This window comes from Enoplosus armatus, chromosome 6, assembly GCF_043641665.1.
Source record: "Enoplosus armatus isolate fEnoArm2 chromosome 6, fEnoArm2.hap1, whole genome shotgun sequence".
Classification (NCBI taxonomy): domain Eukaryota; kingdom Metazoa; phylum Chordata; class Actinopteri; order Centrarchiformes; family Enoplosidae; genus Enoplosus; species Enoplosus armatus.
This window is the reverse complement of record NC_092185.1, coordinates 14,880,260-14,996,954: the sequence shown is the minus strand read 5'-3', so window position 1 is coordinate 14,996,954 and position 116,695 is coordinate 14,880,260. Positions and strand designations below refer to the sequence as shown.

Genomic DNA, 116,695 nt, shown 5'->3' with positions numbered 1-116,695 from the left:
CGGGTGCAGGCAAAACCAAGCAGAAGACTACATTACCTCCTCCAGGGCTTGCCCTGCTTGTCTCCAGCTTTTTGTGCTGTAAATAGCCTCACTAAAGTAATTACTTTCTTAATTGGACCAGTTCAACATGTTTTCTCAAAGTCTTAAGTAGTTTATGATTCAGAGACACAAACAATAAGGACTGTCGTTTCCCCCTGGCCTCAGGGCAACAGGCCTGCATGCCATGTGAGGGAGCAGGAAGACACCTGTGTCACATTTCCCGAGACCTCCGTATACAGCAGACAGCAGCGTGCCTGCTCTGATGGCCGAATTATAGTGAGCTTATTGTATCCTGGGGGTCCAATCTAAGATGAAAGTATAATGGACAGCCATGTCCTTTTCGAACCCCTCCAAAGACACCATAGGGTTTAGCAGGGAGATGGGGATGATAATTAGAGGATGCACCAGTGGGACACTGACAATCACCTAAAAGAGAGTTCATTCCTCCTCACTGATCCCTATGGCATTCATGTGATTTGAAATTGCATGTGAATGAGCAAGCTGGGCTGCAAACAGCTGGAGTTTTCTGTGCTGTCAATAGGCTCAATGCATGACACTTGCTGTACGTTGTAATGCAATGTTTTGGACACATTGAAGGGAGTTGGAGGCAATCTAATATGATTGAATAGAAACAGAGGTCCCGTCTGGGGATCCATTCTTTTGACTTACTGGGACAAGAAATTCCATGTAAGTAGAATGAAAAGCTTTCACTCATATAAATGCAATTCAATCCCCTTGTCTTGACAAAGATGAATGGTTGGCTGTAGCGGAGTTTTAATCAAAGCTTAAGGATACAGAATGTATCACAGCGTGTGCCAGCAGACCACTTTGGAACATCAACATAAGGTTTGGATCTTTTAACTAATGAAATTGCATCACTTGATTTTTTCATTTCACTTGACATTTGCTGCTTTGCAAAAAAAAAAAGGTTTATAAAAAACGTATGTGACATCACCTTGATGTAGCGCAACAAGCTCAGATTTCATTCTGTCCCCATGGCAAACAAACTCACAAACAAAGGTTCGACATCTACCCAGTCCAAATAGACTGTGACACCACCTTTGAGGAGCTGAGCTTCTGAGCTAATTTTAATCAGAATGGGCCGAGTTCCTCTGAGTCCTCCTGCACACCGGGCTTGGCTTTGTCACCTGCATGAGGAGAAGAAGGAGGCAGCAGACGTGTGGAAAGTGTGACGCGTTGGTGGCTGTGGCAGGACCTTTCCGTGCCTCTCTCTTTTTCTTTGACAGGACCAGGAGCCCCTGCGTGGGGGCCACCCCCTCTGACATCAGCGGGCCCCGCAGCCCTGGGAAGTTGAGCATGTGAGCTTCCCCAGGTCATTAGGGAGAGGCTTGAAAAGACTGTCACCAGGAAGGAGATAAGCCGCGAGGGGCGCAGTAATAAGGCCCTGAATAATAGCCCCTCTGTAGAGAGCCACTGAGGACACAGACCCAGGGATTAAAGAGAGACTGAAAAGGAGAAAGTCAATGGACCTCCACAAAAATATGAACCAGAGTGCCGGTGAATGGTGGGGGGAGTTATCAGCATTCTGGGGGCTCCTTCTCTGGGCCCCATCAAGCTCAAGGAGACGGGAGGTGTTCTGTGTTGCGAGTCTCTTCTGGGATGAGACGAGGCATTTCTGCTGTGTTGGCATGTAGTGTTTAAGACGCCATACAAAACCTAATTTCACATGCACTTCCTGACCCTGTGGTTCAGTGAAGTCATGCTCAAATCTCTGAGTTGCTGTGCAGCATCTTTTCTCCTGCAACTTGCATGTATTGTATTCCTACTGTGCCTAAATTCTATATGTGTATTGTGTGGACTGCACATGTGTGTGTATTTGTGTGAGACTGCATGTCTTTAATCACTTGGTAAATGTTAATGTCGCCCACTGTGGTTTGTTTCTTCTTGTTGGCAACATGCTGTGAGATGAGAAACGTTACTTTCTACCCTAGGACATTAAAACAGCTAATCAATATTCGCGACAGTAACAGCACTGGAAACATGAACTTGCATGTTTACAATATGGCAGAATATCCAAAGCTCCAGTACAATGAAGTGTCTCTACCTGCAGAGTGAAATCTATAGAAAGATGATCTCTGTCAGGCACAGTTATGACCTGTGTTGAAGTGGTTCAAAGCTATGTGTACTGCCTGCCTCCAAGATTTCCTGTAACAGGACAGTTGTTGTTGCATAAATCCATCAATTTCCTACCTTGGGGCCTGTTCCTGGTGCCGTATTGATCAGCAAAGTGAGCTCAGATTGTCAGACGGTTTGGCCCACTGCACTCTCAGCTGCATGGCTTCTTACACAAACCTACAGAGTAATTCGGCTTCATGCCAGGTGTTGAAGGGAAGGAAGCCTCACAAGGCTCTCTAATCTGTCAAAGGAAATTTAATTTTTGGGAACACCCAATAAAATGTACTAAAACAGTTGGGGGGCCTATTGGTGAGTCGCTGTTGGGGAGGTTGCTGCAACTGATGAATTGCCAAGTAATTAGGTCATTCCCTTCAATGCACACTATCTGAATCAATTTCCGATCTCACCGCAGTGCTGTGCAGCTTCCCATAATGTGAGCCACATTGCCAGATGCTGGGAACAGTAATATAAAACAGACACGTGAGGCTGATCTCAGGTGGGCCCGATCCCATCTGTTGGAGCCATGAGGGCTCTGTCAAGGCTGACCTTCAAACCCACAACACTTATATGACAGACAATGACAGAATCAGGCGTAAACATTCTCTTATAATTAACTAATAATAACCAAGCAGTAGACATCAACAACTTCATGTTCTGGCTCAAAAAATAGTCACACACACTATATTCCAGAGCCTGCAAACACCAACAGAGTTTAAACCCTACAAATACCCCAGTATTTCAACACACACTTTCTATGGTTACCCAGTTCTTAACTGCACAAGTGAAGGCGAGCCCACAAATGAAGCCTGCCCCTTTCACTCCAGTACTCCAGTCCAAGAAGTCTGTTAGCAGAGCCCCTCAATACTCAACCTCTCTCCTCACCCCACTGTCACCTCCCACACAGCTGCTTGCTGCCACATTGTCCCCCCATCATTGTCAATGTCACTGTCACCACCATGCACAACATGCGCCCACCCTACTGCTAACCTTTCCTCTCACCAAGCCTGGCCCCCAGGGTTTTAGCTGTCGATTGTTCTGGGACACGGCTGTGCAGCTGAGTGGGGAATCAAAGCCCTGCTCTCCTGCAGCAGGAGACCCCCTCGACTCTGGCTTGCTCTAGCCCGTTCGGCAGCCCACGGCAACCAGACTTCATTCCCCAGATCTCTGCTTTTAGGAACCCTGCCACTCCCCCCACTCCCCAGCCACAATCCCTGGCCAGGAGCAAGCCCAGAGAGACAGGCAGGTCTGTGAATAGACTGAATGGGCATTTCTTCAGGCAAGGCTAATGGGTGGTCCATTTACCTCAGGATTGGACTGCATGGAAGCAGCCCAGCCAAAAGAGCTCTCATGCAATGTCACCTCGAACAATAATCAGCAAAAACGCTCCAGAGTTTGGACTTCCTGGAAAGACATTTACTTTGCCCCGTTTCTTTTTGTTAAAGGGATTTTCAAAGGCAGCTCTTGCTGAGCAGGGAAGCTGTCTTGAACTCAACCCCCTCAGCTTTTCTCTCTTTCACCCTTCCTCTTTCTTTTCTCTCCCTCTCTTTGTTTGCTCAAGAGGTGTCGAGGATAGAGGAGTCTTTAACTCACAAAGCTTTTACCTGAGAATTTGTCCATCACTCACATGCCACTTGTCCAGTTATCTGAAGCAGAGTAATTTCTCCGTTCACTGTTTCTTTTGATTAGTCTCCCGTGTTTCTTTAAAATGTCAGCATTAGATCTGCTTTTTTACACTTATTTGAGCACATATGGTGGCCTCAGTCCGGCGGGAGGAATCCATGTGAGGTTTTCTGTGAGCTTCGATGCAGGTGAGCATGCTTTCCACGGCTTGTGTTGTGCAAACACAGGCTGTCGAAATGCAACAGGGCCTCTGAAGGAACCACACCAGACAGATCTATGTCTGTCATCTCATTGTGGGACACACACACAAATGCACAGCGCTGACACCGGCTGCATGTAAAGGTGCCTTTGATCAGAGTTTCTCTCAGATCTTCAGCAGCTTCCCTACCATTTAGACCTGTTTACACAACTTCAAACTCTAACTAGCAGAGGGACAATACCTGGAACACCCATTTAAGGAGCTGGGGAAGATGTATAGTGATATAGACATATTTGGATACGTTTGACCTGAGTATGTCCTGTTGTTCAGTTTTCAGTTCATCATTATCATCGCACTCATCACGATTGTTGTCATCATCTTCTTTTCCTTCCCTGACATCTCCTTTTCCTCTTTTTCGTATCACTCTTATAGTTCTTTTTCAACATGCTCTTTGTTTCTACATAACACTCTTGCTAATCTCGGAACACCTGATTGCAGTAGCCTCTAACAAAAGATACAAGCTTCATATTTTCAAACCCTCCAACCGGGACCCGGTGGGGGGGATGGGGGACAGTTATTTTAAATGCTTAGCACACCTACTGACCGCTCCTTTAAACACTGTGGACGCCATAAACACAGCATTTTTGTTGCCGGGTACTTTTCACGAAGGAAGGAGTAAACCTCCTGGAGCTCTTTAGAAAAGCCAGACTTTCTCTTCGGCATGACAACTAACTGTTAGCATGCTGACCTTCTGTCAGAAAGGGCCGCAAGCGTCATAGCCTATGACGCTTGCCTTTGACTCATAGCCTAGCTATAGCCTTGACAACAACACTTTGATTGATTGACACACATACAGACAAATCAGTGTTGAATTCAGATGCACGGTGCATTGTTTATGTTTTTATATTGGATTGGGTAATAACGAGTGGGAGAGAACATGATAAACGTCTATGTTTGTGCTGTAAACAAGTATAATATTGTAATAATGCAACTATTTTAAGTGTGTTGAAAACCAGGACAATTGGTGTTTTACAGATATTTGTCGGGACTCGGGACACATACAAGCATGCCAGTTTACATGCCAAGTAACTGTACTATCTATGCCTCCACTTCTGCTTTGCTTTTCTACATCCATCATTATAATTTTGCAGAATAATCTGATACCACAGCTGTAAAACAGACGTAACATGATGAGACATCCAGTCCATCATGGACCCTATCATGCTTAATAGAGATTCAACAATGTTGCAGCATTCAGGTGGATACGGCTGAAATGTACATAAAAAACAGAGCATGGATGGGAGATCAGAACTGGGTGGAAGCGATGACCACGTGCTGAGCTCTCACAGCAGCTCACAGCCCCCTGATGGGGGTAGGGGGCTAAATGAAGACCACCTGGACTGGGGCTAATCCCCCAAACACTATCCTCCTCCCCAGGACTGCTTCATGGACTCATGCCACAGGATTTACACAGTTTTGGATTTGAAACAGGCCTATGAGTTTTTTTTCCCTCTGGTTGAAGAGTGGATGGAGGTGGTGAGGATGAAGGAGGTACTGAACCTTTTCTTGTGAATCTCTGATGCCATGAACCTGCTGAAGGTCACACGTCATGCATACTGCAGAACAGTGTGTCCTGTTGGAGGTTGTTTTGAGAGATGGATTTGTCATCATAAAATGTTTTCAGTTTCAAACTTTCAATTCTTGTCTGTCTGGAACATTTGCTCAATAAAAGGGACAAATGGTTCTTGTTACCAAACTGTGCATCTACTTTGCACATTTGCACAAGTTTCATGTTCATATCTGTTTGGGTTTTGCCAAATCATCTGTTATCAAATCACGGGGCTACTTGATACAATTGTAACTCCACGTGAATGCGTAGAGAATTGAGGTCTTCATCGTAGCAGTATTTAATCAAGATTAGATTAGTGGAAACAGGATCTTTTGAAGTTGTGTATAAAATAGTAGCCTCAAACTATAATCTGCCGTCAGATTTGACTTTGTTGCACCAAACATAAATCACATACATCTGTAGTGCACAGCACACACACAGACATGCATGCGCATACACAGATAAACAAACACACACACACACACACACACACACACACAGATAACATGATTAAATAAGCTACGGAGACTGGTTGTCTACATATATCTCAAGATAAGGTAAAAGTGGACAGCCAGTTACCAGGTGTTGCACCCATTTCCTCTTGGCTGCAGGTAGCCTTAGTATTGAAGAGAGGAAACAATAAATAGAAAGACCCCAACAGCCTTTGAGCCTCTGATTCAAAGGTTGTAGAGAACTGATTGCCATTGTTGTGGTGCAGGTAGTGGCAAAAGAAAAGCTTTGATGTAATAGCATCTAGCAATGGTGCCAGCTATTTAACTCACTAATCAATCCAATTTCAGTAATATCAGATAAACAATAGACAATAATGTTTTGTGATCTAGCAAAGCCATTGCTGCTCTATACCCATAAAAGTGAATTAAATAATGATAAATAATGTTTCCAAAAATGGATGGTGGAAACATGCAGTAATGTATCTTTTATATATCCGTTCTTTTTTAGGATTTTAATCTTGTGAGCCTGGCGTGTGCGTGATTTTCCTAAAGTGTGAATGAAGTTTTCATGTATGTATGTGCGTGTGTGTGTTAAAGTTTTAATAATGTACTATGTGGTCCCTCATACACTTATTGAGCATCCTGCTTGTTCACACACTCACAGTTACCCTGCTTTATACATGCTATTAAAAACACTATAAACACACACACACACACACACAATATTCAATCTTCTCTTTTCAGTCGCTGTATTCAGTTGTGTTTCTCTTGCTCACTCACAGACTCACACACTGTACTCAGAGCAGCAGTGGGGCTTGAACATAGTGACTACCAGTGTGCAGTGTGAAATCTCAAGCTTTCTTATCATGGAGCACTCTGACAACACTAATTTTAGATGTCCTAGTATCTCTGATGCCAGGTTATCTGTGGCTGAAAGTTCCCTGGGCCCTCTGAGAGCTGCCATCTTTCACTGCAGGAGAACCAGGTCTTCATCAAGGGACACCTTGGCACACTGAAACCCTTCTTTGACAGAGTCAACTCAAGCAGAGATTGGCCACATTGTTGTGGTTTTGTGTGTCTGTTTGAGTGTGTGTATCTTTGTAAGGACCAAAATACTACAAAAGTAAGAGGAAGAGGAAGATCTCAGAAATGAAGAGAAGAACAAAAATATTGCTCTAAATTTTGACAAGTTAACGGTGGATTATTTCTAGGCCAGAGATTATCTTTAGGGACAGGATTTTATATGGGGTAATGATTGGGGTCTAGTATTAAGATTAGGCTCAGAGTTTGGGAATGGAGGTAATGTTAGGCTGTTTCCGGAGCAAGAATGCAAATAAGTGTATTTCCCAAATGATTGAACTATTGTTTTAAGGCTTCAGATTAAGGAAACAGTTTCTGACTCTAAAATACATTTTTCTGTCTTAACTGAGACAGAAGAAAAAAGTGTGAGTGTGTGTGTGCACAACACCTTTGTGCTACAAGGCCCTAATCCTGCTGTAGGGGAATGAAATGAGGCGAAAAGCAGAGGGATCCTTTGTGAGAGTGCAGAGCAGCAGTGAGCTCAGTGGGTGTGTAAAAGGATGAACCCTGCTTTAGACAGACTGACACTGTTAAAGCCTACAAATGATCTGCCATGATCATGTACAACTGGTGTCCTCCATTAATCCCGATCATTTTACATACAGCTTTTTAAAGGCTATATATCATCTTCGAAAAATTTAAATTGATGACTGCAGTTATTGACAATACAATTATGTATTTAAAAAAGAGAACATTACTCTTTTGTCTCTGGAGGAGATGCTACATCTTGTAATTCATCCGCAGGTTATTTTGTAATAGAAAATAAAAGCTAGTTTAGCTGGTATTTAATTTACAAATGAACAACAAAAACACCTGATTCAGTTCATCTCACCTTGGGGGGCTTGAGTTTGGCTGCAGTGACTGTGCAGCCTGTTTTTTTTTAAGTTAAGCTCAAACGTTTTGTGCACATCCCATATCATCTGACAGGAAGTTATTCAGTGTTAAACAATTTCACACGCCTAAAAAATGTTTCACAATTTATTTTCACACTTCTTAGAAATGTCTTCTTTTTTTTTCACACAACATACAGAACTATTTCTGTTCCACTTGACTGCCCAGTATCTGGTCAATGACAAAGTAATGTACAGGCATACTTTTATGTAGTTCACAGATTTAAGCAAAAATGATATAGAAAACAATACATAACTCAAGGGCTAAAATCAGCATCTGAATACAAGAATGGGTCTCAACAAGCCAAAGGAGAACTCAAGTAATGTATTTGGTCTGTGGAGAAATAACACTATAGTGTTGCCCAACATCTGCCTGGTTCAGGGAAGCACAAGTATTCATTTCTTCACAAAGTTCTTCCTGTTGACTTTTGTCCCTGCAAATGTAGAAGAAAACAAAATGTAAATATGTGTACTGTATATTTGTTTACCAACTTGTTCTGATGTTTAGCGTTCAGTATATGTGTTTGGCAGGTTGATTACAGTATTAGGGTTTGCATTCTGGGTAATTTCGCATTCTTACCGTTTGTAAGTGCAGATGATCAGGGTGGTGAGGAGGACCAGGTTCAGACTTAAAGACACACCAGCGATTATCCAGGGAAGGACTGCATTAGAGAACCCATCTAAAGAAATTCATATAGTTTGAACTCCATTAAAACATTTTCAGTCAATAGAATCTAACCAAAATGTAGCTTTCAACAGCAGGTTCATTCTTACCAATGCGTTACAAATATGTGCTGGTATAAAGGAAAGTGATCCAAGAGTCTATTTTAAAAAGTATAGACCAACACAATACTTACTGTATGTCATTCAACAACACAACACTTGTTTGCTCATTGCTGAATAATAGTCATTTTAATATTAGAAAAGCAGCAATAACTTAAATTCACCGTGGAACAAATACAATATTGTGATATGAGTCTTGTGAATGAAAGACTTTTTGACTGAAGGTGTTTTTAGATAAACAGTTGCTCTATGCACTGAGCAGATATGACAGACTACTCAGCTTTACGCTCTCTGTGCCGTTTTGGAGTGGAATTTCAATCTCAGCCCGGCCCAGTTCATTGCTGCTGATGCATTTGACACTGGCGTTGTAGTCAGCAGCAGGCATGGTGATGGTGCTGTTCACAGTGTGGATGCTGGTGACTGAAAAGTCTGTGAGAGAGGCCAAAGGCCAGGTGATCGGTGGCAGGGGATTTCCCCAACTGATGCACACACAGACCATGAGCTTTCCTTCAACCATGCACTGGGAACCATTTAGGATTTTAGGTGGAACTGAAAGAAATTAAATGTAATGACCAGTATAGACACAGAACGGCTTGTAACCATGTCAAACTAATCGTTGATATATAGTCAATCAAATGCTGCAAAATGCTTACATTTCACCGTCAAGGTGACAGTTGTCTCGACAACATTGTTACCATAATCTGCCACACATGTGATGTTGGTGTTGTGGTCATCTGCTGTAGGAGTGATGTGTAACATATTTGTATCATCATGCCAGCGGTGATCACCATGAGGCTGGTAAATATCACCATGCAGCACCATATACTGCCCATCAGCCTTTGACCATTCCCAGTGGAAATTCGGTCTTCTATAGCATAATCTATTAGTACCACAAAACAATGTGGCAGATTGTCTCTCCATCAGGGGAGAAGCCCAAACAGCTGGTCTTTCAGTTAATGCTGGAAATAAGTGAAAACAAGATTATCACTGGTTGTAAACTACTTTCCTGTCACTTAGTTTTGTTGTCAGTCTGGTGTGTTACTCAACCTTTGATAATGCAGTGGAGCTTTAGAGAAATGGTTCAACATTTTGGGAAATACACTTAATCGCTTTCTTTCCAAGAGTGAGATGAGAAGATCAAAACCACTCTTATGTCGCACATCAAGAACAGACCACGGGGAAACAGCTAGCCTGACTCTGTTCAGAGTTCAGAAAAATGACTACAGCTGACTAATTAACATCCATACGCAAACAGAAATGTAAAAAATGTCTTGGGGGAGTTACATGTTGTATCAATGCTGTAATACTGTGTATTCACTAAAATGCTGAACTATTCCTTTAAGGCACGTGTAGTTCTCAAGGTAGTGCACCAAGCCCAAAATGTTGCATTGTTTTCTTTAAAATGTACCATAAAGTAATATATGTTGTATTACATGCGTTAAAATCAATCGACATATAATAACCAGGAGATTTATTACTCACCAGAAACTGAGATCCGAACCCTCTTTGGAAAAATACACGTCTGATTACATTCCCATTCCAATTTGAAGCCATACTCATACTCTCCATGTGGTAGGCCATTTATCATGGAAGTGTCTTCTGTCCCAGATTCTACATTATTAACAACTTTTACAGTCTCTGTATTCATTTCTTCTCCTTTGAACCAAATCTTTCTATATGGGACTGTAACTTTGTCTGTTGGAAAGGTCAATTTATAGGGGATACAAACGCATTTCCCAGATTCTGCTTTAATGTGAGTGGTCACATTGATTGAAACCTCCGTGTCGTTAAGAGTGTCTGCCAAAGAAAGCAAAATGACTACAATATCAAAAATTCCAGTCAATGTGGGATGTATTTATTTATATTTACTGTAGTGTAAAACACAATACATCAAACCTTTGACACTTTGAAGCTGGCAGCGCCTGACCTTAAGAAAGAGGCAGAGAATCACTGAGTAGATCAAAGTCATCCTTTTGTTTCAGAGGAACTGGGGAGCAAATTAAATATCAATGAATCAATGGCAAATATTGAATTTAATAATAAAATGCTTTTATATTTTCCCACTTGGTATATTCTATTGTAACACAGCACATTTGTAATTTTTAAACAAACATATACATTATTATATAGTCTTAGTGTAAGTATTAGAATGTACAAGTTATGAACTCACCCGTTAGTCTGCTGCCACTGCTGTTTGTTAGGTTCACTCTGAAGTGAAATCCACAAATATACAAAATATCAGGCGAAGCTTTTGCAGCTCTGCGCAGTTCTGTTATTTTTGAATGGTGTACTAGGAAGTGGTGATTCACAGGAAACACTGCATCTCATCATTTTGGTGCTATATGTGCTTTCACACATACACACAAAATGGGAAGATAAAGAAACAACCTTCGCTTCTGTTGAGAAGCTGTGGTGAAAACAATGCATCACATATTCTTTGTTGTCTTCTGCCCAGTGTTAAACACTTCCTGGCAAGCAATTATAAGCTCTGTTATTAAGTCATTATTTTAGGTATAACACCACCTGAGTAAACAAATAGATATGTACTGATTCCATGTACTGCAGCTATGAAACAGAAGAAACAAGTAAAACTCAAACCATCTTCTTTATAAAAGTGTAAGATAAAAGTAAGCAGAATTATTTAAATGAAAGGAAATACCTACAGAATCTGATTATTGTTGCATTATACCTGTTAGCATTGAAGGACATGAGGGCAGATGTAGGAATTACAGATCATGATACAGATACAGCCTTGAGTAGTAGAAGATGTAATGGACATTAACGTAACTAAATAATAAAGGGGGATCAACCGAATCAAAAGGTTGTTTATTTCATTAACTTGAATAATTTAATTATTATTATCATGATTTTCTATTTCCTTTTGGTAGTTATCACAGAAAAAGAAACAGAACAAAAGCTTTAAGAGATCCACTACATCTTAAAAGAAAAGCTAAAAAAAAAGAACATAATGTAATGTTGATGTCTAACATGGGAAATGTTTTTCTTTCCCTAAACATTTTTGCCTCAGCGACAAGTAAAACGTGTCAAAGCAGAATGAAACATTGTGGTGGTTTGCACACAGCAAAAACAGGAGTGACTCTTCATCACCAACACCTCTATGCCATCTGTGTTTATGGGTGCGCAACAAAAATCTGGCTATGATAATAAATGTCATACATTTCTGTGAGATTCTCGCTTAGTGTTCTTAGAAGTACTTGTGATAATAGTGTATTGTCAATGGAACAACAAGAAATTTCACATTAGATCTCTTCTCTAGTTTTCTTGGTTTTATGGTTCTGGAGAGTCTTGCACATGGTTGCACATTTATAAAGGACTGTTCCAGGCTATGAGATAAGTCATTTCAAGAATAGAAGTTTCTGTCCTGCATGTTAAAATGTACATCAGTCAACCAGTCCTTGCTTACTTTTTATACATCCTCATTTCTGAGCCACAGCATGGGTTAATGGGGCTGAGAAAAATTGTGTTTTCACACCCTCTGTGAGGAACATCTGTTTTGTGTGCTAATACGGAATGTAAAAAGATGAGAAGTATTAGGTTTTGTAATGTAATGTAACAATAATACAGAGAGAGGATTACCAGACCCAGAGTGAACTGACTTTTGAATCGAGAATCACCTTTTAAAATTCAGTGTAATGCAGGACTAAAACTTAATCTGTGTCCTGAAGACTAGCCTGAGCTAGTTTATATGTTCTCCGACGTTCCAAGTGTAGGAATGGAGCATTGCAGTCAAGTTACCCAGAAAGCAATCACAGATCTTCACATCATCTTCTGGGCATCCATGATAGAAGCAGAGAACCCTCACGCCAAACTCTCATTGGGTGGTGTTATCTATTTCCACCCCATGTGACCTCACTGTTATATTTGGTTGCTGGTCACAAATAGTGCAGCAGTTGTCCTGCCTGTGGCCTGTGGGGATTTATTACTTTATCCTGTAATTTCTCCTCTTCTTTTAAAACACAATGAAATCACAGGTCAATCATTAAATCATGTGATGTGTCTGAGCACTTATGGATTAATGCAAAGCTCGGTTGTATGCAAAAAGTGTGTGCATGAAAACTTAATTTGGCTGTGAAGTGCTGGTTTGAAAACTGACCCTCGCCATAGTTGATGCCAGTACTCATGTGAGTACTAATGAGGCAGGGGAACAGGAAATTTAAGGATGTGTGTGTGTGTGTGTGATAAACAGAATGGATGTCATCTAGAGGCAAGAAGCCAAGTTAAAAGCTAATGGAGTAAAGTAACCCCCCCGAGCTCTGGGATATGTAAACATCACCTGTTAACCCAGACCTATGCAAACTGAATGAAAAGAGTGGTTGGTGGGGTGGGTGAAGAACTAGCATGTTTGTATATGTCATATATATATGAGAGTCTGAGAGACAAAAAGAGAGAGAAAAAGGCAAAGCAAGGGAGAGTTACATTTCTGGAAACACATTCACTGTATTTGCTGGCTGTCCAAGAGTTAAATGACAAGATCAATACCACTCTCACGTCAGTGTGTTAAGTACAGAGCAAAGATCCGGGAGGTGATTAGCTAACTTAGCAAAAATACTGGAAGCAGGGGGAAACAGTTAGCCTTACTCTCTACAAAGTCCACTTACCAGCATCTAAAAAAGCTCACTAATTAACAACATGTTGTATCTCATTTGTTTAATCTGTCCACACACACTAATGTACAAACATCAATTTGTGGTTTAAGGCAGAGTTATGTTCTGTGACCATCTCTTTGGTAAAGTGACTGCACTGAAGTGCCACATGGACGGATATTCTGTTGTTCATCAATAAAAATTGTTATACCAACTCACTCCACTTGAAACTACAAATTGTTATTTTTACATTTGGGTTAGAGTACAGATTAAACAAACAAGTTACAAAGTGTTAATTAGGGAGCTTTAAAGCCAGACTAGCTGTTTCCCCCTTTTTATGCTAAGCTAGGCTAATTGCCTTCTGGATCTAGCTACTTCACGACACAAATATGTACCATCTCAACTAACTCTAGGAAGGACAGACAATACTTTTTGGGTATTTTTACCTCAACCATTTCAGGTAGCCTATGGGTTTCCATTTATTTCCATAATTCGTGAAAACCAATGAGCTGACTTAACTTTCTTGAGTTGTGTAGTCCATCACAGTGAATGTTTATATGGGCATAGATTTATGTAAGTACACAAAATCCACCATGATTGCTATTTGATACACAAGCTTGCATTTTGGAGATCATGACTGCCCTGGTGACTGCGCACAGCACTCCCGAAGTCCTGTCCTGACAGTGAAGCTGCGAGGTTCAACCCTCCATCAAATGCCCCCCAAAATATCAAAGTACTGGAGTATTACTGGGTTTAGTAACTTTAATGTAATTACTGAATTTCATATTGTAATCCCTTACACTACTCTTACAAAAGTAATCACATATGTAACGCATTATTAAATAATGTGTTAATGCGCATCACTGGTCAGTAATGACATTTATAAAACAAACAGAAAGAAGAGCTCAGACCAGGACCATCTTTACCCATGACTTCACATACATGGCTCCGCCGCCAGTATGTTGTGTGTGCACGCTACACTAAAAGTGGACCAGAAGAAAGATCCAAGGACCCCCTGCTGGACTGTCATCAAATCTCATGAGTCACTGCCCGTTTAAAGTTCACAGCTGTTAATATCTCAAATACTAGGCAGCTGTCTCTGGCATGGCCTGTGCCACTTATCACTACCGGATTAGTCCACTATGTGAAACGAGAAAATGGAAAGCCCTGCAAAGTGAAATGGTCACCATTTTGCCTTCTGGTCATACTTAAAATAAAACATAATGAGTGCTGGTGAGTTGAGTGGCATTCAGTCACGATATGGAAACATATCAGGTAGCAGATTGATGTCTGTCGCTTAGGAAGTTCTGACATTTGATGTCAAAATGTTTCGTCTCATCAAGTTGACCAAGCAAAGTGAAAAGCTGATATATCTAATATATATACGCTGGCCTCCATCAATTGTATTAAGTGAGGAATTCCATGCTGAATATTTCTTTATTAACCATTTCCACCTGCTGGAGAAGACAGTGGCATTTCAATACTTGCCGTTGAGGAATGTGAGAAAAACGTCAGAAGAAATCAGCACCCACTATTTCTATCATGGGGATGGATGCATGGATTGCCTGCAGACAACTGCAGAAAGGGAATACATTTCTCAGTGAAACCTGATCACTCAGCAGGGACGGTCACATGACTTGTGTAGCTGGCATCACGTTCGTAGCGGAGTCACCGTGGGTACATCCTGGGCGTGAAGTGCTCGCATAGCTTGTGTTTAGATCATCGTCCACTCTGCGTAACATTTATGAGTGTGATGTCTTTTTGCAGTTTATGACTCCCCTCCTGGTGATCTTTTTTAAAGTCAATTTCAGCATTAAACATGATCTCACTTGACTGTATTATTTGTCTCCCCATTTTAGAGTAATTGATACAATCATGTGATGCATTAAATTTGGTCTTTATGACACCAGACCTTTCCCCTTCACACCCTTCCCCTAACCCAAACACACACACATGCAGACTAAGCCTCACTTTTCCTCTCACCTCTGTATCCCTTCAGTCCCTATAAGTAGTGGAAATGTATACAGTTCCTGGTATGGAAAACAGAGCCATGAAGTGTTTGGCCCTTGAGGGGATCAGCTGAGAAGTCACAAAGTACAGATGAGGGAGTTTGTAACAGTGCATATTTGGAATCAGACTGTTGCCTCCAAGGTTAAACCTATTTATTGACTGAGCTCACATATGGGGCAAATCTGGGCTGGAAAAAGACATAGAACAGGGAGCAAAAAGGAGGCCATTTAAAACCTCTGTGGTTGTGAGACGATATTTTCAAATGATAGAAAACACTCAAAGATGATATGGTACACAAAATGTTGAATAGCAGGAACAAGCTGATAATTAATGAATCACTCACAAGTAGTTCCTGAGTAACTCTGAATCAGGGACTACACAGTAGATGATGATAAGTTACTTAAGAACAAACTTCTTCAAAACACTATGTTAATAAAACAGTATGTCATTTGTTTCTAGATATCTGAATCTGCATACTGACCACGTTTTTAATGAGTCATTCCTAATTAACTCTGAAACAGCTGCTCAGTGACACAAAACTAATGACTAATAACCATATCTAAATTACTTACATATTGGCCCCTTAAGTAGAGTGATGCATTATAGTCATATTCAGCAGTTAAATCATTAATTTCTTCATTATTACTTTCCTAGTTTCTAGGTCTGCAGAGCTTTGTAGCATCTTTCAGCTCTTTCTCTTTCTTTCTTTTTGGTTTTGTGGATTCACCTTTACTGGCTCAGTTTACTTTCTATGCTCTTTTGTTTTCAGCTGTTTTCAGTGAAGAAGCTCTGATAGAGCCGCTGTACGCTACCTGCCCAGCACCAAACAGCAGAGAGACAATGTTAGCATCTAGCTGGTAAAGTGGAGTATTTAGCAGCTAAAGAGCCAGATATTACATTCTACAAGTGGCCAGAAACATGACTCCAAAGGAATGCCAATGTTGCTACTTGTCCGCTGGATATGTAAATGACCAACCATTTTCCATCATGTTAGCCACAACAACTTTAAAAGGCTTTAATATGTCAAACCTGTGTGTGTAGAGCTTATGGAGTTCTGCCCTCACATGCCAAAGAAAAGAGATTAATGCTGCTTTAGTGGTAAACCAGCCACAGAATAATTAGAAATAGTAGCTATAATGAGTAACTAAAATGTAAGTCATTGAAATGAATGAGTATTTGCTAGTTTGTGCCTCTCAGCATCCAATTCAGAATCAGTCAGGAACAACTCATTAAGAAAGTGGCAAATATGATGATTCACAGATATCTAGGATCTAACTATTACACACTGTTTCATGAACATATTGTTTCGAGTCTGTTCTCATGTAGCTTAATATTATCTACTATACAGTCCTCTAGTTATTTAGGAACTTAGCGATGCTTTAATTATCATTTAGTTCCCACTTTGTTCCTTGGTAAGTACTCAAACCTCTGTGTTCTATATTGTAAAGTGTAGCTGATAATTGCTTTGTACAAGCCTTTCTACTTAGGTCACTCAGCAGGCTTTTGCTTGTGATGTAATGACCTCAGCGGTACGATAATAAACACTGACCCTGCCATGAAAAGAGGATGTCAAAATACAAGATCTGTATTTGTGAAAGCAGCAAGACCTCATCATTTATTTACACAACTGTCTTTACTGCAGTCATCACAATGTGAAATTAAAAGCCTCATTGTTTGGTTTCTTTCCACAAACAGGATTTTTTTTTTGTTTTCTGTCAACCTTTTTTGTTATTTTGCCATAATATGATGATTCATCAATGAGACAGTGCTCAGGAGAGTGGTGAGAGAGTGCTGCTTTGACATTGTCTTACAGCTGTCTGCGAGGCTAAGACAGACAATGCCTCACTCAATGGGAGCAGGAAAGAGGTTGACAGACCACTGTGTTTAAAGGGCACTTGGAATTCAACGGCTTATGAAGCTTCGTTGCGGCAATGGGGGGCGGAAGCCTCTTTAGGGGGGGCCTTAATCTGCAGTGCAAGCCAATACAAGTCTCAGGTGGCCGAGCTCCTTGATCACTGCACCATGAGAACCACCTGAACGGTCAGAGAAGAGGGAGGGTGGGAGCAGAAATAGAACAGAAAGGGGAGGTGTGGCCAGTGTGTTATGGTAACTCCTTCACTGACACAGTAACCTGACTTTTTCATTTATCCTCAGATGATTCAAAGTCATTGCACCGTGCAGATTATACAACAAGAAGGGTTCAACACAAGTATTCATCTTGTTGCAACACAATACCTGCTATGCAATGCTATAGAGTATTTCCCTGAGCTCTGTGGATTGTCATGATGAACTTGTTGTCAAACACGACTACAACAATATGCTGTGATGTATTGCAGTTTTTGGTTACCCTCTGCGGTCATGTTACAATCTCTGCACAGGAGACCTCTTACACGTGCAAATATGCGTCAAAGAAAGACGAAGTTGCAACACTGCGAGGAGTGGCTGGTAAAAGCAAGGCCCTGGTGTGTATCAGGAGGTATAGATCCCTGTTATGACTGGGGAGTTCAAACCCATTCAACCATGAAAGGGAGAGTGGCTCTGGAGCTGTTTGAGCTCTAAGGCCTGCGCTTTGCTCAAGTTTGGGGTAAAGCAGGAGGGGGGAGTCGAAACCTGAATGATAAATCACCTGACATGTCAGTGGAAGAGCTTCCACTGCTGCCTTTACTTAGACTGTACAGTGGGCGTCGCTTTGTACAGTGATTCTCGGAGAGCTCCAAATGTGTCTGGCAGGAATGTCTGGTAGTGATTTTCCTAATGTTGATTCAGTGTAATATGATTCAATGTAATGACATCATGTTTTGTTTCAGCTGTGTTCATATCAGTCACCTTTTTAAAGCCTCTGTCAAGTTAAATGCCAATGTATCTTCCTGGATTAAAATAGCAAAGTAAGATCACTTTAAGCAAAAATGGGGTAACAGCACTGCATTGCTATCAAGGCATAAATCAGTGTCAAAACAAAATATTGAGTAGAGTAAATGGCTGACCAAATACAGAAAGATCAAACAACGAAAGCTAGAAGGGAAATAGAGAAGAAAACAACTGCTTTATTGTACAAATGGCATACAAACTGAAAAAGGTGACAACTGCCAAAGAAACCACATGGTGCATAATACAAAAATACAAATGAAGAATAAAGCTACGAATGTCATTAAATGTTTTGTGGTCAGCATCACAAACCATCAAAAGCTATAAAATCAAATGAACCGTACTTGATACATGATTTCTATTAATGTGTGGTAGTTCACCACAATTGATTGCTCCCATAAGGAGACAAACCCTTGGCCACATCTTTCACATGCACACATGGCAGGAGTGTTCTTCAAGTACAACTCTTTCCTTTAGCCAGCTGTCAGTCTAAAGAAAACATGCAGATAAAATGGACATGCACTAACATCAAGACATGTATTGTATATTAAGATAAACTACAAAATACAGTTAGGATACTAACTAAGTGCTAGTATCAATGCCAAGATGCCTCTTAAAATCTTATTGTTCTTATATGTTAATCACTTAGATATTATACTGCTCATTACTGGGAAAGAACCAAGTCCTCAGTCCTTAGTCCTTCTTTCACCAAACCTCAACCTCCCCTCTCTCCTGACCCTGAGGCAATGAGATGGTTAACATGTGAAAAACCAACCAGCCCCTGACCAGCACTTTGTTATCAAGACTTTGTCATTTGATCTTTGACGCAATGGCCCCAATATGTGCACAACAAGGGGCTACCAAGGGCATAACTTCCTGCTGGATTTCAGCATATAACAAATGGAAGCGTCATTGGCTTAATGGGGACAGATGAACATTAGTGCTCTTTGCAACTATTAATCCATATGAACAAGACAGATTGGGCTCATTGCAGCAGGAGCACACTCCACATTTGAGGATTCCATGATACAGAGGCCAAAGGCAGAAACTGACTCATGTGCAGAGTCCTGATTCGGTACATCTGGCAGAAATTGGGGATGTTTCATCCATTAACTCTGGCATCTGTGGAGAATTAATGAGTATGTGGATAGCTACACTAACCCCAATTAAGCTATCCAGTTCAGTCATATGGCTAACTTTAAAATGTGCCGTATGTGATAAAAGCTAGTTAGTGGCTGGGTGGGTGGAGTAAAGTTAAAGTGATAGCTAGAGGCCTTGGCACCTGTGTGCCATGCAGTACAGGTAACCTCCCTGCTGTGGTTGTTACAGTCTGAGAAAGCTGCACATCTGGGGCTTATCATCATTTTCACCTAAAAAATGTTTAGTATAAACTTTCCAGAGTGCTTTTGCCCCATACCCCTTTTTCATGAAAAGGAAAAACATCTTTGAGATGATCATTTTCTAAAGATGTGACATTTTTCGGGCCCTAAAATGAAATTTTATATTTTGGAAATATCATTAGAGGTTTGGTGGTTAAATCAAATATTAAGGGTATGACATGCATTAAGACTGACAACAATATAAAAAATATTATTTTATACCAGAAACTATTTTGTTTATGTATTTGTTTATGTTTTTGACACATAACTTCATCGCCTTTACCTTTTGTATGAGCCACATATAAATATGCCTTTTTGTCACAACTGGTTTCTGTTTGTCAAATTCAATTATTTTTGCACATTCTCACTTGGCTCTTGATGATGAAAGAACAGTGACAGTAGTTTAGTGGAATGAATAGCCTCGCAGGAGGCTTGGAGACTGAATGAATAACACATCAGGGAGGCATTTAGAGGAGTTACAGTGGAGAGATTTTGCTCAAAATAACAATAACTTCATCTCAGGAGCTCTGAAATCCAGATGCAGCTTAGTCTGCCTCACTTGAACACAGAGCCTAACCGTGCATTTGAATGGACTCCATCCATTCTTTAATGAAGGTTTTCAACTACAGGAAAATGGAATGTGTGAATCTTGTTTTATTAGCAAGTTTGAAGTGTTTCCAGATGTATTTGTCCTTTTTTCTCTTTTTTGTTTCGGTGTGAGTTCACTTCAGAAAGGTTTATCATTGCAGATGTTTACACATGTAGAATTGATCGTGATGAGGACATTTCTGAAGCGCATTGATCTCTCTACATAAGAATGAACCCATGTGATACAATGGTGCATACAATATTAAAATAAACAAAATATAAGTGGGTTTTAGAGTTTGTCTCATATATTGCAGCGGTGAACTCTGTGATATTCAGCAAAAACACAATAAAAAAGTTGATGTGGCAAACCGATGTCTGGTCTACTGCTGACCGCACTGTGATTTTAGCTGAAATGTGTCCATGAAACCACTAAATTCAGAGAGAGAGAGAAAGAGAGAAAGAGAGAGAGAGAGAGAGAGAGAGAGAGACTTTTAAAAAGTAATAGCCATGACTTGGAGACTAGATGTTTTGTGTCAAAGAAAGAGCTTACAGGATCCAAAAGTGTTTCCGGTGAGCCAACCGAGTCTAATTACTCACAATGCTGTGACATTAGTCTTCAAAGGACATAAAAAACAAGACTCCTTTCACACGTCCATCAACTTTGTGTAAGACTTTACGTGCCTAAATGATTAACGAGAAGCTGACCACATCACGGCCAAGAAGGTCTACTTCCTCCAATAGATGACAGTGAAGAATGGCTCATAATGCACTCTGTGCTAATTATTTTGTGCTTTGATGGCCTAATATTTTCCCACGAGTTATAATCACTACTACTACTGTGGATAAATCTATAGTAGATGAAATAATACATTAAATGTACAATACAGTCTATACGGGCCTAAAGATTAAGATGGATTTAAAACTGAATTATAGTTAAATTGACTCTGGTCAGAGCCAATTATATAAACAGTATTAAATTCAGACCTACAGTCACAGACTCACACTGGTGATGCTGCAGCAAAATATCGTACACTTACACTTGTATCATAGTATTATAAGTCCTTATCTTTGTAGCCAATATAGAGAATATTACATCACTATAGATAAGGATGTGAGAGGCTGCTACACACCGACTTCCACTTTATTAAGTTCACCTACGGTATGTAGCTGCATGCTGTACAATTCAATCCATCCAACCTCCAATAAATCTTTCCTTTATGAAGCTCATTACATTAGGTGTTGATTCAACCCCTCCTGATTTCTTTTACACAAACAGTACCAACAATAACGCAGCGACCCGACCCATACTGTGATCTGAAAGGTGTTTATTTATCCACCCCGTGAGTGGACACATTTGATATTTTGTCCTGCCTGTGGACAAAACAATCATCCCCTTGAACAAATAGTTCTCAGGCAGTTTCAACAAAAGCTGATTATGATAAAAGCGTCAGTCTCGAAATACAGTCTATAATAGTACAACTTTCTTTTGCATAAACATATAGCATAAACAAACATTTCTGATAAGGACCCCTTAAATGTGAATTGTGACCAAGCTATGGACAGAACTGAGTGGGTCATTTTACTGTTGAAAAATGAACTTGTCAGCAACAGTGTTGGGCAAGTTACTTGAAAAAATGTGATAAAGTACTCACTAGATATTACCAAGTGAAAAAGTAATTACATCAATTTACTAAGTGCTCGTCAGCAAAAGTAATTTGTTAGGTTACTTTTGTTAGCCCAGTTCAGCCAAAGGAACCTTTAAAAAAACTCCAAATCCTCCACACCCACATGCCACTTCTGTATTTAACACTTAGAAAAAGATAGAAAAAGTAGACATTTACGGTTTAACAAGCAGCTGGCCTACATCCATCAACCATTTCTGTGCTGCAGTTTCTTGTCATGTTCCGGCTGCTATTTATCCCTTACAGATATCATTAATGACAAGCTAATATTGGCCAATATATCAGGCTAGCTCTACAGTGTATTGTGTAAAACAAATACATACCATCTCAGGCACATCACAAGTCTCTAGTCTAGTATAGCAATACTATTGTTTATTATCATAAGAGATTTTGAAATAAAATAAGGTCACTTTAGTATTGCATAGCTACAACGTCAGTGCCTTGGATAGTTTCCTCAAAGGTTTGTGTGTCATTCACTTTTTTAGTAGCACTGATCACTGAGGACAAACCTAAGAAACCCTGAATTCAAAGACGATTTTGGTTGATTTTCACATAATGAGCGGTACATTTTATCTCCAGGCTTTTTACCACTGCAGCACTCAAGCTTGCCCCATGTGTGGTGGTCGAGGCGCACTCACCATTGGCTCGGGAGCCTGTAGGGGCGTTGCTTCGCAGTTGGTGAGCGCTTAGGGTGCACGGGGTGTTCTAGGGATGGCTAAGGGAAAGCGTACTTGGCACCGATCCCTCCTTTCAGTATAGACTGCAGTTTACATTAGGCAGCAATTTTTCTTTTGTCAGGGGGGATGAATGTGTCATAAATAGTTCGCGTTTATAGAGGGGTAGTGGATGCATGTTTAGCAATGCGATGAGGCCAGTGCACTTTGCAAGACTTGCGCTGCAGAGAGCCTCCGCGGATCCCACGACCTGTTGCTGACAAGCCGCGGACAAGGAGAGAGGGAGAGGGGGAGCCGCTCGGGAGAGACAGAGGGTACTGCCTTGGAGACGACAGCCCGGGTTTCTTCGCAGAGGAAATCATGCAGTTTGCAATCTGGCTGGTTGGACTAATGTGTCATCTGTCAGCACTTGTTCGGGACACTTTGCAACACCGATTGCATCCGAAACAAGGTAGTGTTTTGTTTTGATTTATGGGTACGGTTAAGTGGTAGTGTTGAAGGTGTTTTAACGGTGATCTGTGGTGTCTGAGAGTGATGCCTGCTGTGCTGTAGGATTATCAGGCTGCAGCTGCATTGCTGCTAATGCCTCTACTTGGCCTCTAAATTACAACTTTCTTTTTTTGTTGCAGAGAGCTTCATCAAGCAGCTGTCATCGTATGAAATCATCACCCCGCTCCGTGTGAATGACTTCGGAGAATCATTCCCCCACAAATTGCACTACAGAAGGAGACGGAGAAGTTTAAACGATGACCTGTCGGGTTTACGGGTTCACTACAGGATTGATGCATTCGGGGAACGCTTTCATCTCAATCTGACCGCACACTCCGGCTTCATCGCCCCCTCTTACACAGTGACACACTTGGGAGCGGAACAGAGCAACGCCACGGACTCCCACTTCCATGACCCGAGCGATATGCGCCACTGCTTTTTCCGCGGACACGTCAACGCCAAGAGCGAGTACCCTGCCGTCTTCAGCCTGTGCACTGGTCTTGTGAGTATTGACTTCTCGCTATCTTTTAAAGTTTTTTTTAGACGCTTTTAATCAAGCGACGCTGACAGGCCTCCACACTTTCTCCCATTTCAACGGATTCCATCCATGCATGTCTCCCATAACCCGCAGCTCAAGTCAAGTGTGCAGGAGTGTAACAAGAGCAAGTGTTACTGGACTAGTGTCACTGAGGAGGAGAGCGTGCAGCCCTGCGTCTCAGTGCCTGTGGGGTGATGCTGCTATTGCACGTCAGGGTGGTGTAGTGGTTAGAGGCTGGAGGTTGGTGTGGCAACAAGCATCCACTCGGCTGAAGTGCTCTTGAGCAAGACACACTAAAAGCCCTGATCAGCTCAGGTTGCTGCTCTTTGGCTGATGAGGATAGGACAAGCTTAAAGGCGCATTTACCCTACAAAGATCAATAAAGTAGAAATTACACAGGGTTAAATCTACAGTATGTGCAGCTATTTGGTGACATGCCTGTGCTTTTACTTTATCAAACGCTTCTTTGCTGCTACAACACACCTCTAAATCTCTGCTTAAAGCACACATGCTAAAATAAGTGGCCAGGTAACCGATTAGTTGATCAACAGAAATGTTTGATATTCGATTAATAATTTAAGTAATTTATCAATCACAGATGCCAATCATTTGCTGGTTCCAGCTCCTAAAATGTGACGACTTGCTGCTTTTCTCTGTTTTATATCATTGTAAATTGAATACAAGCTTTGTGAAGAAGTCACCTCAGGGTTCTGGGAACTTGTGATGGGAGTATTTTCATAGTTTAGTCAAGTAATCGATTCATGGGAAAATAAATCAGGCGTTAATGAAAGTTATCATTAGCAGTAGCCCCAAACAACAGTCAGTCTAAAGCAGCTGTTTGCATTTTAATTGCCCTTCATCATATCTGTTGGATCTTATGGGGCTGTAATGGAGTTATTGGGTAATAATGAGTTTACAGCCCCATTATATCCACCATATGAGGATCCTGATGCTTGAGTCCTTTTGTTTGCTGACTCCTGTGTGAGAGAATCTGATAAGAGTTGAAGGGGATGACTTCATGGGTCACATAAGGTTACTGGTCCAGGGGCAGGGGGTTGACCTCAGTCGCGCCAGCCTGATTCTGGCGTGGACTCTGCGTGGCGGGGGTGTTTGGCTGGTCACAGCAACACAGACAGAGAGGACCATAGCCTTGGAGTCTACCTCCCCGTCACAACCCCTATCAGTGACATAATCCTTATTTTAGATACGTGCACTGCGTACAGTACCAGGATAGCATGTCACAGAATAGGTATCAGCTGCACTTTGAGGCTTTTTGAACTAGTACATTCACAATATATATTGTGATTGTGCTCTTGTTGAAACCTGACATAATGATTTAAAATCATTGTGTATTATCGCTTAGTGGGGATTAACTCCCTTTCAGTGTAGGTCTGGAGAAAAGAGACCACCAAATAAAGTGCTTTTTCATGTTTGTATAGCAATTTAAGACATGAGGTATGCTGGAATTATCAGGGTAATAAGCCTTTAATTGCCCCTCTGCCCAACTTTGATGTATGACTCGCTTATCCAAACATGTTTGCATCCTTTTTCAAGCAATCTTTGTTGCTTATCCGCATCATCACTCATTGAGAATGACAGGACAATGGAGACAGCACCAGAGGCTATTGGGTCATAAATGTGTCCGTATCTGATCACTGGGGCTTAATGGCCAGGCACATTTTGTTGCGATGAGGTCATTAAGGAATAATTAAGCCCTAAAACAAAAGGGTCATTCTAGAAAAAGCAGGTTCCCCTTTCGTCCAGAGTTGCTCAAAGCCGTCCCCAGGGGGGAATCGGGGGGGGCGGGGTTGAGGAGCTTTTGGCCTTTTCAAAGTGAGCTGTGACGGGCAGAAAAGAGGAGAAATGCTGTGAGGAGGAGACAACTGCCAATGAAGGTTGTGTGGAACTTAAGGATCGCTCACACCGTGGGAAATGTTAGTTCCTGAAGGAGCTCGCTCTCTAAGTTCACTCACATAATAGAAGTGTGTGGTGAGTCAGCTCGTCCTGAGAAATGGGGCTATCTTCATTCCAGCACCAAGTGATGTACATCTGTGTAAAGATCAGGCTCATGACACCTTTATGTCCTATTTAACTTTAGAGATTGACTGCAACTGTACGTCACTTTTGGATGACTCAGCACCCACAGACACTTTGAAAGTGTCTTTGTGGGATTTAACAAAACAGATGTGTGCCAACAGTCATTCCATCCATGTCATGAGCGTGACCTCGCTTCAAATAGGAGTCCCTTAGTTGTAAGGTCCAGTTCAGCACCCGCTACTGAACAGCAACCATTGTGTCTGTCCAAACTTTTGCCAGATTTGCTGCTGAGCTAATGCTGGGAAACCCTGAAACTCTGCCCCCTCCATTGACTAAACAGAGCGTTTGTCTGTTCAGCCTTCCGTTGACACCACATGAGAACTTCAGAAAGGCTCAACCATAATCATCTAATTAAAGTTAACTCACCATAGATAGTGATTTACAAGACACAGGTAAACATCTGCCAGTTGTTAGATTGCATAAATCATTCATTACATTGAGATCACTACAACGGTTGCAGTAAAGCATTCTCATATTTAATTTAAATGCACCTAAATCTTTGTGCAGGAATAATTAGACACATGTTCGATGTCTCACAACCAAATGAGACTAAGCTTAAGTTAAGTTGTGGGAGTTCGCCACAAAAAGGACATTTTAACATCTACAGTGCCATGACAACTGGGTGATTTTCATCAGCTGAAGATCATGTGATACGACTGAAAGATCCAGAACAGTTACTAAAGGAACCTTGTGGTGAGATTATTTTGTCAACAGCTGTTTCCAAGGTCAAGAATTAACATTGAAACTCAAAACCGAATGTCGTTTTTACATAAAAGATGGTTCATGTTACTAGATGTTTGCTTTCAAGCCAATGTCAGTGATCAAGTATTAAGGCACACAAAAATGCTCTTTAACGATGAGGAATTCGTTTTGCTGTTTTCTGCCCTCAGTCCAAACATATAGAATTCAAAGGAGTCTCTGTTTCCCAGAGAAGTGAACATGAGTGAAAATGTATATTTCAGTTAAACTAAAACAAGTTCATGCTGACTGAATCCCTGCTTTTTGCTCTGTACATGCTGCAATGGGCTCCATAATAGGCTCCTAAACAGGAAAATAAAGTAGTGAACGAGTAGTGAACAAATTAAGTTTAATTTTGACTGGAGGGATAGTTGAGTGAATACTTCCATTTCAGTTTCAACTTCTCCAGGAAAGCATTTGTCACAGCATGTTTTGTGTCTGAACTGACAGGACGTACAACATTGTCAGTGCACCTAATGCTGCATTTGTCTTTGGTAGAAGATAATTCTTGATGGGTTTGCACAAAAACTCAGCATGTGCTGCCATGCCTCACAATTCCACACTGTGACTGGATTTTGCCAATACTTTGATTCATTCCTGCATTGCAGAAGCAGTTTAATTCATCCACAGTGGCTTGTCAGAACTGAATAAATGGTTATATTGCAGGACAATGAGAAATGTTTAAGGCTCTGAAGTCTTTTTCCAGTGATGTGTTTTTTTTCTATTCTGTGTCATGTTTTCACAAGCTCATTACACTGCAGCGCAGAACACACGTAGCACTAAAGGCCTGTAGCACTTTCGAGGAAGTATGGTGCATAGCTTCAAGCTAACTAATCCTTCACCCTTTGAAAGGTGGAGAGGAAAGGTACACATACAGTTTGTACATGTTTTCCATATCCGATTTGTATGTTTTCCATTGTCAAACGTCACCTATGGGGATGGATATGGAATAATGCTGCCTTAAAGATAACATTCCAGTGTCCAATATCCTGTTTAAGTGTGCGCATGAAATTACCATACAAACACCATTGCACTCATGGCTGAGTGAGCTAAGAAGCTTTGTGAGGGACTCAGCTGCCAAATCAATATTAGCATTCCTCTGTCAGCAGCTCTGTCCTTGTATGATGATGTCACTCCTCCCAGTGTCAGGTAGTGAGGGGAAATGTATTCTCACAGTCAGAACAAGCAGTCCGACTTAACAGCCTGCGCATAAAGGTGTGAAATGGTTTACTGAATCATGATGACATACTTGCGCGTCAATAAATGTGTAAAAGGCTTAAAATGTTGTTGATTCTCATGCTTACACTTTCAACAATGACAGCGAGCCGTTATAAATATTCTCTGACCTTTCTGAGCCACCTGTCAAAAAACAGAGCTTGTTCAAAAGCATGGAAATAATGTGCACAGTGGTGCCCAAGGGCAACACAGAATGACTGCAATTAGATCACAACTTCTTTAAATGAAACTATGTCCTAATCTCTAAATGAAAACTACTCACATACAGTACAGTATGCACACATGCAAGCGCATGCTTCATACCAAAGCCATCAATGACGTCTCTTTTTTTCTGCTCTAGATTGGAACATTTACGACACAACATGGTGAATACTTCTTGGAGCCACTTTTAAATGCTGCGGGGGAGGAATACGACGAAGAGCACAACAAACCTCATCTTGTCTATCGACATGAGAGGAATAAGAACATCTCGAATACTGACAACAACACAGAGCCCTGTGCTGCCTCAGGTAACAGACTGCCTAACTATACTGCCTTTAACCACTGTCTGTCTGACTTTTGCCCACAAACACTTAACTTCTGATGGCCTGCATTCACTCTCTGAGCCATGGCAATAAAAATGTAAATTATACTCAGTCACGATCTTTGGCTTGCAGGGTACCCAAAAGATTTCAGTCTTGATGAAGGGGTGTTACTGAAAACGCTTCAATTTAATTAAGCAAACGCTGCATTGCCTGGTGTTTTCACTCCTGTTCCTGCTGGAGCATTCAATCCCAGGTCTGTGGCAGGAGCTCAGAGGGAAGGAATAATTACTTTTTAGTTTGCAGTTGCGATGAAAAGCTCTGGAGAGGTTTTCCGCTTGGGATCCTGCTTGAAAGTTCCCCCAATTTCATTTGAATTTTTATGGTTGAGGCCTTTGGGTGGTGGAGAGGCCCTCAAGAGAAAGCGGGGTAACCCAGTGGAGTTCACCACGATGGAAAGCCTTAGAGTCGTCCTCACAGGGAACTCCGTGGGCGGCCTTTGTTGTACGATGCAATAAATCTTTCATGTGCAGACCGCTGGATTTGCTTGTTGTCTGAACCCGGCCATTGTCGCCTGGTGGTGGCCATTGTGTGTGGCGGTGCTTTAAAGAACTTGGACTGACCTGATGGGCCAGGCCAATACCTCCTTAATATGCTTTGCCCTTTCACTCTTTCAGTCTGTGTGTGGTAGACAGAGACTGAGAAATTTGGAGGGTCTCTTAGCCCCCACTCTGAGGCACTTTTACTCTTAAGACTCTCTTAAGAATTGGGTGGGTGAAAGCTTGACCCATGACTTCTGATGTCCCAGGAACATCCATTGTCATCATTCAGTTATCATTTAGTCTTAACCAGTTATCCCTTAATATATACTTAACTCGAAATGAGATACATCCTGACTTTTCATCTCATAACCTCAACTATGAACCAATATACTCCTAGAAATTACATTCAGTGTATAGCAGGAGATAGTAGGGAGGAAGATGCATATGTGGATGAGACACCTGTAGGCATGTAAACAATGAGCAGCAGGATTAAAAGAACCAGTGGGGCTGGGTTAGGACTGTGAGGTGTCCCAGGCTGCAGCTCCTCAGCTTTATCAGATAGGCCCCTCTCCAGATGCAGCGATAAATGGGCTCTTTGAAGGCCATACTGAGCCAAGACTAACAGACCTGTCCTGTCTTTTTATGGGAAGGAGTGCAGTACACACTGCTACTAGCAGGTTAGATATAAACATTAGCTTGGTGCGTGTTCTTCTGCCTGCAAAACACTCGTAGTGGCTGCTCCCAGTCTTGGATTTGGACATTTGCCTTTTGGCTTTGGGCTTTTAAATGTGCTCTTTGAGAACTTTGTCCCTGTTGCGCATCCCTTCTCTTTACTCTGCTCTACACCATGTCTGTACAGTATGTCTGTCTTTCTTTTCCTGATGTTCCTCATCAGACAGAATCAGTGTCTAAATATGGGGCTCCTAACCACAACTTAATTACTGAGGGAGTAAGTGTTGAGAAACACCAGAGCATCAAGTAGAATCCTTGTTAGCTGGGTAATTAAGACCTGGATCTCTAAGCAGCAGTATTTTTTGACTGTGGCCTTAAAACTGATATTATTTCTTTCTGTACGGTAAACCAAAATGATACAGCATCTAGTTTAAAAATTGTAAGAAGTTTAACTTTGTAAATAGTGGACTGCAGTAACTGGCTACCCAAGGTGGATCAACAATTCTCAGTTGCAGATTATGGAGAATTCCTTTCCCAGTATCTGGGAGTCTTTTTTTTGAAGAGCTGTAAAACCACTCTGTCAGGTCAGTCATCTTATGGCCCTCTCTCTTTTCTTAAATCAAAATTGGGAGCTGGAGTTTGAGTGCTGAGGGGTTTGGCAGGTTTGGAACTCTTTAGAGGTTTGAAGCTTTAGAGGCCTTATAGGTCTGAAACTATCTCAAACACAATGCCTCCAATCTGCAAGTCAGGCAGCCTTTTCCCTCTGTAAAGACATTGTTTTGCAAGACCTATTTACTCACTGTGGTGATTATTATTCTTCATCTGCCTTTCTCTTTGCTGTGTTCCAAAAGAAAACATCTTTTTGAAAATGACGAAGATGAAACAAGCCGCGTTTTATCAAGCAGACTTCCAGGAAACAAAATGTGTATCAGCAGAAGGATACCTCTGGTGAGATAAGCTTTTCCCTCAGATATGATGTCTCAGCTCTGCCTTAGTGCGCTACAGTCCCAGAACAACAACCGGGACTTCTGTATCTATTGAAGCAAGAAGAGTTTCCAAAGTTTGTACAGTTCCTGCACACCTCCGCAACAATGTGTTGAAAGGAGAGGAAGGCTATGTTTCCATAGGAATTTAACAAAGATGAACTTTTGTCTTTAACTTTGCGCTTGTCATCTCTGACACGTACAAATACTTGACTTTTTCGTACATGAGCTGTCACTACCTGTGAAGTGTCAGAAATAGAGGTGCAATGATAAGGGCTTTTAAAGTGTTACCTTGATGGAAAACGATGTTTTGTTATTTCAGCAGTCATGACATGGCTATATACCTGTCTTCAGCTGCTTTTCTTCACTGTGTGTGTTCATGCGCTGTTGATAAAGCACCACGGCATCATTCTATGTGCTGTGGAATGGATGTGAATTTAATATACGTTTTAAATTTATAAGAACCAAATTTATTAGAAACCACAACATACTAATACTGCAAGTCTGAAATGTAAGAGGGAATCAAAGAATCTGAACAGCATGACCATGAAATTTGGTCACACTGACTTACATTGCTATCAACTGTATCAGTCTTCTGTCGCTGTCAGCCAACCTGGGTGGCTTTCCTGCTGTTTAGAATACCTCTAGAGTAGGTAGCTGTTGAGTGGGTGATTAATGTTTTAAAGTCACAGAGTGCCTTGTTGTGCCTGGTTCTGGCTTTTAAAAGCCTCTGGGGAAGAAGCTTACTGGGCTCAAATCACAACACCGCTCCGACCTTTAATGACAGCTTCTACGGGGTATCTGTCTCTGAGCTTGCATGTGAATCCCAGCGTCGTCCTTCGATAGAGATAGCCACAAGGATGAGGGTAGCTACAGATAGGGGCAGATTGTTCTCTCCTTCTCTTCCCTTTGCTCTCTGAAATCCATGTGAAGACAAGCAGGAGACGGAGGGAAGGGGAGCTGTGCAGTATCTCTTTCTCACAGTTGTTGGCTGCGTGTCTAAAGCTATGGGTGTCATATTTTGTCTGAATTAGAAACAGTGAATTGAATACAGACAGCTTGACAGCAAACATTGCCGGCTGTAAACCCAAACACCAGTGTTCCAGTGTCAGCTCCCGAGCGTTTCACCCGATTTCTTGATGGCTAACTGAGGGCAGCTGGGACAGCAAAGTGACTGGCTTTGATGTGGCAATACTTGGCACACATGGCATCTGTGCCCCCTGACCCTCAACACAATCATTGTATAGGATTCCCCCCTTGGTGCCCACTGTGTATACATGGTAGTTCAAATGCTAGCATCAGGTTTTTGGTCAATGGGTTCATTTACATGGAAAAAATGCCCTCCCCCGCCTGCGGTTTGAACTAGCCGACTTGAATCGCTGCCCGCTCTCCCTTTGCGCTTTCATGTATGTGAATGGAAGCACTTGTTGATTGTGACCTCACTTCCCTCTTTGTTTGGAGTCACTCACTGGACGGGTGGATGTGACCTTGAGTTTTTCCCCTCCTAGAGGTGCGTGGTTGCTGGCTTGTTTGCTGGGCCTCAGTTGGAACTATGTGTGCATTAAGCTCTTTGTTTTCCTCTTAACTCCGACTCTTGACAGGGGTCAGGAGAGGTGGTCAGCCAGGGTGTGATAGACGCCTGCTGATCACTCGGACAAACTCTCTCACCTCTAGGGTCTGGCTATAGATGGTGTGGAGCTTCTGAATGTCAGATGGCTCCAAAAGGCTTAGGCTTGCTTTGTGCCCTCATGCACCCTGGACAGACTGGACCTCCCCCGTTCCAGGAAGTACCTATTGTTGCCAGGGAAAAAAAGTTTGTTTTTGGCCTTTTGTGTGCATGCAGAGATGGCTTGCTTGTGAGTGTGTGTTTGTATCCATCAGGAGCTCATGTTATCTCCCTGGCCTGTCAGTAGACATAGTGTCACGCTGAGTATTGGGAATTGCTGAGCAAGCAGTGCAGAGGAATGGAGAAAAGAGCTTCTTTCTTCATGTGTTTGAGCAGTCCTGGCCTATGCTGCATGTGCCTGACGGTTTTGCTGCAGAGCTTGGCAGAGGCCCAAGCCCTTTTTCCAAACTCCCACCGCCAGCCTTCTTCTTTTACACCTGTTTCTCTAAAGTAGCTTTCTCATCCACTGGCTTGCTTTTGGCCCACATAGAAAAAGAATCAGAATTTCCTTTGTCTTTTGATTGTCCTTTTGAATGAACGTAGCGTTTTCTTTGGAGCGCCAAGGATCTTAGTCTCAATTGTCAAATGATTTGACAAATGTGTTTTGCCATGCACTGAATGCGAGTCTTGAGCCAACATGTATATTAGTTTTGTGTAATGTCCACGTTTTCCCTTCAGGCATCAAATTTCACAACACTGAATGACAGATAATATGGTCCATTGCAGTCACTGTCATCTGATTTTAAGATAACAGATACTCTGGACAGGGCCGAACAGGGCTGGGCAGCTACAGACAGTCTATAACTTTAATAGCTGCCATGTGTCTGCCTGCCCGGAGGCCTCAGCCCTATTGAACCCGACGTGTTGTGTTGTCCCGGGAGTTCCCGTGACAGATTCCAGCTGGGGCTATTTTCTGCCACTGTCTACTGTCTGGGCATTCTTAACAGATGGGGGCTGATTGGAATGGTTAGAGCAACTTGAGTGACAGTGACTGACTGCATGGTGGCATGGGTGACAGTCAGAGGTGAGAGGGGGTGACAGGTGAGCGACAGTTTCCCACTGAGGTGGACTGGGGAGAGGCAGTGCTGAGAGCTGGCCAGTGAAACATCAGTGTCATCGCCTGTGGCTCTGGCTGTTTATCATCTGAGAGGCCAGACTTCACTCCAAACTGCAGACCTACTTTGTTTATGTCAAGGCAAAACTATTTGTTTCAGGGTTTAAATAGGCTTGAAAATACTGGAGCTGTAATGACTTCATCCCTACTGATTGTATTGGAGGAGCGTTCCTCCTATTAACTTATCAACCTCCACAGTTTTATTCAAAAAGTTGCTTGTTCTGAACTATTGTCACAACGGTTTTCTTTTTTTTCTTTGTATTTTTAGACACTGTATTCACAGTTGTGGTATTTGTAGGTTCTTCATGTATGGATTCTGGTTTAGTGGTATTAAGTTAAGTCCGTCCTTTCTATGATAAAGTAATTTCTGAGATCCGGTAGCATGGTGATATTGCTATAGTACTACAAAGTCCATTTATCTGACTTGTTCCTGGAAGTTAATGAGTACAATGTTATTATTACCGATAGGAATAATGGCCAAAACTAAGAAAATAAGAGCCAAGTTGTAATAAGCTGGAATTATCCTAAGTGCCCATCTTCATGTTCTTGTTAGACGCCACAGTCAGATGCTATGTTAACGGTTGGTTTCATGATGCCATGTTTTTTTCAAAAGCCTCTCACCTTAACTTTACACAGTAAACCATAACCACCTTTCTGAAAGTGGGTTCCTTATGCAAAAGAGACGCAGAACGTACTATAATAAAGGCTAGAAATGAGGCGCTCTGTTCTCAAAATAGTCTAAAATCACAGTAAGAGTCTTTGCAAACCTAATTCCATTAGTTTCCTCCATCAAGGAGGGATATTTGGGCCCTGTTTGTATGTTTGTTACCAGGACATGTCAAAAACTAGTTGAATTATTTGCATGAAACTTGATGGGAAGTGTGGCTTGTATGAGAAAGACATTGGCAAGAAAATAAAGAATCAAAGAGTGAATGTGATAACTTAATGCTCTCTATGTGAATAAATTAACTAAAGTACTTAGAGGGCACAGAAACACAGCTGTTAGCTTGGAGCTAACACTGTGGGTGCCACTCACTAACGGACCGGGCTAGCTACAACAAACCGCAAATTCAGCTTTTACCTCTGCAACAGTGCTACTAATTCCAAAGAATGCGTTAAATAATTTGAGGACACAAATCACTCCGTAATGTATATACTGTGCATATATACATACTATACTTTTTAGTGGCATTTTCACATTTCAAATTGGTGTGATCCTATCCTAAATTGTTGCCATCAGCCAATCAGAACAATTGTCATGATAACGATAACATTTTAGATAAACATTTCCTATTATTGTAACAACAAAGAATTGTGCAGTCTTTGAGGAGGTTAGTGGATGTATGCACTCTGACTGTTTTCTAGTTTTAATAACTTCAGTTATCCATCAATGATTCAATCCACAGTACGTTAGGATGAATTTCTTGGATGAATCTGAAACACTCAGTTTGATTCTGACAAAGGAAAACACTCCAGGCCCCTGCCCATCACTAGGTGTCCAGGTCCATAAGGAGTGTTTTGTCTCCTCAGAGGAGGTCTGCTTCTCCAAACACATTCTTCAGCTGACCACCATGCTGTCTTCAGCATGCCTCTGAACTGAAAATAACAAGTGAACTCTGAGAGCACTGTAAGTGTACAAAGCGCACCGTCTTCCAATGAGGTCAAAAGCCATGCCACTTCACGTTTAAAAGCCTTCTTCAGCAGCAACAATTAGCTGCCTTTGCTTTTCTCTGTCTAGCCACAGAATTGCACTTAATTGTGCCTCTGTCTGCAAGAGTCTCAACATTTTTTCCCCTCTTGAGTTGTACTGTCAGTTAAACTGCGGTAACCAGAGTGTCTGACCTCGTATAGAACCAAGGCACTACCTATACTCAATGTAAGGTATACGGTCCATTTAATTGGCACCCAGGGAATAGGGCGCTTTAACTCTCAGCGGGCCATTGTAAAAGAATGTTAATTAGTTCAACAATGAAATGTGTGTTCCCCATTGTTGGGCCTTTGGCATTGATACTTTTGACAGAGAACTGAAGGAGAGTCAAAGAGCAACTCTTTGATCTAGACTGAAATCTCAACAAGATCCTTTTGGACAGGCTGGATGTACATGAATGGGCTCAAAGAAAGTGCATATACAAGCATCAAAATGCTCCCACACTTAAATGTTTAATAGTGAATGTAAACAAAATTAAGTGTAAACATATGTATGCATTCGAACCCAACTGAAATCTTGAAATATGTTGAGTCATAATGTGTGTGGGGTACTTGGTGTGCAATTAAACATGTTATTGAGTGAGTAGATAAACATTGTTTATAATCTGTGTTGTGTTTGATTATCTTTTGGCACAATGATAAAAAGACATTTGCAAGTTTACAAGTCAAGTAGGCGTTAGAGCAGAAAAGTGAATGTGGTGTGGTTCTGTTTCAGCTATGTGCATACTGGAGCCAAACAAATTACAACTTTTAGAAATGCTAACACTCATGCCGTGCAGGGCTCATTTTATTGTTCTCTGTTATGAGGAACCGCTGGAGCTCAGTTTTATAGACTCATGGTCATTTGTGCTAGTGTACAAAGAAATTAAATCTATTCAATGTTTCAATGTAAACTCCAAAGATGTAGCTGTGTAGGTGATACTGATTTGTTGCCCAATGCCGGCGGGCGATGTCGTGTCTCTGTGTGTGCAGCGGGTCAGGGCAGTCACCCCTGTCTTCTCATGGTGTAAGTAGCAGCTCACTACCTAGCGAGAGGGGGATTTGAACCTAAGGAGATTTAGGAAAGGTTGTGTGTGGCTAATCTGCTGTGATTCAAAGGCTATTATAACGGAGACCATATTTTCGCCTCCTCCTCTTCTTCTCTTTTTTCGTCTCACACTCGCTTGCACTGAGACTTAACACCAATTTCTGTAGATGTAGATACTCTTCTGTGCTTTGATAATCCCTTTGATGTCAGACTGTCTGCAGTGATGAGTCTGTTTAAGGGGTTTAGTGTAGTGGGTTTGGCCCTGGAGAGATTTTTCCTGGAAAATACAAAGCTCTGTTCTGGCCCAGCGGCCTGGGCTGTGTGCGCGGGCACAGACAGGCTTGGCGCTGACTTGGATGCTGGCACTGGCATGGGGCTGGGCCTCACGGCGGCAAGAGCTATGTGCCATTGTGCCAGGGAGTCACGCTCCACCTCGCGTGCCCGCTGGGGGCATCGCTTGAATAATCTCGGAGCGCTCGACGAGTTTTCTTTCCTCTTTTCTTTTTTCTTTTTTCTTTTTGCTTTTCTCTGACCTAACAGTTACACACAATCTCTCTCTGTCTGACTGACTGGAAAGATTGAGTGTTTAGAAGACAATGGAACTCTTCACAATAATCGTGTTATCCAAAGTTGAGGAGGTTGTTTAGGATGACGGACTCCAAACTATGCTTGGCTCGTAAACACTGACAGTTGTGTAATGTTCATTGAATGTCATTTCATGTTTAATTTATATGCCACGAGATTGTTCATTTTTTAATGTCTGCATGTGTCCTTAAAAGCTGCAGAAAACATGGCAGAAGGTTGACATAACTTATAAGAGGTGCATTTTAACTCCTAAATAAAAATGAAATTAGCTTTAATTGAGACCATATGGATCACATAAATAAAAAAATGTTTTTACATGCATTCGGTCAAAGACTGGAGCAAAAGGCTTCAGAGTTATGGCGGTATAAGAAATAAGAAATCTCAGATTGCGTGTTTGCATGATTTACCATTTGCCCCTGCTACATTTCTGTGGCTACTTTAAATCCATCTTCCATCTTTCTTACATAGTGTCAAATGTGCCTATGCATCTCTGCAAATCTGAACAGCACAATGACCTGTATGCATATACTTTGTCCTCAGATGGCCTGTTTCAACACAAAAATGTTTCATCTTGGCTGAAACATTTTGACATTCAGACTAGGCACTTGATGATGCGTTCATCATTAACTTGATTGATGATGTTGAAGAGATTTTCCATGACAAAGATCCATCTCTTAGTTTTCAGTATGGGGTGTTTTTCTGGTCGGTAACAGGAATATACTTCAGCTGTGTGTCCCAAGCAAAGGGTTTTATGAGAGGTTTGGAGCTTGCTTGTGTGGAGACTGGAAAGTCTGTCTCTCCTCTTGTTCCCCTGCTCTACCTGTGGCTCTACCAAACTCTCTTTCCAAACTCTGTCAGGCTGCAGTGTTAGGAAACATCCCTGCGGATAGGATATGGACAGTCATACATGTATGTGTAATTAAATCTGCTTTGACCTTTGCAGATTTGGCTTTTCTTTTCCTCCAATGAAACAAGCTCTTCATGCTTTCCTAGTCTGTGTCTCTGCCTGTGTCTCCCTCTTTTATCTTCACTCTGTCATGGTGAAGGAATCTATCGCTCATAGCCAGCTAAACACATGCAGTTCAGCTGAGAGAATGCCAGTCGAGTATGCACAGTATATGGCTGACGTCCTGGTTCTTTTTTTTCCTCATCTGAGGCTGTTGTTGAAAGCGTTCACCTAGAGCCTATAAATGGAAGCGTTTCAATCTGGCATCATATATATTTGATTTGTTGCCTTTCAGCATGATTGTTCATATTATACTTTTTTTCAATTGTCAAACGATATGGCCAGGATCAGAGAGGTGCGATCATTTAAAGATTTGTGAGTCGTGAGTCAGTAAAAAGTCATCATGGGATTTTCTCTCTTTGTGTGGCTTACACTCAGGCAGAGTGAGTGCACATTGCCTGACCTGAAAACTCTGATTCCCAAAGCTCACCACTGACCCAGTGTCTTTCCTGAGCGCTGGAATGACACAATAATTTATGGCGGGTCTTTGCCAGAAGTCCAGCGTCTTTCTGTTATGTCACTGGAATTCAGCTAAGCTGAAATTCTTGGCTCTTAACTGTAGATGTACCATAGCTCCCTGATGAAATGTCTTTATAACACAAAGCGCCGGATGTCCAGTGTGGAAGAATTTGCGTATTTGATAGTCCAATTCCTCCATATGATCAATCATTTTTTCTTATTTGTTTAAACACTCACAGAGTGACTGTTGGTGACTGTTTTTTGTGAATAAAAGTCTTTATTATTCAAGTAATTTTAGGTGATATTAAATTGATTAGAATAATCAGTTAACAACAGTACTTTAACTTGCCCCCCAAAAAACCCAAACAAACAAAACAGAGAAAAAAAACCCAAAGTGAACTACACACTTTTATGAAAATGCAATCTCTCCATACATGAGTGGTTTTATATCTGATTGGATGTCACATCTTTTCCTCTCCACATCATCACCTGTCATCTTTTTTCTCTCTCAAAACAGAGGAGTCCAAGAGGCCAGTTGCTTTTGAGAGCAGAGGGAATATGGGAGAGGAGCTGGACTCTCTCAGAGCCACGATAGAAGACCAGCACATTTATGACAACAGCTCCACCAGCACTCACCCCAGATCCCCACGCAGACGCAAGCGCTTCCTCTCCTACCCTCGCTACGTTGAGCTGATGGTGACGGCGGATGCCAAAATGGTGCGCCACCATGGACGCAACCTAGAGCACTACATCCTAACAATCATGTCAGTAGTAAGTAAAATAATGTTTCTTAAAATTATTATTTTGTCTCAATGTTGAAGATTTCTTTTATGTTTTTCAATATTATTAGGTAATTTGGTGTGAGTTTGAGGTTATCATTTTAGGTGAATATCTACGTGTGTAAGCATGCACACTACTGTGTCATTCTTATGCAGATGGATGTGCATACAGTTCATCAGTATTTATTTCAAATGGTTGATTCACCCAAATTACAAAAAAAAACAAAAAACAAAAATACTTTTCTATCTACCTGTACTGATATCTAGCCATGCAGATAGTTTTGGTTTTACAGTATCTGTCCAGGTTTTGAGATATGCGTCACTGAGATGTCTTTAGCCCCTTAAAGCCATGATCACAGCAGAAAGTGGAACAACAAAATTCATCAATGCTTCTTTGTGAAATAGGAGATGCTTTACGCTTGGTGACAGAAGGACTACTCGCAGGCTAGTTGGTTAACTGGGGAGCTAACCGCTAACACACCAACCAACTGGGAACATGCTAACTCTAGCCTGTCACAATAGCTTTCTGAGCTAGCTAGCTTGCCAACTGCCAGTTAACTCCCAGTTGGAGAAAGCTAGCTTTGTTGCTAACAGAAAAAAAATGCTCACACATTCAAGAATGAACGTATCCTGTCTCCATGTCTCTTCTGGAGCAGTTTACTCTGGCAGAGGAGGGTTGAATAAAAGCAGATGGTGCAACACAGCTAATCAGCTAAAAGAGCTCCATCTATGTTCGACTCCCCAGCTCTCCACCATGAATTCACATTTCAGAGTTCACCAAAGTTGAACCTTATGTAAAACATTTGTTGGACTTTCTGCTGTAGTTTAAACACAACTGGGCCTAAATACAGATATACAAAAACACAATTTGGTTTTTAAAAATGATCCTTTTATTCTAGATGATAAGACCCTGTTTTGAGAAGTTTTCATTGGGCCTACATTCTCAAGAAATAGTTCCTATGAAAACAACATTTAAATACAGTTTTTAAATGCTGTGAACACCACCATTCCTTAATTGTATTGGGGAAGTGGCAGAAATCTCACAAACTGACACCTGGGGCAAATAAAACTCAAGTCTCCATGGCATAAGGGAGGTAAGAAATGTTTTTTTTTGTAATTTGGTGAACAAAGCCTCTAAAATGTGAAACAAAATCTCCCAGTCCAGGTTTGTGTGTCTCTAGCCTCAGATGTTACTGTTTGACGTTTTGGTTGTAAACCCTGACGTGACCCTAGCATGCGGCTGCTGCTGCTTCAACGAAAGTGGGCCAGTTAATTGGTAAAATCCTGACTCAGCACCTTGACCTCTATGTGGGTCCTATATCTGACTGTGGGAGAGCTGGCTGGTAATCAAGCCACTAACACTGTGACTGGCTGACTGACTGACTGTCCTGACTGTTAGAGTAAAAGTGTTGGGGGAGTCTGTGTCTCAAAGCAGGATAGGTTATCAATTGTACTGAACTGTGTGTACCTTCTGCTGTCTCTCACCAGTATGACAGACAGAGTGTTCAAAACACTCATTTACTTATAAAGGAGTAATGATTGTCAGTGGAGTGCTATCCTTCAGTAAGGCTGAGAAGGTACAGTCAGTGTTAGATGTGCCACTTTTTATTGCCAGGTTTGAAGTCACAACATTAGTTCTGCCATGCTTATGTCTTCAGACGAGTGGTGCAGACACATTCAAACTTTTTCTTTCTGCTTTCACAGTCACTTTATTGTAGCCACAATTTAACCAAACCAGCCAAAATATAACAGAGCCATTTTAAGGAGAACAGAGAAATCTACCAAGTCTGATCCATTGGGTTTGATCTAAGTGAGGTTTTTATGTATTGGTCATGCTGATGAAGTGCCTAAGTCACATTATATATAGTATATTGACTAGTGAAAAGTGTGTGTGTTACTCTTACTATTTCAGACATCCAGGGCTGTAGCTAGGATTTTAGAAAATAAATAAATTTAATAAAATCTAAATTTAAATGAGTCCAAATTCCCGAAAAAAAGAAAAACCCCACCCACCCAAGAAATGTTTGATGAGACACCAGCCCATCTGCAAAATGTTTTGAATATTCAAATGCAATTATTTTGCCTGAAATCAGAAACTGTAAACGAACAATGTAATTTAACCCAAAGATTCCCAGAACTATTACAGAGACCTCAGTGTCCTCAGTGGTAGCTATGGCCCTGCTGACATTTCATTAGTACCCTTAGAGCTTGTTTTTAGCTAACTGGCTGTGTGAGATAGTGGAGTGACGGTCCAGTGTAGGCTGCAGTCCTCCTCACTTCTGGTTCCCGCACTTATCATACAATGACATACACTGGGGCGGGGGATACAGAACTGTGTCCTGTGTTACAGTTGGACTTAGAGCATGCAAAGACAGGCTCCCTTTGCCCACACTGGACTGGCCTGGGCCACGTTTGCCTCCCCAGGCTAAGACAAGCTAAATGTTTATAGTGGACTAATGAGTTCCTGTCAGGAGGCCGCACACGGCCTCAGGAGACTGCTGGCGGACCGTGACAGGGGTGCACGAGAAAAGCAAGAGAAGCGGAGGGGAAAAACTACAGAGGGAATGTTTTGCTGTCCTCACAGAGGGGCTCTGAGCTCCAGCTTTGTGGAAGTTTCACATTTGTTGCTGGGTCCAGGTTTTAGTTTATTTTTTCTTTGCTAAGGTCCGTGGGGGAATTGTAATTGGTTTTAATACCCTGTTGATTAAACTTACCCTGAAGGAGACATTTTTGGTTTCTTTTGACTTCAATGAACTGTTACTATTTTGATTAAACCCCATGGAGCTTAACCAGAAAAAAACAATAGCTGTATTTTCTCATTCCAAGTACTGAGTTAAGATGTAGCATTTATACTGTCCCTATCTGTGCTCTGGTTCAGGTTAGTGGAGGTTTGCATTTTTTGTCTGTGTGTTTTGTCTTTGTTACAGGTAGCAGCAGTGTACAGGGACCCCAGCGTAGGAAACCTCATCAACATCATGATTGTCAAGCTAGTCGTTGTCCACAATGAACAGGTGAGTGCGGGGGCTTGAATGCTACCTGTATCCAGGTCTCCAATATGGCTGACGTCAGTGCAGGTGTCCCTGGCCTGGCTTTTTCTCTGTGGGGCCTGTTTGAAAGGACACTGCCTGCCTTGTCAGTCTCACGTCTCAAGAGAGGTCTCCTTGGAATACAAACGAAACTATAGTGAGGCAGCTAGCCACCTGCAAAGGAGAGGTGGCTGAAGAGACTCGCTGTGCTTTGTCATATTAACTGATTGTTAAATTAAATTCTGATGTATTTGCTTAACCCTGGGTACACATTCACATTTTTGTCTATTATGACTGTTGGTCATAATAACATTTTACTCACCACCTCGGTTATTGAATGATTGATCAGTGTAAAGAGCATGATCCTCCTGCAGCTTTCCAAAAAACGTCTGTTTGTTCATTTACCGGGAAACTCAAATCAACGATCAAACCAAATCTCAAATACAGAAAGAAGTCACCTGGAAACCCCTTTAGCTGTTGTAATGAACTGAATAGCACAACGGATCAATTTCTGGGTCAACAGGCCTACTTAACGGCATTAATGTGGTCATTGCATGCTAGACAAGTAGTCGTAGTTGTTTCTGCAAGTTTCCAATTATCAAAAATAAAATGAGAAGATACTCACTGTTCAGTTTTCATTGACTAACACTATAAGTGAGACCCTACAACTTCACCCATATATGAATATCTAGAAATACTGCCTGGCAGATTATCTTGTATGTAGCAAATACAAAATGGATGACTATCTGCGCCGGGTTGGAAAAAAAATCAGAACTTCACCTTTCTAAGGGACTAGTTTCTGTGTTTACTTGCAGTCTTTCTAAAACATGTTTGACATCATTTTTTTGAAGGGGTTCTTGCCAAAGACTATATTACCCAAATCTCTCCAAGTCCAGTTGTCACAATGGACAAAAATAGGAGAATAAGACAGATTGAAGAATATCCCTTTAACATGTAATTTAAGATGGACTTACTACAACTACTACTTACTACATTGCAATGTGTATAGCCAGTTTCTTGGTCACATCCCCAATGGTGTTTCATCCACAACAGGAAGGGCCCACAGTGAGCTTCAATGCTGCCACGACTCTCCACAACTTCTGTGTCTGGCAGCAGAGCCAAAACGTCCAGGATGACAGCCATCCCTCTCACCATGACACAGCACTCCTCATCACCAGGTACACACTCATCTCCCATACTCACTTTGAAAGCAAAGCCAAGTTGCTCTAGATAAACTGTCCTTTTCAAAAAGGGGTAACAGCATTGTGTTTTTTCTTTTTCTTTCAGGGAAGACATCTGCCGTGCGAAAGATAAATGTGACACGTTAGGTAAACTTTTGCCTTTCTCTTTGCAAAAATATCTCCACCTCAAGTATGTTACAATTAACTTTCCACTCCGTTAACCACAGCTCATAAACTGTGAAGAAATGAGTTTATGGCAAGCTGTCAGCTAATAATATTATAGTGACAGAACAGAGTGGTAGAAAAGGGAGGAGGGAGGGAGGATGGAGGGAGTCGGTGGCGGTGCTAATCTCTCTTACGGAACAGAAGTTTTGATGGTTTAATCGCCTTTAACACTCAAGCAGCAGGGCTGTGTGTCTGTATGTGTTTATTTGCATCTGTGTGTACGTGACCCTGCAGGGCTTGCAGAGCTGGGGACCATGTGCGACCAGTACCGGAGCTGCTCCATCAGTGAGGAAAATGGAATTAGTGCCTCCTTCACCATCGCTCATGAGCTGGGCCATGTGTAAGTTGCAGTACAAAACTTGTAGCAAACCCCTCCTCCACCACCTCTACCCCAACATACACACACACACACACACACACACACACACACACACACACACACACACACTGTACGCACACAGCCTATCTCTCCCCTCACAGCCAGCTTTGACCAACAAAAGCCCTCTTATCAAGAGACACAGGGCGCAGCAGACACAGGTGCAAAACATAATAAAGTGAAAAACTTGACTTTTAATAACATGCCAGCCTATAATACATTACTATACAGCTCAAGAAGTTAACCCTATATGTGTCAGAGCTTTGTCTGCAGTACAGATATGCTGCAAACCATTAGATAAGGTTCTCTGTTCTCTAAATACAGTAAATACATCCAAAGATGTCTTGAAAGTGGCACATAGAACTTTATCAGACAGTGCAAGGCTGAATGTTCTCTTTAGTGTTCAGGAGCTCGCTTGTTCCCACCACTTTTCCACGTATCAGCCCCAAAAGATAGAACAACCTGAAGATGTCACAGTGCCGTCATATGTAACTTGTCTGTTAGTGTGTAATGGCAGTGTTATCACAACACGCCTGTCTGCCAGAGAGTGTTTTCACAATAAGCAAATATTGCCACATGTGTGAAATGAAAAAAAAGACTTGTGCGTGTAATCTCAATCCAAATGACCAAGTCAAAACACATGACTTTATCGCTCATATGGTGGCCTGTTTATTCCAAACAACCAGCAGGCAAAATGACGGTAAATCACTCATCGCCGCCTCTTTCTTGTAATCCAGTTCAGTTAATTGAAATGTGGTGCAATTTAAGAAGCACTATTGGCCTTTGATCTGAAATTTAACAAACAGGCAAGCTCACTTTTGGGCATATTTTTCTCTATTATATATTTTTTTCCTCCTGCCCACCTCCTTCAAAGAGTACAAAAGTGAAAGTGAGGTCTGCCTGTCCGTTTGCGTAGGATATTAAAAAGGACCAGTGTGAGCCATTGGTTAAGAATGAAAGATATTCTTCTACCTCCTCTGTCCCGCTCACACATTCTTCCAGTGGAGAGATTGGACCAGAGCAGCCAGATGGACGGGTCTACCCCCCCCCCCTTTCCCCTTGCATCTCGGATCTGTTTATGCTAAAGTTCAAGCAGCTGGAGGCCCAGTTGGCTCTGCCTCTTGGCGTGGTTAATCGCTGCGTTCACAGGCGTGAGCTCTCAAGAGTGTTTAGCGCTCTGGGAAAGCCAGTGTCAGGTAGTGGGAGCCACTCAAGAGCATTGCAGATTAAAGAAAGATTTAGACTAATGGATAGGAGGCCTTTCTCAGATGACTGCAAGGACGCGTGAGTGCTATTAGCCATCATGGGGATTTTCAGGCGAGGCGGTGTCACTTGATAGCCGTTCATAGATGACACACATAATCAAGTTATTAGACAATGCCAAGGCTTCAGCTGCAGCTGCAAATAGACTTTTCTTTTTTAACATCTTAAGAAATATGAAAGGCTACACCACAAAACTTCATGGGCAATATCCTGATCACACATAACCTTAGCAAGCAGGCTAAGTGGATGAAATTACTGGGATTGTCAGATGTCAAGATGGTTTATTTTGAGGAGCTAAAATGTGTACTCCACTGACAATGTAGCAGCAATCCATTTTTACCCTCTGGTGTCACTGAGCTCTGATAAAGGCTGTTCCTGCAGACTGCGCTGTTTGCTGTGGCTCTTGTTTATGTACAGCCAATCTGCAGGAATTGACAACCAGGTCGTCGTCGCTCCAGCAGTGTGTCTCACTCTCACAGAGGAGAGAATGCTCTTATTTATGGACATTTCAACACAGAAATCTGTTTTTGTCTTGCTGAAAGTAACAGCATAGCATTAAGGGTGTGATGTACAAAGAGCAAAGCAGTTTGTTTAGTTGAGAGCTCTGACCAAAGAGTGAGTGGACTTAAAATAATCGCACTTTAGTCTGGATGCTTGTAATGAAGTGCTGGGGTTGGTTCACTCCCACTGGAATTGACTTCTCCATTGATCTGTCCCTCGAGGTTTCCAAACAGAGAGCCACAAAATGTCCTGATTTACAACCTAATTACAGTAAAAGGCTCTCATCTCAGGTTTCAAGCCAGTATCCTCATTTGTGCCCTTCAGATCTGGGTCAACTTAATCATCATAACGTGTTAAGAGTACAAATTGTTAGGAGCTTGCCACTAATCCCTATTATGATAATAAGAAAGTCTACATGGTCGGTACAAAGTATTGAGCTGTTCATTCTTATTTTAAACTTGCTTGCTCACCCTATTGCACCTGTGCGCCATCATAAGTGAGATAGAATTGTTTAAAAATAGTATTTGAGCCTGATTGGATGCTGTCAGCATCAGCCAACAGCTTGGTTTGTGTGTGCAGAGCTCATTACTGTGCCAGAGGCTTAATTATTCCCTGGGTGTTTTCCTTCAGCCCCTGTAGGGGGGGCCTCATGCCAGCCATGCTAGGTCTTGTTTGTGTGGCGGTATGGATTGACCCTCAGCCACAGTCCAGAGCTCAGCACTGGGCCACATCCTGTTGTAAATGTCTCAGACATCATACAGCTGCATGGGTTCCTGTGTGTGTATATACGTGTGCACGCATGTGTGCATGTGCTACATGTGCTACATGTATTTATGGGTATACGCCAAACCGCAGCACAAAAACAGGACATCCATATTGGACTACATTATTCTGGACATGATCAAGCGCTTTATGAGACTGCCAACAGCAGATGAATTCATTAATTTGCAGATGCCATGCTGAGTGCTTCACTTTGTACAGCTGTTCTTCTGTGAAGACTCTTGTTTTATTTATTATTATGACTTGTGCTGAAACAATAAGTCGATTAACTATTTTGATAATTGTTTAAGCTTTTAAGTCATTTATTAAGCAAAACATCAACAAAAAAACATTTGCTTCTCAAATGTATCGCTGTTACAACACAACAAATTGATTATCTTGGTTTTGGCTTCTTTTTGGACTATTGGTTAAGATTAATAGATAATAAAAATCAGCCCTGATCATGACTCTGATAAGAACACATCTATAGTTTAGTTACATGTTAACACTAGAGCAGCATACACACGTGTGTGTGTTGATGTTCATACGCATCTTATCTTTCCCATTAAGCCCTTCGAGAATGTGAGATGGTGACCTCTCAGGGTTGAGCTGGAGGTGGTTCTCACTGGCATGTTGGCTGTGTCAGTGGAGGGGATTGATTCGATAAAGAATGATATTTTGTATAAAGTGTCACACCACCTACTGGCCAGTTGGAGTTTTATTGAAGCCTTTCGGGGGGTTTTACTGTATAAACATTTGGTAAATAGCGCAAAGAGGGAGGTGTATGTAAAAAGAGACACAAACAAAAAACAGATGGGTGGAGAGAAAGGTGCAAAGTGTGCAGTATTACTCACACTCTGTGGCTACATCTGTGTGTGGAGGCACTCAGGGATGGTGTGGGGTGATCCCCTGTTAAAAATGTAAATCTTGTGACATTTATCCTCTTTGCTATGACTGAGCCATTAAGAAGCTGATAATCACTTTGTGTTTCAAAAACAAAATGATGCCAAAGCATTAAAATACAATTTGTTTACAAATATTTGGACAGTACACAATAACAGTATACCCGCCTCTCCATCTCTAACCCGCCTTTTTTCCCCATCTCTGCACCAGGTTCAACATGCCTCATGATGACAACCCAAAGTGTCGGGAGGTGGGCATGAAGCACCAGTATCACGTCATGGCTCCCACCCTCAACTATGACACCAATCCCTGGTCGTGGTCCAAGTGCAGCCGCAAGTACATCACAGAGTTTCTAGAGTAGGTACCAGCTCTCCTCTCAAATTCCAGATTCCTGGCTCTTCTCATGAAAGAGAAAACGATGCTTCTCCATTTCTTTCCCTATCTGATATTATCACATCCACATTTTAAGTGTGCCATTAACTTTTATTTGTTGTGACGTGACCAGCTAAACAAGCGGCTTCTACGTCTCTCTCAGTGCTCTGTAGACAGGTCAGCGCAATGTAAACTGTGCAGAGTTGTTATTGCCTGGTGTTGAAAGAGTATTTCCTGTTTGAATCCGGGGGTCTTCCTCGGCTGACCTGAGCGATGGATATTCTGCAGCCCCTCAGCTTTCTCTCCCCTCCTCTTCTCAAGATGCTGGGCAAACAGTAATCTAGTCACTAGCCTGCTTTCCACACCAAAACCTGTAACACGGGGCGACCGCTCATTCAGCAACTCCTACCCGCACCGTGGTCACTGATCCTGGTGAAAGGCTTCCCTTTAAGATGGGAAATGTCAGTTATAATTAGATCTTCCCTGGACATGACCCTTTAATCTTTGCCTCCTTTCCTCTGTTAATTGTAGAGGCCTTCACAAAGGACGGCCTTGTTGACCAGATGCATCTCGAGAGCGCAGTGTTAGGCGACGCCTCGTATGGAGTTTTAAGGTTGTGCTTCACATAGTTTCCAGCCAGCGATGACCTCAACATTGAGTGGTCGGAACGTCCAGCTAAAGATGAGGAGAATCTCCATGAATCTCTTTTATTATTTGGAGTGGTCCATGTCAGCTGTGCTAGGTTTCTGTGTGTTCCTGAATACTCCTCAAAAACCATGAAGAGTATGATGTAAATGCCAAATGCATTTCTGATAAACGTATATAACAAACAATGCAGGTATGAAGAGAGTAAAGCAGCATTTCCGTGTGGGAGCCGCAGTGGTGGGAAAGGCCCTTGAGAGTGTAGTCCAAGTGCTTTTGAAATCCGTCTCCAGCCAACAATGAGGAGCATTGATTCAAACTAGCACTTCTACAGTACTACTCCTGCTCAGCGGGCTGACCTGGTCAAGTGCGTCAGTGTTTTGACTGCCCATTCTCCCTGAAGAGCAAATTCAATCTGCACCACTCTCCTACCAGTTTATAAAACGAAAGGCCGCGCCACCTCTCGAACATCGCTTTTCAAAAGGAAAATGATTCCCCTCCTTCTCCCTCTTATCTCACTGCTGCTGTAATAATGTGCACTGAACTCCCGCACCTGAAAGCTGATGAAAAGCGCCCCGCTGTTGTGCAGTGTTATTATGTGTCAACCGCTACATAAAGCAACCATTCATTCCTTCTCTGGCACTGTGCAGTTTGATTTAAGCCTCAAAATCCAAATATAAAAGTAAAATGCAAATCTTTGACTGTTGCCACCCACTAATTGTTGTGTTCACTGGGTGTTGAAACCACATAATCATTAGTAGTGGGCAAGCCCTATCATTTTCCATTACACACCTCGAAAATTAGCCTAACCACTCTGGAGAACTCCCATGTGAAATCATTTTAAAGTACTTTTTTCAATCTGTCATTTTCTTAATAAAATCAAGATGGATCTTTATGTACTGTATGTTGCTCCAAATTCAACTAAACCTCTGTCATTATCTTGTTCCATATCTCCATGTACAATAATCGGTACATGATGTCAGAGACATGACAGCATTGCTGCAGTTTACATGGCGCTGTTTGATCAAACACTGTACAGTGATGCTCTGTGTCATTTAACCCTCCGCAAAAAGCATCAATCTGATATATGAGTAGACTACTTGCTGAGGGAAACCCAGTATGGTGTACATGGAAACTATTATTGTTTAGTCTCTTATGATATGCACACAACAGCCAACTGTAAGTCATCTTATAAATAAACTCACTTTCAAGTTTGCCAATGGCTGCCAGGTGTGGATTCTCCTCTGGTGCCAGAGAGGAATTGCCTTGCTGTCTCGAATCCACACAGCCGATCGTAGCAGTAGACATTTCATTTAAAAACTGACCACACTGACCTCTTCTGCCCTCTGTCTGTCTGTCTGTCTGTCTTGGCCTTAATAATCATTCCATTAGGTTCCAGGACGCTGATTAGACAGATGACCAACTGCTGAAAGATGCTGTAGTATGGGACTGTCTGTATGATTCCTTGACAGGCTGCTCCATAGTTTTCACTCACAGTGTCTTACACTGCTGGTTTATTCTTCTTATGCAATCATTCCCCTTCCACCCAGCGCTGTCTGCTGCAGTCTCTTCCATTATGGCTGGAAATGAAAGGGGAAAGAAACAAAGTGACGGTAACTCAGGATAATCCTGTGTAATTATTGGCCTGTCACATCAGCTGGTGCTGTATGGAACAGGTGTTTCAGCAGCTCAATCCCGGATTAAATTTGTCAGAGCGATGCAGACATGTTGTGTAATTACACATCTATACATGTCTCGTCCACCAGTTTCCTTTTTCAAAAGTACACAAGAAAAAGAAGAGATCCTTTGAGGCTCGGCTCGCTCCGCTAACATGTTTGACTAGTGTCTTTTCACAACCGCAAAGGCGGATGATTTTATATGCAGGCTGTTGGTGCATACATTCAGTCCAGCTGTGCTTTTGTTGTCTCTGTTGCTGCGTCGCGGTTCAGGGTGTGGCTGATATACAGCACAATCTGTCATTATACTGCAATACTGGCGCTGGCACTGATTTATGGAACGTAATTAAGGTGCTTTATGATTCCAGATTCTCTTGTTTTCCTTCAGCACAGAGAAATACACCTTGGATAAAAATGTGGTCAGCGTGCAGATCCTTTTCGGTCTGGATCAAAATGCTGTTGTATTCAGTCCGTGGCGCCTGACTCCAATTTCATAGTGACAGCATTTACTAACAGGCCATTGAGGGGAAGTGGTATCAGTCTCTCTGTTAGGTAACTTTACAGACCACCCACGGGGGAGAACACATCTGAGGATGATCACAGACAATGACATAGAAATGTTTACTTTGCTTTTATGAAAGATGATGACACATGTTGATACTTTTTGAGGTCAGAAATCCTCCTGAAAATGTCCATACTATGAAGGTTTGCCTTGTGCATTTGTCTATTTGTGCACACACTTTATGGTTTACTGTACACACATTCTTCTTCTTTTTTTAGCACCGGCTATGGGGAGTGCCTCCTTGATGAGCCTGTAGGCAGGACGTACGAACTGCCCACCCTCCTCCCTGGTCAAATCTACAATGCCAACAGACAGTGTGAACTGATGTTTGGACCCGGTTCCCAAATTTGCCCTTACATGGTAAGTTGGCTTGCTATCAAAGCAAAAAAAAAAAAACGCACTGACAAAGTGAAGAATTAAGACTTCAGGTGGAAGTAGATCTGAGATGGTTGTCGTCTACTCAGATGTACAACAGAACCTTGTTTTTATGAAACCTCCGACATTTGAGCAGAGCAGTTATCCATAAAGGCCAATGGATATGAAACTGTAGTCAGTTAATTGAGTGTAGTTTACTTTATGGTGATATACAGTAGAATACATTTAATCTGTTAATTCCCATGCGGAATGAATAACACGCTTTCTAAAAAGATACTAAGAGGCAAATTAACAGAGTATTTTTTAATGCACAGCCACTAATTAAAACCTGATGCTGGGCCATTTAAAATGCTTCTTGCACATGTCTGGAATATGAAATATTGTTTGAAGAAACGATCTCAAATCACACACTTTCCCTCCCAAAGACGGAAGGCAATATGAGAGGAAATACCAGTGAAATTCTGCTGTCAGCTCAACAAAGTAAAAGGTCGTTGAATAATTAAAAATGTTCTAGTCATAAGCGTATTTTGCACATGTTGGAAGCTTGTAGAATGCCAAAATGATTTATTGCTAGTCTCATTTTTTTCCCATAGAAACAGTGTAAGAGGCTGTGGTGTACGAGTGCAGAGGGGGACCATAAAGGATGTCGCACACAGCACATGCCACTGGCTGATGGGACTGACTGTGGACATGGAATGGTAAGTCGATCCACATGTGGATCTGTGTTGCTTAATGAACAGATCATAGGAGTGTGGGGTTGTCGGTGTAGATCTCAATACAGCTGCAGTCAAGTTGTTGGAAACTGTATTGTAAGACGCTGTAACAACACCTATAATAATATGTTATTGAGGATGTGAGGTTATATGATTCCTTTACAAGGTGAAAAGTGTACATGTATATTGTTAGTTACTCAATCACTTTATTGTACACCATACATAATTCCTTAACTATACTGTTTCCTTAACCCATACCAAAATGTTTTATTCACTTCTTGTAGTGGGATAAAATGCATCTGTATCTCACAAGAAACTCCTTATCCTCCTCCCCATCCTTTTTGTGGGGTAGTTTGCCAATCGACTGACATTGAACTATCCTGATGCAGTAAAGCCCACCCATCTTGTATTTGAAGTAAGAAAAAAAACTTGATGAATTGTTTGCAGCTGCCATTAAACCAGATTGAGTTAGCTTAAATCCCAAATATGGGTTAAATTTAAGTATTTGTTTCAGATCACCACATTGCAACACTGGCAACATTTCCTCTGTTCCCTAATCAGCATTGTTGTTAAAGCTGGCCTCGTTGCATTTTAGACAAAATACATTACTGACACAAGCCAAACCTCCCATGCAGTGCCGCTTTGAATTCCTGATGCCTTTCCCTTCTAGTTCACTTCCTCTACCAAGAAAAAGGAATAATTTATCATCCATTACTCTCCTGCCTGCATTCTGGTTGCAGAAACCCATGTGAATGTGGTCAGGTGATGGCCCTAGTTAGAAACTTGAAGCTTTACTCTCAGTGTTGTTACGGGGCCCCAACCCCCATTAGCCTTCATGTTCTCCTCGCTCTGGGATGCTATGCTAATTAGGGCTGAGACGGCGGGTCAGTCACTGAGGATACATGGAAAGAAGGGCTGCAGGGGAGGGGGGCAGAAAGAGAAAGAGAGAAAGAGGAAAGAAAAGAGAGACAGGGGGCGAAAAAGAGGGAGAGAGAGTCTTGAGAGGGAAAGGTGAAGACGTGGGCCCTTTGAAAGAGGATGCCGCCTGCCGTTCACAGTTGAGTCACCTTGTTGTGAACCCATGACCCTAAAACCTCTTTAAAAGGCGGGTGAGTGGGTCAGTGGTCAGGCCGTAACAGAGCCCTGGCTGAGGCCAGCCGGCGCTCTCACAAAAGACCTCACATCAGTGATTCTGCCGAGCAGGAGGCGGGAGGAGAGTGAGGAGGAGGTACAGGGGGATGAGGATGTGGTGGGCTGGTATTTAGCATTCGGAACATGCATGAGAGGGAGAAAGAGAGGGACAGAGAGAGAGAGGGAGAAGGAGGGTTCTCTTCTCTCCTTAACCTTCTGCCCTCCAGGAGTCTTTTGCAGTGTGGGCCCATGTAAGTCTTATATCCCTTATATCCTTTCATCTGGATCCATCTCCCTCTTCACCATGTTAGGTCCTGGATCAGCCCTGTCTAGTGAGGAGAGGTTAACAGGGGATAGCTAACATCTTAATCCAACTACAACAACCGGACTAAACAGTAATGGTCCTGGGATCGCAGCTCCCATACGGCTCTCAGCCTGTGTGTGAGAGAAACGGTTGGTTTAATCACACCAAGTGGTTCGCTTTAATAAGCTACAAACCCTTAACTCAATTTGAGCTGACTTGGCTAGATACAATAGATGTCTGGTCTTTATTGGAACCCTGCAAACATTGATTTTGTAATAAGGTTAAAACCAGGTTCAATTAGTTTGAAAGGCGAACTTTGTAAGTTACATAAAATCATTTGTAGTTAGGACCTACTTCACACTGAAATACAGTAAAGGCTGCTAGCTGCTCTGTGAAGCAGTACTTAGGTATAGCAGAGCTGTGAGCTAAATGCTAACTGCATGTTAACAGGCTCACAATTACAATACTAACATGCTGATGTTTAGCAGATGTAATGTAATGTTTACCATGTTCACCATCGTAGTTTAGCGTGTTAGCATACTAACATCTGCTAATTAGTATATAAGTATTTGGGAATGTTTTTATCTTTGCAGTTATTTGGTCATAAACCAAAGTATTGAAAAAAAAAAAGATTGACCTGATATTTCAGTCTGAACCAAAGTGGTGGACAGACCGACAGACCGGCACTGCCATCTCTAGATGTGTGTGATCTGTTAGTGGTGGTTGTTTTCTATATGAACACATACACGAACAGTATTCCTTCATTTCTTTGTGTGTTTGAGAAGAGGCACCACCTTTATTTGGAGTGCCGAGGGCCCAGTTTCGTCTTCATGCAGGGGGCTTTTTGAAGTAGCTTGAGTTGAAAGAGAGGGGCACCCTGCACCAACACTCACCTGCCCATACAAGAGCTCTTTTATGTGGTATTTTGGTGTGGTGGTCTTGCGTGTGTGCGAGTATGTTTGTGTTCATCCTTATGCCTCAAAAGTCTGATAAGCTGCGAAACCAGATCTTTATGATTCTCTTGCGTCAGTATTGTATCGTCCTTTCTTTGTCTCTCTTTTTGCCTCTCTTGCATCCGTCCACTGTGTCTCTATTTCTTCTCCTATACATTTTTAATGTACCGCATCTATCACACCATCACTTCTTCCCGTGACTCTTCCTCTCATTTTTTTCTAAAAAGAAGTCATAAAGTTCAGGTCTAAGGCTTTACAGGGTCTTGGGTCGAGCTCCTGGCTCTGAGGTGTCTGCAGAGCCCTGAGGGGGAGTGTGTGTGTGTGTGTGTGTGTGTGTGTGTGTGTGTGTGTGTGTGTATGGAGGGGGTGTCAGACCTGGAGGATTACAGCTATGGCCTCTATGGGGGGAAACTAGCAGCAGGTATTGTCTTAGCAACCACAGCTCCCCTTTGAAGCTCTCTTTCATAGTCCATCATTAGACCAAAGCCTGCTATGTCACCTCTCGTAAAAAGTAGTTTTTCTGAGTGGCTAGCTGTCACCTATTGTGCCTGCGTTGTCTAAGGAGAGTTTTTTTGCTCTGTCGAGTTACGAAACAGAGTAGTGACCGCATCAGGTAATTGAGGTCAGTGCCCAAATAGTGGGAGAGAGGCACGTAAATGAAGAGTGAAAAAAAAGTTTGTTTGTATACAGCTTAGTTGAAATAGGGCAATGGGCACTGCGGGGCTCATGGGTAGTTTTCTCCCCCTCTGTTCCAGTCCCTTCTGACTCCCTCTGCTTCTCTACTTCTGCCTCTTTCCCTTCCCTCCTCCCTCGCTCACTCTCTGTTGCTCAACGGGCTCTCTCACAGGGCACCGGAGTGAGTAATGTGGTCACATGACCTCTTGGCGGCGTGTCTGTCATCTGGCTCAGTGGGCCGTGCACTAACGAGGGCATCCCATCACTTGTTGTCTATAAATACCGCCACCACCCTCCCTTCCCTCCATCCTCTCTTCTCCTGCTCTTTCTCCCTTATCCTCCCCACCCTCCCCTTTTTGGTCCCTCTCATTCTTCAAAAGGATCCCGCCTGTGTGTCTGTGTGTGTCTGTTTATGTGTGTGTTTTGATTGTATGTGCATACATGCATCTGGTACTTTTGTGTATGTTGCATTTATATGCTTGCAGAATTATCTTAATTTAATATGGTAAGTGTAAGCACATGCACACATGCAAACATGTGTGTGTGTGTGTGTGTGTGTAGATTAGGGGCCAGCCAGCATGGTCACTAAGCGCCTGTCAAGCCACAGCCGGGGACCGCTTGGCCCTGTATCCACATCCCCACCATTTGAAGATCCCTGCGCTGCCTCTCACCACGTCGCCGCTCAGTGGGTGGCAGAGGGAAAAAAGTGGTGACGGAGCTTGAATAAACTGTGGTGTTTTGTTGTCAAAGTTCTCATTGTTCACAGTTTTGCTCATTTTATTGTCAACTCAAATGCGGTCTTGACTGAAAGCTCCCTTGAAAGCCATTTTGGGGGGGATTTGTTGCAAAATCAACGAAATATTCAAGTGTTTTCGATTTCATTCAGTACAATGACTGCTTGCTGAGCTTTTCTTTAAGCAAGTGTAAAACCCAGAAAGCTTTCCCAGCCACTCAATTAAGGGGCTTAATTGAGTGGTTAGTGTAAGTGAATAAATGGGAAGTTGTTTTTGATTTCCAGAACATTCCTCAGAAAAGAATGACGACCTGCTCTGGTTTCAGCCAATTAGAGTGAGATAGTGAGGTCTTGAAAAGTGAAGCCAGGGCAGAATGGAGTCTGCTGGCGGAGGCGGTGAGTGTTGGCTGGAGCTCCCTGGCAGCCTGACAGACTTGTCGTACGATGCAGGGACTTGGGGTGTGTATTTGTGTGTGTGTGTGTGTGTGTGTGTGTGTGTGTGTGTGTATGCCTGTGCATGTACTGGAGCTTGGGATTGTGAGACTGGTATCAGTGTCACTCTCAGCTAATCTCTGGATATTGCAGGATGTTGCCACTTTGATTTGCCATCATCACAGACATATCTGTGGATTTGGACTAACAAGAGGATTGTTGTTTTAGCATTCACATAGTTTGCTGATGGAATTACTCCACGGTAGCCAGTGAGTGGAGCTTTCATTGCTGGCTGTGGAGAAGGAAGTTGTATTTGCATGATTATAGTGTGGTGTCAGAATGTGGCAAAGATGTATGCCCTAATACACAGCTATTAAAATCAAATTATGATATGAAAGGTGATATAGTCGTCGTAAATTGGCAGAAGGTGTAAATAATTACTGAAAGCACAACATCTGACATATACAGTACCTTATAAAGTTGTTGTGACTAACGCGTTAGCAAACAATTTCCTATTCACACATCTAGCATTGCATTAGCATTCATTTCGAGTCTGCCACTTGACAAATGTAAGCCCAATATTTGTAAGCTCTAGAAAAATGTCTGCGTCTTCGCTAACAACTGGCTTAGCTAACTAATAGCAGCTCATTGCTAGCTTTGTTCATCTGCCGTTCAAATAGCGTACAGGGAGTTTACCATAACTTTTTTCACTGCAGCTCCAGTGTGTTTTAGTGTCTTTTAAGTCATTGTTTGGGTTTTAGGGCCCACAGCTTTACTATTTTGATTTACTCTCATTGCTCCCATCAGCAGAACCCACTGTACACTACCATCCCAGCACCAAGCGGCCTACACACACACAAACAGAGCTAAATGGAGAGTGAATATTGGACATACATTCATCAGGTGGACATAAGCACATAAATGCTAATGTTGCTCTGTGTCTGTTCAATGTGTAAACAAGCCAATGTTTGCTAACACGCCCGCCATATCAAAGTTTTAAGGTGACCATATGTCGATGCTCTGTTTACAGCTTATTGTGCTGCCCCCTAGTGGCCAGAAAATTAAAGCAAGTTTAAAAACAAAACAATGAGCTAAAAGAGGCTAAAAATCTCTGTAGAGCAGCTGCGTTGGATGATAACTCTGGGTTTATCACTTCAAAGGGCACCTTGTGCATTACACACTATAATTGTGTCCATTGTTAATACAAAAAATATTGATTAAGGGAAGTTTTAAAAGATTACAAGAGGTATGCGTGTCTCAGTAGTTGTACAGAGGTGTTGAAGTCAGAAAGACCAACAGTAAACATGTCTGAAAGGAACAGCTGATAGGGCCAAACTACTCATTCACTTTAATAACAACCTTGACACTTCTTAGAAAGATGTGGGGGAAGAAGGATCACAGAGAGTGGAAAAGGAGGATAGGAAACAAAGTAAGGAGGTATAGTTAGAAGAGAGGTTGGTTGGGGTCACAGTTGCATCATGTTGTCTCTCTCCCCCTCCCTCTCCCTCTCGTTGTTTCTCTTCCTCCTGTCTTCACACCCTTTCAGCTCAAAGGAAAGAGGAAATATGGAACTAACAGGGAAATATGCATGCCATGGCTGAGAAATAAGTCATTGTAAATCCAGTCTATGATAACAACTGTCATTTGACTCATTTTCAGTTCCCTATCCGCTCAAAGCGAGCTTTGCAGAGAATCCCTCACTACTGCTTAACTACAGCTTCATGGGCTCTCTATTGCCTCTCGCCTCCAGGTCAAGTTATTAGACATGTAGTAATGAATGATGCCTCAACAGTGGAGGTCTGTGTTGTGCCATTTTGACAGGTTTTTTCAGATTGCAGTCTATTTTAATTGTGCATTGTGGAGAGGACTGAGGGCTTGTGAGAGACAAAGACACAAACCCCCAACAGACCAAGGCCAAAGTGAACTCCGAACCCTGAGCCATGAGAAAGACACCTCAACATGAAAGGTGATGCCTTTTGGAAATGACTGTGTTAAAATGAAAGAGCGGAGGGCTTTTTACATCTCTGCCTTCTCATTCCTGCAGTGATGTATGGCTTGGGTTCAGAAATGAGGTGCTCTCTGCAACAGTTTCCTGGCAATTACAGGGCGCTAACTTCCAAACCAGCCAGCCGAGGAGCTCAGAGCAGATGCTGCTGTCCACAGATACTATTCCCATTGTGGGGGTTAGCATGCTGGTGGCTACTCTCTGTGGCTGCATGGCTGAGTTGGTTAAACTTTATTTAGTTTGTTGGTGTGTGATTTGAAAGCAAATGGGCAAAGTGTGTGTTTCCCTGTGTGCATATTATGTGTATCTCAAAATGCATGCACGTGACATATGTGTATGCACATATGTCACATGTCTTAGTATGAGTTGGTGAGTCAGCGTGTGTCTTTGTGAAATTCCTAATTTGAAACACATGCTAGTCACAGCTGGACAGGTTTCTCTCACAAGACCTTCAAATGTCTCACCACATTCCCAATTGAGGGCAAATTTTGACAATCTTTCTAGGAAAGGGTCTGTCGGTGTCCTTAATGCTTGTTTGAGCTTTGCCGAGACTGCCTTTCACCTCAGCGTTTTCCAATGGTGTGTTTGTGCACTTCGGAAAGAGAGGCTAATTGGAATTGAGCGTGGCCCCCAGATGCCTCCAGACTCTGAGCAATCACTCTCACACTCAACACACGTGCACACACACACACACACACACAGTCATGTGCATGCTCACATTCGCACACACACACACACACACACATACATCATCTCACACAGATGTTTTTTTCCTTCCACTCCCCCCTTTTCTTCTTTCTTCTTTTTACCCACATCACCTTTTCAAGCCAAACAAAACGGTTGTAAACACAGAGTGCCAGTGGGGGGAGTGGAATGCCTCAGAGGCTTACGCAGGCTTTGGTCCGCTCTGACAGACAGTCCGCCTTGTGTTTGACAGTTCCTTGGGTTCTGCCGCCTGGTTGCACTGTGGTGGTCCCTGCATGGCCCTTGCTATTTCCCATAAGGGGATAAGGGGGATGGGTGGCTATGGAGAAGAGTTATAGACGGGATGCTCAGGTCTGGGTTGACAGTCTCTAAGCTGGGGGGGGGGGGCTAAAAGGGGAGGGAAACTCTTTGTTGTGACAAAGGAAAACTCTTAAAAAACGTCTTTGACAATTCCGTGAACTTCAGTTGTTTGGCTCTTTTTCTCTCGAGGAAGTTGCTCAACCAACAAGGATCAGCACCTGTTTGCCTTTTCGTGGTGTGGAAGCCATTTCCACACGTGGATGTTTTATCACATTCCTCTTAGTGCCTTTTATTTGAATTGTTCTCTAAATCCATTGTTAGTGCTCCAACAACATTATCACTGCCTTCAGTTTGCATTTACAGTGGAGTCAGACAGGAAGAAAGGCCCCGGCCATTAACTCAAACCAGGTCTGCATTATGGAAATGTTTGTGGCTTGTTTAGTCCATACCCTGCAGCTGTTAACACCTGTCTGTCATTGTGCACAGACTTTACACTCCATCATTAGACCCACAAGTGTGCAAAACACACACACACAAACCAGGCCAGGAGAGTAGAGGCAGCGGTGCCAAATTCTCTGTATGTTTGCATGTGTTTGTGTGTATGACTTTTGCAGGTGTTCACCTAAGGTAATGGCTGCAAGTTGTGAATTCATGTTGAAGGAGAAACTGGCCAGGTTAGCCATTGTCCAGGAGCTGACTTCGATTGATATCCTTCCTGTTTTATTAGCGTAATTATGAAAATCCACTGAAGCAGATCTCACATGGTTCTGTTCTCAGTGCTCAAGACTCTTCCGAACAGGCGACCTTAGTTTTTTTACCTGGAGTAGGGGATTGAATGTCTTGCAGAGGAATGGGCGTGTGGCCAGATGAAATGATAGTAGTTGCATTTCTCATCTGGAAGTAGCTGGCAATGGAAGTAACAACTTGTGTATCAACCTCACAGACCAAACTCTGAAACACAGGGAAAAGGAACTGAGGTGTCCGCAGAGAGCATCCTCCTTTTCAGGTCTAGGTTTAAAGCTGTGTAGATAGACAGCTGAACAGGAGTAGGGAGTTCCTGATGTCAAGCCAGTAATGAACTTTGTTCCTCTTGTTATCACAACTCTAGAGTTTCCTTATCACGGTGCCACTGCTCTCCTTGCCTGTGTGCCCGGACGGCGGGCTACGTACCCAGACAGACGCCGTCTTGTCCTGCATTCTTTCAGTGAACAGGACCCTCCGATATCTTAGTCACTGAGAAGGGGATTTGGTTGCACACAAAGGGAAATGGGCCTGCCGTGCTTTGCTTATGAAAGCAATGTTAGCATTTCTTGGCAAAGGTTGGTTAGTGGGTACACACTGATACCAGGCGCCTTATTTTCTATGTCAAAGTGGGTGTACTGTATGAAAGATGTGTATTATGTAATTTTGTATTGACAACCCAAGGATTTCCTCCATTGTCTGTGGCAAATGGTTTTCATTTTGATATGTTTCTTATTGTGGTTAAAATAATTTTGTATTGAATGACTAACACTATTTTTATTGATGAGTTGCACCAGGCGCATATATCCTTTATGAAAAACAGTGAGATGTGCAAAGAAAGAGGCTGTGAAGCTAATGTTTTACATATATTTGACAACTATGAGAGTCTCAAACTGCCATTGTTTGCATTAAATTGTCTCTCTGTGTGATAAGAACAGAGCAGGAACTGATCTGTTGACTAAACATGTAGCACATACTGTACATCTCAGTTTCTGGTTTCTTTCATTGACACTTCTTGTCTTTTACTGTCTTCCACTTTGTCTATTTCTGTCCGTATCCATGTCGCTCCCTCCCTCTCCCATTTCTCTTTAGACAGCTGGAGGAGTTGGATGCCTTCCGTGAGGGTAAACAATAGCTGAATTAGGATTTCTTTTAAAATATAGCTCGAGATCTAAACAGGATTAAGAAGGCAAAGAGGAACACCACTTCCAGCTGTGCCTACACTAATTCTGCAGTGGAGCCGTGCACAAAACAGTCTGTGTTTGTCTTCAGGACAGTCATGGTTTTCTAACAGGATCTATATGCGTTTTTGTGTCTATTCACATGCAGTACTGCAGACACGGGATGTGTGTAAACAAGGAGTTGGACCTACAGCCAGTTCATGGGGAGTGGGGTCCCTGGGGGCCCTACAGTGTTTGCTCCAGGTCCTGTGGTGGAGGAACCCGGAGCACCAGCAGAGACTGTAACAAGCCTGAGTAAGAAAGAATCAGACAGTTATGACAATCAAAGCCATTGCAGACTGTAAGACTGTGTAAGACTCTGAACCAGTAAGAGAAGTAGTAGAAAAGAGAGCCGTCATGCCAGAATAAGAGTTGTTAACAAGCTAAAGTTAGTAATAAACTTTTATGTCAGATTTATTTTGTCTCACCTGATTTTAATCAACAGTCAGAGAAAGCTTGTTTCCTTAGTGTGAAATGAAATGCAAACAATGTGGCATAAAGCAAAGTACTAGTCAAACAAGAGCAAACCTGACCTTTAAATTGAAATGAAGCGTCATGCTCCTGTGATCCGTCTTGTCTTACTCTAGGCCCAGAAATGGCGGGAAGTTCTGTGTGGGTCGCAGGATGAAGTTTCGCTCTTGCAACACTGAGCCATGTCCACGAGGACGGAAAGATTTCCGAGAAGAGCAGTGCTCTCAATTTGACGGCAAGCACTTCAACATCAACGGTCTACCTCCCACCGTCCGCTGGGTCCCCAAGTACAGTGGCAGTGAGTACATCAATGTAATCCTACAGCATGTAATTTGAATGTCCTGTGGTAACTTGAGCTGCAGCATCAAAGATGTATACTATTTACATCCAACTATACAATGTAGTTTGAAGCCAGTGATACAGTATGTTGGGTGCATTTAACTTAATGTCTCCATTTTGAAGCCAGTTATTCACTATTTGGCTTGTGAAAACTTCTTGTGCAATTTCACATTAAGTCCACATTGTGTGTAGGAGGGATGTGGAGGCCAGGTCATGTGAAACTGTGATCTCTATGTATCTACTCCATTTGAATCTAATGTGCTGCAATTGTAATACATGATTTGAGATCATAGAAATGTTGTTGCCTTGTTGGCGAATTGGTGGATGTGTAAGGAAGAGTACACGTCTGTGTGTGTCTCTCCTATGTCATACTTTGCATACCCATGATGAGAGCTGCCTGGGGTAAACCTTTAGTTGACACTAAACAACAGCAACATTAAAGCAGCACACAGCCCTTCCATATGAACCTCCTGGCAGCTCTCCCTCTTGCAGCCGTATCTCATTCCTTGCCGAGATGGCCTGCCCAGCTTCATGAGATTACCATCTGGCAAAGACCACCATGTCTAAGTTACTGCAAGTGATTCATTCATTTAATTGATGCTGTACAAGCAAACAGTCCAAGCCCCGGGGCCAGTACCCTGTCAGATACAAAGTGATCTCTCCAAACAACAGAAAAAAATTTGGCAATTCTAGAAAGAGTCTGCTGAACTTTGCAAAAAAATTTAAATAGGTATAAAATCTAAAATGTGTTATGTCTAGTTTTATTTCATCAGCACGGGCAAGTCATCTCTAGGCTTTTCATCTTGTTATTGTCCAGGATTTTTATTTTATTAATGTCACTAACTTAATGAGCTATGGTCCAACTTTTTCCACAATTTGTTTTCGTTCTCCATCCAGTACTAATGAAGGATCGCTGTAAGCTCTTCTGCCGGGTTGCTGGTACTACGGCGTACTATCAGCTGAAGGACCGCGTCATTGACGGCACGCCGTGTGGGACGGATACTTTCGACATCTGTGTTCAAGGCCTCTGCAGGGTATATCTGTCTGTTACTTCTTTTATAATGAACATATGCACACACACACACCAGCAAACATCAACGTCAGCCTTCTCATGCTATCATGATATGTAGTGTCATGTATGTTTATCTGTGTTAAGTTAAGTTACATCTTGGCTGTTGCAGAAGAACAAACTTTACACACTCCGCCCTCCCTCATACTTTGACACAATTCACGTTTTGTAATTACTGGAAAGGAAAGTTTTCAGTGAAGTGTTTGTAGGTGACAATCAGAAACACCTGCATTCGCCAAGTTCATGGTGTCCAGGTGAAGCACTGCTGGCAAAAGTGTAGTTCAAAACATTCAGACTAATCATTTTAAGTGCAGCATGTCGTATTACATCGCTCTAAATCACCCATTTCTATCTTCTCTTCGCGTGCGCCTCTTCAGCAAGCAGGCTGCGACCACGTTCTTAACTCGAAGGCCAGGAATGACAAGTGCGGAGTGTGTGGCGGAGACAACTCGTCGTGTAAAACCCTGGCAGGGACCTTCAACGACGCTCAGTATGGTAAGTCCCGCTGCTCAGATTACATGTAAGGTACACTAATAGCTGTTCACAAAAAAGGTGTTGCTATTAAACATACTGTATGTCAGCAGCTTCTGCAGATGAACTATGATATATCTGATACGCTGTAAACATAGAAGAGATGAGAAAGACTTCATTTCCATGTGGCTGCAACGCTGACATGCCGTATGCTCATATTAGGTGCTGATGTCATGTCTGGTTATGTTTAAACATATTAAGGTTGATTTTCAGCAAACAGTGCGTGCTTCAGCCAAATTTGGAAAAATGCAGAACACCAATCTTCTCTAAAGCTTCAGAAACTGATTAACACAGCAATCTCACTCTGTCAGGTCTTTCGATAGCAAACGCAAACCTGACATCACCCCTTTGAACTGTCCTGCTTAATGCGGCGCTTCACTGTGGGCCAACTGCTGATTGCATCCAATCCTTTTTAGGTCTGGGCAGAAACACAGCAGGACCATTAGCATAAAAGCCCTGGGTGTGGCCTCTGTCATGTTTACGCCGCATTAGTTTGGCGCTGGGCTTTAGCGTCTCTATCCTTCTGCTTTCTTTCTGCACTCTGTTGGCTGGGGGTACAGGGTTTACGGACTGTATTGAACCAACCTGTCCTCAGCCCTGGAAATCTGGCTTGACCATAAGAAAGAGAACACGAGTGGGAGTGCAGCCCAGGCAGGATATCCCTCTGCTCCTGGGTCTAGGCTTGTCTTTCTGTCTTTCACCCCTTTGTCCTTTTCTGTTTGATGTCTCTCTATATCTTAGTCTCTACCTTTGTCTCTTTCCTTCGCTTTCTCTGTGGCAATCTTTGTCTTTATCTCGTTCTTTCTTTCTTCACCAGACTTGACAAACTGAATTTGCAGATAAAACCAGAGCGTTTTAAAATCAAGTGTCATTTTTTAACTTAAGTCTGACTCGACACTCAAGCACAAGTTTCAAGACTCATGTCTACGTCTATGGATAAAACCAGAAAGCTTCCTGTTATAAACAGCTTCACAAGACCCAGTGAATGCCTTGACATTGTACCTGAGATTTACAAGTAGACTTGATGCAGCTCACATTTTCCATACTTCTACACTACTTTCTTCACTTGAAACTAAAGCAATGAGTGCATGAGGTCAAATGCATCCTGTTTCAGGAGGGAAAAATAATCCAATCACAGTAACTCCAAAACAAGCAACTGTCTGATTGTCATCAACTCAGTCAGTATCCTCTGACAACTTGCTTGTGACGCCCTCTAATTTTCCTCTGCAGGCTATTAATACATCATCTTCTTTCTTGCTAGCAGCAGAGAGAAGCATGTTTGAGGTAAACCCTAGCGTTGCCTGAATGCTGCATGGTTGTGTGTTTTTTTTCCCTCGGGGCGGTGTGTTTACTGTTCATCCCTGGGTCTCTCTGTGGTGGCGGAGGATTGTGCGTGTGGTCACTTGCTAAGCTGGGGGATCTCAGAGGCCTCTGATGGCTTGTGGATACCATGTTTCCTCAGAGGGGGGCCGTGTTGGCGGTTTCTGAAGTTCATACTCTCTGTTTTTTTATGAGCTTATCCTGTCCCCAATGTTTAGAAGGGGAATTTGACATGACACTTAAAAACAGTAGCAGTGAACTCCAAGGGCAACTGTATAACTATGTATACGTTTTTGTGTTGTAGTGAAAAGGTTTGGTTTTTATTTTGAATGAATATGCAAAGTAGTGTCTTTTAATAGTGGTGTTTATGAATGTAAAGTAGCTTACTGTACAGCGTAGCCTCAAATGGAAACATTTTTCAGTCAGAGATTGACATGGCTTGTGATGACGTTATAGTGGATGTGTGTGTGTGTGTGTATGTATGCGTGTGTAAAAAGATCTACATGGCTGATGAGAGGAAGATATGTAAACCAAGTGCTGCCCCCGAGTGGCTCAAGGTGTCAGGCTAACCATCAGATCACTCAAACCCACACTTTTCCCCTCATTCCATTCAGTTTTTATTTTATTTTGAAGGCAGCAGTAAGTAGTGGGAAGGCCAGATGGCACCTGACATAATGAAAGAACTGAGTGAATATTAACTCTCCTACTGTACATAACAGCCATTATTAGCCTTTATTACACTGTGGTCCAGTGATTTTACCCTGTAATGCTGAAAGTGTTGGTAGAAGAATATGTTGTTACTCAACTGATTGAATAGCAGTTAAAAAGCAACTGTGTCTTTGAGTTGTGTCTCATCTGCTCTTTCCTGGTATCGTTGGACATTTTTAGATACAAATACTGATGATGAACTTTTTGTCAGTACCAAAATGTTGACTTGCTTTTTTCAATACCTTACTTGCAACCTTACTTAAAACATACTTGTATTTTTCTGCAAAGCCTTTTAAATATTTAATAGAAGAAGCCAAACTTACAAATGTTGAACGCTGTCCAAACACAAGCAGCTATACAAAAACTTTGCCTAAACAAAAAGCAGCCTAAAATTGGCAAAATTATTTAAATCCAAAAACAAATCTAAGAAAGCATTCATTGTCAGTTTTTGATGCTGCTACAGAGATGTTTTGGTCGGTACCAAAAAGGTATTTAGGTTTCATACCCAGCACTTTTGATTGGTCCCATTTTCTTTGTATTTTTCTTATTTTATAGCCTGCCCCCAGTTCAGTCTCCGTCGCTGCATTTTTGTTGTCACCTCTTGGCTTTCACGTGCTCTCTCTCCCTCATGCTCACTCGTTTTCTATGTTAGTTTATCATGGGACAACAGGCCCAGTGTAGTAATTACAGGCCAAAGGAAGGTCCAGGGAATAATTACATATCATTTCACGGTCGGGCCTCTGAGACTAAAACAAGGCCTCCTCCAGGTTATTTGAGAGGACTAGACCTTTTTTTGTATTTTTCCAAGTGTGACATTTAAATCCCTAGTGGTTGGAAGCGGACTTCCCTTACTGAGGTTTGGTGTAGCATAGTGAAGCTATTATGAAAATCAAGGTGGGACCACTCACTGCTGTTATTGTGGCTGCTTTGTTCCTTTTTGAGACTCCTGACAAATTGTAAAAATGTGTAACTTTCCATGCTGTCTTTCTCACTCTCGTGCTGACTGTCTGTCTGTCCGTCTTTTCTTCTTCTTCAGGTTACAACACAGTGGTGCGGATCCCGGCTGGAGCCACCAACATTGATATCAAACAGGTCAGCTACTCTGGAAAGCCAGAAGACGACAACTACCTCGGTGAGTGGGCTGTGTGTGTGCCAGTGTGTCAGTGGTTTAAAACAACACTGTATCAAATTGCCGGTTTTCTTGGGAGAATTAATGCAAAGTGGAAGCAGTCCAGCCTAAAAAGATGTATATATTACACCCCTTCAGTTCTCGTCTCATAGGTCAATGCCATTATCCCCTAACATGACCATAAACCACCCAGACTTGCTGACCCAGAGCTGTAGAGGCAAGCTTTTAGTGAATGAGGCTAAGGAGACATGGGCCAAACTGTTGTCAAACCGTTTTCATAAAGGAAAGGAAACTGTCATTTGTACTGAGTATATATGGAGGAAACGTGGACGGGCGTTGGTCCATCTGGTCATGGCAAAGAGGGTTGTTTGGGAAAGCAAATGGAGTGTCAGCCCCTGAGAAAGATAAATGAGGCAGCAATAGGTGCTAATTAGAGGCATGTGGAGTCCAGGCCGCATGAAAGTGGATATAGGGGTATAGGGTTAGATGGACCCACCAGGCTCAGTGTGTGTGTGTGTGTGTGTGTGTGTGTGTGTGTGTATGTGTGTACTTGCATGTGAGAGAAAGACAGACAGAGAGAAAAAAGCAGAGAAAAGGAGTTTTACCAATGTTGTAAGGGCGGGTGCTGTTTTCACATGGTTCAAGTCAGGTTCAAGATGTTTTAAGCCAAATTGTCAGAAAACACATCTGGCAGGGTCTCGCCGCCATGCTGCTGTGAAAAGCTTGACTCCCGCTGTTTGCTGAGTGCCACATTGAGCAAGTGGTGTCTGTATTAAATGGTTGGTATTTGCAAGGTCTGTTACAGTATGTAGAAAATGTGAAGATCAGTGCACTCATGACGGAAAAAGTGCCTTTGAAGTTGTGGCTCTTTAACTTTGAAGCTCTCTTCCGTTGGACTTGGACGCTGTGGACACCTTTAGAAAGCAGCTCAATGCCCGCCTGCTGTTGCTTAGTTTTATTTATACATTTTTAATCTCTATTTTATTTATTACGTCTATATTGTGTCTCTATTTTATCTTGTCTTTTTTTGTCTTTTACTGTGAAACACTTTGAGAGGTCTGATCTAGAAAGGTGCTGTATAAATACAATTTACTTACCTACTTACAGTGCTGTGGAGCAAAAAGTCTCTGCACACTTTGGGTCCAATGCAAGTATTTGATGACAAAGCCAAGTTTTCGCTCAGTAGACCTTTATCAGAGAAAAGGATTCACAAAGGGGAATCCTTGAGCTCACAATGACATCAAAGAGAGCACATCTGTGCTTTGTCAAGTACACATGAGAAAAATGCAGTTCACAAGTGTTGTTCCCAAAGAAACTCTGCAACTACAACATATAAGAAAAGGTGACATATCATTTGTTTACAGTACAAATTATAACGACTTAAGTGTCTGTCACCAGTACTCTACCTGAGTGTGTTTTGATACTATTTTTAATTCAGTAAATAAACATAATTGCTTTCATTTGGCCACTCTTATGTGTGCTGTCTTTCTTTCTCTCCCTCCCCCTCCAAATGAACAGAGAGATTTGACAGTGCCACAATAGGCAGGGCTCCTCACCACCACCATTACAATATATAATATAATATAATATAAATTTACTCCACTGTTCAAGCATTATGGTGTACATTTTTTCTGGAAAATAGGCTTCTGAAGAAGCATCTACTGGTCAGCACCAGGCATAAGAAAACTGTATAAAAAGATGTGTATAAGTTCACTCTGTGTGTGTGGCTGTACGTCTGTTTTCTAAGGCATTTATTTCCATTTCTGCAAAGTCAGTGATGGCTACCAGAGTCTGTATATCATTGTCAAAACCCCACAGACCTCACAGTCGTCTTTGGGCTAAAGATGACTAGCTGGCATCCAACAATGTGTAGACTTAAATGTAAACAAAGTTGCGTCTAGAGACTTAATCACATACATTGTTTCAGCATGCACTTTCAGATTGTAATTTACTGCATGTTTCTTGGAACCAGGTAGAGAAAGAGGTGGTTAGTGTTCATTTTGGCTTCATGTGCTTGGTTGCCAAGTGCATGTTTCCTGTGTGTTATTTGTGTGTGTATGTTTATGTACTTGTTTGTATTTGCAGTCAGGGGAGGTCCTTTGTTTGCATTGCAATGTCAGTCGTTAAGACGAGTCACGCAGTCTAACTCCAAATAACTGCAATTTAGTGCCACCAGTGTTTCAACATACCTCCCCTGCAACAATGGCTTTGCAGAACAATAGGTTGGCAACTCAGAGACTGTTTACTTAACATATAGCCTGAAAGGATAAATGCCACATCTCATAAACATTCCCAAAACCTCAATTCTGCATGAGCCAAACTCATTTTAGGAACCAAACATTCCTTCACTTACGCTGAATTCTTTCAATTTGGAGTTCTGTGTTAGTTATTGTTTGTGGTCAGATTTGTTATTCTTAACGGTCCGTTTTTCATTCCAGCATTATCTGATAGCCAGTCCAACTCCCTCCTGAATGGGAACTTTGTGGTGGCCATGTTCAAAAGGGAAATCACCTTCAAGGGAACCGTCATTGACTACAGCGGCTCGGACACAAAAGTGGAGCGCATCAACTGCACTGAGCGCATCGAGGAGGAGCTCATTCTGCAGGTATCAGGAGGAAGCTTTCTCCTCTTTGTTTTCTTTATCAGTTAAAGTCCTACTTTAGTTTTACAGTTTTTTCTTCTGTTTTGCCTCCACTCACACTCCTTTAGTCTTGTTCTCTACACCTTTCCCTGTAAAAGTTTGCTTCCCTCTCACCCACCGACGTTAAGTCTTTTGACCTTGCCTTTCCCACCATTGTTTTCCACAGGTCTTGTGTGTGGGAAACCTCTACAACCCAGATGTCCGTTATTCCTTCAACATACCCATCGAGGAACACAGGGAGCAGTTTGTGTGGGATCCCTCGGGCTCCTGGCTCGAGTGCAACCGCATCTGTCAGGGTAAGATCTCAGCTTGGCTTCCAAATCTCCGCACATGAAGAACATGATAATTCTCCCTTTGGCTTTGGTGAGGCTTAAAAAGCTTTACAATTGCACAAAATATCTGGGAGCTGTTGTGCAGTTATGACGTACTCATGAATGTACTTTTAAGCCCATAGTTATTTCACAAATTGCAAAATCTTGTGAAGAAAGAGCCTTGTGGTCTAACTGACACACAAATTTCACAGCTACTTTTAATGTAAACCGTGAAAATTTACCACCAAAGCTCTGTAAAAAGGGTGGAATTTCTAGGAACCATAACGTGTCTTACAGCTCTTATTACATGAAATCATATTACATGGATCTAAGAGTCAGTGCACATTAGGATTAGCATTTCTCTTGCATCACTTACACACACCTCACTCATGCCCTCCTTCCATAAATCCCCCTCCTGGCAACCCCAATGTGACCCCGGCCAATCATATCGCCCGACACCTTCCCCTTAGCCTGCCCCTTAACCCGACTAAGCCCCTCAAATTTTCCTTTTAGAAGCAAGCTAGTCAGGCTCCCTGTGGGTCAGAGTGCACAGTGGGATCATGGGACATGTATTTGTGGGGTCTGAGACAGACATGGACCCCTAAGGCTGTGTGATGAAGGACTGGATGTCAGAAAGCTGGTCAGACTTGTTAAAGGTGAAGAAATGTGATATTTTGGCAAGCAAACTATCTGCCAGATGTTGTCTGATTTGAACCGTGCTTTTCTTCTCGCGTCTGTGTGCAGGTGAGCGAAGGCGAAAGGCGGTATGTGTGCGCAAGAGTGATCACCTAGAGGTATCAGACCAACGCTGTGAACATTTACCTCGTCCTGTTGCTGTTACTGAGCCCTGCAACGCTGACTGTGAAGTCAGGTGCGCATTAATGCACAAAGACACGCACATACACCCACAAAACAAGTTCTTACGGAGAGCACACAGCCAAACATTTTCTCCTCTCACACAGGTGGCATGTTGCTGGAAAGAGCGAATGTTCTGCTAAATGTGGCCCAGGCTACCGCAGCCTGGATGTTCAGTGTATGAAGTACAGCCTGATGAAGAGACAGAGTGAGAGGATGGAGGCCAGTGCCTGTGGAGACGGCGCCAAACCTCAGACCAGAGAGCCCTGCCATGGAGACTGTTTGCTTAAGAGCTGGCAATACAGCGCCTGGTCACAGGTACAGTCATGGAAGAATTGTATTACATATACTGGGCGAACAGGCTGAATACAATTTGAATGGAAACAAAAGTGAGACTCTGGTCCAATTAGAGCCATATTTTCGAGGGCTACACTGTGCTCAGATATATCTTTTGGGTTGGCAAGTCCGATAAGTCCTATACTTTTTTAAAAGAAATGTGTATTGAACGTTTTGTCTACTATACAGTACATTTAGACTCAAAACTGTTCAGAGCCAACTTAAAAACATGCAAAATGTCTAATAATGTACATAAAGTATGTTCTGTGCATTTCTTTTGGGGCATATATGATATTGTCTGTTGTACCTCAAATTTTCGTCTTTGGACAGAAAGTTGAACATATGAACATGTTAAAGTGGGCTGAAGATGTTTAATGCATCCCTGTAAACAGTGCTCTAAGACATGTGGACGTGGGAGCCGTAGCAGAGAGTCTTACTGTATGAACAACCTGGGTAGACGGCTGGTGGACCGCGAGTGCAACGAATACCAGAGGGTGGTCACTGAAACCTGCAACGACCAGTCGTGTCCGAAGTGGACCGTTAGCGAGTGGAGTGAGGTGGGAACCTCTCACGCGCATGCACACACACAACCTCACTCACAAAAGCAGCAAGAAGGTTTGAATACGTATTTGTTAAGTTCAAGAAGGCGACTGCCAAGCATAAATCTACAAACTTTGACACATTTACTGTTAGAGGACTAGCCTTCAGCACAGCCACACACTAATAGAGTTTAACAGTAAAGTCAGGGGTGTATAATATAATACAGCAGGTGAACCAGATTGCCATAAAATATAATGAAATAAAATATAACAGTCCTGCAATAAATCCTACTTTTCCTACCTGTCAATATTTAAATTGCTGTTGATTTGTATTGCATAGTATTAAAAGGTGTTTTATTTGTATTCTCTACCTTTTCCACCATCATGCCACACCCTCCTTCCTCGCCCAGTGCCTGGTGGCTTGTGGGAAGGGGATGAGGCACAGACAAGTGTCCTGCAGCATGGGAGCCGGAGAGGAGAAGCTGAGCGAGCACTTCTGCGACCCATCAAGCAAACCTTCTGCTGTGGGGAGCTGCGAGCTGCCCGAGTGTGCGTCCTGGCAGGTTGGCGTCTGGGGAGCGGTGAGTCCCGCAGACACACACGCAGATACGACATAGACACACAGGGGCGAGGTGACTTGATGCAGTGTTTGACTGAGGAAATGGGTTTCACGTGTGGCTTTCTGTCTAGGAGTTTGACTCATATCTGTTACTCTATGTGTGTGTGTGTGTGTGTGTGTGTGTGTGTGTGTGGGCATGTGTGTGTGGTCACAGAGAGAGAATGTGGTGTGTAGGAGTGACGGTGTATATTTCAAGTTTGTGTGTGTGTAATCTGATATTACGGCACGTTACGGAGGAGTGTGCTCTGACTCCGGCTGCCATTTCCTCCATGGTGCTTTCACTTTGCCCTCATATCCTGTCTGACTAAACCTGACCCACAGTATGCACACACACACACACACACACACACACACACCTTCTTATGCATTATTTTCCAACTGTTTCTGTATAGATTTAGCCCTGTTAGGGTAAAGCGCAAACTGAATGAAACATGTATGAATGAGCGTCTTTGGCCATTCATAGTGTAGTTTATGTAGATCTAATGCCCTCCCACGCATGTTTGTATGAAGTCAGATAGTGGTATTTACAGAGCTGGGATATATTGGCTGGTTAATGCCTATATAATTATAATTTGCTGCTCAAATAAACCGATCCTGTGGCACTTCCTCTGCTCTTGTGTTATACCTGAACGTGGTCGTAGGCGAGTTAAAAATTGGGTAAAGGGTCGAGTTCAAACTTTGGGAGTGTGTGTGAATGCATGTGTCCATATGTGTGTGTGTATGCATGTCAGAGTCTTGCCCAGGCTCTGCTGAGCTGAACCTTGACTGAGGCCCCGTCTAAGATATCAACCTTGACATACTAAGATAGAGTTTGAGATAACTTGCGGTTGACTGAGCTTCTCTCTTCTTGTGTTTGTGTGTGTGTATGTATGTATGTGATTTTGCCTTTCAGTGTGCAGTGACCTGTGGCCATGGCTACCAGATGAGAGCTGTTAGGTGTGTGTCGGGTGACTACGGTGACACAGTAGATGACAGAGAGTGCAATGCTGCGGCGAGGCCCAGAGACAGTCAGGTAAAAAAACACTGTTCACACACTCTCCAAACTGCTCAAATAACCGAAAGTTCAACATTTGTTCACCCTTATTTGTCCCAGAGTTGGTGGTTTGCTCTTGACCAAGACCTGCAGCATTTGATCCTGAATACAGGATGGAATGCAGATGTCATATGCATCATATCATATGCAACAAACAAGACCCAAGACTCATTATAATTGGTTTTAGGGACATTTCAATGCCCAGAGGAGTATATTGGTTAAAAGTTACTTTCACCCTGATATTTCCAATAAGTTTAAAAGTTGCATTTTACTATAAGCAGGACAGTTCAGAATATGTTTCCGCTGAAAAAGAGCTGATATTTACTGTGAATCCTGCAACCAGACATGCCAGATTTAGTTTTAAACCAAGGAATTTCAGCTTCATGGGTTATTTTAACTTTTAAATCAATTCTAAAAGATAGTCCCACTGCTAAGCCAAATTACATTGACAAATGACATGACAATTTTAGCTACTTTGGGGGCAGCGTAGCAAGCTGTAAACATAACATTGGCCTGTTATCACTTCAGCACTTCTCACTGTCTTAATTTAAGCCTGAACACATCTACTGAGGGATGAGCGAGCCTGATGACCGCAAAACCAATCAGCAAATTAAGTGGCTTGTATGATGTGGAAGACAAGCAGAGCCAACTTATTGCCTCTCAACTCCACTTCCTTGTGAGCAATGACAACTAGACACTGTAGATCTAAAATCAACTATATGATGTATTTTTCTTTCAGTGTATAGCATGAGGGCACTGATGGACATAGAGAGTGCTGACTGATGTCCTTTCAGTCTCCAGACAGGTGATCTGTCTCAACTGTTGGAATTGAGGTCTCCACAATATGGACAGACATCGTAGTAGAGGGGTCTACGAGCTCTAAACAATAAGAGCATTTTACAGCTGGAGACATCCCCAACCAATGTATACATTCCCTGGTGTTTCAAGAATCTTTTATTTTGTTTGGTTGTTTGTACTGAAATTTTGATTCTATAACCTATTCCTTTAGGACAACTTTAGTCATTAGAGCACCACATGTACTGGATCTTTGCATCCCAGGAAGTCTCTGAAGTGTGTTTAGAAATATTCTTGGCATATTTACTCCTGTCGCTTCAATGTAGTGATGTATGGCTCACAATAATGACTCATTTTACTGTATTTGCATGTTTGTTTTTGTAGGACTGTGAGATGTCGGCGTGTCCGTGGGCCTCTCCGGTACAAAGCACCCCTCGTCCTGACAACTCTGCTCAGCTCCTGACTCAGTGGAGATACGGCTCCTGGACTGCGGTAAGGAAACAAATAGGGTTTATTGGGTCTATCAGAGCACATTAGAGCCAGTAGGTTTACCTTATACAGTCCAAAGAATATACAAAAGCAATGCGGTTTTTGTTTAATGATAAACAAATTCTCGCACTGTTTCAGTCTCCTTTCTGTGCATGTAGCTTGAGGGAAATTATCTGCTGGGCTCTGGAATCAAACTTACCTCTGTCTTTGACAAAGAATGAAAAATGAGAATACTGATGAAAAAGTTTGTTTACGTGTGTGTGTGTGTTTGTGTGTGTGTTACTGTCTGTTTAATATAGGAAAACCACAGTAATGATGACTCTCCTGCATGTGTGTTTGCAAATATTAAGTTGACATATTAAACTTTATTGTATATCCCAACATTCCTTCGGATGGTACATACTGTACAAGACCATGATCCTCTTTGGCATTGTCTCTTTTACCCCCTGCTGCATCTACACACACACACACACACACACACACACACACACACACACACACACAGACACACACATACAGGCACACACACACAGGCTCCACTGTCTGGGCTGAGAGGCCCCTCTGTCTCTCTGATACTTTGCATTGTTACTCGTCGCAAATGAAAACCAGATTTCATCTAAACACGAGTCTACGGTTTCTAAGATTGAACCCCGTCTGTCAATCTAAAAGTCGGTGTGAGCTCACATGTCAAAGAGGCCAGAGCCAGTGTGGTCTTAAAAACACACACACCACATACACATATAGGCATGCATACGTTCCCCCAAGCAGCGGAACTGTCATTCTCTTTGGAGTGTCATTGATATGAGAGGGATATTAACATGCCTATTTGAGCTGGAGCCATTTGATTGCATTAGGTATTCGTCCCCTCAGAAATGTTGTCTGTGATGTCCCATTAAGATGGCAGAGGTACAGCTATAGAGTATAAGCAGGTGAAAGTTGATCTGGGAGTCATTTCAGGAAATAGCAAGGGCAGAGAAAATCATAAACACATTTGTTTGTGGCACCAGGTAAAGAATCCACAATATATGATTTTCATCCAAAAATGTTGCCATATCTGTTACAGCCTAAGAAATGTGTGTTACATCTTTTAACATGGACACACGTTGACAGGAAGTATTACTGAACTGCAAAACATCCTCCTCTACAAACAAGAAAAATACTGCATACTGTCTTGAGAAACTTGCTAGTATCAAACAAACAAACAGGTCTAATAGAAAAGGAAAGGACACATTCAGAACGCTTATCTTGAAACCGAATGCAAATTGTGCTTGACAAGATTGTTTCTCGTAGATAAGAAAAAATACGATTTCATCAATCTAAAACAAGATTTTCTTGAGTTGTGCTTTTTGCATTTTGGTGGGAAATCTTCTCAAGCCACAGGAAGTGATCAGAAATCTGCACAGAAACTGATGAATCAAAGCTTTAGGAATGCGGACATTTAACATGATTGCAGCAATGTCACCAATGTCACTTTATACTATACAATATCTGTGTTATTATATGTCTACTACAGGTACTATAGGCCTATAGATACGCAATATATGTTGTGTACAGTGTATGGTATGCTTTCATTACCACTTTGTGCTGCCAGTTGGCAAAGATTGTGTGGCACAGCTTACATGGCACTTAAAAACTGTCAATTTTGTGGTGCATTTTCTAAACAGTCGCACTCTACCACCATCATTTAGAGTCAGGAAAAGTAGAATGCAGTTAATGGCATCACTTTAAAAACCCTATGATACAAACATTTTTTAAATTCCACATGAGACAAATATTTATCTCAGCTCTGCTTGTATCCACATGTCCTCCAGTGCTCGGTGTCCTGTGGCAAGGGGAAGCGGGCGCGCTATGTCAGCTGCAGAGATGCCCAGGGAGGAGTGGCTGACGAATCACACTGTGCCCACCTGCCCCGCCCCCCGGAGTCCTCCGCCTGCTTCAGCCCCTGTGGCCAATGGCGTGCTGGGGAGTGGTCTCCTGTGAGTAAAACATCCAACACTGTGTCCAATCAATAGAGATGGTTTCCACCACTGAGACTTGCAGTAACAGTTCAAACAGTTAATTTGTCCAACAAAGTTAAAATCACCCTGAAACAAAATTGGCATTTGGTTCTGTTGTGATCTTGGTTTGAGAATGTCAACATGACAAGACAGCCAAATCTCTTGATGGTGTCACTAGAAGACCAGGGGTGGGACTGTTTGACTGGCAGTTAAGGAGCCAGAGATGATTTGCAGTGATACTGTCATGATATTTTAATCATGTGTTCATGTGAAATGAATGAACACAAATGAACACTTTTCAATGTAAGAGCTCAAATGAAATCCCACTGTATTCACTGTCACAGACTCATGGGGTTTCACATCACAAGGCTTCACATCATGAAGCAATACATGGGACTATACATGGACATGGGAGCAATCAATGAAAACAACACTCCCCAAACTGAGGGCTGATTTAGGACCTAGAAAATCTCCCACAAAAGAAATCTCATTTGAGAACTAAATGGAAAAAATCTTGGGAAAAGGAATGCAAACTGTAAGAGGGCCAACAAAATGTCAAGCTATTTTGACATGTTGAAAGTATGGGGGGATGGGGGGGTTGTGAAGCCCTCTTGATTTTAAGGGTGTAAGCATATATATATATATATATATATATATATATATATATATATATACGTATTTAATTAATTTCTGTGAAGAAGACAACTCAATTTAAGGGTTATTAGTTAGTTAGTTTATGTCTTGCCAGGCTGCTTTCACTATTAAAATGTTTGTATGATAGTGAAAATAAAAGAAAATCATACTACGGCCATAGTATTGTGTTCCTAAAAATATAAGGAAAAATCATCTGATATGTTGTAATATCCACAGCATTTTATACAAATGTCTAGTTTTACACAAACTTCCTGCAGGTATTAAGTTTACTATTTAGATTAATTGTATAATGCAATAAACAAAGATATTTCAAAAGAAATAGGCTACTTTTTCCCCTTTTTATGTGGGTGGGGGTTGTCAGTGAATATACAATGGTAAAATAGGGGTCCCTTAAGAAAAAGGTTGGGAACCACTGGACTAGTACATGGTTCTCACAGCAGTGCAGACCATGTAGTTGAGTCTGAATTCAAGATTAAATTGAAATTGTTTGAATTATTGTTTGCTTGTGAAATGCCCCTCCATCAGCTGACCTGCATTTTAAACACTGTAGATCTCTCTCTCCTGTCCCCAGTGTTCAGTGACTTGTGGCGTGGGAAGAATCACCCGGCAGGTGGTCTGCTCTAACTACCACCGGCCAGTGGACCAGTCTTTCTGTGACCCGGATGAGAAGCCTGCGACAGAACAGGAGTGTACCGCTGCACCCTGCTCCTCCATCTACCACCGCCAGCGCATCAATGACCAGCCCTATGGCTATCCCCAGGACCCAGGACGCCATCCCGGGCACAGCAGTTGGAATGTGCCCTCGGCAGACAACCAGTGGAGGACCGGACCCTGGGGCGCAGTATGTTCAGCATGTGATCTTTGGGGAAATAGGGCTGTGCACAAGTATTTTGTCTTGTGGTAGATTAATTTTAGAAATTCAAGTCAGACAGAATTTGAATCATTTACTTGTCACTTGCAGGAAAGCAATTAAGTCCTTCTCATGGAGCCTGATTAATATTCTTTATTGGCACACAATACATCACTTTCATAAGAAAGCCAATGAAGAATTTTTTTATGTTTGGCGAGCATGATACATAGTATGTATAAGGTGTTGTCATGAAGGCCTGTGCGTGTCTGTCTGTAAACACATTCTTGTGAACACATTAACTTGGAGGTAGCAGATGTTTTCATTTCCCAGGCCAGAGGGCCATACATGGTAAAGGACTTTACAAACAGTCCCAGGGGACATTGCAATGCATACTAGGGACTGCAGCGTGTATATATATGGTGTGTATAGTGTATGTATAGATGTTCAAGACTATACATACACTATACACACCATATATATAATATATATAACCAAGAGAGTAGCGCCTTGGTTCTTTCGGTTGAAATTGATTGGCCATGAACAAATCCAAATGGTTCGGTTCAGTTCAGGCTCATAATTATTCTCCTATAATGTCCTTGGCCTTGGATCAAATTGTCAAAAAAGCATTCTGGTATTTTCATATCTGCAAGTAATCTGCTTGTGCCAAGACAAGTGCATTGGTGCAGTTGGGGTTGTGTCTCCTGTGTATAGTTTGGTTTGCATAGTGCTATTTTGGCATCCAGACCACCCTCATCGCAAACACTAGCGCAAAGAGCTATTTTTGGCTTTACATAGTGGAGGTGCAAAATAGACACATTGAGCACATGAGTCAATGTAATGGGTGATTCTTTCTCATAATATGATCCACAACCACTTGTAGGATGAATGAGGGCCTTCATGTTTAGTTGATTAATTTCCAATAAATTCAAGTCTATTAACAGATGGCACTCAATTACAATACCTGGTTATTTTACAGTGAAATTAAACTAATGTTTGTTGGAAGGAGTTAAGTTTTGTGGGGATGTATCTTCCTTTTCTGGAAGCCATGAGAAGAACATTGTTCTATTTTCTAAATTCCACCCCAGCAGAGGCATTCATCCTAGTACACTGTTCAGTCTCACATAATGAACTTGACTGGAAGCACTGCTGTTCAGGCTCACTCTGTGCTGTCCTCCCTCACATATAGAGAGCACTGAATGTACTCACTCCCATTGACAGTGGGGATGTGTCATTTTAATTGGATGCAGAGTGTACCTACTGCTCTGTTCAAGGCTGTGTTGTTCAGTGTTTGAGATTGTCCTTCACCAACTGATGTTTTCCATCTTTGGAAGACCATTTTGAAAAGTGCAGCTGGGTTTGGTCTTAGTTAGACTCAGGTAAATTCATCATACAAGGTTGTATATTGTGTATGAATTTGTGTGCCTGCATTTCTCTGGTTTGTAAACGCTGTGTAAGAGACCTGTGTAAGAAAAGAAGGGCCACATATAGGTGTTAAAAGAAGTATAAAATGCTAGTAGGTTCTTACAGACATATCTGAAGGTTCAATTTAGAATATTTTACCACAACTAAGTGTAATAATATATACATGGCAAAGCCAAGCTTTGTTTAAATAATGGCTATACGGTTCAAACAAACTCAAATAGTCAAGATGATCAACTAAATCCAACCAATTATGGCCTGTGAGGCATATTTGTGTGTGCATGTGTCGTGGTCCTTATTGACACACTGTGTGTGCTCTGCAGTGTTCCAGTACCTGTGCAGGAGGCTTCCAGAGGCGAGTCGTGGTCTGTCAGGATGCTGATGGACGCAGCAACAGCTACTGCGATGAGAGGGTCAAACCTGCCGAGTCTAAGAGCTGCGACTCCGGGCCCTGCCCTCTGTGGAACTACGGTGTCTGGGGAGAGGTGAGCTTAAATTTACAGCTCGAAACACAGTGTTTGTTGTACTCTTCAACTTACTCATTGTGAACCTTATTACATTTACCACACACGTTTTGTGTTTCTTCCTTATCGTCTGTTATGTCTTCTCTGTCTGTGTGTCTGTCTCTCTTATCACTTATAATACAAAAAACAGGCATTCAGCGAATCTCTGTCTGAAAGAACTGTTAGTTAGGTCAAAGGAAACTGGTCTTATAAAGTCAGTGCTGAAACAGTCCAGAAACGTCCCACTGAAGCACAGCATAAGACACATTATCATATAATTATTATATAATATAATATAACATTATTAAACAAAGTTTGTTGTTTTCTCAGTGCACCCAAACCTGCGGCGGAGGAAGGAAGACTCGCCTGGTGGTTTGTCAAAGACCCAATGGCCAGAGGCTCAACGACTACAACTGCGACGTCCTGGACAAGCCGCCCGACATGGAGCAATGCAACCTGCAGCCCTGCCCAGGCTCTGCCTCCTGGCACCGCCGACCATGGAAGCCGGTACGATAGTACTAACTCGTTTTCCTCCAACACTTATCTTCCTCACTGAGGGCGCGTCACTGTGAGTAGACATGGTTTGTGCTGAAATGACATCAGACCTGTGTACTGAGTTTGTTTTTAGCCTAAAACTGTAGGAGATTCTGACGTGAGTGCCGGGTATCTCGCGCCACCGTTGGCTCGCCAGCTCCGGCCCACCCACATAGGTGGGCCCTGCAGTGGCATGGTGCTGATTAGAATCAAGAAAAAAAGAAAAAAATACACAAAAACACAATGCTGCTCCACTTAGGGGATCATTAAAAACATATGGATCCCATTTTGAGCCAAGGCTCCAAATTAAAACCTATAAATCAGGACAGGGTTGTCCAACAATGCCATATATTTGTAGAGGCATAACTCTAGAAAATATTTATTTCATATATGAGGCGTGAAGTAAATGTTCTTTGTTGTTATTGCTGTCTTCACCCTGTATCCGATGTACACAAGTGTATATTTGTGTATAAGAGTTAATATTATGACCTTTATTGAACAGCAACAAATGACTGTCAGTGTATTTTGTATATGTATCTTTGTACAGTATGATTTTGTTTTTCAAGTAGGTAGTTTACGTTACTGAATATTATATTTAATATTTTTGCTGGTGCTCTTGGTCAGACCTCCCGTATCTCTCTATGAGTAAATACAATTTGTACAGAGGAAAATATTTTCAAAACATGTTTCATTTGTATTTTTGATAATGTGTTTTTTACTTAAGTTGAAATGCAATTTAGAATGGCGTCATCTCTGTTAGGTTCAACTATTTTAAATCATCTACATTGTCACAGTAGCAAACCCATTAAACAAAAGACACAAATTAACCTTAAAAACAATATCCAAAAATTAAATTAAAAGTAAGTGCCTTTAAAAAATAAACATTATAGGAAATCATTTTTCTTAAAACATTAATTGTTATTTTATGTTTCAAGTATATGATGTAGTCTATATCACATAGGAAAACATAAATGCTTATAAACTACACTGCAATTACCAACATCTTTCTTCACCTGGTTCTTACTTTACATGCAAGCCATTGGGCACAAGCAGTTGTTTTTGAGAGATGTCACAAAAATGAGGGCTTGTCAATCATCTTATGTGTTGACCGAAGTGGTCACCACTTTGGACTAATGCTATGCTAATGTCATATCTGTGAAAGGAAGTCAGCCTGAGGTATAATCCAGTTTCTCTGCAAACAGCCACGTGAACAAAAACTGCAACTTTAAAATGCAACTTACAGTGATATTGTGATATTCTGGCATGTCATTATTATAAGGTGCTATTCAATTTTACATTATATAATGGTGCATCGTCGGTATCATGAGTATTATCACATTTACAGGCTTAGAATGAATTTAATTACCAATGCAGTAAATCAAGGTTATCATTGAGCCGCTCTTTTTCAGCTTTCATCGATTTCCATTAAACAAACTAAAGCACACAGATACCTCCTCCTTATAACGTTATGGTCATTTGTTGCTGTGTCTCTTTATTCCTTTGGCCAGTTTTTGTATTTCTGAAGGATTTGTTTTTTTCAAATTAAACTTATTTATTTGTTTACAATAGATTATTAGTTGTTGCAGCTTTAATATTTTGTTCCAGTTTAGACTTATGTAACACTTTACTTGAATTATTTGTCATTATATACACATGTCACCTGAAAACTACTGATTGGGGCCTTTTAAAAGAATACCCGCTTGCCACTTCAGTCAGTGCAGTCTCGTAACCTGATCATTGATATAAGATCAACATGCTCCTCCAAGGGAAGCTATATAGGCAACGCTTATGGGTAACAATCCTGCATGAGTGGCTTTGGCCCTGTTGTATTGAAAAACAAACATTTTTACTTGGAATTAGTCACATACATTTTCAGTATATAGGTCCAGCTTTGTTTCCAATCCGTACTTAAAATATTATGCCACCGGGATAGGCTAGCTGGTAGAAACTATTACTTGGCAGGTTACAGCATTTCGACATCACGTACATCTAATTCTCTATGGCTAGTCAGGCAGTATAAAGTGTGAAGATATTAACTTAACAAAATGGTCAATGGTCAATGCTCTTATTGCTTTTATTTGTTATAGCCTTTAATATCAACTGAACACCAGCAGAAAATCTTGTTTTTGTTGACCTCCAGTGGTTTAACCCTTCACCTTGCTGCAGTGATGTAGAGGTGTACTCAAGGGTGTGTCAGCACACCATGACATCACTGATAGGTGTGGTTACAGGTGTGACTAGACCCACTTCTGACCCCACCCAACCTGAAGATGCTTGAGACTTTTAACTAGAGAGAGCAGTGAAATACTGCTATTGAGCCTGGTGTTAAGTTACTCTTTAAGAGTTTTAGTAACTTTTCCTGCCACACTTACAGCTCTCAATGCAGGATCCACAGTACTTTTGCCATTTACAGTCAGTATGCGTTGGACTTTGAGTCAGGCACTCTCTAACACTTTGGAGGTTGTGCAGCTTTGCAGATTCAGGCAAACTATTTAAAATGTGACACGTAAGCACCCCAAATTTTATTTTGGTTAAGGCAACATAAAATTATCATGACACATATTTCAGGTGAAGTGTTGCAGTTGGGTCTGTATTTATGTCAGTGTCCTCTCAGTGAGGACGCCTGCAGTCTCCTTCTTTGTTTCTTTGCTTCTCTCACTCTGTGTCTGTGTCAACCAAGACTTCCACTACAACCAAGACTCCTCAGCCATGGCAGTTTCACTCCCACTTCCTTCATTTTTTTTAACCCTGTGGTGCAAAGTTGCCAAACTCAAGGGAGCAACACTATTTTTTTTTGCATATTTTGGTTCGTTGTTGTTCTTTTTGCTATTTATTTCATTCACATGCAAAAATACATAAACATGTTGAATTAGCTTTTTTCCCATTGTAAAGATTATTAAAGAAACATAACTGTGAAATTTGTGTTATTTTTCAATGCAATATTTTACTGACAAACAAAATACAGGACTGTACCTTTAACAACTTTAGTAATTACTTTATACTCTAAAGGCAGAGCGCAGCATGTGTTATGTAGGTTATGAACACATATAAATCCTACAGACATCTCTGTAGGTAACATCCTTACAAGATCAGAAAACAAAATAAGACACAGTACACTGCAAAATAGTAATACTTGGAATATATAGTTTATTGCTTTAACAGGGGAGCAGTTTTTGTTTACACAGCAGTTATTCTTTCTAATACACTAATATACTCTGGTAAATCATGTGCATATAATACATGTAAAGTATGTTTATGTAGTATATAGTGTGTAGGTACTGTAAACAGCTCATAGAAAAGACTTGACTTATAGGTCATTATGTGGTATTTTGGTATTTGACCTTCAATTGACTGTTTAGCGGCCTTTTTCAGTAATCCTTACAATAATACGTCTTTGGAGGCATACTTAAAATCTGTTTCTATAGTTTCTGTAGTACTTCACATACCTCTGCATAATGTAGTGTAAAAACACTACAGACCTTTTCCTTTTATGCGTTTTAACATTTTATTTTGTACCTCAAAACATACACAGTCCAAATCAAACTTAGGCGCTGGGTGGCACATCTGTTTACCATTGCATTAATAGAGCTCTCTGTAATGCATTTGGCAGGAGACCGACGGGGTATTACTTTTACTACAACAATAATTGGAATTAATTCATGCTGGCAAGGGTTGTTTAGTTCAGGAGATCCAAAAGCAAGCCCTAGAAAGCCAGTATTTACATAAAACTCCTGATTGAATTATGTATTTGATATTGTCCTGCTTTCTTTGGAAGTGGCCATTCTTTGAAGGAAAACACACATTAAAATTGCTTTTTAAACCACCTGTGTGACAAGTAATATTAAACAGTATATTGAAATAATGCAGTAATTGAAGTAAATACTTTACCATAGGCTCCAACTTAAAATAGACCATATCACTAGATTCTAAAATAGGAAACCTCTAATTAACTAACTGCAGTGAATTCATTTAATATAGCTCTACATGTGCTACATGTAGCATCAAGTATTGATCAAAATGATTCAACTTAAATCAGAGGCTAACATCGGTTATTGAATTACATTCACACATGTGACTTCTATCATATGTAACAGGAAGCATTCATACCATTTTTTTATATTTTAATTATTTCATAGAACCAAAAATGTAATATTGTCCTAGTGAAACGGCATATGTTTACGGGCTCTTTTAGAGGCCAGAGGAGGATAAAATGGTCTGGGCGTTCTTTTATTACATAACATTGTCAAAATATTTCTCATGGCTGCAGAGGACGTCTTACCTTATGTTTTGTAATGGCCTCTTCTGTTGGTAGTATCCCCAAAATATTTTTCTGTGCTAAATAAAAACACTTGTTTGCATCAACAACATCAATCACATCAGTTTGCAACATCCCAAACGATCTTATATTATTGTATACTGTTTAACCCCATCTTGGGTACATAGTTAGCACATTTATTGTTGCATACCATTACTTGTAAGGCATTTTTGCCAAGCCACTTCTTCAATATTTCATTTTTTCTTGTTTCAGAGGTAGGCTACATTCCTGGAAATAAACCTAAAGACTTGTTAACAGGGAAATGGCTTTATTAATGATGGTATATTACCATCTTGACAATATTCACAAATGTGCATTGTTTCCTGATAAACATTTGATCAAGAAGAGTAATCTTTTATTTTGACATTTCAATTACAGAAGGACAATAATGTCCAAAAGCACTTTTACAAATTCAATCTTTGCTTTAGTTTGTCTCTCCAAAATAATCTGCCTCCATTTTCTCCCTGGACCCTTCTAATCTTGCAGTGACAGCTTCAGAAACTGTAAATGACATGTATGAAAAAACATTTGTCATTTATAAAAAAAGAAAAGACACGAAACAATTATCACATTTATTGCACAAATTTAGGATTGCAGACACATAGTTCAACATAAACAGGAATGTAAATGTTATTAATTAATGCTAATAACCTTAAAAGTAATGTCAATGTCAAATATGTGCAAGCAGCAACAATAAGGTTGTGTGTGATAAATTGGTAACCGCTAGTAATTTATGCCTGTTTGTTGCTAACAAAAACATACCGTTTCCTGTCAAGAGTTGGTTTCCCATGGAGGGGGATTGCGCTTGAACGTCTGTGAACTAATCATGCTGCTTCAAATGAAATCCACATGCACAACATTGACATACTTGACTTTGGCCTGAGGGCAGCGGGCAAGAACATTCTCCAAACCTGTCACCCTGGGGTCAGTTGGTCGTGACATCATTGGACTTGTGTTTCCTGATCCTGCCCATATGCCAGTCGAGTGTGAGCAATTGAAGCGGTGGCTGAAGGTCCCCCCCCTGGTCCTCACAAGCATGGTTCTTGTCATGGCTTTAATTTAAATCTGAGTCTGGAGATAATGTTTCATTTCGGCCTTTGAGAGAAAGCAAAATAGTTCAGTTGATGATTTGCTTGTTAAAAGTCAAGCACTATGGCCTACAGATTTTGGCAAACCATTAAGACATGGGAGGCAGAAAACCAGATGCTGTGGGATGTTATCTGAAGATTCAAAATATTTGGATCACAGCTTGGCCTTCACACTAGGAATGGAAGTCTCTTTTAGGTCAAGCAGTTGGATAACATGAAGATAAGTTTAACATATTTCACACTGTAAAATAAATGTTCTTTGCCCGCACTTGCATAAACATCCTCACAATTTACTGTAGCTTAGAGAGCAGTAGGTGCAAAGCCCGTCTGAAGGAATTGAGTCCGAACCACAATGAGTTTGTGCATGGCATTGGAAGAAATTAAGAGAGGAGCCTATCTAGTAAGGGTAGATGTTATTTTGTGGATTATCTGAGTTGGGAGCAGATGCAGTGAGATGAAATGAGAGGAAACAGGGCATGAAAGTCTGGAAGCATTTAAGTTGGTCTACCCCAGGCTCATTGAATGATGGGGAACATGGCCTCACTTTGACACAGTTACAGAGCGCCTGCTTTTCCTCAACTCGTCAGTCAAGAATTATAAAGTGGTTTTAAGCCTCTAGGAGTCGCTTCTTAGACTCCACCTAAATGTATATTCTTCTCACATGAGGCCACCACGTCAGACTTGATGGGGCCTGGTCCTGTTTGGGCCGGTCGATGCTATCAAGTTGATGGAGTGAAATGGAGTTTGTGGGACTCGACGTCTCTGTCAAAGAGCTTTTTCTCCTCTTATGGGAGAGACAGTGATAGATTGGGTGTTCTAGCCTACTTTAAGTAACAGGGAGCTAATGGAGGCATTTGTCCAATGTCAAGACTTGGTGTCACCCATGGACTTGGCCTAGATCAGATACAGGTTTAGAGCCATGAAAGGAATATTGTAAATAGTGTTCTGCATGTGGATATGTGGTAATGAGACACACATCTTTTTTTCCATTACAAAAACAATGTAATACTATGTTGTTCTCCTTCTCTTGCATCACTTGCTTTATATTTTTATGTTTTTGTTTCTTGTAAATGCAAGGTCAGGGTCTTCCACTTTTTTTTTTTCCATACTTCCCTGTACGCAAGCTGTGCTATGACAGATTAGAAAAGCAGCTGTGTTACATTTAGCAGGAAGAGGGACTCAGACTTGAATCTCCTGTGTCAAAGGTCACTACTTAAAAACTTTACGGCTGCTCTGCTGTTTGTACTTTTCAAGTTCTGTCATCAACAATTATTTTTTTTCTATCTTTTCCATAGTTATTCCTCATTTACCCCATCTGTAGCAGAGTACTGATTCGAGAAGTGCTGGATGTTTCAGCATAACATAGTTATGGAAAAAGTTCTCAGTGGAATGTTTAGACAGACGGAAAAAGTCGGCTGTTTTGTCATTTCGTTTTGACTTATGGTTGCTTGGTGTATCTTTTCTGAGTGGTGTTGACTTAAAAAGGAAACCGTGATGAAGAAACTGTATATGGCTACTCAACCGGTTGTTTATTTAACTCTTTAAAGATGGCAAAGTCATACTTTGGCATGGAGTGCGGAATATACTGTTTAGTTTTAGTCAATCAGAAGTACGCTGCAGCTCCTGCAGCTGACTGTCTGTCAGGAACTGCACTGACAGGGGCAGGAAATTATTTCCACATCACACAATCAGTCCCATCCTGGGATGAATAATATGGCAAAATCAACATGTCACATCTGAAACTCACTATACTGTTCTGTCAGCAAAAGATTTTGAAGAAAAGATATTTTGCATGGATATATGGATATTTTTGCGTATACTTTGTTTGAATTCATTGAATGATTTCTATACTTGAAAGCATCTTGTGAGATTGGTCATGGGTAAATTTAGTAAAGGTTAGCGTGTGGTGAGTTGGATATATAAATGTTAGGATTTCACACTGCTCCTGTGCGTGGTTTCAAACACGTCTGGTTGGCTATTTTGGCCTGATGGATAAAAGATCTATGACTCTTGACATTCCTCTACCCCATGACGCCGCTCTTACCAGCTGTTCCCATGTTGACAACATGTGTTGTTTTGACTTCTGTCTTTGAAACCTCCCTGCAGAACAAGACCATGAACAGAAAAGCAGCATGAAGGTTCTGTGACCTTTTATCTTCCTCCCTCTTTGTCTCCTTATTGTGATTTGCAGTTTAATCTATGCACCAGGGAGCATGGTGATGCTGATGAAGCTATAACAAAAGACATGACGCTATCTTAAAGTGCATTCTGTTCCCAACTATTACTATTTGCTCCTTGCTTCATTTGGTGTACAGATAAATTAAGATTTTGCATGAGCACGGTTGACCATATAGAGCAGTTACCTTCTGTTTGAAGATTCTTCATCTCACAAGCTTGACAACATGTAGCCCAGGGTATAATTCTGCTCTCCCTTCACAGTCTCCTCATGCAAGTTTGTTCTTGTTCCAGGTCAGCACTAAGCTCCTTTGAAGAGTCTATGTAGCTACAGTTACCATATGCTTGGTATTACCATCTTGCATTGTGAACGTGCTGCAATGTGATCGGAATTCGACCTTGGCTCTCACATTTTAAGACATGGTCTCACTTAGAACCACTAAATATAGAAAACATACAACAAAAAAACTCATTTGTGGTCTAAGTACTTAATAATGCATAATTATTTCTAAACCTTTACGGGATATTACTTACTTGGCTGTAGTCCTATTAGCAGATTTTGTTTCATAATACAAGTTGTTTCATTATTTTGCACGACGTCAGCATAGTAGTTAAGAAACAAGCTGAAATTTAGGAATAAACCAGCATGTCAAACAATAAGGTTAAACACGGATATCTTTATCACTGATCTGGCAAAATCTGACATTTGGCCAAACTCACATTATGATGTTTATGAGGGTCTTTTTTATTTCTAAGCCCCAACATAAACCATTGTTTTCAAAACACTCAATTTTGCTTTAATCACCATACAAAATAAAAAATTATAGCGTAATTATAGTTCGCACACTAATAAATGTTTTCATGCACTGCTTGAGGCCATAATGATCAGAGCAGTTTTGATCTGTTTTGATCTTTCGAGAAATGTACCTTCTCTGTGAGGTGCTGTACAGTATTAGCTGCTTTGATTGCCATATTGGCTGAGTGACAGATATTTAATCTCTTGGATGCCTAACAGTTTCCATGTGTCCTATTGGCTTACCTGTTCGCAGTAAAGCAGTGGGTGGGGTCATCTTGAAGTTGCTGCCTGCCGGTCCTAGACAAAGACATTAATGCTCAAAAAAATTATCCTGTTTGAAATGATCTGTATGAAATCATATTTTCTTAATTTAATCAAAATCAGACATCTATGTTCAAAACTCCCCAGGCTGTTTTATGGTTTTATGGCATGCAGAAAAAGCATGAATTAGCTGGGTCTGGTTTAGCACTCAATTATGTGATTTGTTCCAGAACTGTGAAACACTATCAAATCTAGGCTGCCGCTTTGGAGCCACTAAGCAGAATGATTAAGAGATGCCTGTTCATTACGTTTGGCTTTAAATATCAATTATGTCTTTCTCTGCACAAGTTCGGTTCTGCTTGCAAAAAGAAACTTGTTTCACAAAAGCTGTTTTACTTGGCTGATTTTCAAATTTTTGCCTAAAGCGGTTGAGTCATTCCACTTCATAGTAATCCACATTATGCCTTGATGAACCTCACTGGATTATACTAGATTTAACCCACCTAATCATGTGAAATTAATTGCTGGGACAACGTGGGAGGGCAAATCTGTCTCAAGAGTGTTTCATTTCCCGTGAGACCCATTGATTTGTGTGTTTTTCTCAAGGAGTTCCTCTCCTTCATGTTAAAGTGACCCTGTGATTTTTTTCCCGTACATTCAAAACACTCTCATACCTCAGCAACACATTAGAGTAACACCAGAGCACCAACATAACCTGTTTGAATTGAATGTGACACATATAGAAGTTCAGATAAACGACATAATAATCAGGCACCAACTTTTAAAAGACTTGCAAACATCCTTTTTAAATTTGACATTCTCCAAACACAGGAACCACTACGTTTTAAGAGAATAAAGCAGCTAACTTGTCACACTTGTAGCGGCTGAAAGTAAGTGATAAGTGGAATAGTCTTACCTGAGTGAGTGCTGGTGAGTGAAGCAGCCCAGCTGTACTTCGGTGAAGCAGAGGTCCTTGGGTCCTTGCCCTCTTCTTGCTCTCAGAGGTGAAGCTGTCCTCTGGTCCCACGAGCTGTGCCAGCTCCCTGTGCTCTGTGTTACCAGCCTTGATTAACTAATGGCTGACAGATGAGGTTGGCAGGGTAGAGGGAGGAGCACATCGCCATATAGCGTCTTTTCTCCCGTTAAAATGCAGATACAGTTCAGCTGGGGGAGCATAGCCCGTATGGCTGCGATTTCCTTTCTTCCTCCCTTTTTTTTCTCTTTTTTTTCCTCCTGCTTTTACAGCAGTGAGGAGGGGCTAGCCCCCCCCCCCCCCCCCCCCCCAACATGTTTGCCTGTCTCTGCTCTTGTCTGAGGTAGAGGGAGTTCTGTTATCATTTTTGAGTGAGTGTGCAGTGGGTATGTGAATCTGCCATCCTCAGGACTAGTCACTCAGCTCCAGCCTTGGCTTTGATGTTCTCCGTCAGCTGAGCCAGCCCTGTGTTTAAAATGCCAATGTAATTACAATGTGTATGATGCATGTGTGTGCAGTGTCAACCACAGCCTGCAGCACACTTAAGAAGAAAAGGCTGGAGGTGGCTTTGTTTAAAGGGATCAAATGGACACTCAAACCTTGATCAGTAGATGTTTAGATTTTTTAACCGAGAAAAATGCCTTTTAGCTCCTAGAAACTGGAGAAAGGAAAGGAAAGACAAAATCCTCAAGACATTTGAGAATGTAGGTTCTTTCTTTCCATGGTCCATCATCTGTAGTATGATCAGTACTATGAGCACACAGGAAAAAAAATCATGTGTTTGGTGTTATGCAACATTCTGAGATCATAATTAGAGGACAATACAATATTATGTTTATTATCTGGACTGGAAAATATGCTAAGACAAAATGTAACTCTCCTCGTCTTGTGTATTCGATTCCAGCACCCCATTTTTGGAGTGGCTTTGTATGGGGGCGCTCACTCGTCAAGCAGAAATAGCGGACGCCCTAATTGCTGTCTGGCCTCATGGGGACCGAAGACTAGAATATTTTCATCTACAATCTCAGGCAAAGGCCATTTTCAGAGCTTTCATCAGGGTGTCTGGTTTTTATTCATGTTTTTTTTCCTTCTTCATCGTCGTCTCTCGAGCTCTCCTGAAGTATTTCTGTGCTCCTTATTCGTACCAGATGATTGTCTCGCCATGCGCATGCATCCATGTTTCGCTCTGCATCTCTTCTTCCTCTTGCCTCGGCCTCTGCCGTTCACAGCAGCCCTAAAAGTAATTCCTCTGTTTACAGGTTAAATAGTTGGCTGCATTCCATCAGTGTGTGAGTGTTTGACAAAAGGTTTTGGTGAAATCCGTTTAAGTTGTTTGGTTCTGTTTGTTTGCAGTGTGTTCACTTGGCCATGAAATGCAACCAGGAGGCTGTTGGACTGAGTGCTCTTATGTTGAGGTCTAAATGCCGTATATGTAGTACTGAGAGAAACATTGTTTACGTCTATGGCTCTGTTGATTCCCTGAGTGTCTACGTTCTCTGGAGGCAAACAGAATTTTATTTTTTGGTTCCCACAGCATTGAAATATTACATTTGAATATTCAACAGCAATGTGTCTTTTCAAAAACAGTGCCCTGGTTAATCTGGATAATCCCTACACCTTGCTATTGGAACTTTTTTCTACAAAATACGTTCTTTCCTTTTCTATTCACTTAATGTGTTTTAGAAAATCCCCTACAGCCAATAAATTCATTACATCAAAATACAACTTTAGTGTTTATACCACTGTCAGTAGAGATTGAGACTTTTGATCTTCAACAGGACTTTGCTAATATGCCCTGCTTTTCTCTCATTCTCCACCCATCCCCCTTCTCTCCTCTTCCCTCTCCAGTGTTCAGTGAGTTGTGGCCGGGGGACCAAGCAGCGGGAGATAGCCTGTGTTTATCAGAACCAAACCAAAATAGAGGGGGAGCACTGCAGTCATCTGCCTCAGCCGCGGACACAGAAGGCCTGTCGGGCTCGGGGATGCCCCAGTTGGAAGGCCAACAGGTGGAGGGAGGTATGTTTGCTCTTCTCGCCATCTCCTCTGACTCACAAAATAGCCCAGGCCTCCCAGGGACCGTACTAACAGTAACTGCTGCTAGCAGCTGAGACACAAGCACAAACACAGCCGAAGGCTTCCCAGAGGCTGCAGATGTAGGACATGTACACAAAGAGCACCTGTCCAATCACCACTCAGTTTATTCTTGTTCAAGAGTAATGTGTCATTTCCTCAAGTGTGAACTAAACACCACAGGCTGGATTTATAAAACTGTTTATGTAGTGCACTTCACATTTTAAAATATTCAGACAAAATGTTGAAATAGTTGTGTAGTGTAATCTGCAGTACAGCTTTATGCTGAGCGAGATCTTCTTTTGAAGCTTTTCGTCAGACCACACATTGACCAGCATGTTTCAAGAGCACTGTATGTTGCATGACACACAAAAAGCTTGTTCATGCAAAACACATTCCATACACTAAATCTTATCACAAATTTGTTTGTTGCTCAAAACCATAATACGCTCTCTTAATGAAACGCAGTAAACATGGAGATCCAGAGTTGCTGCTGATGCAGCTGATCTTGGCCTCCCACACAGATGAAAGCATGATGTTAAGAATGACATACGTCCTGAAGCACAGCAGGTTTCTGTACCATTGTACACTAGTGCAACCAGACTCTGGCAGTGCAAAGGCCGCACATAGAGGAGTCACTAGGGGGGTTGAGGTCACAGTCATCGTGGAGCCGACCACACAGACGTGATATCTGCTACCAAGAGGAGATGCATGCAGCCGCAAATCAGTTTTGGCTCAAAGTCATGTCGAGTTCCCACAGGGAGGAAAATATTCCAAACAGAATTTATCACAAGTGGTAGAGCAGACTGAAAGGAGGAACGCTTTGTCATGCTCTTTGTCATGCTCTGACAGATTACCCTGAGGAACAAGCCTACTGTGTGTTCAAAAACACAATAATACAGAGAGCTTGCGTTGGTTGCCCCTTAAACCTGCAATATTTGATTTTTTTGGGAAACATCTGTGAACACATCACTGACATATTATCAACTTTTAAGTTGATATTGCTAAGTGAGAGTGAACCAAAACGATAAAGTCGTGGGCTGGAAAACCAAACCATTCTGAGAAAAAAATCGTTTCATCTCCTGTTTGAAAATCTAACATATCTCTCCTCATCTCCAAGTGGCTGTTAAATCCCAAATGGTTCATGAAGACCCTCATCTGCCTCCCTCCACAAGGCTCCTACCACTCCCCACTCTTCTTTAAGGGTGTCCTCCTCCCCTCTCACTCTCTCCCGCTCGTCTGGAAGCAATCATCTTCCTCCACATACCACCGGCAACCGTGAAATCCTCAACTAGAGCATAAAGACATGTTTTATATCTTAATATCCATCCATGTGACAACTTTGAAACCTCAGCACCCACTGTTTGAGTTATTCCACAGCTACCCGGCCCTCTCAGTCCCCTCTGACTAGGGGTGTAATGGGCAACATGTTAGAGGAGCTGGGGGGGTGCAGACTGCACATTGAGCCAAGGACACAAGAATCCTTTTACTACTGCTGTTAGAGAGATGTTTCTCACATATCTGTCTCTATAATATCTGCCTCTAATACAATGGAGGTGAACAACATTTTATTTGGACATCCAGCATTGAAAAGACATCACAAAAACAGAAAACAGTGTTCCCTTTTACTGGAATCAGTCTGTCAACAGTTTTTATAGGGTCTATTTCTTCGGTACAAAGACATCACTTTTCAGTGTGTCTTGTGGATTATCCAGAGTTAAAGGGATACATTTTGAAAAGGCACATTGTTGTTGGAGTTTTCAAATTTAATTTTTCAATGCTTTGAGCAGCACAAATAAAATTCGATTTGCATCCACTGTATTGGAGTGGTATCAGAAATCGTGGATATCTCACAAGCTGGGCAAAAACCAAAATGATCTGTATTGCTAGATAAGTGAGAAAATATGCTTTGTAATTTGGGTGAACTGACCCTTTAAGGTCTGGTGAGGATCACTCAACACTGTCATGAAATAAAATAGTCCCCTATATCTATAGTTTCATGATGTCCCCTCTGTCTCTGATAAAAGGACTACAGGTCTGCAGGAAAAGAGAATCAGGTTGAGCTGTAGCAGTTAACAGTGACTGTAATCACTTTAACAGCAGGTTCTATTTTCATGCTTTGTAAGATTAAAAAAAGCCATTTTTTTATTTGAAGGTCAGATTTCCTATGGTGCTTTTTGTTCTCTTTCCAAACTCAAGGACTTGACCCTTCACATTCAACCACACAGTCTGTAATGATAACACACAACTGCAGTGAGAAGCGGACAACACAAATACATCTGGAAGTTTTCGGGAAATTTGATACTCGTTGTATAATGCGCAGATTTTCTGACTGTGTGAAATCGCTGAGGCCTGGCACTGTTCTTTGAGGTCTGTAGGAGAGTTAGAGAGAAATCAGGCTCGGATCAGCTCGAGCCTTAGTGCTTCCTCAGTATGCAGGTATGCTTCTCAAAGCACATCAAAGAGATGTTTGAGATAGACCTTTGTGTGACCCCAGATATACGTCTCACAAAGAAGCAACAAACTGGCTTTGGATTTATTAAGTACGTTATTCAGGAGCATCAAAGCAGTAACTCAGACACTGCAGACCAAACAAACATGTTAAAGCATTATCACATTAAAGTGAGTATGATATTGGTCTGTTATGACCAGTAGCTTATGGTGGCTCATGTTAGATATAGAATTTGAGATATATAGATATAGATTTTGTTGTTTGACCAACATTACGGAGTCAGTTTGCTGATTTTATGATCAGGTTAGCCACTGGGACTAATTTGCAGCAAACGATACACCCATGCGTTCCAGTCGCTCTCAGCCAGGTCCCCTAATAATGAGGTCTGTAAAGAAACTGACTCTTGGGAAATGAAGTGGAATTCAATGTGCAATTATCCTGTAATTGCATAGTCTCACTTTAAAGGGGCTCTTCAGCATTCAGTACTGGACTTTCATAAAGTTGGGGATTCACAAGAGACAGGTTTAAAAAAGACTGGTCGAAAAAATCAAAGCAGCAAAAGGCGACATTTCCTGACTTTAGTTCATAGTATTGGTCAAACTCCAAACACACTGGATTCTACATTTCCCATAATGCAACTCAGACCCCCCCCCCACACCTCTTCAATGCCCACTTCTTTTAAACCCCACTCTTCAGTTTGTAACGCAGATTTGTAACCCTGATGACGTCATCAAGTTTTTTCTTTTAGTTTAAATTGAGTTTAAATTGCCCTTTCCTCAATCAGATGTGTGTTCTGTGTCTGTTCTACTAGTGTTCTGTCACCTGTGGAGCCGGAGTTCAGAACCGGGATGTTTACTGCAGACTAAAAGGCACTGGACGGGTCAGAGAGGATCTATGTGATGCTAACCAGCGTCCTGCCATTGTCCGTCCATGCCAAACTGCAGAATGCACACATTACACTTGGGTCGCTGGTGAATGGGAGCAAGTAAGTACAGGCTCATTCCTTCTCTCTCTTCCAGTCTACTAACCCCCCCCCCCAACACCCTTCCTTGCTCTCAGTCTCCTAGTGTGAGAAAGATGAACAGATGTTTAGCCGTCTTATTAAGGTTTTTATTGGCTGAGATCTCTGCCCTTCCTCTCTTTCTCTGCACCATTAAATGGACGACCTGCAGGTACTCTTGCTCTCTTGTGTCAGCCGTGAGGGCTTTGGTGATAACCATCAGTCGGTAAATTACAACAAACCTCGAAGTACCGATGGCCATCATCCCTTTTGTCCTGCTGAACATCACTGTTCTGTGTCACGCTAGCACAGTTTTTTCTTTTGCTCATCTTTCTTTAATGTGCCGTGCTTTGTCCTCGAAAGTGAGGCATAAAAGAGGGGCACCATGTAGGGACATAGCGCTTTATCCTCCTGCTGGAGGAATGTTTGCAGTGTTCAGATTCCTGGCTGTGTTGCCTCGAGAACTTACAGCCTAATTTCTTTCACAGTTTGGCCCTGAAATCTTGTCTGTTCTCATGAAATACAAAGACATTGTCATAAAATCCACACACAGCAGACTTTTTACATGAATTAATTTTAAGATTCTGGTCCATATCATTACTTTTAAATGCTCCTATAAACCATTTCTGGGCCTGAGGGAAACCAGCTTAACTTTTATCTTTTATGTTAACCACAGCACATGTTTGGGATTGTGTTCCTTAAGAGCTAATGTTGCCATTGTGACACAGCACTTAATTTTCTCTGCTTGTGCAAACCTTCACATAATAAGGAGTGTCCATTTGGAGAGCTAAAGAGGCAAGCAGGAGTCTGAGAAGTCAGTGATGCTGTTGCTGAAAGTACAACACTGCCCCCCCTCTGCCAACTCTTCTTCACTCTTACTGATTTCTTCCCGTGTTACATTTTCCTTGTAGTGTAATGCAACCTGTGGAGAAGGCGTGAGAAGCAGGAAGGTAGGGTGCATGGGCCCCGGGATGACACCCGTCCAGGATGATTACTGTGAGCCGTCGTCCCAGCCACCATCACTCCAGCCCTGCAAAGGCGCTCCCTGCCACTACATGTGGATTACAGGCGAATGGTCACAGGTAGGAATAAAAGAAGATGAGCTTTGTTCTACTGTCTTCGGATTGATTGGCTCATCCATACAACAGTTCAAAACCCTAAAAGCATTCAATGTAAAATCATATAAAACAAAGAAAAGTAGCAAATCCTCACATTTTGTAAGCTGGAACCCTAATAATACATTAGTACCACTGAGGCCCAGATGAAGAAATCCACTTCTGTATTTGATATTACTGCTCTTATATTACACAAACATTTTCTCATGTTAGTCATTGTCAATGTGTGTGTACCTGTGTGTGGCTCAGTGCTCTGCCAGCTGCGGTGTGGGCTACCAGCAGCGTATAGTCTCCTGCTCCGTGATGCCCTCCTCTCAGGCTCTGCGCCCGTATGCTGCTGCCCAGTCCTCCTCTGCCAGCACCCACTGCCCTGAGCCCCACCCTCCTGGCACCCGACCATGCCTCCTCAGGGACTGCGCGCACACAGCCTACTGGAAAGTTGGCCCATGGAGCAAGGTGAAACAGAAAACGCTTGTTAGGCTGTGAGAAATCCTCTCTAGCTAATCGCTGTTTTCACAAAACATTTTGATGACTTGTGCATTTTACGGTTCTGCTAATAAATCTCATTTGTGGATTTGAATCTGGTTACAGCTTATTTGTTAATTGTTGTGTAGCTGTGTAATTGAATGCTTTTGTGTGTATGCCAGTGCTCTCAGACCTGCGGGGCAGGCGTGATGGAGCGCAGAGTGGAGTGTGTGACCTCCAAAGGACAACCGTCCAAACACTGCCGTCCCTCAGAAAGACCCGAGTCTCAAGCTGCATGTCAAGACAGAGAATGTGAGTCAAACTCTTCTCTTCTCATCTTCCTTAATTTTAAATACCCAGAGGTGTTTGTCAAAACTTCTACCATCTTATCCAGCTTTTCTGATCCATGCAGTGTTTACTGCCAACCAGGAATGTGTAGAGCGATGGTATTAAATTGACTGTGCTGTGTATGGCAACCAAGTACCGTATCTGATTGCGTTTATAGAAGCTAAACTTTTTGCTTTGGTTTAACACATTACGCAGAACAGCGGCCTCCACTTAAAGCCTCTTGGAGTGATTACTTAGTGGAACAATAAATAGACAGTCAGCAGTTTTCTACAAATTGTGAAACGGACAGTCTGTCAAAACGCCTCAGGGTTGTGTGAAGGGGCCGAGGCAGCCATCATTGTGAACTTGCAAGCGTTGTAAAATCCGGCAGTAGGCCAAAGTTTGTAAGTTCACTCCCCCACATTTCAGATGTTTCAGTACTGGCGCATTGGGCTGTTCATTCCCGACTTGGCTTCTGCCAAGTCAGGCACTGCCGAAATTAAAATGATATGCTCGGGTGACAGCCAGTTCTGCGGTCAAGTATTAATGCTAATCAGCTAATCAGCGAATCAGCGTGATATGAGCTCTACAGCGCTGTGGGAAAACAGAGGAGGCAACACAAATAATGAGACACTTACAACAGCTCTCATTTAAGAAGACGAGAGACAGGTTTCAACCCTTTCTCATAGTGTTTCATTTATTAGCTTTTGCAATCTTTCTGGCGTTTGTTGACGACAGATTTATTGACTGGCTTGCACAAGTAGAGTGGCTAAAAATCATGACTTTCAGAGGTGGTGGCAGACTTCAGTGTCAATGTTTCCTGTTTCTTTGCTTCCTTGCACTAAAACCTCTCCTTCCTCCACTCATATTTCTTCTTCCAGGCCAGTTGTTCACGTCCTGCCGAGAGATCCAGATGAGACTAGGTGTGAAGATAGATGGGGAATACTATCTCAAAGTCAAGTCCCGGATCCTACAGGTGTGTCTGCTCTGTCAGAATTGCTCCCGCACACATCATGACTCAACCTGCTTCTTCCCCACAGCCTCTCATCTGTTGTCTCAATGTGTCTGGCCTCAGATTTACTGTGCGGAGATGCAGACTGATTTCCCCAAGGAGTATGTGACCTTGCGTAGCGGTCAGACAGACAACTACTCTGAAGTGTATGGGCACAGGTGTGTATGATGGAGCGATGACTGATAGCCACTTGAGCTGTGACTCAGTGTAGCTTCAAATGTGATGTGTAAATCAGAGTGACTGTTCTGCATGTTGCATGTGTATAAAATATTGTGTTTGTCCTGATATTCATTGTCCTTAATACAAAGGTTGCTGAACCCCTTTGAATGTCCGTATAACGGCAGCCGAAGACAGGACTGCGACTGTAGGAACGACTACTCCGCAGCGGGATACACACTCTTCCACAAAGTTCGTCTGGACTTGAGCTCCCTGAGGATAATGAGTAAGTAATTACTGTGCAATTACCGTACACTGTCTACTGTAATGAGACCACACATCAGTGTTATTTCAACCTTCAGACGCCTCATGCAGTGCTTAATACTGCCTCGTCCAAAAGCCGGGGCTGTCTGAATGCAGTATGTGCCGCTTTCCCCACACTCTCTCCTCTGAAATCAAAATAATGACCTTTCAACGCTCCATGTTCACATCACTAGGCGAGGACTTGAAACCGGGCCTCTCAGCACAAACACGTGAGCACGAGTATGAAGGAATGCGTGCGTGCACATACAGACTCTCAAGCTCAGACAGACAATATGTGATGCTGCCTCGCACATCTTTTCCTTGGCAAGCACACACAAGACGCCCTTAAGACACAAGCGCACACACCCATGCATGCGGCCGCATCTATATCAAACGTTTACTCATACTAGCATGCGAGCAATCACACATACACTAACACACATACACCAATACACACACAGCTTCCGGACATATTCCTTCGCTCATTAATATTGTCAGCTCCACCTTCCCTGTTGTGTCCAAGTATGCCTTTGATTAGAGTATGTGGATTAGTGTACAGAGTGTGTGTGTGTGTGTCTGTGTGTGTGTGTGTGTGTGTGTGTGTGTGCTGAGTTGGATTAGAACGTACATAGTCATCCTCCCATCCTCTTCGTCTGGTCTGGGTCCTGGCAGCACATGTTCCTACCCCTCTGCATGGTACTAATTTGGCTTTCAGGCGGCTTGAAGAGAACCGAGGGGGGATAATGAGTTCAAGATGAAGGGAAGCATCTCGTGAACTTTACCATCAGTTTATACAGGCAACGTGAGGGGAGGGCAGGAAAAGGCACTGGTCACGGTCATCATGTGTGACAATGCGGGGTAAATGGGAATGAACAGGAGAGTCAAGGAAGCACGGTTCAGATTGAGTCACTGAATTCAAAAAGGATTCGATTTACACCAGTCTACTAACAGATCTACTGTAATAAGGGGGATATACTGAACGTGCAGGTGGTCCCATGTTGGTAAAATACCTGGATTCATAAGCTCTAAGTGAAATGATTTCGTAAAAGATCCATGCACAAAACATTCAGGTAATCATTATATAATAGCTACATATCATAGCAAATATGAGTTTTAGTTATTTGAAGGTCATTCTGTGATTTTTACATTTTGTATTTTAAGATATTCATAACTTTTTTAACTGTGAAATATATTTGATTGGGGATTTTAAGGGTTTAGAGTTGATTAGCAGATTGATTACTGGATTCAAACTCATTGTAACAACATTTTGTGGAAAAGTCTTTTAGAAATAGTCAAAACATCTGGTGATGTGACAGTGAAGTGACATCAACCCTGCAATGAAATGGAATAAACTGTGGTTGCTAATACTCTGTGTGGTTATTTACCTTCGAGCAGCTGTCTTCAGTCTATGTTTACTTCTGCTGTTGCACATTGTGACTCTAGATTTGTATCTTTGCTGTTTACCAGTTACAGACCTCCACTTTTCCCAAACTCTTCTTGGTCGACCTGTACCCTTTGCTACAGCGGGAGATTGTTATAGTGCAGCCAAGTGTCCACAGGTTGGTGAAAAACTGTTCATTGTTGCCTCATAGAAATGTTTGCTATATGTTAGTTAGGGGCCTGAAAGCTGAAGAAGAGATATTTTTAAACATTTGCTGCTGTAATTCCCTGGACCTGTGGGGAATATGCCCTTGACCTTGGCAATGGCTTCAACTGCTCTATTACTCCATTGAACGTGCTTCTGTGGTTATTGCCACAGTCCTTTTCTGCAAATATGAATGAGCTTTAACCTCCTTGGTTAAATAATAATTAAATCTGATGTGTGCTTTCAGGGCCAGTTCAGCATTAATCTGATTGGTACTGGCCTCAAAGTAGCTGAGGCCACCAAGTGGACATCTCAGGGCAACTATGTTTCCGTCAAAGTCCACAGATCTGAGGTAAGAAGCTACCAGTAGATTTATAGAATGGTGTTCCTCTGTATGACTGATGCTATTTGGCTCTTGAGGAATGTATTATGTTTTGAATGTATAGTTGTCAATTTGCTGGGATGTAGTAGTGCTTCATGTTGGGTCTTGGAATATTGGAATGAGGCTGTTGCTCTGAAATGTCATCTGAATTGCTGTGTTGTGTTTGTGTCTGATTCAGTGAAGAGGAATCCCCACTGACATTTATGAAGCTTTCATTCTCTGCGTAAAAAAGCTGCCCTTTGCCCACTCTTTCCTCTCTCACTGGTCTTTGTCTGTAGGACAGAACAAGAATCTACGGTCGCTGTGGTGGTTTCTGTGGGAAGTGCATTCCCCAGGCTCACAACGGCCTACTCCTTCAAGTCCACTGAGGGCCATGCAGAGACCAAACCCCTAAATCTATCCTGAAGACAGTAGCCCAGGAACATGCAATAATAGTGATTTGTTGGACCCCATAGTCATCTGTGAGTGTGGTGGAGGAGCATTTGACAGTAATCATCGTACAGTAACATCCCCAGTTCCCAAATGGCAGCTAAAACATACAAGACACAACGTACTGTGCAGTGCCACAGGGCCACTGTCAGGTCCTTCATCCAAACTGCTAACTCTGAAGAAGAGCCAGCTGTATTTGTTCAATCAATCAATGGCCTTCAAACACGTTTGCGTTTTGGAGCCTAAAATGCTTTCTTTTTCTGCCGCTGTTATGCATTTTTTTAGTATCATACAAAGGGACAAAGCTTCAAAACACTGGGCAAGCAACTACACAAACAGTAGAAGAACCCATTAGGCTATTCTCTCTCTTCAAGAAAAAAATTCTCATCTTTAAAAAACAACTTTTTATAATGTTGCTCTGTGAAGTGAAACGTTTTCTGTAAAAAACAATTGCCTGGTAAAATTATTTTCCAGGATTACTTCATGAAGTACCTGGAACTAATCTTGTTATATATTACCTTCCACAGTACATAGATATTTATATTTACAGCTACACTGTTAGCATGTAGTTACCACTTATCTAACTGACTTGCAATCAATGAGACAGTATATCAGTCAATATACTGTATGTATGTAAAATCATTGCAAATCACTGGTGACAAAGAAGTGCTACAGACAGACATTGAAATAGCATGTGAGGGATGGTTGTGTTATTGTTTTACAGTATGACAGCCATTAGGCTGATATAAAAAAAGAAGTAATTCAAAAACATATAGTATCTCTTTTGCGACTATTAAATGAGCTACACTGCAGATCGTCTTGGCTATATACAAGTTTAAAGGAATAGTTTGACATATTTGCATTTATGTTTATTTACTTGCTTGTTGAGGGCTAGCTTAGAATATTGATACCACTCACGTGTGTACGGTAAATATGAAGCTATCTCCAGGAGCCAGTTAGCTTAGCTTAGCACAAACGGGGAAATAGCTTGCCTGGCTCTTTCTGAAGCCAACACAACCGACCTACCAGCTCTAAAGCTCAGTAATTAACATGTTGTATCTCATTTATTTAATTTGCACAAAAACCAAAGTGTAGAATAAAACATGTTGTGTTGTTATGGGGGTTATGTGCCGAACTATTTCTTGAACGGACGCAGTAACTTCCTGGAGTCTTGACATCACGTGTGAGGTTGCCAGGCAAACACTCCAGGAAGTACAGTGACTGCACCTTTAGTCCAGCATCTTTACCTTTGGACAGACCCAGACTATCTGTTTCCCCCTGTTTCCAGTCTTTATGCTAAGCTAAGCTAACTGGCGGCTGGCTAACTAGCTTCATATTTGCCGGACAGACGTGAGAGTGGTATCGTTCTTCTCATCTTACTCTCAGCAAGAAAGTGAATATGTGTATTTCACAAAATGTTGAACTATTCTTTGGGGCTCAAGACTTATAGAAAGAGTAAGCTAGCAACTAACTACTGATACCCCTCCAGACCTGCCTTATGTCAGAGGTCAAACTTTAGAAGAATGTGAGGAGCCTTTAGAACAACTACAGATAATTTTAGTCTTCATTGTTGTGTATTTCTTAAGTCTATCTGCTGTCATCGGCTGTCAGGTATTTCACAAAACTACTTAAACCTGCATAGACAGTCCACTGACTGACATAAGACTGTCACATAAGAGACAGAATAAACAAAAGTGCTGTGAGGAAATATCTGAAAATATTCTTTCAATATTTCCTATTGTTTAAGTACAGTATAAATGTTTTCTGTGGCTTTTTTAAACTATGAGGATTCTTTTATTTTTAGATTTTTTAACAGATATTTTTCTTTAATTACGCCATACAGACAAGTTCTCATCTGTTACACCACCGTGACACAGTATCAGGTGTGATGTCTCACCTCACACCGTCCATTGGGCCTACTGTAGGTACCTGCAATCCCTACCTCTCACAAACATCCATACTCTACTGAGATATGTGTTGTAATATATTTATGTTTGACCATATTTATTCTGTAATGACTGTAGATATGTTCTGTTTTTTAAGGTACAATGACTACTAGCTACGGAGAAGCCATTGTCTGATGTTTTTTGTCTTTTGTCTGCTTTGCTAAGAAAGGTATTAGCCTACTACTATTTGTAGCGTGTAACCACTAACCTTAAATGAGGATCTTTTGAATGGTGCTTTTGAACTACTGGAATTACCTCTGATCTTGAGAAGGAAAACACTGGCAATCGGCTCTCTAGCAGACGTAGGATCTGCTTATAACGTATGTAATGGTCCTCTCATTAATGTAGCTGAAAATCTAGCTGCGAGGTTTGCCAGATATATCAGATATGTCAGATAAACCACTGCATGAGGAAATCTGCCCTTGAATAGAACTTAACTCATCATGAATGACTTTCACCTACAATTATCAAGCAACCTAACATGCTGGTACTCTGATGTTAAGCTTTAACCAAAGTTAGAAGATAGATGCAGATTTTCTTTCTTCTCAGACAATGCAGCTTCTTTTGATTTAAGGAATGGCTGAAAAATAAATATAAAATAAGTCAATGAGCAGCTAGAAAACCTTTGGCCGTCATTCATTTTTATGATGGTCAATTGTTCTATGAGGTCTGTATCAGAAAGTTAAAGAATACTTGATGCACTATGTGCCATAAATTTTGTAGAAATGTAATCCTGTTTTTTTGTTTTTTTTTTGTAATAACCGTTAAGATTTGTAACTTATGATATATGTGTATTTTTAATATTCATACTTGAATTGTAAACAGTGTGCTAAATACTGAATGGGCATTGGTACTGAATAGAGAAACAGTGTGCTTGTTTGCCATGCTTTATCCAAAGATGTTTTTAAGAATCATATGTACCTACAGTATGTATGTAGCCTGTATAAAAAAAATGAATGATTGATTCTGGTGCTATGATTACTAATCGTACAAATACTGTATGTCTTGCTACTATACTAACGCTGTAAAGAATATGTAATAATAAAAAATGCTTTTCAGCTGACTTACAAGTTGATTATTTTCTACTGACTTTGGTGATCCCCTGACTTTTCCTCTAGCACCACCATGAGGTTGACATTTTGTTTTTTGTGAAATATCTCAACAACTATTGGCTGGACAGCAATTAAATTTGGGACAGACATTATTGTTCCTCATCAGGACAATTTGTTATCACTTCTGTGATCCTCTGACTTGATGATCCATCTCCATCATCAGGTCTAAATTTGAATTTGTCTAACTATGATGGTGAAAATCGTAAACATGCCTGCTAACCTTCAGCGTGTTGTAATTGTGAGTTTGTTAGCATGCTGATGTTAGCGTTAAGCTCTAATTACTGCTTTGGGAATGTACATTAAAGTTCTCAAGACATGTTTTAAGAAATACAATCTACAAAGGTTCAATTATATCATTAAAAATTATAAAATAATGTTTATTTCAAAATGTTAACTACTAGACACAAGATTTCTCCTACTTCACTGAAAAGCACATTCTCACTGTCTCCCCATCACACTTGTGTAAGTTGCATATTTGACCACAACTGGCTTAAATACGTCTTAAACTTTAAGAATACCACAGAGAAATGTTCTTCCCTTCTGCAGATGAAGCAGCCTTCTAGTGTCAAACTCATACACACATACATCTTTCTGTGCAGTGAAGGTCAAACCTCCAAGTGACGTAACAATAAGAAAAACACATTTTTAAATGGAGAGGGACTTTTAAGACAGAGACAATGAAAAATCTGTTAAAACAAAATGTTATGAGTAAAAACTCAAGTTTTTGTTATCACCATAGCAAAGTTTCTCTCCACCACAGGGAGGCCAATTGGTTAATAAAGAAGGGCAGCAGGTCAGCGCTGGCTGGGTGCTTGTGCTTGCCAGATTGTGGCTCCATGTGGATTCACTTAGTGGTGCAGGTTGCATTTCCACAACATCACTTTCTAGAGTTCAGCTCCACTTAAGAGACACGTAAACAGAGCAAATGCCATTAAATCCATTTCTCACTGAAGTACACATATACTTGAGTCCTGGAAACAGCTGAAGCTGTCAACTGCCTGATGACTCATCAAATTGTTATGTCAAATCAAACAATGAGGTAAGTTCCCTGTAAGCTTTGAAAACTTCACCAAGGAGGTGGAAAGTACCATTTTTGAAAAATTATGTCACCAAAATGACTCTGTAATAAAGGTGCAGGTACTTCAGCAAAAGGCAAGCTGTTTATATACAAGCCACTTTTCCAGGGCTCATTGCACAGAGATAGCCTTGTACATTAAATGAAAACAGATACTGTGGTCCCTCAAGAACTGCTTTGATTTCTTGCCAGAAGCCTGCCTTGGTTCCTAAAATCTAATCTAAGGATTTGGAAGAGTCCTGAAGCACGATAACAACTCCCCTCAAAAGCAGTTTTCCAGTGAAACCAAGCTGTGCTGAGGTCCTTCCAGACTCTCCAGGCTATGGACAAGTTAGGAAAAAGCTTGGCCTGCTTGCTGTGAGCATAAACCAGACATCTTTAATGACCAAGCCGAAAACACAAACCTGCACGAGTGTCCTCATAAAAGACGACCAATGATTGATGTTTACCATGAAGCACAGTCTGCTTTGAGGTAACATTCCAGTGCAATATGCAGCTGCCACCTGCTCTAAAGAGCACATATTAAGAAGATGCCATTCAACTGGTTTGCACTGACGCACTGAAGCAACACACTCAATCTCTCAGGCAAATTATTTTGTGCTCACATTTTGTGAAAACTGTTTTTTTCAAAATTTTACTGAACTACATCCCAGAAGTTTTTCTGTGCTGTTGACTGGTTACAAGGCAATATCATATCTGGCATTAAGAGTACAATAGTGTCTAAAGAAGTACCACTGCAACAAAATTACAACCATATCTGCCACACAGGTATACAAGGCTGACAACATTTAGCCCATCTCATAACACACCATTACATTACAGTGATATTCTGGTGAATTATATTCTAAAAGGTATCCAACTGGTTACCCAAAGAAACATGCATTTCCTCAAACTGAGCAAACAGTGACCCCTATTGTATCAAACAAGCTCTTACATTCCCTGTCCCTGTTGGAGACAGCTGTACTTATGTGTAATTCATAAGCGCAGAGCTGACTGAGACAAAGACAATGTGAAAGAAAACCAGCATATAAATGATAAAATGATGATATTATATACATATTACATTAAAGTTTTATGTAGATAGAGTATAAATGTGTATGCTGTGCAGATAGGCCATACAGGTGTTCCTATCCATCCATTCATCTATCTGCAAAGAATAGTGTTGACTGATGAACCTACTGAACAGTGATTAAAAATACAGCCATCTCTTTCCCCTCTAAACTATTGTGTTTGCTGTTGTTTCGAGAACAATATCTTTCTGTGTGTGTGTGTGTGTGTGTGTGTGTGTGTGTGTGTGTGTGTGTGTGTGTGTGCTGGTATTGTTATTTTATGTGTACTGTATGTCACACTGTCTTAGAGTGTCGTCCTTTTTCACAGCAGACACGAAGTCTTGTCATTGTGGGCAAAGCACAAGTGTTACTAATAACATTAACAATACCAGGACCCTGAAACCAAAGCACCTAAGTGGAATTGAGCCATCATTAATTAAATTATTTACACTTGTGCTTTTCCTGCTGTCACATGTCAAAATGTCTTCTGTAAAAAGACTAATGATTTTTGAATAAATGTATTTGAAAAATTTTAATTGTGACACCTAATTGCAGACTTGTCATTGAAATGCCTTTAAAAATGAATATCCTTACAATTTAGTTTAACTTTTTATTATAGCTTGCAATTAGCATTCACACTTACTGTCTATGCAACTGAACTAATGTAGTAATTTGATGCAGCTTTGCTGCTGACCAGCAGATGGTGGTAAAGCATCACACAGCTCCTGGCTGGCTAACTTTGAAGGCATTCTATGGAAGCTCATGCAACATCAACTATGACCAAAGACACACACCATTTATTGATTGAGGGTTTTTTCCAGTAGTTATTCCTACCATCTACGTCACTCAAAACTATTTTCACAGTGAAAGTGCAGTAGGAGAAGCTTTTTTTAAGCAAGCTCAAATCCCTGTATGCCTTGCACATACACATCTCACACTCCTTCCCACCCTTCACTCACTTACTGACACACACCCATCCATCCTATAGTGGAACAGTTGGCCTTGAACAGTATCAATTTCATCTTTTGATGCACCATGTCTGCTTCAAAATCCATGAAAACCACACACGATTACACAGTTATCTCCCCTGCCAACTGCGCTATCAGTAGTTTGGGGGTAGAAGCCGTTGGCGCTTTGCCTCACAGGCATTATAGACTGTACTGTCTGCCTGGCTGCAAGCGCTTTTGAAAGAAATCGTGTCAGCTTTGACTTTAACTGGCTGAGACTGAATGAGGTCATTTTTAGGTATTGTGTTACATGTCTAGAGTGTCCATTTTGTAACAGCTGCATGCGATGTGTGGCGGACTGCAGCCTCAGTCCAAAGCTGACCACCTATTTGCTGGCCGGGTGGTATGCTGTCAGAGACAGGCATGGTCCAACTGGAGGAGGTATGAAGGGGGTGGGGGGTTGGTGTTGGGCCCCTGGGGTACGCATGTATTCGGCAAAAGACCATATGCACATGTGGTGTAGTGAAATATCAACTTGCATTGTTTGATGAATGTGAGATTCTGCCGTGAATCACACATTAAGGCTAGTGGTCAACAAAAGACACTCACTGAAGGATTTCCATATCTGCTCAGGGACTCAAGATGCAATAAGACAAGATATCTTTTGACAAGTCATGTTGTGGCCATTATTGAGGTTAAAGAGCTCTTTGTTGCACAAACAAAGCTGTAGTTCTCGCAGCGAACAAGCCAAAACAGTCATAAAAGCCTGCTGACAGTCATTTAGGAAATGCACACATTATGACCAGTGGCAGTGTTTTCGTTGTGGAAAATACTTTCCCATTGTAAAACTTTAGGCTAGTTAAGCAGCCTGGAAAATGTTGCCCCATGTCAGCATAGTTAGAATGAATGAGGCAAAGGCCAGAGTCGGCTATAGCTGTGAGCTGTGGCCGGTCTTTTGTGTGAGAAACTTGCAGGCAAGACACTGGATAACACGAGAGGGGGGAGAAAAGCTAATTATTTTTAACAGCTTAACACTCCAATCAATGAGCTTTCTGCAGATTTTTACACACTGTTGTGGCTCACGTCACCATGGTATATTAAACCTCTTAACAGAAGGTTGCCTTTGTTCGCCTGCATTTCACCCTAATGCGAGGCCTGTGAGGTACATACAGTACAATCCAGTTACTCATACACACACCTTGTCTTGTGATGACACAGACAATAGACCATACAAGCAAGTGAAATCCCCCCCCCCAAAAATCCCACATTTTCTTTCTTGTGGCTTCAGCATTTTGGGGGTTTCGTACTGTGTGCGAAAAAGAAGCGACATGCTGTATGTGGTCTGTGGAAAAGTTTGCAAAACTTATGAAAAAGACGTCAGCGGTCACAAGGGAACTCTTGTCAAGGTAGTTCGAAATAGATTATATCCATTTTTCCATACCGAATTGTTTTCCCGTTACAGATCACCAGACTTTTTTCAAACTAGAGCGGATGCATCAAACAAAAAAAAACAAAAAAAAACAGCCAAAGAGCTCTTCCTCAAAAATACAGAAGTCACCTCCTGAAAAACTCAAAATTTCTGTTTTTCGAGTTTTACAATAGTTTGTTCATGAGAGGTTTAACAGGGAGTCACACCTCTACGGGGTCTAATTGACCCTATATGAGCTAAGGAGGACACCGCTGTCCTCAACAAGTGGACCTTAAGCTAATTTGTGCAATTTTACAGCTACTATAAAAATACCTAAAATGATAGATCGATAAAGAAATATTCCAGACATTTATGGAGGCAGCAGAGAGCAAAGAGTGTATCAGTCTGATCTAACAGTGGTAGGTAAAGTAAGGACATTTGGAAGTGATTTATGTCCCATTTTGCACTGATCCATAACCCTGCATTTGACAGGGTTAACTCACATCAATCACTTCTCTGAAGGTCCTCTGAAACCACTTTTTCTCTGCGCTTGACTAAATAATAGGTTCTGGTTTCTTGTACCCAAGAGACATGTAGACTAGCCCTCCTCTGTCAAAGGAAGATACAATCTCCGGACAAGAGAAAAATGGGAAATTCCTAGACACTTAAACATTTGGTTGCACATACTCTACCACCGGGACTCAATGAAAATAACTTCTGTGTCATTATCAATCATTCTGTCTTTACATGAGGGTGTGATCATATTTAACCCACAAGAAAGGCCCACTATTGTCCAGCTATTCATCCTTCAAACGGCCCTCAAAACCCCAACAACGTCCTCCCCCTCAAAACATCTCCACCCCTCCGTCTACCTTCTCTAATTAAGAGCTGGTCTAAGCGCCGCTGCCTTGTGTTGAGCATGTCTTCCTGTCTGGGCTACAGACAGAATGTATGCGTGTGTCTGGTTATCTCTTTGTATAAGTCTATTTGTTTGATTGTGTTTGTGTGTACTTCAAACACAGTCAAATATGCCCACACATCCAGCTTGTCTATTAGCGTGGCAAGAGGGCACTCATTCCTGTCTGTCTCGTGGAAGTACTACTCAGACACAGACAAAGCCACTTCAGTGGGCCAGCACAATAGCCAATGAAAAGCTTTTATCACACTATAGTCCCTAACAGTGCTCTACACACTCCATTTTCCATCTGAAGATGTTCTAATTTTATAATAGAGTGTACTTATATTCAAACATACTTATATTAATTCAAAGTACATCTTTAGGAATCATTTGGTGCCTGTCATACTGAGCTTTGAGAGGAGGATTTGGGGAAGGAATAGATATATTTTATGAATTTGAGTAAAGGTGGAACAGAGACACTGATTACCCAGGACTGCAAGGTGAGGAAGGGCTCCTTAATAAATTGGTGTCTAAAAGACTGGAGTGTTGCATCTTATTTTTTTTTATCACCTTTCCTAATCCAAAAAGCAGGAGAGCTCCTAGCTGTCTCCTAATATCCTAGTGAGTCGTCATTTCAGCTGTGAAAGCTGGTGGTCGTGTGCGAGAAATGAGAAACCTGAATTTGTCTATTTCTGTGTGAAACTTCAAAAATTAGCACACATTTTGTGTGGTAAATCTGCCACCGTGATTGTAAATGACATACGTGCTGCTGGAATGGAAAGTTTGACAGGCGTAGCAACAGTAACTATGGAGGACAAGGCTCACCTCTTACATACTGTAGCTCCTGGCTGCTCTTGTTAAGATAATTAAAAAGCTAATGTTCTTCAGTGGGGGGGATAGATCTGCAGTATTTTTTAAGAAACAGAACAAGATTCTTGAGGTCAAAATCATGTCAGAATACTTCGGATCAATCTTTCTGCCTGCACTCTAAAAATGGACCATGTAGCCACCATAGACTGTATGGTAGCCACCTTCTGCTGAAGCTTCACTGTGTTGTTTTTAAATCATATTCAAGCCTCATGCCTTTACCCCTTACCATTGTTCCCATTTTGCACATGGACATCCCAGACAGTGTTGAATGAAATATAATGTGTAAGAAAGATTCATGAGCTTTTCACATGGCATGATGGCAGCAGGATTTTTGATTCAGTTTTAGCACCCCATATGGTACCGCAGCTCAGCAACGTACACTACCCAGCTGCTTGTGACACATTTATTGGCACAAAAGTGCAGCATCAGTGGCCACTTTGACCAGACTGTCTGTCAGTTGCCATGAGGACAAGATTTGACTCAGATTAATTGGCCCAGAAGACTTGTTAGACACATGATTAGATGTATTCCAATTAGACAGTCATGCTTGGTGTGGTATTAACCCTTGCATGCTGATTTGTAGATGAAGTTTATACTCTCTTTTTTGGTTTTCTTGTTCATTAGATCACCATTTCAAGATGAAAACAAGAAAACAGAAAAAGAGTAATTTTATCTATTTTCTAATTCATCCAGCCAATTTGTCTCCATGGCAGCAACAAATAACCTGCAAACACACTTTTTTTTAAATCTATTTTGGTGATAAAGTACTTTTCAAGGTAATTCTCCAGTATGAGGCCACTACAAAAAAGCAGGGTACCTTTCAAAGACATTTAAAGAAACCAGGGCCACACAGAGAGGCCATTGGAGTGTTGTGTTGATGCTTTGCTAGATAGGCACGGCATAGCCAAAGCAAAACCTTGTGTTGTTAGCCCTCCGTCGCACCTTTACACTGCTCTCATCTTGAACTATTGTTGCATGGCCGTTCACTGACATGCTGTTATCCCTGCATGAATCCACACACACAATAAGGCTTAAGGGATCCTTTTCTCTGAGAGGAGATAGGCCCATAGACCAAGACAAAGGCTTCAAACTATCCAAATTATCTCCTCTGGGTGTTCCTCAAAAGGTATTATGGCTATCTGGGAGAATTATCTTAAATGCTTTTGCCCCACATGTCAAATCAAAATGTCTTATTGTGCAAAATGCATATCATAAGCAGCGGGGTGTTTTGTTTTTTTTTCTTCTTTTTTTTGCCAGGTTGTAATTTTGTGCTGGCACACACTCACTATATCTCCAAGAATGTTACAGAAATGTTTGATCTTTGCATGAATGTTGAGTCTGTGCACACAAGATGCTTATTAGAGCAGGAGGTGGAATTTTTCTTCCATCTGATTTATATCAGGTGCAAGACCATGGATGGGTAATTTGGCTGATAGAAGCATTTTTATTACAGAGCTCTGGTTTTAGTGGAAATGATAGGCCTGCTTCACAGCATTTGTGGACGAGTTTATCCCCTTTCTTTTGTCTACAACTGATTCTCCTGGAATGTTTGTTTAGGCTCATCCCCTGAATTGGAGCTTCACCTGGAATTCGTAGCAGCCAAGATGGAGACAAGCTGTGAGGCACACCTGGGGTCAGATGTATGTACAATGCGTACGCACAAAAACCATGCATACAAGCCGTAAAGAACGGGTGTTGCAGAGGTAAAAGCACTGGTTCAGGATCAGTTCCTCGTAGCTTTACCTCCAACTTCCACAAATACATTGGCAGGCTGGAAGACAGCAAGTTTCCATTCACCTGTTTTTATGCACATTTTCACAAAACAAAAATTAAGACATTTGATGTATCGATAAAAGCAAAAAACCACAAAGTGCAATGGAAACAGACTTAGTGAATTAATCTTGACTTCATGTAAAATCTACTCGTGCTTTCACTCCGTTGAAGAAACAAAAACATCAGTCGTTCTCCACAGTTTGACTGGTGCTCTTTTAAGTCATCTCCTTGCACCCTCTTCTTCTGCAAGGATTTAATGTGTCTAATTAATGGAATTAGCGCCACTGTCACGACCACCAGAAAGGCTCTTTTTTGTGTGGTCAATAACATAAACAACATCGACAGACAATAATTTCATCTTGATAAATCTGCCGCACCCGCCAAATTTCCTTTTCATCCATTAGCTATACCCTTTATGCTTTAGAGGGTCTCAGGGGGGCTGGAGCTGATACCAGCTGATAATGGGGCCCCCAAAATTAATGCTAAACAAAAGAAATGAAAGAGTTTTTACAGGCCGGCCAAACTTAACAAAAGGGAGGGAAGCCACCCGGCCAACCACAAAATGGGCCGTCGGACCTGGGAGCACCCTCTAACCTCTAACATAACAGAAATAAAGCTGTGAAAACAGGACTACTGGACCCATCACCCCAAACAAAGAAATAACTGAAAAGAAAAGAACTTGGTCACATCTTAGAGAGAGGGGACCAGTATCCTTGTACCCTCTATATAGGAAAACAGCGGTTACACACATTAGTTATCCGAAAAAGATGTTATGTTATCACTAGCAGAGGGAGCACATAACACTATTAATTGCTGTGCTAATATTCACATAAATGGATGGAGACACACGTTCATATTTTATTTTATTGATTTTCTGAAAACTTGGTTTAAATTTGCCCTTTATTTGGATGGAAACCACACTAATGCCACACTAGCAGCTCCTATTGGTTGGATTGAGGGCCTGCACTGGGAATGTTGGGAGTGGAGTGGGATCTGGGGGAGATAGCATGAGCCTCCTGAAGTCGCAATCTCTTGAGGAAGCACCTCACTGGCAGGTGAAAAGAAGACAACACTAGTATTTCTAGGTGGAATGATAAAAGTGTGTTACTTAATATAATATAATATACTTAATATATGGATCAACACAGTATCTACAGATATATTACAAGTATCATTTTTAACCAGTGACTGCACAATACACCACGTTACAGCAGTTCTCCGCTCCACTGAACTATTTTTAAAGCATCTGCTGAGAGCAGTGATGTTCTGTATCATGTCTGTCGACCTTGGTGCTGTCACATTCCTTCACTGGCTACAAATGGCAGCAGCGCTTCTGTCTACTGCAGGTTTGTGTCTGACAAAGGGCTGTTGTTTTCCCGACCTTTACTCTTTTCACACGCCAGCCTCTTTGGCCCAGAGCAGCTGCTGTGGCATTGGAATTAAATTATGGGAATATTTGTTCTACTCGCTGTCAAAATGGTCTGAACATTGATTCTGTCCATTTCTTCTTCCGGTATGACCCCCACGTATAATCTCCTGGAGACATGATATGGTATCAAAGTGATTTACACATGCATTCTTAACCACTGCAGATGCCAAATTTGAGACTCAACCAGCAATTTCTCATTAGGCTTCTGCAAAGTTAGGTGATAATTGGCTACACAGAGCCATAGCCAGAAATGTGTGTTTAGATTTCTCCTTCATGACCTCAGTAAACCTATTAACTGAGGTTTTAATGAACTGTTATAGAAGTGCAGACTTTAGCATCAAAACACAAAACAAAACAAAACAAAAATCTATCAAACCTTTCAAAGCGATCTTTCTCTGTTATTTTTCTTCCAACGTCTTGTTGGATTCATGTGCTTTCTGCAACTTTAAGTCATCCATGACAAAAATTATGAAATTGTTAGGCTACAGATCAGAGACGTGTTGGAAGCCTGTTTGTCACGGGTTTTCATGGAATCAGCCTCTGCAGGAGTCTCTTCCACCATGTCAAAATAGACAACATTTGGCAAGGGTGCAAGGAACAGGCTGAGAAAACGCTCTGCTCCGGTAAAAAAAATCCTTTTATGAACAGAGATTCAACAAGTTATCCTTGTGTAACCATGACAAAGAAGCACACACAACAGTCAAACTTTCCTAGGACAGGATGTGTTGCTTTTTGGTTTACACTTTATTTCAACCAAAATGTCAGGTGACCTCCTTTCCCAGAGGATACTAAGCCAGTGCAAAATTTATGTGAGCAACATGTAATACTTTTCAGGTTCTTTAAAGACTCTTCCTGCAACAAGGGTCCTCCACTCGGGGGCTCCTGGCTTTAATCTCTGCCCTGCTGACAAAGACACTGGAAAATCCCTTTTACAGTACATCTCTCTCCAATTCGTATTTCCTTTCCTGGCACTTTTATTTTTATTGAGTGAGCTATCAGCCCTCTGCAGCTCTGACCCTTGTGCCAAATTATAATGTGGTTTGTGCATATTATTCTTTTGAGTATGTATCGAATGAATACCTAAAACATATCTTGTAATGAATTGCTGCAATCTCAAGAGGCAATTGCACCCGTAAGTAAGTTCAAAATCTGCCTATAACGTAGGCCCAAGTGTTTACTGAGAGATTTACACAATACTAAATTAAACGGGTTGCACCCATGGATGTATTATAGGAACTGGATACCAGACTCAAAGATGGCGCCCAGTCACTTAAATGAAATTTTCTCACCTGACGCATTGGCCAAAAGGTTTTCCAGCTTTGATTTACAAATTGCTGGTGCAACCCAATTGAGAAGTGCTGCTTAGTGTGGCTGGATTTGTGGTCAGGTGAAAAGTCAAAGTTAGAAAAGTCAGATTAGTGTCACTCAGATGTCAGAAAAGTCCCTCACACTGAGCATTGCTTTGGCCTCAGATATATAGTGTCTGTGAAGTGCTAAATCTCGTTGAGGTCTGGAAAGTATTCTGCCTCCATTAAAAATCTGTGTGCAGCCTGATTCCTCAGCAAATTTGTGAAATTGATTTGGTGTGTTGCAGACAGCCACAGACTGTGCAGAGCCTTTCCACAAATTGCATATGTGGTGGGGAAAGAAAGTGTGTGAAAAAAAGTATGAGGTGTTCAGACAGAGGAGAACAAATAAATAGGACTGATGTGTTGACGGATACTGTGAATTTGATTGTTAATGGGACATTTGAAAAGGGATTTAACACCATTTTAATACAATGCTATGATGTGTTCAGTAAGATCACAACATGAGATTATTCTTTATTATTTATTTTCCACACTGAACGGCTTTTAAAGGCTATTACTTTAAACAACATGGTATTCAAAGTCATTACATCTTGATTTGATTTTCAAGAGTAATTGGCCACACTGCTTTTTCAATAAGCTGGGGACTGATTGGTGACTGATCTGCTAACACACTGCTTTGAATGCTTTAAGTTTCAGAAAAAGGACTGAGGTCAAAGAGTGCTAAGTTGGCTCAAAAATGCTAATAGGTCATAATCATCTCCGTATTTTCAGGCAAATCTGATGAAAAAGGCCACTGCACTGGCTGACCTCTGATTTTCTGATTTGGTTTGTACTTTCCCCAGACTTGGCAGCCCGTGACAAAGAGAAAACTCTAACAAGAATTATCTGACATGAGTATAAATACTTTCCATGGGTAATTGACCCCTTTCCTGGACACACACACTCCAAGATCAAACGGGTATATCCTCTAGACTCCAAGAGCCACTGATTAAACACATTTCAGAAGTATTTCCCTTCCATTTCCAAGGCAGATCTGGCAAAGGCATATGAGATGTGTTTCATTAAATTGTATCATGAAATATAGTCCCTCGTGTGTATGTGTGTGTGTGTGTGTGTGTGTGTGTATGTACTGTATGTGGGAATACAGTATGCCTATGTATGTGCGTGTGTGTTTCTCTATCTGTCTGTCCATGTACAGTATATGGTGCACATTTTTAGCTGGTGAGGGGAAGTGACGTGGCTTGTTGCCAGCCAAGCCTCAGTGTTTCTCAAGAAAGACAAATGGCATTGTTCCAGGAGCAGATACCAGCTTTACTGCTAAATCCCTGCCGGCTGGACTGAAATTTCAGCCATGTAAAGAGAGCAGGAGTGGAGCGGGGCCTGACAAAAGATGACATTGGCTTGTAAGTTTTAGGCGATGACGCTCAGGGGGATTCCATTATGTGGCTGTCACACAGCATTAGGCGAGACAGCAAACACTTTCATGTGTGGATTACCATTTACCCATTGGAGATAATAGATATTTGCCTTAGCTAATCCATTCCTCTATTGATTTTTTTCCCTTTAATAACTTCTTGCAAGCAAGCAAATTTTAATAAGTGCAAGAATGCTGACATGTAAGAAGCTGGAACAAAGGGCTGTGTTTGACACAGATAAGCAGCTTAATGTAGTTTTCCATACAAATATGAGATATAAGATGATTTTTGACAACCTTATTTAATTCACACCATATATGTAGACATACACTGTGATAACTGTATATTACAGAAAACACGGTAGTTAATCTTGAAGGATTAATGTGTAAAGTCTATGCAAATATCAGAAGAGCTGCTAAAAATATATTATTATTCAATAAAATGATAACACGAAGAATAGGTGAGATGGTGAAGAGTTGTTCCTCAGACAGAAGAGGTAAAAGCATCTATATGTTTTTTCATATTTCTGCTCATTACGTCATTGTTGTGATACAATAGTTCTCATATCATGCAAATTAATATTTACAAAAACAAACTTAAAGGAAAAGTCTGGCATTATTCCATATTATATATATATGATTTTTTAAAATAATTTTCAACAAATTCCCCTGACATGAATGAATCAATACTATTAAGTATCAACTGTGTATCTAAAGCCTGCCATAACGTATTTCTCTGTGATGTAGAGCTCCATTGTTGTCCCCAAACTATTAAAAACACACCAGTTGACATGTTTCAAATGATTAAGCCTTTTATTTAGTCTTATCTGTATGTATTCTTTTTAAGATGTATGTCTTCGGTTGGAACCAATGAGC

At 41.6% G+C, this 116,695-nt stretch overlaps 1 protein-coding gene and 2 long non-coding RNA genes across 6 annotated transcripts; 1 reads left to right on the top strand and 2 right to left on the bottom strand.

Annotated features, from left to right (window-relative positions):
• Positions 1–8,100: 8,100 nt before the first annotated feature.
• On the bottom strand, positions 8,101–10,416 carry LOC139287164 (uncharacterized). 2 transcript variants are annotated; one of them, XR_011597397.1, is made up of 3 exons: positions 10,291–10,416; positions 8,606–8,705; positions 8,101–8,459 (listed from the first exon to the last, which is right to left on the bottom strand). It is a non-coding gene; the product is annotated as an uncharacterized lncRNA (long non-coding RNA). The 2 variants fall into 2 exon arrangements; XR_011597396.1 differs by lacking the exon at positions 10,291–10,416 and having other exon boundaries at positions 8,606–8,778.
• A 12,554-nt stretch (positions 10,417–22,970) lies between these two features.
• Positions 22,971–100,527, top strand: LOC139286025 (A disintegrin and metalloproteinase with thrombospondin motifs 20). 2 transcript variants are annotated; one of them, XM_070906680.1, is made up of 40 exons: positions 22,971–23,061; positions 23,240–23,601; positions 28,049–28,217; positions 36,865–36,878; positions 38,519–38,761; positions 41,697–41,780; positions 42,849–42,973; positions 43,083–43,123; positions 43,436–43,541; positions 47,214–47,360; positions 50,474–50,615; positions 51,224–51,328; positions 60,652–60,797; positions 61,130–61,311; positions 62,250–62,386; positions 62,799–62,916; positions 66,017–66,112; positions 68,548–68,714; positions 68,917–69,046; positions 69,806–69,932; positions 70,024–70,234; positions 70,645–70,809; positions 71,202–71,372; positions 72,303–72,422; positions 73,623–73,730; positions 75,539–75,703; positions 76,950–77,219; positions 78,971–79,132; positions 79,481–79,657; positions 91,141–91,308; positions 94,626–94,799; positions 95,726–95,896; positions 96,179–96,385; positions 96,577–96,706; positions 97,603–97,697; positions 97,797–97,891; positions 98,042–98,175; positions 99,660–99,751; positions 100,025–100,129; positions 100,438–100,527. In XM_070906680.1, exons 1-40 carry the CDS (start codon positions 22,971–22,973, stop codon positions 100,525–100,527), a joined length of 5,742 nt encoding a protein of 1,913 aa, XP_070762781.1. The 2 variants fall into 2 exon arrangements, with proteins under 2 accessions (XP_070762781.1, XP_070762780.1); XM_070906679.1 differs by lacking the exon at positions 36,865–36,878 and having other exon boundaries at positions 38,508–38,761.
• On the bottom strand, positions 84,270–89,471 carry LOC139286026 (uncharacterized). Of its 2 annotated transcripts, none has more exons than XR_011597380.1 (4): positions 89,236–89,471; positions 88,302–88,355; positions 84,762–85,094; positions 84,270–84,500 (listed from the first exon to the last, which is right to left on the bottom strand). It is a non-coding gene; the product is annotated as an uncharacterized lncRNA (long non-coding RNA). The 2 variants fall into 2 exon arrangements; XR_011597379.1 differs by having other exon boundaries at positions 84,911–85,094.
• Positions 100,528–116,695: the final 16,168 nt, after the last annotated feature.

Coding starts and splice junctions, on each gene's coding strand:
- LOC139286025 (XM_070906680.1), top strand. CDS start 22,971: ATGCAGTTTGCAATCTGGCTGGTTGGACTAATGTGTCATCTGTCAGCA. Junction 69,933..70,023: donor AACGCTGACTGTGAAGTCAG/GTGCGCATTAAT, acceptor CCTCTCACACAG/GTGGCATGTTGCTGGAAAGA. Junction 97,698..97,796: donor TCAAGTCCCGGATCCTACAG/GTGTGTCTGCTC, acceptor GTCTGGCCTCAG/ATTTACTGTGCGGAGATGCA.